This window comes from Zootoca vivipara, chromosome 6, assembly GCF_965207765.1.
Source record: "Zootoca vivipara chromosome 6, rZooViv2.hap1.1, whole genome shotgun sequence".
NCBI classification, from domain to species: Eukaryota; Metazoa; Chordata; class Lepidosauria; order Squamata; family Lacertidae; genus Zootoca; species Zootoca vivipara.
In genome coordinates this window covers 20,540,312-20,659,900 of record NC_142589.1, presented here as the reverse complement: position 1 = coordinate 20,659,900, position 119,589 = coordinate 20,540,312, and the positions used below count along the sequence as shown (strand labels likewise).

General features: G+C 42.8%; 5 protein-coding genes, 1 long non-coding RNA gene and 2 pseudogenes across 9 annotated transcripts; 2 read left to right on the top strand and 6 right to left on the bottom strand.

Moving 5' to 3' along the window:
* Positions 1 to 6,620: 6,620 nt before the first annotated feature.
* Positions 6,621 to 15,567, bottom strand: LOC118087753 (arylacetamide deacetylase-like 4). The gene is made up of 4 exons (XM_035120706.3): positions 15,298 to 15,567; positions 14,317 to 14,533; positions 10,506 to 10,569; positions 6,621 to 9,759 (listed from the first exon to the last, which is right to left on the bottom strand). Exons 1-4 carry the CDS (start codon positions 15,472 to 15,474, stop codon positions 8,985 to 8,987), a joined length of 1,233 nt encoding a protein of 410 aa, XP_034976597.1. The 5' UTR covers positions 15,475 to 15,567; the 3' UTR covers positions 6,621 to 8,984.
* A 4,105-nt stretch (positions 15,568 to 19,672) lies between these two features.
* On the bottom strand, positions 19,673 to 20,734 carry LOC118086817 (arylacetamide deacetylase-like 3 pseudogene; annotated as a pseudogene).
* Positions 20,735 to 28,658: 7,924 nt separating this feature from the next.
* Positions 28,659 to 44,354, bottom strand: LOC132592367 (arylacetamide deacetylase-like 4). 2 transcript variants are annotated; one of them, XM_088671731.1, is made up of 4 exons: positions 44,140 to 44,354; positions 32,073 to 32,289; positions 31,275 to 31,338; positions 28,659 to 29,729 (listed from the first exon to the last, which is right to left on the bottom strand). In XM_088671731.1, the coding sequence occupies exons 1-4, from the start codon at positions 44,326 to 44,328 to the stop codon at positions 28,952 to 28,954; spliced, it is 1,248 nt and encodes a 415-aa protein (XP_088527857.1). In that variant the 5' UTR covers positions 44,329 to 44,354; the 3' UTR covers positions 28,659 to 28,951. The 2 variants fall into 2 exon arrangements, with proteins under 2 accessions (XP_088527857.1, XP_088527858.1); XM_088671732.1 differs by lacking the exon at positions 44,140 to 44,354 and adding an exon at positions 33,891 to 33,939.
* LOC148685270 (uncharacterized) lies at positions 33,855 to 56,682 on the top strand. 2 transcript variants are annotated; one of them, XR_015950464.1, is made up of 2 exons: positions 33,855 to 34,390; positions 44,119 to 56,682. It is a non-coding gene; the product is annotated as an uncharacterized LOC148685270 (long non-coding RNA). The 2 variants fall into 2 exon arrangements; XR_015950463.1 differs by having other exon boundaries at positions 33,855 to 34,402.
* A 10,584-nt stretch (positions 56,683 to 67,266) lies between these two features.
* On the bottom strand, positions 67,267 to 77,277 carry LOC118086122 (arylacetamide deacetylase-like 4). Its single transcript, XM_035117400.3, has 4 exons — positions 77,022 to 77,277; positions 74,977 to 75,193; positions 72,099 to 72,162; positions 67,267 to 68,254 (listed from the first exon to the last, which is right to left on the bottom strand). The coding sequence occupies exons 1-4, from the start codon at positions 77,196 to 77,198 to the stop codon at positions 67,480 to 67,482; spliced, it is 1,233 nt and encodes a 410-aa protein (XP_034973291.2). The 5' UTR covers positions 77,199 to 77,277; the 3' UTR covers positions 67,267 to 67,479.
* Positions 77,278 to 81,600: 4,323 nt separating this feature from the next.
* On the top strand, positions 81,601 to 86,253 carry LOC118086123 (arylacetamide deacetylase-like 3 pseudogene; annotated as a pseudogene). The gene is made up of 3 exons (XR_015950326.1): positions 81,601 to 81,871; positions 83,471 to 83,534; positions 84,599 to 86,253. The product of XR_015950326.1 is annotated as an arylacetamide deacetylase-like 3 pseudogene (transcript).
* Positions 86,254 to 91,006: 4,753 nt separating this feature from the next.
* On the bottom strand, positions 91,007 to 100,438 carry LOC118086124 (arylacetamide deacetylase-like 4). The gene is made up of 4 exons (XM_088671717.1): positions 100,178 to 100,438; positions 96,853 to 97,069; positions 93,811 to 93,874; positions 91,007 to 92,005 (listed from the first exon to the last, which is right to left on the bottom strand). The coding sequence occupies exons 1-4, from the start codon at positions 100,352 to 100,354 to the stop codon at positions 91,231 to 91,233; spliced, it is 1,233 nt and encodes a 410-aa protein (XP_088527843.1). The 5' UTR covers positions 100,355 to 100,438; the 3' UTR covers positions 91,007 to 91,230.
* A 4,179-nt stretch (positions 100,439 to 104,617) lies between these two features.
* On the bottom strand, positions 104,618 to 111,879 carry LOC118086125 (arylacetamide deacetylase-like 4). The gene is made up of 4 exons (XM_035117404.3): positions 111,625 to 111,879; positions 110,469 to 110,685; positions 107,681 to 107,744; positions 104,618 to 105,598 (listed from the first exon to the last, which is right to left on the bottom strand). Exons 1-4 carry the CDS (start codon positions 111,799 to 111,801, stop codon positions 104,824 to 104,826), a joined length of 1,233 nt encoding a protein of 410 aa, XP_034973295.1. The 5' UTR covers positions 111,802 to 111,879; the 3' UTR covers positions 104,618 to 104,823.
* Between the last annotated feature and the right edge of the window lie 7,710 nt (positions 111,880 to 119,589).

Sequence of the window (119,589 nt, the reverse complement as noted above, 5' to 3'; positions counted from 1 at the left end):
TGGAGGGCCGAAGTTTGGGGATGCCTGTGCTAAGGTCTCTCAGACGTCCTCGTCTGTCCTCTGACGGGCGGCTAGCTGTGTTCCCCCCGTTTCACTGGTACAGTTTCTTCAAGGACGGAGTTCATCTTAGATAATAGTTACACTCTGTAAGCATTTACATATCACTTTTAAGTACATAAACATGATAATATCTAAAAGTTACTCCCTAACATGTTCATACACTAAAACTTTACGAGGCTGAAAACGCTCACAAATCTCAACGGTTCCTGATTGGCAAAGCTAAATCCAACAGTAAATTTCAAGGTTAAATACAATTTTTAACACTACCAATCATGACAGGGCAATACATTAACATACACCAATATGGGCTTTAAAAGTACAAGCATACTGTACAAAAATACAGTAGGTCTTGCAAGTATCCTGAAGATATTTACCACCAAGCCTTTGAAATGAATGGTCTATATATATCTCAATCAATTATAAGAAAGAGCTATGCTCCACTTGAAGATTTAAACCTGTAGGGGCTAAGGATCCAAACCTGTGTATCCAGTATGATTCCTTCTGGTGAAGCTTCTTTTTTAATATATCGACATTCATCTCCGGATACTTATGTTTATAGACTGTTTATAGACTTGTGTTTATAGACTGTTTAAAATCTCTGGCTTTGTGATTTGCCTCAACGAAATGGGAAGTGAGTGGTGCTTCCATGATCTTGTTTAAAATCCAATTCTTATGTTCTTGTTTGGCGCCATTAGCCGTCGGCGGGGAATTCCTCGGCTCTCCGAGGACCCCAGCGACCCAAAGGAGGGGGGAAGTCGCGAGGGCACCGCGACCCCCCAGAGAACCCCCGGATTGAGCTTTCAGGGTGCAGAGAACCCAGCTGAGCCCCGCAGAGTCCCGTTCGCTGCCCGGAAAGCACCTTTTTGAGGCGCGCCGAGAGCAGGCTGAGCGGGATGGAGCCTTGGGAGATCGCTACCTTTGGGACGCAAAGCCCCGCGCCGGCAGCAAACTGAGCGCTAAATACCTCCAAATGAAGGACTTGTAAGTAAATCTATTACTGGAACAATAAATTGGAACAAGGATCTGGTCCGGGGAGAGGGAATTTAAAAAGGAAACGGGGGTCGTTCCCTCCCCCACCGAGAAATAGAGGCAGTGTCAGAACCCGCAGCCAGTTGCTGGATCGGGACTTTAAAACTCTTTAAAAAAATTAAGTTTGAACCCCTTCCCTGTGGGGCAGAGCCAAGGGAAGGCGCTTGAAGTTTGTGGATCTCTGCAAAAGACTTGTTTTATCTGGAACGAGCCCTCCGAAGCCTGGAGGCAGGAGCCTGGGAACAAAGACCAGCCGCCATTGTGTCGTCACCGACAAAGCAGTTATTTACCAAAATAACTCTTAAATTTCTAAATTAGCAGTGGAAACAACAGGAGGAAAAAGAAAAGTTGGATTATAGATCAAAGGACAAAATATTAAATAAAAGGATTGACGTTAATATTGCATCGGGTTTTTTTAGAACTAAAAATGCCTGCCCTCTAGTGAAATTTGAGAACACAAAGGAATTTGATAGACAAAACAATGAGTCTCCAACTGGACAATAACTGTATGCAACAACTGCTAGATTTAGTTCAAGAACTGGGCAAGGACGTACAGGAATATAATAGACTGACACAAAGTCTCAAAGAAAAGGTACAATTGTTTCTCCCAAAGGATACTTTAGAATTACAAGATGAGAAGGAAGATGAGCCGCAAACCACAGAACCCGAGCAACTTGTGGGAGAAGTTGTAAAGGACATTGATTCTACACAGAAGACTCCAGCTCAAGAAAAGATTCAGGACGCTGGTCTCTCAGTGGGAGAGGGAGACCGGAACCTGATCAAGGTCATCCAGACAGAGACTGGGTACAAGAGTAGATTTGGGGGAGACAAGAAGAAGAATGTTGGGAAAGGGAGTTGGAGACAGAGACTGGAACAGCAGAAAGAGAAGGGGGGAGAGGGGGGAGGCATGGAGTGGGCAAGAGATGGAGTGGGGTGAATATTAAAAGAAATTTTAAATAGGGGATGGATTAACTGGTATGACAACGAACTGGTACGAAAACTGGTCAATGTTTGCAGGGAATTGCCAATCAGGGGAAGGAGGGGGGTGTTAAAAAATAGGGTGAATTAAATTAAAGGTGATATCTTTATGGATAATTAATTGGGAATATTTTTTAGAGAAATTAGAGGCTAAGGGGTTTTTTTTACAGATGGAGTATATTTCTTATTTCTCTTTTCTTTCTTTTTTCCTTTTATAGAAAGTAAGTAGGAGAGGATATTAATTAATTATGTAATTGTTTAGATCAGAAATATGCAAATTGGGAAAACTGCAGAAGTTGGGTTTAAAATGAACTCGGTAAGGGAGGGACGGGGAAGTTGACGTTATGTTTAAGGAATATTGAATATTGAATATTGAATATTGAATATTGAATATTGAAAAGATTGAATATTTGTGTGCTTTGTTTTTGTGGTTTTTTTTCTCTTTTTTCTTTTTTCTCTTTTTTTGTTGTTGTTTGCTGTTTTTTTATTCTTTTTCGTTTTTTTTTTCTTTTTTGTGCCTTTGCTCTTTTTTGGGTCTTTTTTCCTTGATTAATTGACTATGAATATCAATTTGTGATAAATGTCTAAATGGAAAATCTTTAATAAAAATTATTATAAAAAAATAAAATAAAATCCAATTCTTATGTTCTAGTGTCCTCATTTTTACTGGCCTTATGGTGCTTCCTATATACCAGGAGTGGCCAACTCTCAAGAGACTGTGATCTACTTTCAGAATTAAAATCTGGTGGTGATCTACCCCCATTTTTGGGGGTTCGGCTCAAAGTTGTTGAGCTTTTCAGTTGCCTTCAGATGCCTTCTAAAAGCCAGATATATGTTTATTTCCTTGACATCTGAAGGGAGAGTGTTCCACAGGGAGGGTGCCACTACCGAGAAGGTCCTCTTCCTGTTTCCCAGTAACTTCACTTCTCGCAATAAGGGAATGATGGGGGTGGAGAAGCTCCTTCAGTGACTATTTTGTACCTCAGAAACGGAGGTTAAGTTTCTGAGGCCTTGAAGGCTATGTTCTTTTAATCTTATTCTCTCAGAAACAATTTTTAAAGGCAGATTGAAAAGTAGAAGGATTTTTTTAGGATGGATAGAGGAGATTTTTTAAAAAATCCAGACTACCCACTCTTACTGAGGCAGATATTATACAGTGGGATAGGAGTCTAATTCCACACACTCTGCAAAATATAATTACCACACATAAGAACTAGGAAGGTGAATCTAATCTCTTATATTTTTAGAGTCATTTCAGAAACGTTCTGGGGGACACAAGAAATTAAGAAGCGCCTGCTGGACCAGGGCCATGACCCAGCTAGTTCACTACCCAGGAACAGGACCCAGGAACAAGAGCACTTTCCTTTCCAGTGGCTGGTATTGAGAAACATTCCAACCGTGGAAGCAGAGTGCCGACATCATGGCAATTGTTATAAGAATTATAAAGTGTCATAAATAAAATGAATGTTCATAAGTGCACAAGGTACATTAAGTACATAAACCATGTGCCATAAAGAGTACAGGAGAACAATCCTGAAGACATCTTGACTCATAATGGCCCCAAATATTTCCTCTGTGGAAAGGGTCATATTTTATGTATGAATAGGGTAGGCTTGTGAACTGGACTCAAGAACAAAGATATTTACCATCTCAAAAGAATGGCCCAGACTGGCAGGATAAGGCAATCAGAAAACCTCATCAGGAGACGGGCCTCAGTCACACATTTCTGTTGTAGACCATCTCTTTCTGTGAGGACACTGCTTGGTGGCTTAGGAACTGGAATTTGGTGCTCTGTGCTAAATAAACATCCCTATTAAGCTGGTGGGAGTTGTTATCTTTTTTTAAAAATAAATTTTATTCAATCTTCCAATTTATCAAATTAAAAAAAAAACACAATCTTTTATACAAAACATCTTATATTTTCATCTTACATCTTGCTCTGCCGAGCTGTGACTTCCCCCCCTCCCTTCATGCGGGTTTCTTGTTAACTCCATTTTTTGCAGTTCCTTTTAAAGTTTTTAGTCAATTCGTAGGATTTATTTCAGTCCTGCAAGTGTTTTTAGAGATCTACAGTTTTCGTCCATATAGTCCACATATTTACTCCAGTCCTTTTGAAACCTTGTCTCACCTTGGTCATGGATCTTGCAAGTCAGTCTAGCAAGTTCAGCATAGTCCATCATTTTTATCTGCCACTCCTCAATTGTAGGTAGTTCCTGTAATTTCCATTTTGGGGCTAACAATGTCCTAGCCGCGGTTGTCGCATACATAAACAATACTTGATCTTCTTTTCTGATCTCTCCTCCTATAATTCCTAACAAAAATGCTTCTGGTTTTTTTGGGAAAGTGTATTTAAACATCTTTTTCAACTCATTATAAAACATCTCCCAAAATCTTTTTACCTTATCGCATGTCCACCACATATGATAAAATTCACCATCTCTCTCTTTACACTTCCAGCACGTTCTATCACTCATTCTATACATTTTAGCTAATTTAACTGGTGTTAGATACCATCTATAAATCATCTTATATATATTTTCTTTCAAGGCAGTACATGCAGTAAATCTTAAAGTTTGGTTCCATAATTTCAACCACGCATCATATTCAATATTATGCCCAAAATCCTTTGCCCATTTAATCATCACCTCTTTTGTCAACTCATCTTTTGTATACCATTCTAACAACAAGTCATACATTTTTGACAGAAGCTTTGTTTTGCCTTCTAGCACTTCTATTTGAAATTTGGACCTTTTGTCCTCAAATCCTATTTTCCTATCCTCTCTAAGAACATCATTTATTTGATGGTATTGTATCCATCCTGTTAAGACTCCTTTAATTTCTTCATAGGGTTTCAGTCTCCAGCCTTTTTCAGTTTTTATCAAAATTTCCTCGTACGTGGCCCGCCTCCCCTCCATATTTACTTTCTTAACTGTTAATACCTCTACTGGTGAAACCCACCATGGTGTTCTAGTCTCTAACAGCATTTTGTTTCTTTCCCATACCTCGTACAGAGATCTTCTTATCACGTGGTTTGTAAACCCTGTATGAGACTTTTTCTTTTCATACCATAGATATGCATGCCATCCGAATCTATTATTAAACCCTTCCAAGTCTAGCAGGTCCGTATTCTTTAGAGTTATCCACTCTTTTATCCAACACATACAAGACGCTTCATAATAAAGTCTCAAGTCTGATAGAGAGAATCCGCCTCTTTCTTTTCTATCTACCAAAATTTTATATTTTATTCTGGGCTTTTTCCCCTGCCAGACGAATCTTGACAAAGTCTTCTGCCACTCTTGAAATTGTCTTGTACCTTTCACGACAGGTATTGTTTGAAATAGGAATAACATCTTAGGTAATATATTCATCTTTATTGCTGCTATTCTTCCCAAGAATGACATGTTCATATTAGTCCATCTTTTGAGGTCTTTCTTTATTTCTCTCCATACTGGTTCATAATTATCACTATATAGATTAATATTCTTTGCTGTCATCCATATTCCCAGGTATTTTACTTTCTTTGCCACGTCGAATCCGTATTTTAGCTGTAGCTCCTGTTTTTCCTCTTTCATCATATTCATTGCCATAACCTTTGTTTTCTGTCTATTTAATTTAAATCCTGCAAGTTGGCCAAATTTCTCAATTTCTTCTATAGCTTCTGCAACACTTTCCTTAGAGTTTTCCAATGTTAATACTAAATCGTCTGCAAAGGCTTTCACTTTAAATTGTTTTGCACCGACTTTGATTCCTCTAATTGAGGGAAGATCTCTTAATCTGTTCAATAATACTTCCAGGACCATGATGAATAATAGAGGAGATAAAGGACATCCCTGTCTGGTTCCCTTTGTGATGTCAAAGTATTCTGTTAATGTATTATTAATTATCAATCTTGCTTTCTGTTCTGAATATATCGCCTCGATCCCATTCAAAAATGAATCTTTCCCCACCATTGATTCCAAATTCCTCTTCATAAACTGCCAAGATATATTATCAAATGCTTTCTCTGCGTCCACAAACATTAAAACTGCTGGTTTATCTATCTTGGTTTCCAGATATTCTATCACGTCTATTATGTGTCTAACATTGTCCTTTAACTGTCTGCCAGGAAGAAAACCAGCTTGGTCTTTATGTATCATTCCATTTAGGACTTCTTTCAACCTCTTTGACATTATATCTGCAAAAAGTTTGTAATCATTATTCAATAATGAAATTGGTCTATAATTTCTGACTTCTAAACCATCTGTACCCGGCTTTGGAATCAATGTAATATACGCTTCCTTCCATGTATTTGGGATCTTTCCTCCTGCAAGAATATCATTCATCACTTCTTCTAAAATTGGCGCCATCTGTCCATTTAAAACTTTGTAATATTTCGCTGAAAGTCCTTCTGGTCCTGGAGCTTTTCCCTGTTTCATTCTCTTTATTGCTTGTTGTACTTCTTGCATTGTTATCCTGTTGTTAAGTCTCTTTCTTTCTTCTTCAGGAATTTGTTTCAAGCCATATCTTCCTAAATAATCACTGATCTTCTTCTCCTCTTCTTTCTTTTTGCAATACAAGTCTTTGTAAAATTTTTGAAAGGCTTTCTTAATTTCCTTTGAATCTTCCGTCACTCCTCCCTCCATTTTTATCTTAGTTATTATATTTTGATTTTGACGTTTCCTTAATTGCCAGGCCAGCAGTTTTCCTGTTTTATTAGCTGATTCGAATTTTTTTTGTCTCATTTGTTTTATTTTCCACTCAATCTCCTGATTGATCAACATAGAGAATTGCGTCTGTAACATCTTTATATTATTTTTGATTTGTTGATTCTCTGGTTTGTCTATCAGGTTTTTCTCATTTTCCATGAGACATTTCAAAATTTCTTCCTTCTTCTTTTCTTTCTTTCGTTTCAGGAAACTGTTTTGCTGTATTAGAAAGCCTCTCATCACTGCTTTACTTGCATCCCATACCATGTCAAGTCCAGTGTCTTTATGTAGATTCCAGTAAAAATAATCTTTCAGGACATTCTTTGCTTTCAACACCACCTCTTTATCTTCAAAAAGCTCTTCATTCATTCTCCACCTGAAAGAATTTTGGTCTTTGCCTTTCAATTCCATAAATATTGAATTATGGTCTGTCAGTGTTCGTGGTATTATCTCTGCTTTATTCACCCTGGGCACTAGTTCTTTGGAGATCCATATATGATCTATCCTTCCAGAACTTTGATTTGGTTCGGAGAAGAACGTAAATTGTTTAGTCATAGGGTGCTTCAACCTCCAAATGTCCACTAGGCCCAGGTTTTCTACTAGTTCAAAAAAGGATTTTGGTAATTTACCTTCATTCTTCCTTTTCTTTGTCCTATCCAATTCTGGCACTGTCACTCCGTTAAAATCACCCATAAGCACTATCTTTTGATCCATAAACTCTGTCAACTTTTCCTCCAGGTGGGAGTTGTTATCAGGAGAAATGGTATGAAGTATCATCTACATGTGGGTGACACCTATCTATTGTTCCCCATGCTATTAGACATCTTTTTGAAGCTGCTGGGAATTGTCATCAGGAGAGATGTACTTTGGATGAAGATGTGTTGATGGTGCCATGCATCCCTGCAATACAACATGGTGGGACTGTGAGCTTGGAGCACTCACGTTGCCAATTCTTTGGAATTGTCTTCCTTAAAAGTTAAAATGTAACATAATTGTTATCATCTACATGTGGGTGACACCCATCTATTGTTCCCCATGCTATTAGACATCTTTATGAAGCTGCTGGGAATTGTTATGAGGAGAGATGTTGTGAGGGATCATCTACATGAGGATGACACCCATCTCTATCACTCTATTGCAGGGGTCCCCAGACTACGGCCCAAAGGCCTCGTTTATCCGTTCCGCTGCCCGCTGCCGCTGCCTGCTCTGACCGGCTCGGCACATCTGCCCACTTCCGGGGCAAAAGGGGCACCGGAAATATCTTGCGCTCATGCGCAAGCGTAATTTCCGCTGCACTTCAGGTCTGATGAGGCCCGTGCACATGCGCACAACTATTTCCAGTGCTCCCGCGACCCGGAAGTGCGCTGGAAATAGCATGTGTGCACACGTAGGGTGCGTGCTCCCGGGTGCTCCCCATCCTCTGGCCCACCGCATGATCAGCACTGCTGGCCCGGCCCGAAGCACGGTAAGCTAGGGGACCCCTGCTCCATAGCATCTAAATTAAGAATGGCAGTTGAAACAGATTCAAAGACATAGGTGTTATGTCTTCCAAGCCCTCAATTCCACAAAGTGAGGAGATACACTGTCCTTTATAGGATGGTTCTGGACAGGGTATCTGAGAATACAGCTCTTCCCTCTGCATCGAAAGTTGATCAAATCATAGATCTTATTGTAATTGCCTCTACTGATTTTGGGGTGGTGTTTGCTGTCACCTCGATTTCCAGACCCTTGATCAGCTCAATCTCCTTCCTCTGCACAAATTCCAGCTTATCAATTATCCTAATTAAATTGTAGCACCCAGAACTGGACACAGTTCTCCTGGTCAAGGCAAAATGGAGTGGAACTATTACTTCTCTTGACCCGGACACAATAATTCTGTTGATTCAGCCTAGAACAGCATTAGCAGTGCAGATCTCCAGCCAACTAATGTGTACTAAAATGAAAATGGAAGGGGAAATAAGATGCATATATTAGTGAAAATAATATAGAAATGTAATATATTAGAGCAAATTGCTTGTAATACATACAAAGTAAACGTGTTTCTTAGGGAAATTTCACACTAAAGAGCTGGTGAATTTTCATGAGGAATTCCCCGCTGCCCCCAAGAACCACATTTTCTACAGAATTGAGGAGAACTGAATAGAAGATTAGAAAAATGAGAAACTTTCTGAGCCTGAAGTTGGCAGATCCTCCCCTCTTTATGAGTGACACTCAAATTCAAGGGATTTCCTCTCATAAGTTTTTGACAAAGTCTATGATGCTGTCCAGTAATTCAACTGCAGCAGGGAATGCAAAGATAAATCCTTTGGAGAGGTTCATCATCCCATGAAACCCGTTCTCAACATGGAACCAGCTGACTTTCACCCCATTGTCTGCCAGACGTTTCTTGTACAGCAGTCCGTCGTCTCGTAATACGTCGTACTCACAGCTCACAATTAGGGCTTCAGGAAGCTTCTGGATGACAGAATCATCAGCAAAAAGGCAAGAAAAATAGCCCCCTAAAGCCTCCGGTAATTGCCTATAGACTTCAGGTTCACAGGGAGCGAGCGGGACTTGTTTGTAGCCTCTCCCCTTAAATCTCTCTGGAAGGTTGTCTGGACTCACCCACTTCCCATATTTCAATCTCATTGAATCTGGCACATGAGAGCCCTTCAGGGCCTGGCCTGCCAAAGAAGGGTCCTTTCCAATGTACTTCAGGGCAAAGTAAACAAAGTTTTCCCGGAACAAGAGGGGCATTGAGCTGTTCTGCTGATAGGAAGGCAGGTTGAAGTCCATATTCTGTGTAAAAGGATAGATCAGCACTTGAGCCCGTAGCTTTGGAAGGTCTGATCTCTCCACCAATTTCTGGGCAACAACAGTAGCATAATTGCCCCCAGCACTGTCCCCACCAACGATGATCTTGGAAGGATCCACCCCATGGGAAGCTGCGTTTTGAATTAAGTGTATGGTAGCAGCAATGCAGTCCTTGTATTGAGCGGGGGGAAGATGCTCAGGAGACAGGCGGTAGCTGATGAATAAAACAGAAGCAAAGAGGTAAGCTTCCAGAATATTTTCCAAACACATTCATGATCACATAGGATTAAAAGAAGAGCCTGCTGGATCAGTTATAGCAGATAAAATGCAGGTGAAAGTCAGCTGGCTTATGCCCTTTTAAAACTGACTTTACCAGCTAGCAAAAGAGTCGAGGGAACGCTAGGGAAGCAGAACTCTGCAAGATTGGATCCAGCTGGTGGAAGACCATTTGCCACTTGCAACTTTCTCTCCTGCTCCTGTTTAGTTGCAGGGAGCATTTCCCAGTCTCCTCCTGACTGTACATTTAAAAGCCCTAACTGAACATTAGCCCCTTTCCCAAATTGATTCCAGGCTGGATCTGGGTTGGTTGGTCTCCATAGCTGCCAAGTTTTCCCTTTTCTCGCGAGGAAGCCTATTCAGCATAAGGGAATTTCCCTTAAAAAAAAGGGAGAACTTGGCAGCTATGTTGGTCTCCAATGTGAGGCTGACCTGGAGGCCCTGGTTAGAGGTGCTGTGCAAGGCCTTATGCCCAGCTCATAGTCCCCCCACAGAAGTGAGCGTGCTCATGTCTTAAGTGCATGAAGCTTTGATTTTCAATCACAGAACAGAATGTTGACAGCTTTCATGGGGAGCCTCTTTCTCCTGCAGGAATATGGCAAGGGATGCCACCAACAAATACACCAGCATGCTGGGCCCCTACACTCTTGCCCTACAAAAGGCCATGTGGTCGTGTTTACTTACCCAACAGACACAACCACTGAATCAGTCTCCTTGGCAATCTTGCTGCAGACATCTTCGTAGAATGCTAGCAAGTTGGGAGGGAAATTCAAAATTGGGAAGGAATTATTTGGAAATATATCTGATGAAAGGAAGCTGTTTCACAACCCAGGGCTGATTGTATCTATCTAAGATGCATTCGGAGAAGAGCCACTGAAATGCATGGACACAAGTCACAGCAGAACCTGAAGGATGACACCTTTGGCTTCCATTGCTCTACATGCTGTGAAACTGCAACTCCCATTAGTCACAGGCAGGGATGAGTGAATCCTTTCTCATTTTTCCACACTTACCTTCAGTTCTCTACCCATCCAGGGTTTCCAGCAACTGCTATGCAGAAGCACTGCTGCCTAAATCTTGCCTTAAAAAGCACCTTCTTGCAAAGTAATCTTCCCTTACATAAGATAAGGTACATGCGATATTCACTGACATAAGCCTTTTTAAGCATCGTGCACATCCCATTTCTAGAATGCTGCATTGTAAGCTTCAGAGACTGACTTTGGGTTCACAAATTGCTTCACAAAATGCAAATTAAATAGGTTCACATATAAAAACAAATTGAATCAAATTACAACCTCCCACCCCCAACCCCACAAGAAATCCTGACTTTAAGAGATATGGGGCACAGCGTCAGGGATCTAGCAGGGTCAGATGCTTGGGAGGGGTCTGATTCTGAGAATGAGGCTGATTCTGAGAATGAGAGATCGCACCCTCAGGAAAGGCAAGGGTGGGTTTACTTAGCCCCGCTTCCTTCTAAGTCTTATGAGGCCAGCAGATTAACAAAGGCGGGGAGTTTGCAGCTTCAGAATATGGGGGGAGATGCCCTGGAAGAGGTTACTAGGCAACCAAGGAGGGTAGAGCTCTTAGAGTAATCTTTGCAGGACAGCGAGGAGGAGAAGGTGAAAATGCTGAGTAAGGGGAAAAGGGAAGGACCGGATCTTGTCGCCCTTTGTGCTGTCTGAGAAACGTAAACTCAGACTGAGCATTTTATATCGGAGAATGACAGGCGTTTGCCGCACTCTGTGATTTTGAACTGTAAATAAACGTACATAAATCTTCCAGAGGCTCGTTAATTCTTATCGGAGCTGTTTGCCTGTCTGAGATCATTATACACAGATCCATGAGTTGCAAGCTTTCATTTAATTAACATGTTATCATTTACAGGTGAAACTCGGAAAATTAGAATAGCGTTGAGGAGTGCATTTATTTCAGTAATGCAACTTATGATTTTCTATTTTTGTTTTAATTTTTACAAATGCTTTCTTTTGGAAATTCCACAGTAATAAAACAAATAGTTACAATAATACAAAAATAAACATTGCTATTAGATTTCATTAATTACATTTCATTTATAATTGACCCGCCTAATGACAAATAATTACAATTACAACAAAAAGGCTTGACATATCTTGCTTTGCATGTCATGCATCTATCTCATATATTGGCTTCACCTTTTAAGTTGCATTACTGAAATAAATGCACTTTTCGACGATATTCTAATTTTCCAAGTTTCACCTGTATATTCATATATTCAAACCTATTTCAATTTTCAGAGACAGGAAAAACAAACTTGTTATAAGAACCCCCCAAATCTCCACCTTAGAAGAAATCTGTCTAGCCATTGAAGTGAGGGAGCATGGGAGTTGCGTTTCAGGAAGCAAGATAGCAGAGGGGCACAGGTGCCCCCCATCCCCCCAAATATGAATGTCTGAGGTAGTAGCAAGCTCTTGCAAGAGCTTGTGTCACCAGTCTCCTGACTCCCAATTTCTTCATGTGTCACTTGATCCTAGCCTTCCTTCCTCCCGCAGTTCCTACTCTATAGGCTGTTGCAATGAAAGGCTACTGAATGGGACTTTTTAATTGCCAACATATAACATTGCAGTTGGTCTTGTGAGATGAAACCTGGTGCAAGTCCCGTTCTCTCAACCACTCATATCGTTATCCCTGAGAGATGGGAAAGAGCCATTCTGGATTAGGCCAAAGGCCCACCCGGCCCAGCCTTCTGTTCCCCCCAAGGCCGACCAGATGTCAGCAGGAAGCCCACAAAGAGAGCCTGGCTGCAACAGCACTCTGCTCCACCTGCAGGGGGAAATTTCGGGTGTGATGGCAGGCGATTTTGGGAACTCTGATAACAAGTTTGTTGTTTCGTGTTTCTGAGAGTGGCACTGCTATTTGCCAGCTTGTAAAATTGTGATTGGTTTTGTGAGATGGAAACCTGGTGGAGGTCCAGTTCCGGGTTCCAGGTTTCGGAATGTTGACTTATGCATGCAGATAAATTAGCACATGTGGGTGTGGTGGGTGGGTGTGGGATTTGGTCAGGTGTAAAAGAGGGGGTGGCCAGGGGTGGGAGGGTGGCTGGGTTGGTAAACAGAGCGATCAGGAACAGCCACCTGTTATATACATGTTTGTGAACCACTTTGAGGTTCTATGAAATCAATTGTTATATGAATTTTATGAAATGAGCTAGCTGACCCGGCCACGCGTTGCTGTGGTTCTTTCCAGTGATTCCCCCCACTCTGTCCGGACACATGACTTATCCTGCCCCCTCCTCCCCCAACCCCTGGTTCATCCCTGTGACTGGCCCCACCCTGTCCTGACTCATGAGCTATTGAGCCCCCTCCCCCACCCCCTGTCTGAGCCCTCTGTTGTCTCCAGGGAGTGTTGGCCCCTCCCCCTGTTTCTCCATACCTTGGTCCCCACCCTTGGAGAAGGTACTGTCAGCTTCTGGGTTCTGTGTCCCAGCATGCACTTTTGTCTGAGCCCTCTGTTGTCCCCAAGGAGTGTTGCTCCCTCCCCCCTGTATTTCCATACTTGGGCCCCCACTTGGAGAAGGAACTGTCAGCTTCTGGGTTCTATTTCCCAGCATGCACTTTTGTCTGAGCCCTCTGTTGTACCCTGGGAAGTGTTGTCCCCTCCCCCCTGTATCTCCATACAGTGGCTACTGCGCACGCATTGGCTACTGCACACGCATCATGATCATATATATATAAAATTTTAAATAAGAACATGAGAAGCAGAAGTTACTATTGTTTAATTTTATCTTTGGGGTTGTCATTTATTTTGGTGGGTATTGTATGATTTGGGCGTTGTTGTGTGTTTTGTGGTTTGTTTGTTTGTTTGTTTGTTTGTTTGTTTTGGTTATTTGGATTTTCTGATTTTGGAGTAGGTGTTTTGAATGTAGGATGTGGTGTTGGTTTGAGGACTTAAACTGGGGAGAGAAAGTGCATGGTTGTTGTTTTTTTAAAGACGCAGAGGCTGAAAATCAGTCACAGTATAAGGCCTAGGTTAAAAGGGGCACAACTGCCCTTACTTAAAATGGCTGCCGTAGCCTCGCATGTGACACAACGCCCACGGAATTAAAAAGCAAAAACCCCTTGCCGTGCCCCCAAGTGCGTGTTAGGGGAAATGATGAACGACTGCCTAATGCTGCCAGGCGTTTCTTAATGCAGCCGCCGGGAGAGGCTTTGGGCTTGGGCTTTGGAGGTGGAATGGCCGTTTTAGCAGTCGGCCTACTCATTTTTCCCTGTCCCACCCCACCCCCACTGCTTTGGCTGACTCAGGGTCCTCCCCCCCCCATGGCTATGTGTTTCCCCCTTCCCTTTGTTGTGCCTCATCCCTGTGCCCCGCCCCCGCCCCCCCGTTGTGAAAGGCCCTATTCTGATTGTTTTCCCATGCTTGGCAATTGAAGTTTCACAACATTTCTATGGGCTTACTTGAGTTCAATGGGGCTTGCCTCTAGATAAGTGTTCATAGGCTCACAGCTTTAATCTCTTACCAATGCTTCCAAACATCCCAGCACCTCCATGAAAGAACACAAATCCTTTCCTTGGGCCAGCAGATGGCGTTTTGGGCTGATAAACCCTCACAGGCACCCCGTCGAAATGCAGATCTTTGGCAGAGAGGCTGGGATCCGCTCTTGGATTCCAGAAATTCGTGAGGAAGCGGATAACAGCAACCTGTCTGCAGACACCCAGCAGTTCAAGACACTTCCCCTGTTGGGCCAAGGAAAAGTCTCATGAAAATACCGGCAGTGCCCACATTTGAAGCCTATTCACCAGGGGTGGTATCCAACTCAGTCCTATTTAAAGTAGACCCATGGAAATGAACAAGCCCATGTTAACCATGTCCATTAATTTCAATTGGTCAGCTTAGAATTGGTCACGCCAACCCAAACACCCGCCAAGGTACAGAGGCAAAAGAAGCTGGGAAACAAGCTAAGCTTTGGAGATACAATCCACAATCTTCTTCTTGCTTATGAGGCAATATGTGCTTTCCTGAAGAAACCAGGATGTAAACAAAACATGGCTTAGTGTGAATAATATATTTCTCTCTATGTGTCTCCCACTATAGGCTTAAAGAAAGCCCTTGTTGAATTTGATAATATCTTCATCGCATCATCATCAAGTGAATTCATTGATTTTACAGATTTCATTATGCATGTTGGATTAAGCAGTATATGAATAACTTAAATATATAAACTATTATTATTATTAATTAAATATACTGCCCTTCATGAAAGGATCTCAGGGTGGTTCACAGCAAAAAGTATATAAGATAAAAACCCAAAATACACAATGAAAGCAAGAACAAAGCAGACCAATAACACCTTTAAAAGATACAGAAATGTTTTTGCCGGGTGCCTACAGAATAATAATAATAATAATAATAATAATAATAATAATAATAATACATTTCTAAATCACCTTTCCCAAAGAACATACAAAGGACCTACTGGCTCAACCAATCCCCAACTTACCACAGTGAATGCCATTATGGCAAGACAGTGAAGACCTCGAAGTTTTAATGGACTGTCAAATCCAGATGGAATTTTACTCCTGGAAAGGTCATAATAAATCGCCCAGGAGAGAAGAAACAGGGAAGGAATCCCTATAACTCCAATCAACCCCAGCAGGAGGTTCTGAAGAAGCTCCATTTCTCCGTTCCAAAGAGTGAGATGCAAACACTGAGCCTAAACTGTCAGCATTAGCTGCTGTTTAACTCCACCAGTGGTATCTATACATAGCCGGTTGTAGGTTGGTCGATGAACTATTTCCCTATTTCCCAATTTCACATCTGATGGATGTGATATCCATCAGAATACCAACAGCAATTTCATGGGTCTTGACGGTGGCATAATTAGTGGTGCTCTATTCAGGAATTTCTAGTCCAGTCACCAAACCATCCAGCTCCATGTAAAGCTCTTCAGTTTTACGTACTCTGGGTGTTTGTTGACTGAAGTTCAAAACATCCCCTGCCAGCTTAAGTCAGGAATGGTGGGTGTTCTAGCCCAAAGTGGAAGAGGGCTTGCGTGCACTTCCAAGATTTCTTCATGTTGACATGAAGTATATCTGAGCACGGACGCAGCCAGAATTTATGTTGGGGGGACAGAACACCCACTTGCCACCATCCTCTGTCTTGCTCTGTCTAGCAGATTCCAAATGATGCGTCTCAACAACAGTTGTTTTAAAATACTTTCTTTTGATGCAAAGTGCTCAGCAAAAATAATAAAAATATTTACACTGAGTTTTTAAGTATTCTGCACACATTTTCCAATCATCTTTAAAATCGGTCTTTCTGATCTCTGATTTTGCACATCAAACTTGCCACTTCTACATATTCTATCAGGTACTGCCTCATATTGCCATTTCTGTGCATATGATATTCGAAAAAGCTTCCTGCCAGAAAAATCTATCCAAATCGTCAGTCATTTGAAAACTAGGAAGTTAAATGAAACTTTAACATCAGGGGGTACCTTTCATGTAGTTAATGAGTATATTTTGCAAAATTACAAAGAACACGCCTTTTTAATCTTTTTTTTTAAAAAAAATCTTCTTTCTCAAATTCCTCCTTTCTTTCCTATGCAGTTTTGCATGCACACTCAGTAAGTATAACCTATGTCTGTGCTTCACTGTCATTATTCACCTTATCCAGGTCTTTACTCTCCACAAGGTATTGAAAAGCTGTTGTATGGTAGAACTGGTGCATGTCTTGGCAAGAGTCAGGGCATGTTTAAGATGTCTCATGGAACCACATTAAAATTTGAACTGATGTGAGCAATCATGATGTTTCAGATAATATATGAGATAGAGTACGTTTATTTTCTTACATTGAATTGCTTAATGTGAATAATAATAACAATAACGATAATTTTATTATTTGTTCCCCAACCAGTTGAATGGATGACTCTAACCGATCTTGGTGGCTTCCAACATATACTGTATATATAAGCATAACAAAACATTAAACATTAAAAGCTTCCCTATACAGGGCTGCCCTCAGATGACTTCTAAAAGCTGTATAGTTAACTTATTTCCTTGACAGCTGATGGGGGGGCGTTCCACAGGGTGGGCGAGACTACCAAGAAGGCCCTCTGTCTGGTTCCTTGTAACCTCACTTCTCACAGCGAGGGAACCACCAGAAGGTCCTCAGAGCTGGACCTCCATCTCCGGCTGAAGAACTGGGGAGAAGATGCACCTTCAGGTATACAGGGCCAAGGCCTTTTAGGGCATTAAACCAAAACTTGGAATTGTGCTCGGAAATTCAAGGTTTATTGTCGACTATGTAACAAATATTTTCATGAATCTTAGTAAAAAAATTTTTTGAAAATAATAATAATTGATTTATTCTTTTCATTTGCCACTTGGCAACAAAATTGTACTTCCAGGTAGCAGGTGTCATTTAGATGAAATGATTTCATTGAAGGTAAATGCTTGTCATATAGAGATTTATGATACAATTGTTTACAGAAACAATTTGCTGTTATTGGTTCCTAATATGACTGCAGCTTTATGCTCTAATATGGGAAGTGGAATTCTGCCACCTTTATTAATTAAGAGATTTACTTCTACAAAGTGTCCATAGGCACTGGCGGAGGAAGAGGAGTGGCGGGGGGAGCACACCCCCCCCCGGCAGCGTGATCTTGGCAGGGTGCCATTGTGGCTGCCCCCGCACCCACGCTGGGTGCCCCGCCCCCACAGGTGATGCCCCCACCCCCAGCACGCGTGTCAGCCCCGCCCCACCTGCTTTCCGCCCCCTCCCCCCGGTGCCAGAGCATGAAGCTCCGCCACTGTCCATAGGATGAGCATGTTGAAAGTGCTGGCATTGGCTCTATCATCCTTCAATAAAATCACATTCTAATATGCTAATCTTATCACAATATGCAACTAATACGTTGCTCCCATCCCCTTTAAAGAAAGAAGGAATTGTTTCTTATGAATTCCAAATTACTCAAGGTTTTAAAACCAGGCTGTCAATATGAAAGTAGGCTTTGAAGTATTCGATCCGAGTGTTCTGTGATGTACAAATTCTCTTTATTATGGGCCTTTGTTCCATGACCTGATAAACTATTCCTTGCAGTACTTGATTACTAAGAGATTGTGCATGAGTTCTCATTCCCCCCCCCCAATCCCTTGTGTCACGCTCTCAGTATCACTTTCTGTGATACTTGTGTGATGCTTTGGGGTAGTCTTTGGCTAAGAGGTTTCTAAAGTCTTTAAAAGCTATTACACAATTTTGTTCACGGTCCTCACCTTACCTGTCAAGATGTTGCAGAGAAAATTATCTATGCTAAAAATGCATGAAATGGACACAAAACAAAAATATACTAGGGGGGGGGACCCTTTCCCCTTTTTAGCCCATGGCTTTCGAGATCAGGGGTGGTGAACTTTTTTCCCAGCCCACGTGCCACATTCTCTTCTGTGCAATATTCAACAGAGCTAGATTTGAGGTGTAAACAACTGTGGCCCAGTGCTGAATACACTTTCTGTGCTCAAAGTCCTTGAGAAGCTGGCGGAAGTGCAGCTCTAAGAATTCTTGGAAGAAACAGATTGTTGCCTCCATTTCAGTCTGGCTTCAGGCCTAGCCATGGCATTGGAGATCCTGATTGATGGCATTTGTTGCGAGAAAGATAATGGCAGTGGAAGCCTCCTTGATCTTCCAACAACTATTGATACTGTTGATAACCATGGTATTTTTTGGAGCATATCAAGGAGGTGTGGGTTAGGGGCACTTTGTGTCAATGGTGCTGCTCCTACCCCGAAAGCCATTTTTAGAAACTAGTTATGGGAGGACACTGCCTGGTGGCTTAGGGACTGGAATTTGGTGCTCCGTGCTATATATACATCCCTATTAAGCTGGTGGGAGTTGTTATCAGGAGAAAAGGTGTGAGGTGTCATCCACATGTGGGTGACACCCATCTATTGTTCTGCATGCCATTAGACATCTTTATGAAGCTGCTGGGAATTGTTATGAGGAGAGATGTTGTGAAGCATCATCGGCATGTGGGTGACACCCATCTCTATCACTTTATTGGATCTAAATTAAGAAAGGCAGTCAAGGTGTTCGACTGCGCCTTGGAGGTGGGGATGGTTAGGTCAAGCCCTAAATTCCACAAAGTACTTTATAGGATGGTTCCGGACAGGGTATGAGAAGACAGCTCTTCCCTCTCCCATCCAACCCTGGTCACTTAGTACTTTGGATGACGTTCTGTGGATGGTGCCACTTTACTTGCATTAGCCACTAGCCATAACAATGTTTCGAGCCCAGCCTTCGGAAGTAGCAGAAAACAAGCTTGCTCCATCTCCCATGTGACACCCTTTATATATTTGAAGATGGCTACCATATCACCTCTCTGTCTCTTCTCCAAGCTAAACATATCCAACTGCAACAACCATTCCTCATATCAGCCCATCACCCATCACCCCCACCCCCACCCTCTGAATATACATAAGGGTCTGGTGGATTCTGTTTCAGTGTATCTGACGAAGTGTGCATGCACACGAAAGCTCATACCAAAATAAAAACTTAGTTGGTCTTTAAGGTGCTACTGAAGGAATTTTTTATTTTGTTTCGACTCAGACCAACACGGCTACCTACCTGTAACATTCCTCATAAGGTTTGGTTTCCAGACTCTTGATCAGCCTGATCTGCACAAACTTCAGCTTATCAATTATCCTATTTAAATTGTGGCACCCAGAAATGGACACAGTTCTCCTGATCGAGGCAAAATGGAGTAGAACTATTACTTCTCTTAATCTGGAAAATAATTCTGTTGATTCAGCATTAATGCTAGAACAGCATTAGAAGTGCAGATCTCCAGCCAACTAATGTGTACTAAAATGAAGGGGAAATGTACATAAAATGCATATATTAGTGAAAATAATATAGAAATACAATATATTAGGGCATATTGCTTGTAATCCATACAAAGTAAACGTGTTTCTTAGGGAAATTTCACACTAAAGTGCTGGTGAATTTTCATGAGGAATTCCCCGCTGCCCCCAAGAACCACATATTTCTACAGAATTGTGGAGAACTGAATAGAAGATTGGAAAAATGAGAAACTATCAGAAGCTGAAGTTGGCAGATTCTCCCCTCCTTATGATTGACTCACTAATTCAAGAGATTTCGTCTCATAAGTTTTTGACAAAGTCTATGATGCTGTCCAGTAATTTAACTGTAGCGAGGAAAGCAAAGATAAATCCTTTGAAGAAGTTGATCATCCCATGAAACCCGTTCTCAACATGGAACCAGCTGACTGTCATCCCATGGTCAACCAAATGTTTCTTGTACAGCAATCCGTCGTCTTGTATTATGTCGTACTCACAGCTCACAATTAGGGCTTCAGGAAGCTTCTGGATGACAGAATCATCAGCAAAAAGGCAAGAAAAAGCAGCTTCTAATATCTCCGGCAGTTGCCTATAGACTTCAGGTCCATAGGGAGCAAGTGGGACTTGTTTGTAGCCTCTCCCCTTAAATCTCTCTGGAAGGTTGTCTGAACTCACCCACTTCCCACATTTCAGTCTCATTGAATCTGGCACATGAGAGCCCTTCAGGGCCTGGCCTGCCAAAGAAGGGTCCTTTCCAATGGACTTCAGGCCAAAGTAAACAACGTTTTCCCGGAACAAGAGGGGCATTGAGCTGTTCTGTTGATAGGAAGGCAGGTTGAAGTCCATAGCCTGGGAAGTCCCATAGATCAGCACTTGAGCCCGTAGCTTTGGAAGGTCTGATCTCTCCACCAGATTCTGAGCAACAAGAGTAGCATAATTGCCCCCAGCACTGTCCCCACCAACGATGATCTTGGAAGGATCCACCCCAAGGGAAGCTGCATTTTGAATTAAGTGTATGGTAGCAGCAAGGCAGTCCTTGTATTGAGCGGGATGAAGATGCTCAGGACATTTTTTGCAAAGTACCATATTTTTCCGTATATAAGACTGGGTTTTTTAACCAAAAGATTAGATTTAAAATTGGGGCTCATCTTATACACGGGTAGTGCTGAGGGGAAATACGGGAAAATACGGTCATCTTCCCTTACATAAGATATTGGTTCATGTGATATTCACTGACATAAGCCTTTTTATGCATCGTGCACCTCACATTGCTAGAGTGTTGCATTGTAAGCTTCAGAGACTGACTTTGGGTTCACAAATTGCTTCACAAAATGCAAATTAAATAGGTTCACATATAAAAACAAATTGAATCAAAATACAACCTCCCACCCCCACAAGAAATCCTGACCTTAAGAGATATGGAGCACAGTGTCAGGGATCTAGGAAGGTCAGATGCTTGGGAGGGGTCTGATTCTGAGAATGAGGCTGACTCTGAGAATGAGAGATGGCACCCTCAGGAAAGGCAAGGGTGGGTTTACTTAGCCCCCCTTCCTTCTCAGTCTTATGAAGCTGTCAGAGTAACAAAGGCAGGGAGTTTGCAGCTTCAGAATATGGGGGCAGATGCCCTGGAAGAGGTTACTAGCTAGGCAACCAAGGAGGGTAGAGCTCTCAGAGGAATCTTTGCTGGACAGCGAGGCAGGAGGGCGCCCAAATTCTCCTTGCAGCAGGATGGAGGAGAAGGTGAAAATGCTAAGTGAGAGGAAAAGGGGAAGGACTGGATCTTGTCGTCCTTTGTGCTGTCTGAGAAATGGAAACTCAGACTGAGCACTTCATATCAGGGAATGACAGGCATTTGCTGTGCTCTGTGATTTTGAACTGTAAACAAATGTACATAAATCTTCCAGAGGCTCGTTAATTCTTTTCAGAGCTGTTTTGCGATTTTGGGAACTCCGATAACAAGTTTGTTGTTTCGTGTTTCTGAAAGTGGCACTGCTATTAGACAGTGATTGGTTTTGTGATTGGTTTTGTGAGATGGAAACCTGGCGGAGGTCCAGTTTGGGGTTATGGGTTTCGGAAAGTTGACCTATGTATGTGTAACGAAATAACCCTAGGATGATATATTTGGTCACAGCCTAGATGTATAAGGGTTAATGCATCTCCTACCCTGAGTTACATCACATGCTTGTGGATCACACCTCTGGATAAGGCAAGGGCGGATTTACTTAGCCCTCCTTCCCTATCAGTCTTATGAAGCCAGCAGAGTAACAAAGGCAAGGAGTTGCTTAGGCTGTTGCAATGGAAGGCTACTGAATGGGACCTGTGCCCAAGAGCTGACACTGTTCATTGCCAACATATAATATTGCAATTTGTTTTGTGAGATGAAACCTGGTGCAAGTCCCGTTCTCTCAACCACTCATATCGTTATCCTTGAGAGATGGGAAAGAGCCGTTCTGGATTAGGCCAAAGGCCCACCTGGCCCAGCCTTCTGTTCTCCCCAAGGCCGACCAGATGTCACCAGGAAGCCCACAAAGAGAGCCTGGCTGCAACAGCACTCTGCTCCACCTGCAGGGGGAAATTTCGGGTGTGATGGCAGGCGATTTTGGGAACTCTGATAACAAGTTTGTTGTTTCGTGTTTCTGAAAGTGGCACTGCTATTTGCCAGCTTGTAAAATTGTGATTGGTTTTGTGAGATGGAAACCTGGCGGAGGTCCAGTTCCGGGTTCCGGGTTTCGGAAAGTTGACCTATGTATGCGGATAAATTAGCACATGTGTGGGTGGTGGGTGGGGGTGGGATTTGGTCAGGTGTAAAAGAGGGGGTGGCCGGGGGTTGGAGGGTGGCTGGGTTGGTAAACAGAATGATCAGGAACAGCAACGTATTACGTATATATATGTTTGTGAACCTCTTTGAGGTTCTATGAAATCAAGTAAAATAAAAAAAAAATCCTTCCAGTAGCACCTTAGAGACCCACTGAGTTTGTCATTGGTATGAGCTTTTGTGTGCATGCACACTTCTTGCTGTAATTCGAGACTGTCTTCCTCTTCTCTGCAAGCCAAAGAAGGAGGGGAGACCCCCACCACTCCTCCCACTCTTCAGTTCTGTCTCTAACACAGGGTATTGTTTTTTAGGCTTCCAAATGCCCCTCTTCCCTTTGCAACCTTTGCAAAGTTCTTCACCATGGTTTCCACAAGTTTACATGGGATACAATAATCCACTAAACACTGATTGGAAAAATGTGGTATCACCCATATTTAATCCATTGATATGATTGCATCCTGTCAATCATATAGAAGTGTGGCAATGACACACACACACACACCCATATCCCTGCTGGTGTCCACCATCCCCCTTAAGTGCCCATGTGTCATTCATTATTTGCCATTAGATAGAATTTCAAATTAGATATCAAAACCTCCCATCAAATCTATTTTTCTTCTTATGCAGCATTGCTACATAAGAAAATGATGCCTGCAAGTCTCTACCAATGGTCTCAGCGTAGCACTTGCACAATGAAAGCACACATTGGTCTTGCCTTCACTTACATGCAATTTCAATTTTTAACAATCCAAAGCCGGAAGGAGCTACTTTTCATTTTGGAGTGTTGGCAGCAATTTATACTTAACAACAAAAAAGTGTATGCCGAACACAGGACCATAATAAAGAGAATCTGTACACCACAGAACACCTGAATCGAATACTTCAAAGCCTATTTTCATATTGACATCCTGACTTTAAAACCTTGAGTCATTTGAAATGTGTAAGAAACAATTCCTTCTTTCTTTGAAGGGAGCAACATATTAGTTGCATATTGTAATATTATGAGCATAATCCCATAATTAATAATAAGAATATTAGAATGTGATTTTGTTGAAGGTTGATATAGTCAATGCCTTGGTGACACTTTCAATCAAACTATCAACACACTAATCCTAAAGACACTAATTAATAAAGGTGCCATAATTCCACTTGACAAATTAGAGCATAAAGCTGTGGTCACATTAGGAACCAGGAACAGCAAATTGTTTCTGTAAACAATTGCATCATAAATCTCTATATTAAATCATTTTATATAAGTGACACCTGCTACCTGGAAGGCTAACACCAAGATGAAATATTGTTGCCAAGTGGCAAATGAATTGAGATGGTATGTTAGATGTTGTTGGGGCCAGTAACGGTGTTGTCCGCGTGTATGTGGCAGCAAAGTTGGCATCTGGGTTTATTGCAGATCTCATACCATCTCAGGACTATTTAATTGCTCATCTTCTAACATTGTGTATGCCATCAAATGCCAACAGTGCCCTTCAGCTCTCTATATTGGGCAGACAGGCCAAACTCTACATCAAAGGATAAATGGACATAAATCTGATATCAGGAATTACAAGACAGAGAAACCTGAGTGAGATAAAGGAACACAGCCATTGTTGGACTGTGTCCTGAATCCCCATGTCAGCAAAGCGGTGGTCCAAAAGTTTGTGATCGACCATGTCAAAGGCTGCTGACAAATCTAAAAGAATCAGCAGTTCCGACCCGCCTCGATCCAGCTGTCTACGGAGATCATCTGTTAGGGTGACCAGAGTCATCTTGGTCCCATAACCAGGACGAAAGCCAGACTGAAATGGATCCAGAGCTGATGTTTCATCCAGAAACCTACCAAGTAGTAGTATAGTATCTATAGTATCTTGAAGATGCAAAGATCACCAGTGTGGAAGCAATGATTCTTCAACATCAACTTTGTTGGACTTATCATGCTGTTTGGGTGCCTGATTATCGTCTTCCAAAGCAACTACAGTGGTACCTCTAGTTACGAACTTAATTCGTTCCGGAGATCCGTTCTTAACCTGAAACTGTTCTTAACTAGAGGCGTGCTTTCGCTAATGGGGCCTTTTGCTGCCACTGCGCCACCGGCACACAATTTCCATTCTCACCCTGGGGCAAAGTTCTCAACTTGAAGTAACACTTCCAGGTTGGCGGAGTTTGTAACCTGAAGCGTTTGTAACCTGAGGTAGATCAAGGTATCGCTGTACTCTATTCCCAGCTTAAGAATGGAAAGCGAAATGCCGATGAATAACAAAAGAGTTTTAAAGACACTCACAAGTCCTATCTAAAAATATATAGTACTAGCTGGCCTGCACACATGTTGCTGTGGCTCCCTGCACCTCTCTCTCTCCCCCCCCACCCCACGGCTCATCCCTGTGGCTCCCCACACACCCCTGCCCGCCCACCCAACCTGGCGCATCCCTGCGATTTCCCCGGTGCCGGTGTATCCCAGCCCCAGCCTGTATGTCAGGTATTTGGTGTTGGGGAGGGGGAAGCAACGGCGGGGAGTGGGGTGGTTTTTGGCGCGGTGTCGGTGAGGTGCGCTCTGTCTTTTTTTTAAAAAAAATAATTTTTATTAATTTTACACAATAGAAAACAATGCAAACATATCACATTTTCCACCCTCTTCCCACCCACCCCCTCCATGGGCCCTCTCCTGCCACAAGAGAATCCCATGCAGGTGAACAGTCGAGAGTGGTCCATTATATAATTGGGTTTATGCTCCCCTCCCTCTCCCCTGCCCCAGAGCGCCCCCCCCCGCCACCAGAGAGTTCCAGGATACAGGGCAGAAAGAAGGGAAGTGTCCACCCAACTATTTATCCACATGCAAAAAGAAAAACTATACTAAAAAAGAGAGAAAAAAAGAGAGACAAGAAAAAAAAGAAAAAAAACTTTTTTTTTTCAATTCAATATACTTTTTCAATTCAATGACCATAACCATGTTTTGAGGGCTTCCCCAACCTCCCCCCTTCCCCGGTTTTCATTTTTCAAATCTTCTTTAATAGTTTCCTTATCCATATCTCCTTACTCTTTATCCAATTTCCTAACCTTAATTTAAATATAATAATTATTTTTATTTCTCATACAACTTCTAAACTTAACTATTATCACCTTGATAAAATATCTTAATTCCAACTATTTCAAAGCCTATTTTTCTTCCCTTGCCTGGTTTCCCCCCTCAATAGACCTCCTTAACTTTTAAACCTTTTTTCCATATCCGAATCTAATTTACGATATAACTATTCCCAGTATAGCCTCTCTTCCCCAGTTACCAGCTACCTCCCTCCGTTCCAGCAAGCTTCATAGTCAGCAGTCCAGTTTCAATCCTATTTATCCATCCTGTTTACCACATATCCATTCTCCCTTCATCCCACCCCCTTTTTTGACTGTTTTGCAATCCAAACTTCATTGCAGCCCCCCTGAGTTTCCCCCCTTTTTTGATTGTCCTTTTCTTTTCCCTTGTGGGTGTTCTGAAGTTGTACCAGCTCCTGTCGTTCCCTCCACAAAAGAGGGATAGTCCTCATATCCTTTTGCAGTAGAAGAACCTCTTTTCCTTCATGGTGGACGTCATTTTGTTTTATAATCACGCTGTCGCTATCATTATCTTTCCATTCAGCATCTCTGTCCCTGTCACTGTCTTTCCCATCAGTTTCAGTACACTCTTCATCTGAAAGATCATTTTCAAAAACCACCATCTGAAATTGTTGCTTTAGCTCTTGCAATTGCGTCTCGTCTTGACATAGTCCTATTCTTAGTTCCCACAAGGTTGTCAAAACAATCTGTTGAAACTCAGGCAAATACTTTCTTGTTGACATAGTTCAGTCCTGTCAAGGTCAGTGCTTATCTTATGGGGTGTGAAATGGTCGCTGCTTGTTTCCCAGTCTCATTTTAACACACTGGCTGCTTTCTCCAAATCTTATTATATAAAAATCCAAACTAATATTTAAAATACATAAGTTCCAGAAAGTCCCCAAAAAAAATTTCCTCTCATTCTCCTTTATAACTCCCAGTCAGCTCGCTGGTCTGTCGGGTTGCCAGCTCCCAGGAATGAGTAGGGTTTTTCCAGATCTTTTTCCTCTCTTTGCAGGGAATTTTAATATCCAATATCCTTCTCCCCTTTTACCCTGCTTCTAGGGGAGAACTCTTTTACGTCTTTGAAAATGTCTTTGTAAAGTCTTATAATCGCGGCTTTGGGTATTTATTTACTGTTTCTTAAATTGCCGGTGGGAGGAGATGGCTTCCGTTTATTTTCTCTCTCTCCCAATTCCAAATTAAATTCCATTAAAATAATTTCCAATCTTACTTACAGTCTTGTTTTTCAATTTATTCTTTTGGAAGAATCCAGCGCTCTCCGCCTCCGGCTCGGAGCTTCTCTCCGCTAGGGTAACACTGTCGCTCAAAATGGCCCCCGCGACTTCTACCCTCCTCGCTCCGGGGCTCTTACTAGAGCTTGCAGGAGAGTTGGGGAGTCCGAATTGGGGTTCTGCTGAGCATTTTCACCCCAGGGACGCTCTACCCTGGGTTCTTAGGGGCGCAGCATCGCTCTCGCTGCTCTCCCCCCCGCAGCGAAGACGGGTCGCCTCGGACACGAGACAAAACCCCGCCGATCGGCGCTGGCGCTGGACCGGAAGCCTGAGGCGCACTCTGTCTGTGACAGTTGGACGCAGGGGCTAGGGGCATGAGCCCAGTGTCAGCCTTTGTGGTGGTTATAGAATGTTGGCTGGTGACATCATTGCCTCGGCCTTGGAGACGGAGCTTCTGGCTTCTATATCCCAGCATGCACTTTCATCTCAGTTGTGAGTTCCGGAACACGGGTTTTTTGGGGTTTTACCTGGCCCAGGTGTGACATCTGTCTACGTGAACTGTCTATGGTCTTTCGTATATTCGCTTGGGACATTGTGTCCAAATTTGAACGCAAGTGGTTTTGGAGAAAAGTGGAGACACACCCACATGGCCAGTTTCCATTTTTATATATATAGATAAACACTGACAACTGGGAATCACTGGCCTGCAAGCGCTCCCATTGGAGAATAGTCTCTACCAAAGGCATCATGGACTTTGAAGAAGCATGAACTCAGGACGAAAGGGAGAAGCATGCTAAGAGGAAGGCACATTTTGCAAACCCTCACTGTGATCAACACCTGCTCGGAAACCTATGTCCCCACTGTGGAAGGATGTGCAGATCCAGAAGTGGCCTCCGCAGTCACTTACAGACACATTGCTAAGGCGATATTCATGGAAGACAATGTTATATATATAGTATATATAGTATCCCTAGGATCAAAGGCAACATCCTTTGAGTTGTAGAGAGAGAAAGCTTTGCACTTGTGACCTGAGGGTTTACTACTGCGGGAAACAGGGAATAGGTCTTGATAAGCCAGGAGGATCCTTGAAAGCTGAGTTGTCTAATTTGGACTCCTGGTTGTCCACAAATCAGTAAGTGTGGAAGGTATACCTTGGGCTAAGAAGTATTTAAATTGATTGGAGAACCACTGTATACTGATGAGCCAAATCAGGTTCTCCATATATTTGGAGTTCAGCAGCCACGTATACCTCTTTGAGTTCCATGATGTAAGAAATCCCAGATATACATGTAAAAAAATTAATGGAGGGTACCAGGTTGCAGAAAGCTTCCTGCTGCACATCCTGTTAAGCAGCTCAATAAGCCTTGCTTCACCCAGAACTTGGGTCTCATATCTTTATTACCAAATGTGCCTGAAACTATTTTATGCAGTTCTCATACATGATCTAGAAACAATAACAGGGCAAATCCAAGGATGAGAGAACTGTACCTTCTGCAAGAGTTAATAGTTAATCTCTCTCCTATAAGATCCTACAAGATCCGTTGTCTCGAGAAGTCACTTCCTGGTTCGCTTGGAGAAACTGTTTTCAACAGAGCCCAGCAATGGAAGCGAACGGCTGTCTTGAGGCAGCACCAGCTGTTGAAATTTTGCACCCCCTAACAATTTTGCACCTGGGGCAACTGACCCTGTGCTCTCCCCCACGCTACGCCGCTGGTCTGTGGTCTGGTGAAATTCAGGTTTGATCCTTGAGATCGTTGCTGGAACCGAGTGTTTGGTAGGAGCTGTGTGCAAATCTGGGACTTAAGTATAGTTTGAAGCTGACTAGTCTCTATGGAGAGGGAAGTGATTGAATGAGAGAACACCAGTTGCGGAAATAAAAGCCATGCTCAAATTCACTTTAGCTCTTTATTCAGGTACCCAGAGATTGTGCTTCCCCTCCCTACATCTCATGAGAGTCAGAGAGAATTTTAAGGACATACAGAATTCAAGTAATAGTTTGTCATACACAATGCAAGGTTCACTCTAGTTGGGGGGGGGAACTATTTTAGTTTCACAATACAAGTCACTGGGATTTCCACTAAGGGGGTGGCACAAATCCAGCCTCCCAACTGAACAACAGAGGGGAGGTATAACTCCAGAGAAGTGGAAGACCAGAACTGCAGAAAAGAAACACTTTGCTCCCTTCTAAAACCGTTCTAAGAAATTGATTAAATGTTGCATGAATGCCCTTGAACTCGGAAATTCAAGTGGCCCTTGACCAAATAGCAAAAGAATTCCATGAAATCCATCCGGAATATGATGCCACGTCACCTGCACACCATTGTCTTCCAGGCGTTTCTTGTACAACAACCCATCATCTCGGTAGGGACAATATTCACAGGTTAAAATGAATGTCTCGGGGAGCTCTTGAATAACACAATCTTCTGCTATAAGTGGGGAGAACATTGCCTCCAAACCTGATCTGGATGCTTCATAAAGTTTTTCTGAAAAGGGAGCACGTCCTATTGGCCTATAGCCCCTAACTTTAAATTCTTCTGGGATGTTATCAGCACAAATCCATTTTCGGTACTTCACCCACATGTCATCAGGGACATGGGAGCCCTTCAGTATCCCATCCACATCCTGGGCCCTCTTCCCTGTGAAAAATTGGGTAGCAAGTCGGATAGCCCATTTGTTGAAAAACAAGATAACTGAATGGTTTTGCTGATGGGAAGGCAAGTTGAAGTCCACTGCTTGGAGGAATGGGTAGATCAGGAACTGAGCTCGCACTCTTGGGATATCCTTTCTTGCCACCAAGATTTGACAAACAGCAGCTGCAAAAGTGCCCCCACTACTATCCCCCCCAATAACAATGCGGCTGGGGTCCACCCCGTATTCCTTTGCATTCTTCAAAAAGTGGGTTGCAGCAGTACAACAGTCTTGAATTGCGACTGGAAACAGGTGCTCAGGAGCTAAACGGAAGCTTAAATGAAAGACAGAGGTTTTCTAAATTCATTGTTGGACATTCCATGGTAAAAAGCCATCCTTCTGACTATTGTTCGACTTTTACTAAGCTGACCATCAGGTTTTTGGTTATTTTGTTTTTTTAAAAAAAAATTAACCTCCTGTTTATTAACATTTTCAATCCGTCTGATAAATGAAGCACTCTCACAATATGTTCCTTTGAGCTATGGAATCTAAAGCGACTGGGGTAAGCCAGCCAGATGGGTGGGGTATAAATAACACTAACACAGTGGTACCTCGGGTTACAGACACTTCAGATTACAAACGCTTCAGGTTACAAACTCCGCTAACCCAGAAATAGTACCTCAGGTTAAGAACTTTGCATCAGGATGAGAACAGAAATCGTGCGGCGGCAGCAGGAGGCCCCATTAGCTAAAGTGGTGCTTCAGGTTAAGAACAGTTTCAGGTTAAGAACAGACCTCAGGAATGAATTAAGTTTTTAACCAGAGGTACCACTGTACTCAGTGCTTTTATTCTTAAAAAAATATGTTTAGGGATACTCTCATTTTCCTACTTATATTGAAATACTGCCCAACAATGAGGCAAAACTTAGATTCACACAATGTTTAGGGGTATGTGTACTGCTGTGTCTCCCCAGAAAAAAGCACTACCAATACTAAAGTACTAAAGTACTAAAATACTAAAATGCTAAATACTAACACTAATACTAGTTGAAACTTTAAATGGTTTTTGCATGTGTAATATTGTATAGGGTTTCCCAGTACACAATTTCCCAGTTATTTTCAGTGACTGTGGACTAATCTTTCCCTCTTGTCATCGCAGTGTAAATGCATCTTATGGTAAATCTCAAGTGTCTCGCTCCTTTATAGGCCTACTGCTCTTCTTTCTTCCTTTCTGTTCTTCACCATTGGCTTATAGCAGAGGCAGGGAAACATCTGACTCAGGGGCCAAGTGACTTCAACCACAATGCATGCCACCTCTTCATTCTATGTATGGGGGCAAATTCCTTTCCCTATAATAGAGCTCTAACCCATAAAAGGGCTGAAATGGAGGATAAAGCTATCGGTGCCTCTTGGCCATGATGCTTCTGTTCTCCCTCCTCTGTTGGAGCTGTTATGCTCCTAAATACCAGCTGCTGGGAATCACAAATGGGTGGAGTGCTTCTGCACTCAGGTTCTGCTTGAGGTCTTCCCATGGGCATCTGGTTGGCCACCATGAGAACAAAATGCTGAACTAGATAGATCCAGTAGGTCTTTTCCATTAAGTGGCCACTATAGAGCACACAAGGACAAGAGAAATGAAAGACCATTTGATTTTGCAGGGCATGTCTAAAAAGCCTTTCACCTCCCTCAACCGCCTGCCTGATCCTGCCTCCGCTTTTCTGTCCTGGCTCCAGGGGTTGGTTTCTCTGGTGTGGGCAGCTAGGGACAAGTTTGGAGGTGAAGAGGGCAGCTGGTGTGGGGTTAGAGCTTTGGTCCCACCCCATTGCAAGAGCGAAATACTCCCCGCCCCCCAGATACACAATGAGAGTGAGCACACTTACCCAACACTCACAACCACTGAGTCACTTTCTAAGGCAAGGCAGCGACTGAATCTTTCACTTGATCCTAAAAACAAGAAGGCAAATTTACCCCTTGAGAGAGATCATTTGGTTGCTTCCATGGCAAAATTCCATCACTGTTTCCAAAGAAAATACGATGTGAACAAGGGGTTGCAAATTGATGTAGCTGTGTGAATTTTCTTGTCTCCTACTCACTAATTGAGATCAAGGGGTGCCAGGGTAGAACCGAACCTCAGTCCACCTTTCTGGGTTCCTTTTCATCATGTCTGATAATGCTTTCAGAAGTTAAAGAACTTCTGAGATATCAGATTTCCTTGTATTTTGTGGGTTGCTCATGGGCTGTGATACTTGAGCATGCGATTGAAATAGTCACCATTACAACAGGGTGCTTCTATCCCATTCTCCACCCACAGAATTTCCTCCTGCACTGCAAACTGAAACTGACATGCCCACGGGGGAAACATGAGCCATTTCCACCTTTTTAATATATATCCCCAGGGAACAAACAGTACAGTTTAGTGGGCAGCTTTTGGACTAGGATCTGGGGAAACTGGGTTCACACCCCACTCGGCCATGAGGCTCTCTCAGCCTAACCTACTCCAAAGGGTTGTTGTGAGGATAGAATGAGAAGGGGGAGAGCAATGAATGTCATTTTGATTTCCTTGGAGGAAAAGTGGGATATAAACGTACTGATAAATGAACTTATATGTTTAAATGCCATGCCAATTTATTATAAACCCACATAAATGAACATTTGCAGGTTCCCTCCAAAGAACTTACGGATGCTTCCGAGTACTCCAATACCTCCATGCAGATAGACAATTCCTCTCCTGTTCTCAGAAAGTGGTGAATTGAGACAGTACAATCTCACTGGCACCTCATCAAAAACCAGATCTTTGATGATTAGCCTTGAGTTCTTCTTTGGTGGTATTCCTTCTATGAGAATTCGAAGGGTTTCATGTAAGTGGCAAATGCCCAGTTTTTCCGTAAGTAACGCCTGTTTTTTTTAACAAGACATACAAAGGAAATAAGTTTAAGATGCATCTTTGTCGGTATAACATGTTTGGTCTTGAAGCAAAAATTGGAAGACGACCCTCCCTTAATCTAAATTCAAAAAGAGGTGGGAAAACAGCCGCAACACTAACTGTTTTACAATGAAGTTAGAGAGGGTTGTTCCATCATCATCAGTTATTTGCATGCTGCCTTTTCCAGAGTTTGGAAGGAACTAGTTCAGTTGAATGAAGTTTACTGAATTAGTTCAAAAATCTGAGAGGAATTCCCTTAATTGCCCAATGTCAGGGACTGGCTGGATGAGGAATATGGAAAGTTAATAAATATTGAAAGTTAATAAAACATATCTGAAAAAAGTTCTTAACATAGTGCCCCCCTTTTAAACTAGCACGTTGAGTCTTTCATAGGTGCTTATCAAACCTTTATTAGGCATTTTACAAATAAAACCATAAAAGAGAAAATCACATATAAGAGCCTTGAAATATATATAAAAAGGCAGCAGTTGGCTACATAGACTGATTGTGTGTGTGTGTATATATATATATATATATATATATATAGAGAGAGAGAGAGAGAGAGAGAGAGAGAGAGAGAGAGAGAATCTGGGGTTTCCCCTCTTAACCTGCTCCTTGGAGGATTGCTACCAAAAACTCGGCTACCCCTGCCATTACCCTTTGGTCAACGTCAGATAGGCAGAATCCCACACTTTCACCTTGCTGGGGTTCTAGACTACCCAAAAGGGGAGACAGCACACATTGGCGGAGCATACTGTACAATGGACAATGAAAGAGAATATGCTCTACAGTGTCCGGGACATTCATAGAACATCTGCAGAATCTCTTGTTTCTAGGAACATTCCTAAAGTCTTTCATAAGATAGGGATTTATTTCACAACAAGAAAGGTGAAAATAGGAGTTGGAAATCTTTAAAGAATCAGTAAACTATATATGGTATATTGAATTCATTAGATAGCACAAGCTTTTTTAAAAAAGATGCTAAGATCGTCAATTTACAGCATAGGCTTACTTCAGTTACTTAAGCTTATCACAGAGGAGTTAGATCTTAGGTTTCAACAACTTGTAGGTTACAAAACAGGCAAGTACTAACCTGCCTAATCGAAACAAAATAAAAAAATTCCTTCCAGTAGCACCTTAGAGACCAACTAAGTTTGTCATTGGTATGAGCTTTCGTGTGCATGCACACTTCTTCAGATACGAAAGCTCATACCAATGACAAACTTAGTTGGTCTCTAAGGTGCTACTGGAAGGAATTTTTTTTTATTTTGTTTCGACTATGGCAGACCAACACGGCTACCTACCTGTAACCTGCCTAATATCCTTCATATTCCCAACCTTTAGAAATTTCACACCTGAGGCTCCTCTATTAGACACCGTCTGTCAGAGTAGGGGATCAGCACACACTCCCATTTTAACTGGTTTAGGATTATTCTTCTCTCACTAGAGAGAGCTATCCCTTTCCTAATGAGCTGGGATGAAAGAAGAGTATTCCCTCACAACTCCACTTCTCCTCACCCAAAATCCAGCCTCCCAGTTCTTTCATGTCTGTATACCCTTAAAAGACAATAACCATGTATTTCAGGCTAATCCCCAGCCTTGAGACTGCCTTCTCTGACTGCAAGCCTTCCCTCTGGGCTCAGAGTTTATGCTGTTGTCAAGCTGAATGCCAGGAACCAAAACTTCCCCTCCCTTTTCCCACTCAAAGTCATGTCTCCACCTGCTTCTGGCTAGCTGTACCAATCAGAGGGAAGCTCTAGCTCAGCATATTGAGAGCTGTATCACTGTGGTGGAATTCTGCCTGTATTGTACAATCAACCTTCACTTTACCTTGACCATCAGTCCCAGTAGCCTTGAGGAAAAGTCGTCCACCCACCCCCTTTTTTTTCTTTAGTGGAATGAATCTGAGGATGCAGCATTCCCTGGGCTGTGCGTGAGAGGTGAGATTGTATTCCACAAACTGAGGCAATTAAACATCGAGGAAATGTGAAGAGGACGCAAAGCTGTTGTTCTCACTGGTGTAGCTGGCAGAATCCAACCATCCTGCTGTTTTTCTCTTGCGATACTTAAGAGGTACCGGAGGGGGTATGTTTCAAAATGGATTAATGATTATTATAGATAGTTAAAAGAGGATTTCCTCTACCCGACTATTTTGAGGAAAGCTTATAACGACCTATAAAAGTCCTAGCAGAGATTGGTAAATCGAACAGGTGATCTATAGGGAGAAGGGGTGAATGTATTTTGAAATGATAGTTGGAAAAGTTATTGTACTTGAAGGATCAAAGGAGGGAGGAAAATAGAGGGAACATTGGTAGGAGGGAGAGTCAGCTTTTAAATTTGTATTAAATTTGTATCAATTTGTATGAATTTGTTTAAAATGATGGAAAATGGACAATTGGCAACAACAGCAAAAGTCAGTGCCCCTGCATGTTATCACTGCAATTTAAATTTACTGTTCAGTCTTGTTCTGTGGTATGTTGTTGTTGTTGTTGTTGTTGTTGTTGGTCCCTGTGAATTCCTTATTTGAGATTAGACTTTCTGCATTGCTGGGTGGCTGTAGCTAATGCAAATATGCTCACCAGCCTATGGCAATTCTATTTCTTCTCAAACAGCACTTTCCTCAACTTTCATCATCATCGTTTCATTCTGATATGGATCAGCTTCCTAACTGTTATTTAGTATTACTTCTGTTTGTTTATGGTGTTTTAAAAAATATTATTTAATACAGTATAAGGCTGAGTCATTCATTTTGTAGGTTAAGAACAAACTTTCACCCCATCCCACCCCACCCCACCTCGTTGCTTGCTTTTCCTGGAAGCTTTTTCTTTTTAAACAGATTTTGCACCACTGGTTGCACTCCAGGCTAAAGAGAGCTAATTGCATGGACAGTTAACAATATTCCAATTAAAAACAATAAACTAAAAAAAAGAACCAAATTGTAGTCAAAATTGTTAATTATAAATTTTTTCCAGACTCCCCATAGTCTCGACCTCTGAAGCATATTTCCGATGTCTCATTCCTGCTGCTTCTTCTTGTTGTTTTCCTGTTTTCCACATTCCGATCTTATCACTTTAAAGTTCTCCATCCCTGGCTCTGCGATTCTCAATCGTGTCCAAAATCATATATCCTTGCATCCATCAAGTAAAGCTTTTTTAAAAGAAAAAAGAAAAAGTGGGGGAGTATATTTTTCCAACTTGTTTGGCAGCGCAGCTTCTCCTTCTTCATTCAAATCTCCGATCTGGGCTGTTATCCAAACCTTTTGAAGTTTAATGACACAACAACTCCCTAATTATTAAGTTGTTAAATTATTCCCATCCGGGCTGTTGTCCAAATCTGGCTTTGATGAGGCAAATGAAGATGATGGACTTTATGGAACTTGCTGAACTGACGGGGAGACTATGCGACCAGAAAGAAGAGACGGTGGAGGAAGATTTAAAGTTTATTAGATTTTAGTATAGAATTGATATTCTTTGATTATTATAGGGAAATATTAGTTTATTGGTAAATATTATATTAATATGTAGGGAACATGAGTAACTAAACTGCTAAAGATGATTTAAAGTGAAACGCAGAAGGAAGAGATCGAGGGAAGTCATTTAATATTGTTAAAGAAAGTTAGAAGAGAAATAAGAATCTTTTTATGTTTTTGTTCTTTTTCCTTTTTTGTATTGTGTATTTTTGTTTGATTATATGTTTCTATTGTTTGTTTGAAAATGAACAAAAATATATTTTTTTTAAAAAACACAAATCTATCTTTGATGTTAGGCATATGTTTGCATAAAAAGGTAAAAGGTAAAGGGGCCCTTGACCATCAGGTCCAGTCGTGTCCGACTCTGGGGTTGCGGTGCTCATCTCGCTCTATAGGCCGAGGGACCCAGCGTTTGTGCGCAGACAGCTTCCGGGTCATGTGGCCAGCATGACAAAGCTGCTTCTGGCGAACCAGAGCAGCGCACAGAAATGCTGTTTACCTTCCTGCTGTAATGGTCCCTATTTATCTACTTGCACTTTGATGTGCTTTCGAACTGCTAGGTGGGCAGGAGCTGGGACTGAGCAACGGGAGCTCACCCCGTTGCAGGGATTCGAACCGCCAACCTTCTGATCAGCAAGCCCTAGGCTCTGTGGCATATTGCAGTGTAAACTAACTGTATTCCACAGATATAAATCATTTGACGATTGATCGGCTTTCAGGCACCATACAATCCCCCCCTCCTGAGCCCTAGGAGGGGGTCTGCTAGACATCCATTTAGACTTCTCTCTCGCATTTAATGAAAGTTTTGCAAACAAATGCTCTGTATTTTATCTCTAATTATTGTCTCAAATCACTACAAAGTCAGCCAACAAGCAACTCCCACTTCCCTTAAAACAGGGAGAAACGTTCATTTTTCTATTTTTGCTGTGTCACAGGTGCCATCTTAATTCTTCTTTTCTTTATCAAGTCTTTCAAACCAAACAAAGTTGCGCAGTTGAGTATTTAATTATAAATATAAGTCCATCTGTACTCCTCAAAATAAAGTAGGTTTCTTAATGAGGTTTGGTGCAGAAAACCAATTATAAGTATTGAAGAAAGCACATACCAATCCTCGGTAATCCAAACATCATGACAAGAATCAGTTTGAAGTCCTAGCTTAAACGACAGGGACTGTACAATTCTGGAGGGTTTTTTCTCAGTCTTCTTCAGTCCAGACTATTTCTGCTTATTGTCCAAATCTAATTATTTTATCAAAGCAGATATTCCCGGCTATGGGAGTGGCTTTGGAGAGTGCCAGCCGTACCGTGCTCTGTGACCCAGTGTCCTGCCACTTGCACAATGCAAGCTGGCAATCTCAGACAATCTGCGGGTCTTCGAGACAGTCTGCCAGGGCTACTTACCCCCCATATCAGCCCTGAATTATTAGCATGGCTGGGGTTCAGAGACATTTGCATATGTGTTATGTATTCCATCCCCTCCCGTTGCATATATATATATATATATATATATATATATATATATATATATATATGATTTAGTGCTTCCATGCACGGTTTTTGTTATTTCTATACATCCTGTAATATTACCGTGTTGTCTGTTGTTTGTTGCAATGATGTGGTCACTTGGCTCTGCTTAATAATGATATGGCCAGCCCAAGGATTCAGTGTGTTGCTCTTTAAGTTACAGATGTACTACCTACCGTATTATCAGCAGCCCAAACAAATCTCTCTTTGCCTAATCTATCTCATGTGGAAAGGGAGAGCCATGCACATCACCTTGAGCTCCTGGGAATAAAGTTGTGATGTAAAGGTGGTAAACAAATAATAAGTGACAACTCCGGATAAATAGAGTTTTAATTGGCTACAAGATTTTCAGGACTTTGGAACTAAACAAGAGGCCTCATGTTGGACCACTCTGACTTGGCAATTCGGGACTCTTTGGGACATTGTTGGAAGTCGCGATAGCAAGAGGTTTTTTGGGATGATCCCAGCACTTTTGGGACAGTTGGAGGGTATGATATGCACTAAGGAAATTAGTAGAGGTGAATTGAAACAAAACCAACAGTAATAACAGTAATGAGCAAGTTAGGGTACATCAGAGAGGACATCACAGAAAGATGAGAGAGAGAGGAAAGAAAGAAAGAAAGAAAGAAAGAAAGAAAGAAAGAAAGAAAGAAAGAAAGAAAGAAAGAAAGAAAGAAAGATGAGAGCAAGAGAAAGGGGGAAATGTGTCTTAGAATTTTGAAGTGTCAGGCATAGCTCTAGTGGCTTTAGCCCAAACGTAGCAGAGTTTTCCTGCACAGCGCAGAAGCTAGTTGAGGTGGAATGACTAGTCGGCTAGACGCAGAATAACTATTTACAGGATTTATTAAAAGAAAATAAAAGCAGCAGAGTTTCTGCATACAAAGCAAAGCAAAATAAATCCTCACTCTCTCTCTCTCCAACCATATACACAGCACTTCTACTCCTAACACCTAACAAGAAACAACTGTGCTAGCATTCCTAGATAACAGCGTTCAGTGCTGGTCGTTAACCAATCAGAGAGAGTAGTTTCCAGGTCAGGCAGACCTTGGCTTTCTGCCAAGAGTAAATTGACACTGCCTTGAGTTAATTGTGTGAAGCAAGAATCTGTAAGTTTCCCATGAGAACCAATTAACAGAAACCGAACACCCCCTCACAGATTCTGCTGGACAATTAACATCAATTAACACCTGTGTAGGAACTTTTACTGTTCACTCATTTTTCCAGCAAACCTAAACCCTTGCACATTTGCTTGTTCTTTATCTTTGCCAATGGTTTAGTTAATACATCTGCCACATTTTCTTCACTTGATACATAGGTACATGTGATTACATTGTCTTGTACACTGCAACGTACATTTTGGTATTTTACAGCGATATGTTTGGAACGTGACTTGAAACCCTCTGTTTTACTTAAGGTTATACAAGCCTGATTATCAATGTAAACTTGTACTGGTTCTCCACAATTTACATTTATATCTGCTAACAAACGCTTGAAATAAACCACCTCGTTGCACAATTCACTCAATGTGGCGTACTCCGATTCCGTTGACGACACACTTACAACGTTCTGCTTGCGCGATCGCCAGCTAATTAAAGTTCCACCAAACATTATGACTAATCCTGTGACAGATTTTCTATCTGGCAAATTTCCCCAGTCACTATCACAGTAGCAACTCAACGTTTCATCTTCTGAAGAATTTAGTTGTAACATATAGCCAATTGTCTGTTTGTGGTATCTCAGAACTTGCTTTACCCCTTTCCAGGCATTTAGTGTGGGTTTTGAGACCAATCTACTTAGTATGCCTACTGCATAGCTAATATCAGGTCTGGACCATTGTGCTAGATACAATAGACTTCCAATTACAGAATGATATACATCAGGATGTTCAAATACAGGACTCTCATCTGTATGAAGTGTTTTTATGAAACCTGGATCCATAGGTACCGCTGCCCCTTTGCAATCCTGCATCCTGTACGTAGTCAGTAGCTGTTTAATTTTGTTCTGCTGACTAATTAGGCAGCTGCCATCTTGGGCCCAGCACACTTCCAACCCTAGATATGCCCGAACAGGGCCTAAGTCCTTCACTTTGAACTTACTTGACAATTGCTTAGCAAACCTTTTAGTTTGTCTGTTTTGCAAGCATACAATATGTCATCTACATAGAGCAGACAAAACTCTTGATTACTGCCTGTACCACGTACATAAACACAATTGTCAGCTGTACTCTGCTTGAAACCAAATGACACTAAGGCCTCATGAAAACATTTGTTCCAAGATCTTGCAGCCTGTTTGAGCCCATATAGAGCTTTGTTTAATTTCAGCACTCTATTGGAACCTGTCTCATAACCAGGCGGTTCAGCTAGATACAGGTCTTCTGATAATGATGCATGTAAATATGCAGCCTGTATGTCAAAATGATTTAACTGGAGTTTTCTCTTTGCTCCAAGCGTTAGAATTAGCCTTACACTGTCCCCTTTAGCAGTAGGGGAAAAAGTCTCATCATAATCTTTTCCAGGCCTCTGAGAGTATCCCTGAGCCACTAAACGAGCTTTGTATTTGTACCCTCCTGTCACCAGTGGTTTAAGTTTGTACACCCACCTGCAGCCTACAATCTTTGCCCCCTCAGGTGCTGCTACTGGTGTAAAAACCTTGTGCTCATTCAGAGAGGACATCTCTTCCTCCATTGCCTGTTTCCAAAGCTCTGCCTCCTCTTTTGGTAGCTTTAACACCACCTGAAAACTCTTGGGCTCTGCAATTACACTAAACACATTTGCAGTATCTGGAGAAAACCGCTCTGGAGGCACTCCTTTGTTTTGTCTTTTAGATCTTCTGGGAGAAAATTTTTCTTCTGACCCACTTTCCTCCCCAGAACTATGACCTCTCTTCTGTTGCTTAGCAACTGGTCTCTGGCTAATTGCACTTTCTTGAGAGCTCTTATCTGGACTTTCCTCCCCCTCAGACTCTGATTCTCTATGTTTACCTTCAGAGTCACGAAGCCCCTGGGAAGGTTCAAACCAAACCTCAGTATTGGCATGTAGTCTCTCCCAGCCACTATGTTCACAAAAACTGGCATTCCTGGAGATCACAATGCCATTTGTCCCTTCAGCAAAGCGGAAACCCTTTCCTAGCTCCTGGTAGCCCACAAACACTAACTGCTTGGTTTTAGGTTCTCCCTTCTTTCTCATCTGTTTTGGAATTAATACCCAGGCTTTTGACCCAAACACATGCAAGTGGTCAATTTTGGGTTTCTTGCCAAACAATTTAAAGTACGGAGTTGTCCCTATTGTTTGATGAAAGAGCCTATTTTGGAGATGACACGCGGTGAGCATGCTCTCCCCCCAATAAGACATGGGCAAATCAGCATCATCAAGCATGGCAAACATCATCTCTTGAAGAGATCTGTGTTTTCGCTCCGCAATGCCGTTCTCTTCCGGGGGAAAAGCGTTCGTCTTCCTATGCCCAATGCCACGCTTCTGTAACCAATCTCTAAAAGCATTTGACATAAATTCCCCACCTCTGTCCGTCTGAATCCTTCTGAGTTTAAGGGACAGAAACCTTTCCACAGATGCCACCCAGCCTTTAAATTTAGTGAACACGTCACCCTTATTCTTCATTGGATAACACCAAGTGTAACGTGTCACGTCATCAACAATTGTTAACGAAAAACGCGACCCACCCCTGCTTACAGCAAATGGACCAACAACGTCCATGTGGACTAGCTGTTGTGGTGACTCACTAACTCTATCACTCCTGGGGTAAGAGACTCTGTGGGTTTTAACCTTTTTACAAATATTGCAGTCAAGGAACTGGTTACAACTCTTTAAATTGCACCCATCAGCCAATTCAGACATTTTCAGTACACTTTTCCAGCCAGCATGCCCCATTTCCCTGTGCAATAAGTGCACACAGTTGTCATGCATAGCTTTGTTGCTCACTGCAGGCTGAGATTTACTGACTACTGCTGCAACTTGAGATCCTGCTTTAAGCCAAAACAAGCCTCCCTCTGACTTAGCAGTGCCTAAAATCTCACCAGCCTTCTTAATCATGCAACTGTCTCCTTCAAAATGCACTTTAAACCCAGCTTTTAGCAAACAATCTACAGACATCAGATTGCTCCTTAATGAAGGCACACACAGTACATTTTGCAGGCATTCACGCAGACAAGGAACAAAAACTGCACCCCCCGAAATCACTTCAGAAGTACTTCCGTCTGCTAGAGCCACCTGGCTGCGCTGTGCTGAGTTCTTGGAAACAAACAATTCATCTGAATTTACAATGTGCCGAGACGCTCCCGAATCGACCACCCAGACAGCTTGTTTCTCCTCAGCAATCTTGACCTCGGCAGTCACCAGCTGAGCTGATTGTTTTCGTTTGAAGAATTTCTTTTTATATTGCTGCTGCTGCTGATCTCATCTCTGCTCCTGCACCGGCCGCTGAGACTTGACCAACTCCGGACATTGACGTTTTAGATGCGCTGAAGACCCACATCGGAAACAACGCCTAACAGCAAACGCTGACTTCTCACCGGCACGCTGCTGCTGCTTCACCTCTGGTACGGCATGAGAACTCCTTCCAAACCGCCCGCTTGTAGAAGCCTCTGCAGCCAACGACCTTTCTTGCTTCTTCTGCCATTCTTCAATCAAACGCCCAGTAACGTAACTGACTGTTAAATCATCCTCTTTCATTGCTTCTAGAGACATAACAAGATTATCCCAGCTTTCCGGGAGAGAGCTCAGAATGATAGCCACCTTCTCCTGCTGGTCTAACGCACAGTCTCTTTCCTGAAGCGCAACAAACTTTAACTGCAGACTGTGTAGGTGTTCCTGCATTGTAACCCCAGGCTGTAACATTGCCTTGTACAATGCCTTGCGAATAAACAGCTTGGAAACCGCTGTCTCACGCACATGGAGTTCTTTAAGTGCTTGCCACACACCTCTAGCTGTCTTGATCCCCCTCACATACGGCAACTGGGAATCTTCCAGCCCCAAGACAATTGTGGCCCTTGCTCTTTGGTCTTTATCGAGGTCTTCATCATCAGGCTTCGCAGGAAACTTACTCACCACTCGCCAGAGATGATCCCTCTGCAGCACTGCCTGCATGCGTTCCGACCACAGTAAGTAATTGGAGTCATTCAGACGCTCAAAAGCCATCTGAACTGGTTGTGAGGCCATCTTGAGAGCGATGTCCCTGGAACCTGGAACCAGCTACTCACGGCCACCGAGAGAAAACAGGAACCACAGCACCCAGCACTCACACGCTGCAGCTGTTGTCCTTGTGTCCACTGCGTCACCAGCTCACGACAGTCAGGAACCAGCCAGTCTCCTTCCGCTGCACCAACGCCACAGGAACAGCGACTTCTGGAACTACTGGAACCTCTCCGCTTACGCTGACACCACCACAACTCAGGTTGGCAGCACGATACCCATAACCTCTTAGAATTTTGAAGTGTCAGGCATAGCTCTAGTGGCTTTAGCCCAAACGTAGCAGAGTTTTCCTGCACAGCGCAGAAGCTAGTTGAGGTGGAATGACTAGTCGGCTAGACGCAGAATAACTATTTACAGGATTTATTAAAAGAAAATAAAAGCAGCAGAGTTTCTGCATACAAAGCAAAGCAAAATAAATCCTTACTCTCTCTCTCTCCAACCATATACACAGCACTTCTACTCCTAACACCTAACAAGAAACAACTGTGCTAGCATTCCTAGATAACAGAGTTCAGTGCTGGTCGTTAACCAATCAGAGAGAGTAGTTTCCAGGTCAGGCAGACCTTGGCTTTCTGCCAAGAGTAAATTGACACTGCCTTGAGTTAATTGTGTGAAGCAAGAATCTGTAAGTTTCCCATGAGAACCAATTAACAGAAACCGAACAATGTGTATGTTTGTCAAGTCAGGTTTTAGCAGACAGCCATTTTACACATGAAAATGATAAAGATAATAATAAAAATAAAAATTAATAATAATAAAGATTTGGATTTCTGCTCCATAACCTTTAAAAATAGATCATTTCTCATACCCCCTTTAATAGCATGGATATGTAGAGCCTTAACAAGAAATTTAGATATCCTGAAGGATATATACTTCTCTGCATCAGACAGCAAAAAGAAAAAAAGAAAAAAACCTTCCCTTCTGTCATCTTAACAATGGTTGGAAAATTTGGAGTGGGAGATATATACAGAGGAAATATGGTTTAAAATGGGTCATGGGGCAATGTTATCTCCAATCCTTTCATTCCAATAGCTGATGAAAAAGATCCATCACACTTTAGTGATGCAGATTCTAGCTGTCACTAGAAGAGTTGCCATCACTTCCAAGTCCATTAAACTCACCTCTAAATTCAGATAGCAGAAAAGAGCTGTTTTCAGAGTGTGTGGCAAGTTGTAACTGGGGTGAATTTGGGGGAGAGTTGTGCTACTGCCACAGCTAGCATTGAACCTGAGAAATGACTCAATGCTAAATGATATGAGGGGAAATGGGCATTTGTTCCACCCCACTGGAGAAATTGGGGATGCTTCACTCCATCCATTTTTTTTTTGTCGACAAAAAGGATGGAAAATTTGGAGAGGCTTTGGTGCTGAGTGTCCTCCTCCATGCATCCTCCATGCAGGGTCCTGCTTTTATTGATTGATGTAGTGGGGTTTCACCTCCTAAAACATTTTGACACACACAGGGAGGTGGCAAAAGCTGCAATGTTAAACCCTGCTTATTCCCTTTCAGATTAAAAGGGGCTAGGCAACTGCCCCCAACCCCCACAATATTAAATAAAAAATCGATCCCTATATGTTCTTAGTTCAATCTTTCATTGTCTCCTAGTTTAAAGCCCAATCAACTTACCACACGAAAAAACAGCCGTGAAATAACGACGACCAACAGGTATTTGGCAGGATTGGAGATACCGGGAGGAAAATTTGTTCTTCGGATATCATAAGAAATTAACACCACCAGGTAGATTAGAAAACAAGTCAGCAGGACAAGGGAGAGAACCAGCACGGATGTCAGCAGCAGGACAAGAGAGAGATCCATCTTCTACCTTGAGAAGTCCAAAAGATCTGAATGTTCTTTTTGCAGATGAACTTAAGCAGATGATCAGTTACACAACAGAGTTCGGTGCTGTAAGGTGATGTGATTTCTAATGATCATTTCTGTGCTGATGCCTGCTATTTATAATTAGTTTATCCGATTGCACCATCATTTTGCTGTCTAAAAAATTACTTGCTGTAGGCATTACACCTTCCATCTGAACTGCTCCCCAGAGTCAAAATGTCTTCCCACCATGCCTTCAGTCTAACTTGCACTGAAGCGTAGTCCTACTGCACACCTTTCCAACAATTAGCCTAACACCTCATTCTTACCCCAGTCTGTGAGTTGGGTCCAATGAAAGGAAAAGGTACCCCTGGCCGTTAGGTCCAGTCGCAGACGACTCTGAGGTTGCGCGATCATCTCGCTCTATAGGCCGAGGAGCCAACGTTTATCCGCAGACAGCTTCCAGGTCATGTGGCCAGCATGACTAAGCCTCTTCTGGCGAACCAGAGCAGCACGCGGAAATGCCGTTTACCTTCCCGCCAGAGTGGTACCTATTTATCTACTTGCACTTTGACATGCTTTCGAACTGCTAGGTTGGCAGGAGCAGGGACCGAGCAACGGGAGCTCCCCCCGTCATGGGGATTTGAACCACTGACCTTCTGATCAGCAAGCCCTAGGCCAGGCATCCCCAAAATGTGGTCCTCCAGATGTTACGGCCCAGGGCCATCTTAAGCATATCTGCCGCCGTGGTGCAAAGATCGCTCCGGCGCCCCCCCCCCCCACCATAGCTGCCAAGTTATCCCTTTTTTAAAGGGATTTTCCATTATGCTGAATAGGCTTCCTCGCGAGAAAAGGGAAAACTTGGCAGCTATGCCCCCCGCCCTGTTTCTGCTGGAGGAGTTAGTTATGTAATGCAACCCATAATGGCCAGCTTAACCACGTAGGGCACAGGGGCTTAAGTAACAACCCTCACTTAAGGGGGCAGGGGTAGAGCTGGCATAGGGCTTTGAGCTCTAGGCTCTGGTGGGGTCCTAGAGCCCTCCCTTCATCTTTCCAAAGCTGCAAAAGCACTTACTAGGCTTTAAGAAGGACCAGGAGGATTCTAGGACCATGCTACTCTGGAGGTAAGGTCACTTCAGGGGCTCAGAGGACCTTGGCAAGTCAGCATGCTCTTAGCTGCTTTTCTTTGAGGTGGTTGGGTGGTTGGTTCAGTTTTAAAGCTGTATGTTTTGGGGAAGAAAGCATCTAACATGCCTCGCTTTCCTGGGTTTGGGAAGGAGGCAGAAGGTCTCTAGGTCCCTGTCAGAGTCTCATGGCTCTTTCTCTTGCATGTCCTTTTTTACTGCAATTCCTATCAAGGGGCGCTAGGAAAGACCTAATATATCCCATCATACAGTCCCTACCGCTGCCCCCTTAAGTGAAGGTTGTCACCATAGCTGCCAAGTTTTCCCTTTTCTCGTGAGGAAGCCAATTCAGCATAATGGAATTTCCCTTTTAAAAAGGGAGAACTTGGCAGCTATGGTTGTCACTTAAGCCCCTGTGCCCTACCTGGTTAAGCTGGCCGTTATGGGCTGCATTACATAACTAACTCCTCCAGCTAGGTGTTGCCTGAAATTGTTTAGATCAAAAGCAAATGCTTGTCTATCTTTGCTATGTGGTGTGCAGTTAATGAGAGTTTCCCTCTGTGAGTCAAGCTTTGGGTTATGATAAGATACTGAACATGTTTCACTTTCCCTTAATCTTGTACCTGTATTTCTCTTTCATCCTAGCAGTTGATGTGCTGAACTGCTTGATCCCAGCAGTTCTTTGTGTTGCTTCATGTTGACCTCTAGACTTCATTGTAGATTGCTACTACAAATCCCAGTTGTGCTTGGCTTAAGTTGTGGGTTGTCAGGATGCTGTCAGCAGCTCCTGGCCGGTTGCCCAGTAAAGTAGAAAAAGTTTTTTACTCCCCCCCCCAAATCTTTACAGAGAGAGGTTATAGAACCCAGACTCTTCGATAATGGCACTACTGTATCCTGAACAGGGATAGGCAACCTAAGGCCCGTCGGCCGGATGTGGCCCAATCGCCTTCTCAATCTGGCCCGCGGACAGTCCGGGAATCAGCGTGTTTTTACATGAGTAGAATGTGTCCTTTTATTTAAAATGCATCAATGGGTTATTTGTGGGGCATAGGAATTCGTTCATTCCCCCCCCCCCCCAAATATAGTCTGGCCCACCACTGGTGGACCAGCCCACGGCTGAAAAAGGTTGCTGACTCTTGATCCTGAATGAATCTCCACACACCTCCCTATCTCCCACTTCCTCATTTGTCACTTCTACAGGTGCTGCTACAGTACATGCCCTCTTCTGTCTTTGAGCTCTTTGCTCTCCTACTTTTAAGGTTCGCTGGGTTCTGGGAGATGAAGGGTAGGGAATGCTTTTTAATGACAACATGTCAGCCAGGTGTTGTTCTGGCTTTCTCATGATTTTCCAGCTTTTCCCCTCATCTGCCTCTGAGCTGCGACCTCCCTCAAACCTCTGTTGTAAACCTATACTGTCTTCTTCTTCCTCTTCCCTGGGTCAGGATGGGGAGGTTGTCTCCACCATTCTTCCTCTGCCCAGTCAGGGTTGTCTTCTGGCAATGGCACCTATTCATTGGGCCTTGGGGTTGGCCTTCAAGGTAGCAGATGTCATTTAGATCAAATTATTTCATTGGAAATAAATTCTTGTTGGTAATTGGGTTGGACTACTTCCTTCAGGGCTCTCTCCAGCCTCCAACAGGAGCATGGGAGGGTGTCTTGCTGTAAAGGAATCAATGAGCAGTGGAAGCAGGTTGTGGGCTGCTGCCCTAACCCAGCGGCTCCCGCTTTCTTTTCCAGGCCACCGTCCCCTTGGTTCCATAAACTCATCCCCAGTGCCCCATATGCTTCCCTAGAAAAGAATGATTCAGAACAGTAACAATTAATTGCACATTGATTCAAAATCTAATTAAAACTATTTAATTAATTCAACAAAATTGAATGACTGTTTTTGGGGATAATAATTTTATTGGTTTTCAATTACAGTCCAATAATAGCCTCATTATAACAATGCCAAATTATATTACAATTACTAATACCAATCATTCAGATGCCAAATTATATAATTTAGGTGGCCCCTCATGTGCTAGAATCAATGGTTTGATGGTTTTCTTTATTTCTGTGTTCCAAAATCTTATTAATTTCAAGTTTATTCTGGTCAAAATAATCCATATACAACAACTGCAATTTTAATAACTTCTATTCATGTGGACACATTGAATGATTTATGAAACTGCAGGCGAGGCACTTAAACTATATCCTTGTTCTTTCTCTGTGTGGCAATTATTCTGTCCGTGGTGTTTCTTTCTATCCTTGTAACAAAACTGAATAACTTGATCTAGTGATACTAGCTTTAAAATCATAACATATATTCAAAGTATTTATTGAGTATATGGAAAATCACTGTACATAGCTGGAAATGCTGGCAGCATCAAGATCAAACCAACAGTGTAATTAATGTTGGAGTGATGTAAAATTGGAGGGTTGACTAATATGGTTGTAGCAAAATATGCAGGAATGAAAGACTCATAAAACGAACCAAGGAAAGAGAAGGACGGAAGTTGTTGGATATTTACCAGTATGTAAAATGTTTATTTTAAGATGTAAAATCAAAAACTTAATAAAAGCTTTTTTTAAAAAAACAAAACAAAACCCAACCTGTTTTTAATACCGTGCATCGTTCTGGAGCAGAAAGCTGGGTGAGATTTGCCGAAGGCATAAGTGCCCTAACTGGCATTGTGAAGGGTAATTATGACATACAGGTTACCATCCTAATGAATGGTTTTATCCATTTAATTTCTTTAATGCCTAACTGGCTGATTACAGGAGGCAAACCAGGTTAAGCCTACGTGTTTCACTTGACATGGCAAAAAGCATTTCTCGGAGTAATAGCAGGAGATAGACAGTCTTCAATACAGTCTATGGATTTACAATGTTTTCGCAAGTTTATGATTTGCGTGTTCAGACCCAGAGACCTCCACCCTAAATAAATTCACACTTGACTCAATTTTTAGTTTGGTTCTTGACAGAATTTAAGCCACAACTTTATTGATTACAGAAAGTGAGTGGCTGCATAGGCTGTGGTTCGACTTGCTCCCTGCACCCTTGCAGGTAGCGCTGACCCAGGGCACCAGCATAGATCAGCCAAGGGTGAACACCTGGATAGGCGGAAAGCTGGGAACAGGCTATGTCCACCACCCAGATGTCCCCCTGGACTCAGGCACGGGCACAACCCCCTCACAGGGGTTGACCAAACCATTTGAGTCACTGGATTCCTTTAAGCGAATACCCTTCACATAGGGATGGCGAGAGCATTCTCCCATCCCTATCTCCTGAACCAGTGCCTTTCCGCAACCTTACAAGTTGTAACGATTTGCTACATGGCAGGCGAAACCCAAATGGCAACAGCCAATCAGCCAAGTGGGGGAAATTCCTGCCGTGCCCCTGTCCCAATGACACACGACACATGCCGGCATAGCAAGGTCAAGCGCAACAAAACCCTAAAAGTAGGGAGAGGTGGGCAGGTGTTCTGAATGCACGCACCAAAAGAGGAAGCTCTGGGTCACGTGCATGGGTATAGATAGCTCCCTCGATCCATTTGGACTGCGCCCCATTGGCCAGATTGAACCCAACATCGAGGGACCTACCAATCAGGTGTTGGGGCTGACCAGTCTTACCCACCCACAACACAGGAGGTCGGTCTCCAGGTCTCACCGCAACACTCAACGTCTTTGAGAGAGGACACGATGTATCGTGGAACCACATAAACAACTGAAGCAATGTGAGTCATCAGGATGTATGAGCTAGTGCACTCTCATTTTGTTCCATTGAGCTACTGGGAGATTATTGGGAACTGTATAGCAAATATTTGGATGAAGATTGCTTAAAAATAATTTATCTATTCAATTCATTTCCCACCTGTCAACAATATTGCGCTTTGGGGTTAGCCTTCCAGGTAGTGGGTGTCATTTAGATGAAATGATTTAATTGTAGGTGAATACTTGTCAGTGAATGGGTAGGAATTTGTCATATAGAGATTTTATGACACAGTTGTTTACAATTGCTGAAACTGGAATTTGGTGTTTCATGCTATTTAAACATCTCTATCAAGCTGCTGGGAGTTGTTGTCAGGAGAGGTAGGGTGGGGGATTATCTACGTGTGGGTTTATTTATTTATTCAATTCATTTACAGTCTGTCAAAAATATTGTGCCTTGGGTTTCGCCTTCAAGGCAGCAGGGGAATCGTTTAGAGATCAAATTATTTCATTGAATGTAAATGCTTGTTGGTGAACGGGTAGAAAATGACCATATAGAGTTTTTATCATGTTCATATATTACAGAAAACAATTGCTGTTCCTAGTTACTCCTGTGGCTGCATCCTTATATTCTAATATGTGAAGTGGACTAATATTAACTTTATTATTATGGGATTTATTTGTACAAAGTGTCTTTAGGATTAGTGACTTGATCGCTTTGATTGAAGATGTCAAACAGTTGTTGGTTCTACAATATAAACCTTCAATAAAATCAGATTATAATATGGCGCCAACTTGAACAGATATTAGGAAACATTCATTTATGCCATCATATCAATATGCCATCATATCAAAGGATTAAATTTGGGTGGTGCAACATTTATCTAATCAGTGTTTGCTGGAATATTCTGTCTCCTGTTAAATTGTGGAAACCATGCTGTAAAGCCTGGACAGGCTGTGGAGGTAAGAAGGACATATGGAAGCCTAGAAAACCATACCCTGCACCCTTCCACTGGAGAAAACCAGGACACGAGTTTTTCAGGGCTGCATTATTGCAGAAACCAGCTGATTTGCAGAAAAGTGTGGCTCCACCAGCATCGGCTGTAAACTCATCCTCATCCCTGAGCTCAGTGGCAGCAGTGCTGAGCGAGAAACACAGGACATTCCAGGATCCAGTCAAAAGCCGGGGTGTCTTCTGTAATTCCCAGAATGTCCTGGGAAATTCACGACGGTTGCAGGGTATGTAAAACTGCTATGCCATGTGAAGCGAAGCCGCTCTAAATGTTCCTAAGGGAACCACCTAACTGTGCCCTATATAGCAAGGTTAATAAGAATGGCAGGCCAATATCTACCAGTAGATCTTGGGCTGATTGTACAGAAGGGTTTTGTATATTCTGTTCTTTAACAGGACCAAGCAAAATTTGTTCCCTCACTAAATTAAGACACCTGAAATTAAGAAAGGTAGCCAGGAATGTTATTGGACAGTGTTCTCGAAGCTACGAACATGAGTTTGACCAAGCTGCGGGAGGCAGTGGAAGACAGGAGTGCCTGGCGTGCTCTGGTCCATGGGGTCACGAAGAGTCGGACACGACTAAACGACTAAACAGCAGCAACAACAAGCCAAGAATGTTGTGTGGTTTTTTTTTTTTTGCACAGTTCCAAATGCACAGACTGGTTACCCACCAGTGATCTGATCCACAAAGCAAAATCTGCTTCATACAGAGGCTTGATGGCAAGAAACGGCACATTTCTCAACACACCCAAGTTTATTATCACATTATGGCCTTCAGTTGTAGCTTAAATGTTCTCTAAGACTTGTCGTTTAAAAACTCCATTTGAAAGTGGTAGCAATTCCACAGAAGAGCATTTGTGTGCTGGGTTTCATGACTGTTTGTAATGAAGACTTTTCACCTGTGTGTCCTCATTTATATTATAATAATGCTTATTTTTATGATGTTGTATTTACTGTTAATGTTGTGTTTGCGTATACACAAACACATGTATAGTTAGTTATAATTGGTTTGGGGTTTTCTTTTTCCTGCAGGCTTCCCTCAATGCAGTACATAAATTCAAATATTTCTGTGCTTAAAATACTGCTGTTTTGTTTGTTTTTTCTAATGATTTTTGTGCTTTACCTGGAGGAAATGCTCAAGTGGTGATACTGTTGTAGAATAGAAGGCCTTTGTTTTCAACTGAGCAATGTTGGAAAGTATGGGATACAACTCTATATTTTCTGTTCATTTAAATGTGGTGACCTTTTTCTTTTCTTTCTTTTTTGGCTACACTTCCATGGCATTCATTTTGTGACTGACAGCTACAGCACTTTCTTAAAATTCCATGTTCCTTCTGATCTAAAATGTTTGGTGCCTTACATCAGAGAGTTAGGATTTAATCTGGGTTTAATCAATTGCATTTTTCTAGGAAAAGGGGGTGCCAGAGCTCATCACAAACTTCTCCCTTGCTCTTATAGAATGGCAGTGGTGCCCACCTGACAGGGTTGGCAGAAGCTTCACTAGTATAGCATTGGCTGAGAAACTAACATGCCAGACGAGAAGGGCAAAAGGCAAACACAACCCATATTCCTTTTATAACATATGGCAAATGTTTATTGAATACAGAAATTGCTCAGACTGTGGCAGGAAACTGCCCAGCATTCATGGGGAAATGCGGTGTGATCTTCTAAGAGCAATCAAACGAAACCTTAACACGTGGCATGATTTAAAAAAATAAAAAATAAATCTGTAAATTTATCAGGACAAGTGATTTCTTTTTACAGTTGTAAACAACTGTTTTCTCAAACCTGATGTTCTATACCATGAAAAGAAATTAAAACAGTACCGTATATTCCGGTGTATAAGACGACTGGGCGTATAAGACAACCCCCAACTTTTCCAGTTAAAATATAGAGTTTGGGATATACTCGCCGTATAAGAAATACGACCCGGCGTATAAGACAACCCCCGACTTTTGAGAAGATTTTCCTGGGTTAAAACGTAGTCTTATACGCAGGAATATACAGTATTGATTTATTTATTTATTTTTAAAATAGTAGGTTGCACAACAAGTGTCGGTCCGTCAGTAAAAGTAAAATGTTTCTACATACACCCACTTTTGACACACATTTTTCTGCTGAAGTGGGCAGCTGAGTTTGTCTTGCTCCTGGGAGAGGCTTTTTATCTGATCCAGCAGGGCTGCTTTTATGTTCTTACCTTATCTGCATGTCCATCATGTGAAGTGTAATCCAGAGTTACTTGGGAGGGCATTAAAAAGACTCAGGATACACCCATATTGTGGCAATGGTGTGTGACGATACTGTACTCCCTTTCTCTATTACTAGCAGTGTGCCGAAGGAATTCAGTTATTGTTCAAACAACCCACTATTCCTTCTTTCTCCCAAATAAACTCCCTGTTTTTTTATATGGGTTTGCTAGTACATAGAGTACAGTTCCAGCTTTCCAAATAACGTGGCTCTGTATCCTTAAAAACTCCAGGCAAATGTTACAGGAACAATCTTGTGCCCTCAGTAAGGTTTCCCTCTCAACTCAGGTTCAGCTCAGCAGCTATTGCCTCAGCACTTTAGCCTCTGCAAGGCACTCTTTCCCCTCCACTTGCCTCCTCTGTGCGTGACTGTGAGATGCAAACTATCCACCTGCTCCTCAGGCTTAGTTTTATCTCCCCTCTTCAGTCACCACCCTTTTGAGTTCAAATATGTTGCTGGAATAAGGAGGAACATCCAATTTGACACAACATAGATGAAAGCTTTATTTAACTGGAGAACATATATATTTATTTATGGTTTCATTTCTTTAAACTCTTCGTTCATCATCTTCTTTTCATATAACACAGACTTGTTAATACAGCTCCTCTAACACTCTACTCCCCACAACTGCCCACTCCCAACTGCCAACTGCCATTTAGAATCCCCTCAAGCTCCGCCTCCCAAGGAACACCTGCCTATACTGGGAGTGATAGATTAACCCATGATAAAAGAGTATTTCAATATTTTCTTCATTTCTATGTAGATCTTCTCCCAGAATTTCTTGATTGTTTTGCATTGCCACCAAATATGTATGAATGTTCCCACCTCTTCATGGCACCTCCAGCATGTGTTATTGCTACCTTTATATATTTTTGCCAATTTCACCATTTCTTTCATGAGCCCCCTCTTTCCCTCCCCCCTGCACAGAGGAGTATTTGAGGCTCTTAAGCAACCCCCCTTCCCTCTCCCTTTAATTGTTTTTATAGGTTCTGCTAAGAAGGCCAGCCGCGCTGTGGCCACCACATCTGCGTTGTCTTCTGTGGGTGGCGGCTCCCGGGGCTGCGAGGTGTCAGCAAGTTGGGCCCCAAGCTCTAAATTTTGGGAAAGGGAGGGGCGCCAGAGGGATCTTTATGCCATGGCACTGGATGTGCTTAAGACGGCCCTGCCAGCAGGGAATATGGCAAGGGATGCCACCAACAAATACAGCAGCATGCTGGGCCCCTACACTCTTTCCCTAAGAAAGGCCATGTGGTCGTGTTTACTTACCCAACAGACGCAACCACTGAATCAGTCTCCTTGGCAATCTTGCTGCAGACATCTTCGTAGAATGCTAGCAAGCTAGGAGGGAAATTCAAAATTGGGAAGCAGTTATGTGAAAGATATACCTAATGAAAAGAAGGTGTTTCACAACCCAGGGCTGATTGTATCTATCTAAGATGCATTCAGAGAAGACCCGCTACGAGAAGCCAAGTTACAGGGAACCAGGCAGAGGGCCTTCTCGGTAGTGGCACCCACCCTGTGGAATGCCCTCCCACCAGAGGTCAAAGAGAACAACAATTATCAGACCTTTAGAAGGCATCTCAAGGCAGCCCTGTTTAGGTAAGCTTTTAATGTTTGATGGATTTCTGTATTTTAATATTTTGTTGGAAGCCGCCCAGAGTGGCTGGCGGAACCCGGCCAGATGGGCGGGGTATAAATAAATTATTATTATTATTATTATTATTATTATTATTATTATTATTATTGCATGGACATAAGTCACAGCAGAACCCGAAGGGTGACACCTTTGGCTTCCATTGCTCTACATGCTGTGAAACTGCAACTCCCATTAGTCACAGGCAGGGATGAGTGAATCCTTTCTCATTTTTCCACACTTACCTTCAGCTCTCTACCCATCCAGGGTTTCCAGCAACTGCTATGCAGAAGGACAGCTGCCTCCAATCTTGCCTTAAAAAGCACATTTTTGCAAAGTAATCTTCCCTTACATAAGATATTGATACATGTGATATTCACTGACATAAGCCTTTTTAAGCATTGTGCACATCCCATTTCTAGAGTGCTGCATTATAAATTGCTTCGCAAAATGCAAATTAAATAGGTTCACATATAACAACAAATCAAATCAAATTACAACCTCCCACCCCCAACACCACAAAAATTCCTGACCTTAAGAGGTATGGGGCACAGCGTCAGGGATCTAGTAGGGTCAGATGCTTGGGAGGGGTCTGATTCTGAGAATGAGGCTGACTCTGAGAATGAGAGATCGCACCCTCAGGAAAGGCAAGGGTGGGTTTACTTAGCCCCCCTTCCTTCTCAGTCTTATGAAGCTGTCAGAGTAACAAAGGCAGGGAGTTTGCCCTGGAAGAGGTTACTAGCTAGGCAACCAAGGAGGGTAGAGCTCTCAGAGGAATCTTTGCTGGACAGCGAGGCAGGAGGGCGCCCAAATTCTCCTTGCAGCAGGATGGAGGAGAAGGTGAAAATGCTAAGTGAGAGGAAAAGGGGAAGGACTGGATCTTGTCGTCCTTTGTGCTGTCTGAGAAATGGAAACTCAGACTGAGCACTTCATATCAGGGAATGACAGGTATTTGCTGTGCTCTGTGATTTTGAACTGTAAACAAATGTACATAAATCTTCCAGAGGCTCGTTAATTCTTTTCAGAGCTGTTTTGCGATTTTGGGAACTCCGATAACAAGTTTGTTGTTTTGTGTTTCTGAAAGTGGCACTGCTATTAGACAGTGATTGGTTTTGTGATTGGTTTTGTGATTGGTTTTGTGAGATGGAAACCTGGCGGAGGTCCAGTTTTGGGTTATGGGTTTCGGAAAGTTGACCTATGTATGTGTAACGAAATAACCCTAGGATGATATATTTGGTCACAGCCTGGATGTATAAGGGTTAATGCATCTCCTACCCTGAGTTACATCACATGCTTGTGGGGGCGGGGTTACGAACATTCTATGAGGAGAAAACTGGCAGTTAGTGACAAACCTAGACATCATCTTAAAAATGACAAACCTAGACAGCATCTTAAAATGACAAACCAAGACAGCATCTTAAAAAGCAGAGACATCACCTTGCCGACAAAGGTCCGTATAGTTAAAGCTATGGTTTTCCCAGTAGTGATGTATGGAAGTGAGAGCTGGACCATAAAGAAGGCTGATCGCCGAAGAATTGATGCTTTTGAATTTTGGTGCTGGAGGAGACTCTTGAGAGTCCCATGGACTGCAAGAAGATCAAACCTATCCATTCTGAAGGAAATCAGCCCTGAGTGCTCCCTGGAAGGACAGATCGTGAAGCTGAGGCTCCAATACTTTGGCCACCTCATGAGAAGAGAAGAATCCTTGGAAAAGACCCTGATGTTGGGAAAGATTGAGGGCACTAGGAGAAGGGGACGTCAGAGGACAAGATGGTTGGACAGTGTTCTCGAAGCTACGAACATGAGTTTGACCAAACTGCGGGAGGCAGTGCAAGACAGGAGTGCCTGGCGTGCTATGGTCCATGGGGTCACGAAGAGTCGGACACGACTAAACGACTAAACAACAACAGTGACAGTTGACAGTTGGGAGAGTGAGGGAGATGAAGCAGGGGAGTGTGAGCTTGGGTGATGGTAGAATAGGTTTATAGAGTAGTGTTAGGTGAGGAATGGGTGAGGTTTGAAGTTATATGTTTAACAAGAACAGTTCCATTGAAACCACATGCTTGTACACATGAACCTTGAATGCAACCGTTAAGTTCATAATGTAGCAGGGGCCCAAAGGGCCCCAATTAAGGTGATAATGTAAATCCCTATAAATCCTAGAATATGCTTATAATAGTGAATTATGGGAACTTGTTGCTTTAAGAAACTGATGATCTAGCAAGATGCCGTTCTTTTACCAGAACAGAAGGTCAGCTAACACGCAAATCACAAAGATTTGTGATTCATAAGCTAGAACACAAATTGTTACATAGTACACGTAACACAGGTTCCCAACACGCATACTATCTCACAATGTAACATATTATTGAGAATCAAAGGCCTAGTTAGCAATCCTTGGCCTAGTTAGCAATGCTTATTGCGCATGCGTATTAGATTAGGTAATGACATACGTATTGAATATGAAATGAGATAATAATGAATATTAAAATATTAAATGATGTAATGCTTTATGTGATTGGTTAAATCAAAATCCTTTGTCTGAAATGTTATAAATTCCTGCCCAACCTTTGGGCGGGGTTGCAGTTTTGCGAAAAGATTCGACTGTAACCTTATTGCTTTGCAATAAACATAATGGACTCCTAACTCCTCTTGTCTCTGAGTTTTATTGGCTAACTCAGAAGATAAGCCATTTTTGGCTTACAACAATAAGACGTTAAAGGTTAAATTAAAGTTCCATCTGTACCATCGTCTGTGTGATCTTTCCAGCAGAGGTATCTATTGCTCATCTGGTGGGGATACTCATTAAAAGGACAAAACCCCTTATCTAAGGCAGGAAAGATAGGTTGTTGTCCCTTGAGTGCACCGAGAGGAGGAGGAAGAGGGAGACTGGTTCAAGGGTGACACAAAGTTTCCTCAGGAGGGAGGAAAGCTTTGGAGTGGGGAAAGCTCAAGAGAGGAGAACCCCTTACTGGTGTGTACACTAGGAATAGTCTCATATCCACCTCAGAGCTTAAAAAGACACTGGGCTACGTTTTGGGCTGGAAGAGTACTTTCATTTAAACTTTAAACCGCAAGCGTTGTGAGGGGGTTTATAAGGAGAATAACTGGGATAGTGGGAGGTGAACTTTACCTCAGGACATCCCCATTAAAGCCTTACACAAACTGAGAAGTAGGTTGTACAATAAAGACGGAAAGTAGAGGACTTTTGTCACAGTATGCAGATAAATTAGCACATGTGTGTGTGGTGGGTGAGTGTGGGATTTGGTCAGGTGCAAAAGAGGGGGTCGCTGGGGGTGGGAAGGTGGCTGGTTTGGTAAGCAGAGTGATCAGGAACAGCTACCTATTATATACATATTTGTGAACCTCTTTGAGGTTCTGTGAAATCAAGTGTTATTGGAATTTTATGAAATGAATGAGTCAGTATCAGCAGTGGGGGGCCTCTGTCCCTCCCCCAGGGGCTGCTTGCTGGAGTGCAGCTCCCCGGATCCCTGACCATTGACAACTAGAAGCCATGGGAAGCCATGACAACAAGAGGGTCCATGTGTATAAATTAACATATGCAAATTCAAAGCACACGTGTGCCCCTTGTCTCTTCAGGAACTACCATCAACACTCTTGTATTTCAGCCCTGTAAACCTCTCTTACAATGATATCTTAAACACTTCTACCCAGAATGGAGATTCCAACTAAAGATTAGGAATAACTTTCTGATGGTAAGAGTTGTTTGACAGGGAAAGTGGTGGGCTCTCTTTGACTGGAGGTTTGACAATTGAGGTTTCACAACATTTCTATGGGCTTACTTGAGTTCACTCTAGATAAGTGTTCATAGGCTGGTTACAGGTAGGTAGCCGTGTTGGTCTGGGTCGAAGTAAAATTTTAAAAAAATCCTTCAGTAGCACCTTAAAGACCAACTAAGTTTTTATTTTGGTAGGAGCTTTCGTGTGCATGCACACTTCTTCAGATACACTGAAATAGGAGTCCCCAGGCGCTTATGTAGAGAAGGGGTGGGGAGGGGAGGGGGTATCACTCAGAAGGGTGGTGGAAGTGGGTGATTGACTGACTGATACCGGTAGCTGTTGATGACCGAAAACGACTGCAAATGGTTTTGCATGAAAAGGCAAGGGTTGAGACAATGAGATGGCTGGAGATCGCTTTATCATGTATAATGAGATAAGAATCCAGTGTCTCTGTTCAAACCAGGTCCCTCCATGGTTTTGAGCTTGGTGATAAGTTGTAATTCAGCAACTTCTCTTTCCAGTCTATTTCTGAAATTCTTTTGTAGTAAGACAGCTACTTTGAGATCTTGTATAGAATGTCCTGGGAGACTGAAGTGTTCTCCTACTGGTTTTTCTGTCTTCTGGTTCCTGATGTCAGATTTATGTCCATTTATCCTTTGGCGTAGGGTTTGGCCTGTTTGTTCATAGGCTCACATCCTTAATCTCTTACCGATGCTTCCAAACATCCCAGCACCTCCATGAAAGAACACAAATACTTTCCTTGGGCCAGCAGATGGCGTTTTGGGCTGATAAACCCTCACAGGCACCTCGTCGAAATGCAGATCTTTGGCAGAGAGGCTGGGATCCACTCTTGCATTCCAGAAATTCATGAGGAAGCAGATAACAGCAACCTGTCTGCAGACACCCAGCAGTTCAAGACACTTCCCCTGTTGGGCCAAGGAAAAGTCTCATGAAAATACCAGTAGTGCCCACGTTTGAAGCCTATTCACCAGGGGTGGTATCCAACTAAGTCCTATTTAAAGTAGAAGGAGCCCATGTTAACCATGTCCAATAATTTCAATTGGTCAGCTTAGAATTGGTCATGCCAACCCAAACACCCGCCAAGCTACAGAGGCAAAAGAAGCTGGGAAACAAGCTAAGCTTTGGAGATACAATCCACAATCTGCTTCTTGCCTATGAGGCAATATGTGCTTTCCTGAAGAAACCAGGATGTAAACAAAACATGGCTTAGTGTGAATAATGACCGTTTCCCCAACATGAAAGGGGAGGCGCAATTTGCGCAGTCGCGTGCAGCCCCCCTGGGATCCCTGAGGCAGTTCTGTGAGTTTGGAAGCTGGCACTGCCTACCTGAGGCCGGAGGCTGGAGTCGCCGCCCACTCAGTTAGCCGACCAATCCAGCCAAGGGGAGGCGTGCCAGGGGGATTGACCAGGTAGGTTCAGGTAGGCTTACCTGCACACAAAGAAGAGGAGCCATTCCTGGGAAGCAGCCGACGGATTCAGAGCTTTCCCACCCTCCACTCCCTAATTCTATGCTTGATTTACAGGTTTTTACTTCCACAGGTGTACACACACGCAGGCGCTGCTACGACCGGCTGCTGTTAAAGGGCTGGAAAGGAATTTCCCTGCATTGGCAGGTTTCGCCTTTCCCGTAGCAATCCGTCACAACTTTGGCGGATGCAGGCTTTGGGCGGAATCCTTTAATCATTCACATAAAGGGGAGGGACATGGGGGCGGTGAACCCCCGCCCTATTGCGGCGGCAATAACAGGGTTCCCATAAACGGGGCGCCGGGGGGGCATTTGGTGATGCCAATTGGCAGTTATTGCCCTCCCCTTCCAGCGGCGGCGATCGAGGGGGGCGGGCTATCTGCTTGAACATATGTTCTCCAGAGTTAGCCCAACCCCCACACATGCTGGATAACCCTGAAGATCACCCCACCCCCGGCTGGGGGCTGGGAGGGATATACGCCCAATGCCTGCACCAAGGTCTTCCTACATCTGAATTTTTATAAAGTTGTGGCCAATTTTAATCCCATAAAATGTGGCCTTGTGTCATTATTCCGCTCGGGGCTGCCCTGGGGGCTAGGGGGGACTCTGCCTGACTGTGCAATATATTTCTCTCTATGTGTGTCCCACTATAGGCTTAAGGCAAACTAAGGCCCGGGGCCCGGATGCGGCCCAATCGCCGCCGCCCCCCCACAAGTCTGGCCCCCCACAAGTCTGAGGGACAGTGGACCGGCCCACTGCTGAAAAAGTTTGCTGACCCCTGGCTTAAAGGAAGCCCTTGTTGAATTAGATAATATCTTCATCACATCATCATCAAGTGAATTCATTGATTTTACTGATTTCATTATGCATGTTAGATTAAACAGTATATTAATAACTTAAATACATAAACTGTTATTATTATTAATTAAATATACTGCCCTTCATGAAAGGATCTCAGGGTGGTTCACAGCAACAACAACAAAAAAGATAAAAACCCAAAATACACAATGAAAGCAAGAACAAAGCAAATCAATAACACCTTTAAAAGATACAGAAATGTTTTTGCCGGGTACCTACAGATACATAATAATAATAATAATAATAATAATAATAATAATAATAATAATAATAAATACATTTCTAAATCACCTTTCCCATAAGAACATAATAAGGACCTGCTGGCTCAACTAATGGCTCATCCAGTCCCCAACTTACCACAGTGAATGCCATTATGGAAAACAGTGAAGACCTCGAAGTTTTAATGGACTGTCAAATCCAGATGGAATTTTACTCCTGGAAAGATCATAATAAATCACCCAGGAGAGAAGAAACAGGGAAGGAATCCCTATAACTCCAATCAACCCCAGCAGGAGGCTCTGAAGAAGCTCCATTTCTCCGTTCCAAAGAGGGAGATGCAAACACTGAGCCTAAACTGTCACCATTGGCTGCTGTTTAACTCCACCAGTGGTATCTATACACAGCCGGTTGTAGGTTGGTCGATGAACTATTTCCCAATTAGACCACAGACCTCCATGTAGATGTGATATCAATCAGAATACCAACAGCAATTTCATGGATCTTGACGGTGGCATAATTCCTATTCAGGAATTTCAAGTCCAGCCACTGAATCATCCAGTTCCATGTAAAGCTCTTCAGTTTTACAAACCCTGCATGTTTGTTGAATGAAGTTCAAAACATCCCCTGCCAGCTTGTGTGCACTTCCTGGCCTGAGATTTCCAAGGCTTAATATAAAACAACTGATTAAAATTCAACTTAAGATCAAGATTAAATACCATACATTAAAATTAAAATTAAAATGTAGCCTCATACGGAAGGAAAAGGGGGAAATGGGGGAGTGGATCAGGTTGGCTCCAGGCCAAATGCCAGGCGGAACAACTCTGTCTTACAGGCCCTGCGGAAAGAAATCAGATCCCGCAGGGCCCTGGTCTCAGGAGACAGAGCGTTCCATCAGGTCAGAGCCAGTGTTGAGAAGGCCCTGGTTCTAGTTGAGGCTAATCTGATTTCCTTCAGGCCCAGGACCTCTAAGGTGTTACTATTTATGGATCTTAAGGTCCTCTGACATGAGTCCCGTCCCTACCTAAGCCCCTGGATATTCAAATCATGGGCTTTGCTCCTCATAGATAAATGCAACTTCATGTTGACATGAAGTATATCTGAGCACGGACACAGCCAGGATTTATGTTGGGGGGACAGAACACCCACCTGCCATCATCCTCTGTCTTGCTCTGTCTAGCAGATTCCAAATGATATGTCTCAACAATAGTTGTTTTAAAATACTTTCTTTTGACCAAAAGTGTTCAGCAATACACACACACACACACACACACACAGAGAGAGAGAGAGAGAGAGAGAGAGAGAGAGAGAGAGAGAGAGAGAGAGAGAGAGAGAGAGAGACTCTGGGGTTGTGGCGCTCATCTCGCTCTATAGGCCGAGGGAGCCGGCGTTTGTCCGCAGACAGCTTCCGGGTCATGTGGCCAGCATGACAAAGCTGCTTCTGGCGAACCAGAGCAGCGCATGGAAATGCCGTTTACCTTCCCGCCAGAGCGGTCCCTATTTATCTACTTGCACTTTGATGTGCTTTCGAACTGCTGGTTAGGCAGGAGCTGGGACCGAGCAACGGGAGCTCACCCCATTGCAGGGATTCGAACCGCCGACCTTCTGATCAGCAAGCCCTAGACTCTGTGGTTTAACCCACAGCGCCACCTGGGTCCCTTCTAGCACTTTATTGGATCTAAATTAAGAAAGACAGTTGAGGTGTTCAGCTGCGCCTTGGAGGTGGGGATGGTTAGGTCAAGCCCTCAATTGCACAAAGTAGGGAGATGTACTGTACTTTATAGGATGATTCTGGACAGGGTATGAGAAGACAGCTCTTCCCTCTCCCATCCAACCCTGGTCACTGAGTACTTTGGGTGAAGATCTGTGCCCTATAATGCAAGGGTGATTGAAAGGCAGATCAAGATCTACTGGTATATCTTTGGCTGGTTGTCAATTGTTTAACAGGACCAACAAAAATTTGTTTCTTCACTAATTGAAGACTCCTGAAATAAAGAAAGGTAGCCAGGAATACATTTTTGCACAGTTCCAAATGCACAGACTGATCCACAAAGCAAAAGAAAGGGCTTGTTCACTACCACCAGGTGTAGTAATGGTCATTGGTTTGGATGGCTTAAAACCAAGGGACTTTAGACAAGTTTGTAGGGAATGGGGTTATCAATGGCTAGTCGTTATGGTGGAGATATAATTTTTATTTATACCCCTCTCTCGCTAACACCAAATATGAATTACAATAAAATGTAATAGAGAAAACAACAACAACAACAACAACAAACACACAAACAGTTAATTAAAATACGGCTTAAAATACAACTTAAAACACAGTTTCAAATGCAGCCTCATTTTAGTAGTACAGTAGCTCATAAATCAAGACCATAAAGGGAGGAAACATCAGATATTCACCTGAGCCAGCTATCCATGCTGGTCCTACATGAGCCAGCAAAAAGCCAAGGGAAAATTTATATACCAAATCCCATATAAGGGGTCAGAGTGAGTTAAGATGATATTCATGGAAGACAATCTTACTTGGCTACAAGTGATCGCCAAAGAATATATAGTATCCCTAGGATCAAATGCAACATCCTTTGACTAAGGAGTGGTAGAGGGAGAAAGCTTTGCGCTTGTGACCTGCGGGAAACAGGGAATTGGTCTTGATAAGCCAGGAGGGGGCAGACTTTTCCAATTCAAGGGTTGCATGAGCAACCCTTCCAGGGACAGGACAAAGGTCAAAAGTGGTTGGCGCAACAAGTGTCATTCTGGCAGTAAAAGGGTACTATTTCAATATACACACACAACCCACGCAGCTTTCTCCACCCAGTCAAGCAGGGCTGCTGAAGGGGGTGGCTGAATTCTTCTAGCTCCTGGGATAAACCTTTTATCTGATCCAGCAGGGCTGCTTTTACGTTCTTACCTTATCGGCAGGTTTGTCATGTGACGTGTAATCCTGAGTTGCTCAGCAGGCTGCTTCAAAACTCAGGGTACACCCATATGACCTAGAAAGGCGAATCAAATCTCTTATGTCCTTAGAGTCATTTCAGAAGCATTCTGAGCAGCATAAGAACATAGCCCTGGATAGCTCAGTTGGTTAGAACCATAGCTGCCAAGTCTCCCGTTTCCCCCGGGGAAACCCCTTTTTTACTTACCTTTTCCCGGTGGTCCCCCGTATCACTTCGTCTCCCGTTTTTCTCCGTTATTTTTTCCTGCCGGCGGCCATTTTTTTCTTTCCGATTTGCCCTTCTATGGGCACCAAAAATGGCCGCCGCCAGCTTCAAAAGTCGCATCTACGCATGTCCGGAAGTACATAGACGTGACTTCCGGTGTTGGCGGCGGCCATTTTTGGTGCCCATAGATGGGCGGAGTGACACCGGAAGTTGCGTCGGCGTACTTCCTGACATGCGTACAAGCGACTTTCGAAGCCGCCGGCGGCCATTTTGGGTGCCCATAGAAGGGCAAAGCGACACCGGAAGTTACATCGACGCAACTTCCGGTGTCAAATGGCTGCCGGTCCCGGATTCTGCAGTCCGGAACTTGGATGGTAAGTTAGAACATGGTGCTGATAATGCCAAGGTTGCAAGTTTGATCCCCATATGGGACAGCTGCATATTCATCCACTGCAGGGAGTTGAACTAGGTGATCCTCAGGGTCCCTTAAGTACATAAACCACATGTCTGAAATAGTACAGAAGAACAATCCTGAAGCCACCTTGACTCTTAATGACACAAAATCAGGGGTCAGCAAACTTTTCCAGCAGGGGGCCGGTCCACTGTCCCTCAGACCTTGTGGGGGTCCGGACTATATTTTGAAAAAAATAATGAACGAATTCCTATGCCCCACAAATAACCCAGAGATGCATTTTAAATAAAAGGAAACATTCTACTCATGTAAAAACACCAGGCAGGCCCCACAAATAATCATGTTGATTTCCGGACCATCCGCGGGCCAGATTTAGAAGGTGATTGGGCCGCATCCGGCCCCCGAGCCTTAGTTTGGGGACCCCCTGCACTAAATAGTTCCTCTGCAGAAAGAAATATCTTGGAAAAAGCTCTCCCCATTGTTCTTTTCACTTACAAATTGTGCATGAGTTTGCTTTCTTTCTCCTCTCTCCAATCCCTTTTCCCATCTTTGCAATGGCTTTGGAGATCAGGGGTGGTGAACCTTCTAGAGAATATCTTAAGGGCCACATGGCTGCCAATTTGCTACAGACCAATATTTGAGGTTTTACTATTTGATAAACTGTTGTGGTCGAGTGCATAGGGTTGCCATGTTTTGAAGAGCAAAACAGAGGATGTTATGGCAGCCATTAAAAGCAAATAAAGGCAACTTGTCTCAAATTTTACCTCTGAAAAAGAGGGTGTGTCCCGGAAAAAGAGGACACATGGCAACCCTGCCTGAATATCCCCTCTGTGGCCAAAGAAGGTTGTAGTAATGCAGCTCCAAATATCCTTATAAGAAACAGATTACTTGGCTTCATTGCAGTCTGGCTTCAGGCCTAGCCATGGCACTGGAACTGCATTCGTGACCCTGGCATTTGTTGCAAGAAAGATATAGGGAGTGTGATCCTCCTTGTTCTGGTTGATTTCACAGCACCTTTGATACTGTTCACCAGTGTGGTTTTTCTAGAAAAAGGGGCCCTGGAATTCACCAGGAATGTCTCCGTTGTTCTCTTATAATGGCAATGGCATCTACCTGAGAGGAGCTGGTCCTGAGTTCCAGTGAGTTGCGGCTAAAATTAAAGTCCTGCTGTTGACTGAAAATGCCATGGAGATCCTGATTGATGGCATTTGTTGCGAGAAAGATAATACAAATAAATTGGAGTCCTTGGAGAGTTGAGAAAATCAAATGAAAAGATTCCAAGAGCTCTGGCCAGGTAAAGGAATAATTTTTAGAAAGTTTTAAGTTGATAATAATAAGACAAATTTCAGTAGCAATTCAGTTTTTAGAAATCCAGGACAAGGCCCTGTTTCGGTTTATTCTTCATCAGCTCTAGTTTCATAGTTTCAAGGTCAAAGCGTACCATTCATGAATGGTACACTTCAGCGCGAGAAAGATAATGGCAGTGGAATCTTCCTTGATCTTCCAACAGCTTTTGATACTGTTGATAACCATGGTATGTTTCATATCAAGCATATCAAGGAGGTGTGGGTTGGGGCACTGTGTGTCAATGGTTCCACTCCTACTACCAAAGCCATTTTTTGAAACTAGTTATGGGAGGGTACTTCCTGGTGGCTTAGGGACTGGACTTTGGTGCTCTGTGCTATATATATATCCCTATTAAGCTGGTGGGAGTTGTTATCAGGAGAAATGGTGTGAGGTGTCATCTACATATGGGTGACACCCATCTATTGTTCCACATGCCATTAGACATCTTTATGAAGCTGCTGGGAATTGTTATGAGGAGAGATGTTGTGAAGGATCATCGACATGTGGGTGACACCCATCTCTATCACTTTATTGCATCTAAATTAAGAAAGGCAGCCGAGGTGTTTGGCTGCGCCTTGGTGGTGGGGATGGTTAGGTCAAGTCCTAAATTCCACAAATTCTCACATATCTTCTAGCGCCCGTTTTCTAAACGGGCTGAATGACACTAGTTTATTTATAATTTCTTTCCTTCTTTCCTCTTTTAACTTCCTTTTAATTGCATTTTGTTGAATAAACAGTCCTCTCATCACCACATTGCTAGCATCCCAGGCTGTTTGCGGCGTAGTTCCTTTATTCAAATTTAGTTCAAAATATTCTCTCAGCATTTTTGTGGGGTGGTTTTTTTTTTTTTTGGACCTTTTCTAAAAAGACTTTATCATCCAAGATTTCTTCATTTAATCTCCATCTAAAAGATGATTTGGTTTATTTTTGGATTTCCATCAGTATAGGATTATGATCTGATAATGTTCATGGCTTTATGTCAATTTTTCTCACTTTTAATTCTAATTCTTTTGAAACCAAAGCTGCACCAAGCCTGGCACTGCTACCATGTACGTTGGGGGGGGGGAGTGAACTGCCTTTCAAACAAATGCTTGACTCTCCAAATATCCACTAAATTTAATGTTTCTACCATTTCAAAAAAGTTTTTGGGAAGCCCTCCTTCCTTTGTATCTTTTTTCCTAATAGTTCTGTCCATTTCCAGTGGTGGGACTCCATTGAAGTCACCCATCACTATCACCCTTTCATCCACAAAGTCTAACAGATCTGTTTCTAAGTTATTAAAAAAGATTTATTTGTTTTCATTTGGGGGGTATATTCCTACTAAAAATATTTTTTTTCTCTGTACATTAATTTGTACTACCAGTTTTCTCCCTTTATCATCTTTTTGAATCAGTTTTGGTTCAAGTGCAGGTTTGATATAAAATACCACACCTCGGTTTTTTGTATTATCTGCCAAAATGAATTCCATCCCTAATTTAGCATTTTTTTCATGTTCTTGCTGTTCATTTGAATCCGTTGGTTCGAGTCCTACCCTCTGAAATAGCAGGAAACAAGCTTGCTCCATCTCCCATGTGACAGCCCTTTATATATTTGAAGATGGCTACTATATCACCTCTCTGTCCTCTTCTCCAAGCTAAACATATCCAACTGCATCAATTATTCCTTATAAGGCTTGGTTTCCAGACCCTTGAACAGCCTGTCCTACTTCCTCTGCACAGATTCCAGCTTATCAATGTCCTACTTAATTTGTGGCACCCAGAAATGGGCACAGCCCTACTGGTCAGGTCTGGTTAAGGTAAAATGGAGTGAAACGGTTAGTTCTCTTTATCTGGACACTATACTTCTGTTGATTCAGCCAAGAATAGCATTAGCAGTGCAGAATTCCAGACAACCAACGTGTACTAAAATGAAAATGGAAGGGGAAATGTCCAACAAAATGCATATATTCATGAAAACCATATAGAAATGTGTTATATTAGAGCAAATTGGTTCTAATCATGTGTATATTAGTCAATGTGAAGTAAAAGTGTTTATTGGGAAAATTTCACACACAAGTGCTGGTGAATATTCATGAGCAATTCCCCACTGCCCCCAAGAACCACATATTTCTACAGAATTGTGGAGAACTGAATAGAAGATGGGGAAAATGAGAAACTATCTGAGGCTGAAGTTGGCAGATCCTCCCCTCTTCATGAGTGACTCACAAATTCAAGAGATTTCCTCTCACAGGTTTTTGACAAAGTCTACAATCCTGTCCATTAATTCAACTGCAGCGGGTAATCTGAACAGGCCTGCATCAAAGAGGTTTAGCACCCCATGAAACCCATTCTCAGCATGGAACCAGCTGACTTTCACCCCATGGTCCTCCAGACGTTTCTTGTACAGCAGTCCGTCATCTCGTAATACGTCGTACTCACAACTCACAATTAGGGTTTCAGGAAGCTTCTCGATGACAGAGTCGTCAGCAAAAAGGCAAGAAAAATCAGTTTCCAATGTCTCTGGCACTTGCCTATAGACTTCAGGTTCATAAGGAGCAAGTGGGACTTGCTTGTACCCTCTCCCCTTAAATCTCTCTGGAAGGTTGTCTGGACTCACCCACTTCCCATATTTCAGTCTCATTGAATCTGGCACATGAGAGCCCTTCAGGATCTGGCCTGCCAAAGAAGGGTCCTTTCCAATGTATATCAGACCATAGTAAGCAACGCTTTCCCGGAACAAGGGGGGCATATAGCCGTTCTGCTGATAGGAAGGCAGGTTGAGGTCCATAGCCTGGCTAGTCTGGTAGATCAGCACTTGAGCCCGTAGCTTTGGAAGGTCTGATCTCTCCACCAGTTTCTGGGCAACAACAGCAGCATAATTGCCCCCAGCACTGTCCCCACCAACGATGATCTTGGAAGGATCCACCCCATGGGAAGCTGCGTTTTGAATTAAGTGTATGGTAGCAGCAAGGCAGTCCTTGTATTGAGCGGGAGGAAGATGCTCAGGAGACAGGCGGTAGCTGCAGAATCAAACAGAAGCAAAGAGGTAAGCTTCCAGAATATTTTCCAAATACATTCATGCACATAAGAGCACCATAAGGGCCTGCTAGATCAGACTCATGGCCATCTAGTATAGCATCCTGTTCTCACCAGGTCCAAGCAGCTTCCTAAGAGGCAGGTTCAAGCAGGGCCCAAGCACAAGGACATTCTTCAGCAGCATTCCTGCGAGTATCCATGAATAGCCCTCTAAATTCTTCCTGTATATGTTTATATGTGGGATGTGCAACCCAACTGGGATGTACACCCAGTGCTATTTTTCTAGGAAAAAAAGTCCAGAAATATGGTCCAGAAATCTCCAGGAACACCTCCCTCATTCTCTTAGAATGGCAATGGTGCTCACCTGAGAGGTGCCAGAACCTACCTGAGTGGTGCTGGAACAGAGTTCCTGTGAGTTCCCCCTGAAAAAGTCCTGTGTACACCCCATCTGTAGATGGTTAACCTTTGAACTCATGCAGAATCCTTTTCAAGAGGCATTACCTCAGATCAGGGACACATTCCAGGCAGGTAAGGTCGAAGAACGAGGGCACAAGACAGGGTCCATGATGTGAAAATTAGACACTAAGTGTCTGAGTGGTTTGACTGAGCAGTTCACTTTTTCCTTCTATAAAAGCTACACAAGACACACTCTTTTAAAGCTTAAATAACAAATATCTTTTACTTCCAGACCCTCCAAGTGTCCCTATTTTTCAGGGACACCCCTGATTTAACTGTTTGCCGAGGAAGAACTCCAGAGATATTAAAGAACTCCAGAATATTAATGGCAGAGGTTGTTTATGTACTCTGTGGGTTATTTAGGCTGCCAGTATGTTAGTTGGTGAACAGTGAACGGAATGGAATGTGACCTCGTGCCACCCAGATAAGCTGGCAAATAACAGAACAGAGGAAGATAGTAATTAATTATCCCAACATACCAGGTCTGAAACAACAATGTACATGAAGGACTACACACGTTAAATGGATTATATACAGTGGTACCTCTACATACGAATAACTCTACTTACGAATGTTTCTACTTACGAATGGAGCTCCGTCCACCATCTTGGATGCAGTTTAGATAGGATTTTTTCTACTTACGAATTTTTAAATAGGATTGCTTCGACTTACTAATTTTTTTCTCCCAATGCATTCCTATGGCATTTGACTTACAAATGTGCGTTCGGAACGCATTAAATTCGTAAGTCGAGGTACCACTGTATTTATAAGATGAAACAGAGGCACTGTTTCAGAGGAGGAAAAACCGGTCAGCTGCAAAAATGGACTAACGTCTAGCGAAGGATGACAACTGAACATTAAACAAGAGAAGGTGCAGCTACAGGGAGGAATGATTGACACATGTTTGCAACAGCAGTGGGAGACCTGATTTTTAGAAATTAAATTTAAGGAATTTGGTCTGATTTGTAATAATTTGAAATATTAATTTAAAAATAATTTTAAAAAATAGAGAATCTGTCCTGGTTTCTGATTTGATCTCATAATGTGCTGCTTTCCCTTAGGACGTTCCCACTTTCACTGGATGAATGTCTTAGGGTATGGAGCTACCCAACCCCCTGAGCCTTCTGAAGGCAATCCTGTATAGGAAAGGTTTTTTTAAAAAAAGTTTAATGTTTTATTATATTTTGTATATGTTGGAAGCTGCCCGGAGTGGCTGGGGCAACCCAGTAAGATGTGTGGGGGGTATAAATAATAAAAGCATAATTATGGAATGGGATGTCCCTATTTTCATCAGAGAATTTTGGAGGGTATGTACTTAGTGCACTTGCAGTTGCAGATTAAATATACAATGCAGGTGAATGTTTCTTAAATTGCTAATTCATCTTTGAGCTACTCCCAGAGCTGGAATGGGGTTAGTTTAACCTCTGGTTAACTGAATTATTGTGTGCATGTCTAAAAAGTGTGTCACTCACAGGAAAAGCTTGGAAAGCTCTGTCTTACATAGATTAAAAACTGTTATAGACTAACTAACTGACCCTCAGGCAGACAGCAGAACAGCAGTTCAGTTGCTCTCACACCAAAGACCATAAATAGGGTAGCTGCCACTGCTGTACCAACTGCCATAACTGCCACAGGGTGTATGACATCAGAGAATTCTATAGCTCTTGCGATTAACCCTTTACATATACCGTATATGAATTTGGGGTGCTACCATCCCAGAAAAGAAGGCTGTGGCCTTGGTAGGGAAGGAAAAGTGGCATTTGTGAGTCCTGAGGGCAAGAAGCACAGCTGGGTGGGTGGGTGAGAGAGAATTTAAACCCTGGTTCTGAAGGGTCCGCCCCCTGCTTCAAACAGGTGTGTGAATCCTGCCTTTCCAATGCTTATGAGTCCTCAAAAGCTGATTGACACAGTAAAAGGTCATTAAAAAAACCACTAAAATCATTTAAAAAATCAAAACACAAGGGAGCACAGATAAAACAATGCTCCAGAGGCAGGTGGTAGCAGAGTTTTAAGCTTCCAGGATCTTTTCCAAACACATTCATGAGCACATAGGACTATAAGAAGAGTCTGCTGGATTAGTTATCTATATCATAGCTGCCAACTCTCCCGTATTCCCCGGGAAATCCCCGTTTTTCCAGCTGTTCCTTGCTGAAAAAACAGATTTTTTTGTTTTTCCCCGGTTTATTCTGGCGTGGCGACCATTTTGGAACTGGGCGGAGCATGCTCAGAAGCGACTTTTGATGCTGCTCTTCCCAGTTCCAAAATAGCTGCAGTGCGACTTCTGGCGCAGCGGCCATTTTGGAACTGGGCAAAGCAGCATCAAAAGTCACTTCTGAGCATGCTCCGCCCAGTTCCAAAATGGTGGCAGCGCTACTTCCGGTCTGCTACTTCCGCCCGGTCCCTTATTTCTCCGACAGCAACTTGGCAGGTATGATTTATATATATATAAATGTAGGCATCGCGTGCGCGGAGGTCACAGCCTTTCTCCATAACCGCTGAACTGTAATGTAACAAATTTGGCCACAATGTTCCATGCCCATCAGTGAGGGATCTGGCATTTTAAAAATTCCAAGAAAGCACAGCTTTCACACCTAAAATAGTGAAAAAATGCAAACAAAAAACACCCTACAGAACTAAACAAAATACCACCTTAATAAACAAACCTCTTAAAAAAAACCACAATAAAAAACCCATTAAGCCACATCTATCTATCTATCTATCTATCTATCTATCTATCTATCTATCTATGTATGTAACAACTGCATGCGGGAGAGGGGGAATCACGGGGATAAACCGAGGGTAGGGAGAAGACAGTAAAAATCACAGGGATAAGCTGGTGGGGGGGGGAAGGGAAAAGGAAACAACATGAATCAGAACAGGGTGGGGGAAATCACACTTCTTAAAATTAAAAACATAAATAAAACTACCAAAACAAACAAATGAAAATGCACAATCATAAGAAGACCAAAAAAATAAAAACCATAAATACAAGCACAAAGTTGAAAAATCCGGAAAAGCATATTACATCAAAACACTAACCAAAAACAATTTATGCAACCAATACCATTCAAAACACAAATGACATAAATAATCCCCCTCCCCCCGCAAAAAAAAATCCACAGCAATGCGTGGCCGGGTCAGTTGTATTATAATTTGGCATTGTTATAATAAGGCTATTATTAGATTATTGTAATTGAGAACTAATAAAAATTAATATCGGAATGTTGACAGCTTTCACAGGGAGCCTTTTTCTCTTGCAAGGAATATGCCATCAAAGGGATGCCATCAAAAATACAGCAACATGCTGGGTGCAAAGCACACACACACACACACATTTTCCATTTGAAAGGACACGTGGTTGTATTTACTTACCCAACAGACACAACTACTGAATCAGTTTCCTTGGCGATTTTGCAACAGACATCTTGGTAGGATTCTAGCAAGATGAGAGGGAAATTTTAAATAGGGAGGTAATTATCTGCTGCCTCCAGTCTTGTCTTAAGAAGCACATTTTTGAACAGCAGTCTTTCAATATATAATGTATTTGTACATGCAATTTTTCTTGACATAAACCTTTTTATGGACATGTGCACATCACGCAGCTCAAGTACTACATTGTAAGAATCAGTCTCCTTGGCGATTTTGCTGCAGACATCTTGGTAGGACGCTTGAAAGTTGGAAGGGAAATTCTAAATATGGAGATCTTTCGCAAACTTGGGCTGTTTGTATCTACCTCTTCAGAGCAGACCCACCAACATGCATGGACATAAATCACAGCACAACCTGACCCATGTCATCCCAGAAGACCTGCTAAATTGTAGTTGGGAGGGTGACATCTTGGCTACTGATGTTCTACATGTCCAGAGACTACAACTCCCATCAGTCGCAGATAGGGATGGGTGAATCCGTCAATCTCAGTGTCTCTCGAGTTTCTCATTTCTCTAGTATACACATAAGAACCAAATCAGATCCTGCAGGATCAGACCAATGGTGCATCTTGTCCAGCATTCTGTTCTCACAGTGGCTAATCAAATGCTTCTGTAAGCCTGAAAGAAGGAACTGAGCACAAGAGCACTCTGCCTGCCCAAGGTTCCCAGCCACTGCTATACAGAAGCATTGCTACCTCCAGTCTTGCCTTTTAAAGCACATTCTGGAACACCAACCTTCCCTTACCTAATGTTTATCTACATGAATTTTTTGCTTACATAAGCCTTTTTGTGCACACATTTTCCAGTACTGTATGTGAATTTTGTGAACATCACATGGTTAGAGTAGTGCAGTGTAAGCATCAGAGACTAGCTTTGGGTTCACAAATAGCTTTGCAAAAGGCAAATTTAACAGGTTCACCTATAAAAGCAAACTCAATCCAATTACACACAGGTAAATCCTAGCCTTAAGAGATGTGGGGCACCCCTCCAATGGTTTGCAAGCTTTCATTTAGTTAACATGTTATTATTGATATGCATAGATGTATATTCTCCGAAACAGGAAAAAACAAACTTGTTATCAGAACCTCCCAAATGCCCACCTCAAAAAACATCTCTCCAGTCAGCATGGTCAACGGTCAGGGATCGTGGCTTTAGCATTTCAGGAAGCAAGATCTGCGACGGGCACAGTTGTCTCCCACCACCACCATATCAATGTACCTACGGTAATAATGGCAAGCTCTCCTGACTCCCCACTTGATTCTAGCCTTCCTTCCTCCTGAAGTTTCTACTTTATAGGTAAAAATGTAAAGGACCTCTGGACGGTTAAGTCCAGTCAAAGGTGACTATGGGGTTGCGGTGCTCATCTCCCTTCAGGCGTTTGTCCACAGACAGCTTTCCGGGTCATGTGACCAGCATGACTAAAACAGCTTCTGGTGCAATGGGGTTACTAGGTTTCTACTTTATAAGCTGTTGCAAAGCAATGTCACTCAGAGCATGATCTGTACCCAAGAGTGTCAGTATGAATTGCTTACTTGTGAAATTGCTTTTGGTCTTGCAAATGAAAGCTGGTGCAAGTGCAGTTTATTGATTTGTGTTTGTTAAAGTTGACCTGTTTAACACATGTAGGTGTGGTGGCTGTGGGGTGGGGTGAGGTGAGGTGGGGGATTGGGTCAGGTGTCAACAGAAGCTTACCAGGTGTGGGAGGGTTGCTGGGTTGATAAGCAGAGCAATCAGGGGCAGCAATTATTATATGCCGTATTGGCCCGAATATAAGCCACATTTTCTTTCCAGATTCCGACTGTGAAAAGTGAGTGTGGCTTAAATTCAGAACCTTACAAAAATCCTTACCCGAGATGTGGGATCTGGGAAGCCATGATAACAAGAGCCTCCATTTATTTGTTTCTTCCTGTTGACCTAAGTCAGCATACCGGTATATGTGTTTAAATAAACATATATAATCCAAAGCACATGTGTGCCCCTTGTCTCTTCAGGAACTATCACCAACACTCTTGTATTTCAGTCCTGTAAACCTCTCTTACATTGATATCTTAAGCACATACAGTGGTACCTTGGTTTATGAACACAATTGGTTCCGGAAGTCTGTTCATAAACTGAAGCGTTCATAAACTGAAGCGAACTTTCCCATTGAAAGTAATGGAAAGTGAATTAATCCGTTCCAGACGGTCCACAGAGTACTTAAACTGAAGCGTTCATAAACTGAAGCGAACTTTCCCATTGAAAGTAATGGAAAGTGAATTAATCCGTTCCAGACGGTCCACAGAGTACTTAAACTGAAGCGTTCATAAACTGAAGCGAACTTTCCCATTGAAAGTAATGGAAAGTGGGTTAATCCGTTCCAGACAGGTCCGCGGAGTACTCAACCTGAAGCGTACTTAACCCAAAGCATGGGTGTAATTGGTTCCGGAAGTCTGTTCATAAACTGAAGTGTTCATAAACTGAAGCGAACTTTCCCATTGAAAGTAATGGAAAGTGGATTAATCCATTTCAGATGGGTCCGTGGCGTTCGTAAACCAAAAATTCATAAACCGAGGTGTTCATAAACCGAGGTTCCACTGTACTCAGAAAGGAGATTCCAGCTAAACATTAGGAACACCTTTCTGATGGTAAGAGTTGTTCGACAGGGAACCAACTCCCTTGGAAGGTAGCAGGGCTTCATCAGCTGTGATTTCTTCATTGAAGGGTGTTGGTCTACATGACCCCTTGGGATCCCTCCCAACTCTACAATTCTACATGGGCTTACTTGAGTTCAATGGGGCTTGCCTCTAGATAAGTGTTATAGGCTCACATCCTTAATCTCTTACCGATGCTTCCAAACATCCCAGCACCTCCATGAAAGAACATAAATCCTTTCCTTGGGCCAGCAGATGGTGCTTTGGGCTGATAAACCCTCACAGGCACCCCGTCGAAATGCAGATCTTTGGCAAAGAGGCCGGGATCCACTCTTGGCGTGAATAAATTCAGGACGAAGCGGATAAAGGCAACTTGTCTGCAGACACCCAGCAGTTCAAGACACTTCCCCTGTTGGGCAAAGGAAAAGTCTCATGAAAACAGTGCCCACATTTGCATCCTATTCACCAGGGATGCTATCTAACTAAATCCTATTTAAAGTAGACCCATGGAAATGAATGGGCGCTTGTTAGCCATGTCCATTAATTTCAATCGGTCTGCTTAGAATGGGACTATCATTAGAGGCAGCCCAGGGTCACTATGAGTGATCCAATGGTTAGTCTTGATGTTGAAACCCAAAAGCTTTCCTAAATCATGGTTTATTTGGCAACCCAAACACCAGCCAATGTACAGAGGCAAAAGAAGCTGGGAAACAAGCTAAGCTCTGGAAAAACCATCCACAATCTGCTTGCTTGTTTTTCAGACAATATGTGCTTTCCTGAAGAAACCATGATGTAAACAAACCATATTATTAGTGTGAATAAAATATTTGTCTCTATGTGTGTCCCTCTACAGGGTGAAAATAAAGCCCTTGTAAAATATGATAATATCTTCATCCATAATCATCAAGTAAACTCATTGATTTTCCTCATTTCATGCTCTATTAAGCAGTATATGAATTGGTGAAATATTATTATTAAATAGATAAATTTGTATACCGACCTTCATACAAAGATCAAAGGGTTGTTCGCAGAATAAAAATACGAGATAAAAACACAAAATACGTAATAAAAAGAAGTGCGAAGCAAACCAATAACACCTTTAAAAGATATAGAAGTGGTATATATAAAAGATATAGAAACCAAAAACATCCCTCCCTCAAACACATTTAAAAGGACTTAGAAATGTTTTTGCCTGACACCAAAAGATGTGTAAAGATTGTTAATAAGAATAAAAATAATTACATTTCTTAATCACCTTTCACATAAGAACCTGTTGCATCACATAATGGCTCATCCAGTCCTCAACTTACCACAATGCCAAGTTTTGAGAAGTTAAAATGACGGTAAAACTATTGAAATGTATATAAGGATTAAGGATTAAGGAATGATTGACTGCAAGAAGATCAAACCTATCCATTCTGAAGGAAATCAGCCGTGAGTGCTCACTGGAAGGACAGATCGTGAAGCTGAGGCTCCAATACTTTGCCCACCTCATGAGAAGAGAAGACTCCCTGGAAAAGACCCTGATGTTGGTAAAGATTGAGGGCACAAGGAGAAGGGGACAACAGAGGATGAGATGGTTGGACAGTGTTCTCGAAGCTACCAACATGAGTTTGACCAAACTGCGGGAGGCAGTGGAATACAGGAGTGCCTGGCATGCTATGGTCCATGGGGTCACGAAGAGTCGGACATGACTAAACGACTAAACAACAACATACTTGGAATTTTGCCTTGACTACATTGCAATGTAAACGCACCTTATACATACACTGTTCCACTCACAATACAATAGCACAGCAAAGGAACCCCACCCATAATTGGCCTCCCCTTCCGCTACATAACTACGAATTTAACAAATTTGATGGCACAAGGGGGGGAAAACTGGTCCTGTGCCTAGCCGTTTTTGTGTATAGAGTCCTGTAGCGACGTCCAGATGGAAGTAAATCAAACAGGGATGCAAAGGATCTGCAACAATTACCTCTGCTCTCTTCCTAGCTCGGATAGCAAAAAGTGTCTCTGTTGAAGGCAAACTAACACCTATTAGTCATATATAAAGTCATAAAGAAAAAAATTAAAGATGCTTCTTCTTGTAAAACTATTGAAATGAATATAATTGAAAATCATTTTTTAAATTAAAAAAATTAAGATCATCATCATCATTTCTTAATCACCTTTCACATAAGAACGTAAGAATAACCTGCTGCATCACATAATGGCTCAACAAGCCCCCAACTTACCACAATGACCACCATAATGACAAAGCAGTGAATGATCCGAAGCTTTAATGGACTGTCAAATCCAGATGGGATTTTACTCCTGGAAAGATCATAATAAATTGCGAAGGAGAGAAGCAACAGGAAAATAATCCCTATAACTCCAATCACCCCAAGCACGAGGCCTAGAAGAAGCTCCATTTCACAATTACAAAGAGAGCAAGGAAAACACTGAGCCTACGATGTCAGTATTTGCTACTGTGTGGCTCCACCAGAGGTATCTAAGCTACTTAATAGTCTGTAGGCTGGTTGATTAAGTAATTCCCAATTAGCACACATACTCCCATGCAGATATTTCATCCATTGGAACACCAACAGCAATTTCATGGGTCTTGGCAGTGGCATAATGTGTGATGTGTGATTCAGGAATGTCAAGACCGGCCACTGATCAATCCAGTTCCATAGTGTCTGTCCCTGAGCTCTTCGGCTTTACATACCCCGGATGTTCATTGCCTGAAGTTCACAACATCCCCAGCCAGCTTATGCCTATAGTCAGGAATGGTGGGAGGCATTGCCCGAGGTGGAAGAGGACTTGTGTGCACTGCCTGGCCCAAGATTTTCAAAGCTTCAGACACAAGTCCCATTCCTATCCAGAGATCTCAGGTATGGAACTTAAGCCCTTGCATATTCAAAGCATGGGCTAACTTCTGAGGTCCGTGTTGAGATGAAGTTTTCATTAAAATGTTTTCATTAAAGAGTTTCTTGGGTTACAAAAGCACATATATCACCTCTGTTTTCCGATCATAATGTCCTTTTTACAGATCAGTTATATTCAATGTGAGCTTGAATTTTGTATATGTATAAGGTTGGGGGAGAAGAGAAGTGTGGGGGTAGACTTCCGGTCTGCCGCGCTGGCGGAGAGGTGTAGAAACCTTGAGCTCTGAGGTTTCTGGCTCTGCAGAGGGGGGGGAGTCCGCGGGGGCCACGCGGATCCCCGTAAGAACCCCGGGAAGTGTCCCGGGGGAAAAATAGAGCAGGAGTGTGGTGAGGAGGAACTGTGGTGAGGAGGAACTGGGGTGATTTTTATAGGTGGATAAAACACGGTTTGAACTCGGAAAGCACTAAGGAGCTGGCTGAAATCTCTGGAGACATAGATTCCAAGGAAAGGGGGTAGATTTAGTTTTGAGGGTGGGAATAAAAAGGGGGTAAAAGATTTTGAAATATTTTTGGGCAAAAGGTTAGAGAATATTGGGTAATAAAGGTAAATAGAAATATGAAGGGTAAATGGTTAAAAAGAGGTTGTAAACTGGAAGAAAGAATGTAATATTAGATTTGGAAACTGCAATAATTAGTGATTAATAAGGAACTCAAGAAGGGGAAATGAGGAAGTCTGAAATGTTTAGATTAGAAATTGGAAAATATGACTATGTCTTTTTATCTTTATTTTGGTTTTTTTATTTTTCCTTCATTCTTCTACACAAAATTATTAAGAATTATTTAAGAATAAGGTTATGAAATGGGAGATAAGATGTAATTTTATGATGTTTAGTTAAGATTTGGAAATGGTAGAGTTAATTATTAATAAGGATTGTAAGAAGGGGAAGTGAGGAAATTTGAAGAGATAAGATGTGATAACATTGTTATTTTTCTTTTTTGTATTTTTGTATTTCATTTCTTTTTTAAAAAAATTCTTTTCCCCCCCTTTTTCTTTTTCGTTTTTCTTTTTCTATGTAAAATTCAATAAAGGACAGATCCTAAAGCTGAGGCTCCAATACTTTGGCCACCTCATGAGAAGAGAAGACTCTCTGGAAAATACCCTGATGTTGGGAAAGATGGTGGCCACAAGGAGAAGGGGACGACAGACGACAAGATGGTTGGACAGTGTTCTCGAAGCCACCAACATGAGTCTGACCAAACTGCGGGAGGCAGTGGAAGACAGGAGTGCCTGGCGTGCTCTGGTCCATGGGGTCACAAAGAGCCGGACACGACTAAACAACAACAAAGGTCCATTTTCAGAAACAGGAAAAAACAAACTTGTTATCAGAACCTCCCAAATGCCCACCTCAAAAAACATCTCTCCAGTCAGTATGGTCAACGGTCAGGGATCATGGCTCTTGCATTTCAGGAAGCAAAATCTGTGAGGGGCACAGTTGTCTCCCACCACCACCACCATATCAATGTATCTAATAATGGCAAGCTCTCCTGAGTCCCCACTTGATTCTAGCCTCCCTTCTCCTGAAGTTGCTACTTTATAGGTAAAAAGGTAAAGGACCTCTGGACAGTTAAGTCCAGTCAAAGGTGACAATGGGGTTGCGGTGCTCATCTCCCTTCAGGCTGAGGGAGACGGCGTTTGTCCACAGACAGCTTTCCGTGTCATGTGACCAGCATGAGTAAAGCTCCTTCTGGTGCAATGGGATTACTAGGTTGCTACTTTACAGGCTGTTGCAAAGCAATGTCAGAGCAATCAGGAGCAGCAACCTCAAGTTATAATATACATGCTTTTGAACCTCTCTGAGGTTCTATAAAATCAAGTGGCATATGCATTTTATAAAATGCATCATCAGTAGAGGACATTGTCCCTCCCCCAGGGGCTGCTTGCTGGAGTCCAGCTCCCCTGATCCCCAACCATTGACCAGTGGAGATGTGAGACCTGGGAAGCCATGATAACAAGAGACTCAGTTTGTTTTTTCTTCCTGTTGACCTAAGTAACCATCTCTCTCTCTCTCTCTCTCTCTCTCTCTCTCTCTCTCTCTCTCTCTCTCTCTCTCTCTATATATATATATATATATATATGTGTGTGTATTTATATATGTAAAAATCGTTCATCTTGTTCTGTCTTTTAGATGCAATCAATGGTCTGAGTGATATATCTTCAAAGTGTTGACGCGGAATAATTCCTTTCTGGGCTAAATGAGCCTTTTCCCTTAAGATTTTGGTTGTAATTCTATGACTACCAAAGCTTAGAAGAACTTTTTTGGAATATCCATCGTTAGTGAGCCTCTTGATTGCTTTTAAGTCAATGGTTCCACCCTCAAGGCCTAGGAGCAGATTTAGATGATGTCTGGCCCAGAAGGTTGACTCCCAGTAAGGTAGGGGCCCTCTATATGGAAAAATGTGGAGAACAATCTCACATGGCCTCAATATCAGGTTGACTGAGTGAGGGGGGCTTCTTCTGGTTTTTAGCTGATTTAGAGGTGTAAATTTATATTTGTTCTGTTTATCTCCGGGGCTTGTTAAGGATGGCAAAAAGGGAGTGAGTTGCCTCCTTTCGTCTGGATTATCCAGCTTCTTGGAGATGTTTTGTAATTGTTCAAAGATTTTTTGAACTGTTTGAGCAGTCAATAGGCAGCATTCCTCCAGCTGTTCCACCTTTCTATCAATTAGTACTTGTGCCTCGATTATGGGAGTAGTAGCCTTGTCCTCAGTTATTCCTAGGGATATCTCTTCAACTGTCTTTCCATGTAAAGAGTTGAGGGAGGTTTTGGGGGGAGATATGTGCTGTTTTTGAGGTAGCAGGTAATTATCTAGATTACTCTGTTTGAAACCAGAGGACTCTGAGTCAGTTTCCATATCAGGACATCTGGGTCTTAAAAAGCATATTAAAAAAAGGAATCTTCTCTTATATCATTGCTCTTCACATCCACCATGCAGGGCCAGATTTAGATTTGATGAGGCCCTAAGCTCCTGAAAGTGCAGGTAGATAAATAGGTACTGAAAGTGCAAGTAGATAAATAGGTACTGCTATAGCGGGAAGGTAAACGGCGTTTCCATGTGCTGCTCTGGTTCGCCAGAAGCAGCTTTGTCATGCTGGCCATATGACCTGGAAGCTGTATGCCGGCTCCCTCGGCCAATAATGCGAGATGAGTGCTGCAACCCCAGAGTCGGTCACCACTGGACCTAATGGTCAGGGGTCCCTTTACCTTTACCTTTTAAGCTACTGAAGGTAATGGGGCCCTTTATATGTCCAGCTGTCCTTTGTCAACAACAAATTGTCACTGTTTTTTGTATTGAATATTTTAGGGAGCACTCTAGCAGGCAGGGCCCATTACTTACACCATAGGAGCCTACACAACACAAAACACTGTCGCTGTATGTAGGTTTTATTTTATTTGCTTTTTATCTTGTATTTTGGAAATGTACAGTCATACCTCGGTTTAAGTCTGCTGCGGTTTGAGTACTCTTGGTTTGAGTACTCCGCGGACCCGGAAGTGTTTACTTCCGGGTTCCACGGTGCACGCATGCACAGAAGCACTCTCTCGGCGCTTTGCGCATGCGCGGAAGAGGCACTCCGTTTAAGTACTGCTCGGGGAGCGAACGGCTCCCCAGAACCAATTGCGTCCTTAAACTGAGGTACCACTGTACATCCAGGGTTTTTTTTCCTTTATATTTTTGGGCCCCTCCAAAAGAGTGGGGCCCTCAGCTATAGCTTGTTTAGCTTATATGTAAATCTGACATGTCCACCTCATAACCCATAATGTTATAATTCTGAAATGATTTCCCCTGTTCTCATGCCCCAGCTGTTTTAGGTAGGTTTCATCCAAGCTGGGTAGCACTTTGATTCTTAGATTTTGAACATCTAAATAGTTGCTCGGATGAACTTGCCATGAATGAATTCCTATATGACTTTTGTTTCTTCTCCCTGTCCCACTCTCAAAAGGGAAGGATCTTGGAAAACCTACATATCTGCACACAAATCCAGTTTGTGCAGTTTGTGCGAAACAGCCGGAAACTGGGGAAAGAAAACACACTCTTCATTAAAGACACAAAGTTTAAGCATGTGCCTGTCTGGATTTACCAACCGAAGGCTCCCTCTGCTGGCCGAAGGAGGGGGGTCGTGTTCTTTCATGGAGGCGGCTGGGTGTTCAGAAGCATCCGTGAGTTATGCCCAAACTTAATCTGCGTCAATGTCTGAATGAAGTGGGGGTAACACATATGCACAGAGCATTTGCAGAGAGATCTCCTCTGAAATAAGACCCAGTTCATAATAAGGTTTCTCCTCAAAGTCATCAGCCATCTACCAACACCAAAGTATCCCACCCCCAAAATAATCTCAAGCCAAAGGGGACTTTCTGAAGTCAGGATGTGCCTTAACAACAATCCTAGGTGCTGCAGCTATCATTTATTGACAAGTTTCAAAGTAGTTGTTGATTTCTGTGCATCGTTGTTGTTGTTGCTGCTGCTGCTGTTTTGTTTTGTTTTGTTTTGTTTTGTTTTGTTTCGTTTCGTTTCTTATCCCACCATCCCTCCAACAAGCTCAAGTTGACCTGCACAATTCTCCCCACAATTATATCCTCAATTATATCCTCTCAACAACCTTGTGAGATAGTGTTTCTCAAACTTGGGACTCTAGCTGTTGTTGGATGAGCTGGGAGTTGCAGAAACACTGCATGGGTGGGAAACCTTTAACTCTCTTGATGTTGCTGAACTCTAACTCCCGTCAGCCCCAGCTTGCCTTACCAAAGGTGATGAGTCCAGCAAAATCTGGAGGACCAAAGGTTCCCCATCCTAGCTTTAGAGAATAAACATTAACCTTCTAGTCCTCATGGGCTCTAGAGGAAAAACATTGAAATCTTTTTGAAGAGACTTTCCAGTATAAGGCTGGAGCTCTGCATCTTGGACCACTTTTCAGTGGGGTTATATTTATTTATTAGTTCCCCTTGTACACGTGAAACTCGGAAAATTTGAATATCGTTGAAAAGTGCATTTATTTCAATAATGCAACTTTTTATTTTTTATTTTTCTTTTAATTTTTACAAATGCTTTCTTTTGGAAATTCCACAGTATTAAAACAAATAGTTACAATAATGCAAAATTAAGCAAAAATAAACATCACTATTACATTTCATTAATTGCATTCCATTTATAATTGACAAATAATTACAATTACAACACCTATCTCATATATTGGTTTCACCTTTTAAGTTGCGTTACTGAAATAAATGCACTTTTCGATGATATTCAAATTTTCTGAGTTTCACCTGTAATTAACTTGCTAATTTATCCCACTTTACGTCTCTGTTCTTCCCTCAGTCACTGGAAACTAATGGACAAAAATATTTTGGGAGGCGGGGCAGAGATCTGCATTTTGGAACTAGAAGAAACTGTAGGCTTGGGATTTATATATTTATATGGTTTACAATAATGCAATTCTACAATTTTACCATTCTCCCATCCACTCACTGTTGGCCAAAGGGGATGGAGTCTGACTGGGGCAGGCCGTGATGGGATCTGTGCCTCCCTCCCTCTCTTTCTTATCATGGGGAAAAACATATTTATTTTCTCTATTTTGTCAAATGAATATAGTGTGATAACATCCTCAGGGAGTTTGTTCTCTGTTAATTTTGTTGAAATATATTTTTGGTGGTGATGAGGTTCTTCTCATTAACTGTTGCACCTGGGAGGTACATAAGCAAATCATCACATCTCACTAATGAATAAATACATGGATAACTCTGGGAATATTTTCGTTTCAGAAACCCATGAAAATATCTGCCACTATTTGGCCCGAGAGAGTGAATCTGTGGTTGTGTCTGTGGAGTAAGTCAATGTATTCCGCCCCACCCAGCCCCCAGCCCCCCATGGTTGTGATAGAGCATTTACTCAACCACAGCATGGCAAAATGTTAAGAGCAGCTCAGCATTGCTCACCTCAGGGAAAGGGCGCCCTTTGCAGCCCAAGGAGAACATTCCCTTTGTGGACCAACTTCCAAGTCTGCCTGCCCATGGAGCAGTGGTGTAGCGTGGGTTGCCAGCGCCTAGGGCCATGCAGAGCAATGGAGTGGGAAGGAGGGAAACAGAGCATTCAACTGCCTAATAGCATCCATGTCACTGCCCCTGTGGCCCCCTCCCATGCTATGCCACTGCCATGGAGGGTAAGCCCATGTGCCTAAATGGCATATAGGGGGAAATGGGGCCCTTCACCACCAACCTCGGTCTTGATTCCTCCAAGCCCTGCTGCCTTATTATTTCCAACCCAATACCATCATATCAGGAGGTCCATTCCACACAATGTAGGAAGCAGGTCATTGGTATTGTGGCATCTACCTCCTCCTGTTAAATATTATAGGTGCTGTGAAGATACTCCTCCTGCAACAAGCCTTTTGAGATCTATTTTACAGTCTGCATCTGTATTGCACCTGCTCTTACGATGTTTTAGTTCAGGCATAGGCACCCTTGCCTCTCCAGATGTTTTGGAACTACAACTCCCATAATCCCTAGCTAACAGGGCCAGTGGTCAGGGATCGTGGGAGCTGTAGTTCCAAAACATCTGGAGAGCCAAGGTTGCCTATGCCTGTTTTAATTACTTTTTTCATTTGTGTGCTGGCCGCCCTTAGCTTCTTTGGGATGTAGGGTAGAATATATTTGTATGGTTTGTCTGCTTCCTCCTTAATCTCAGCATTGCTCCTGAAGAAGAGCAGAGAGGAGATAAAGGGAAAGAGTAGAATTAGTGGTAGTTGTCTGTCAATGGCTCTGGCTCCACCTGCTGGTGGGCTTCCTGCCTTTCACCCTATGGGGACTGGCCACTATTTGATCATTCAAAAGCAGCAGCATCATACACAATCTCAGATGGGGATGATTTACTGTGGATTGATTTTGCTTTAGGTACCGTCTGGCTCCTGAGCACAAGTATCCAGCCCCTCTCAACGACTGCCTTGCTGCCACCACCCACTTCCTAGAGACTGCAGAAGACTATGGTGTGGACAACACCTGTGTCATCATTGCTGGTGACAGCGCAGGCGGCTGCCTGGCTGCCGCTATCTCCCAGAGTTTAGTGAATAGACCAGGCCTTGCAAAAGTGCGTGCACAGATCCTCATTTACCCAGGCCTCCAGGCTGTAGACTTCAACTTGCCTTCATACCAGCAAAACCACGCCGTGCCCATTTTATTCAGGGAACGGGCTGCTTTTTACATCTTGCAACACGTGAATGGAGAAGCTTCACTCCTCGAAGATATTTTGGAAGGCTCTCATGTTCCGGTGAACCTGAAATTGCAGTATAAGAAATGGCTGAGTGCAGAAAACATCCCGAGCGAATTTAAAACCAGAGGCTACAAGCCCCTAGCGACAGTTCCCTGTGATGATGAAGTCTACAACAAAGTGAAGGTTCTGAGTTCTTCAGAGTGTTCGCCCCTTCTTGCCGACGATGCCATTGTCCGCCTGCTTCCTGAGACCTGCATTGTGACCTGTGAATATGATGTCCTGAGAGATGATGGATTACTCTACAAGAAAAGACTGGAGGACAATGGCATAGCAGTGACTTGGTACCACATTGAAAGTGGGTTCCATGGGATTCTAAGCTTCTTCGACAGAGACTGGTTGAATTTCCCTTCTGGTAAAAGAGGGCTGGACAAGATAGTCAATTTTATAAAGAGCTTATAAAACCAAAAAGCATCTTTCTAAATCGGGGGTCTCTGACCATTTTGGACCAGAGGGAACATCCTGAACTTTGAGAGAGTGCTGGGGCACCAGTCATAAAATAGCTTCCCTGGAGGGGCTATGATATGACACTACACTAAATGGCTGCTAGGGGGTACGGCATAATGAAAAATGGCTGCCGTGGGGAGCATGGCATAACACAGAGAGAGAAACACACCCAATCTTATGCTTACAATGGGAATTGAGCTATGTTCTGCTGCTTCTGATTATGGAAATCACACTCACACTGATGCCGTCATGGTCTCATAACCACAGGGAGTTTTTCTCAGTACAGTGGTACCTCATGTTGCAAACGGGACCCGTTCCAGCGGCCTGTTCACAACATGAAAGGGCCACAACATGAAGCGCCGCATCTGCACATGTGCATGACGCAATGTGGTGCTTCTGCGCATGCGCAAAGCGTGATTTAGCACTTTTGCACATGCGCACAGGTCACAGGCACGCCAAACCCAGAAGTAACCCGTTCCGGGACTTCCAGGTTTGGCGCGTCTGTAACCTGAAAAGACACAACATGAAGTGGACGTATCCTGAGGTATGACTGTACTGAGAACAATATACATATTGAGAACAATATACGCTGGCTCAGCTACAAGATCTTGGAGAAGGAGTCTGGTAGGGCAAGAGTTAGCATCCCCCTGCCCTTAAAGAGAGTCCATATGTACATGTTAAACAGTTTAATAAATTGTTCTATGCACACTTATGTTCATGTGGCAACCCTAATAGTGCCTATGGTCCAAGGTTGTTGAACCCTTTTAAAAAGATTCTTCATATGGATGATATTCAGGAAAAGAAGCAACCTCAATAAATGTTTGAATGTCGCCAATTTAAGGAAAAGGTAATTGGGAAACAGCTTTGTGTCTTTCGGCTTTTTGTGCCAACTTTTCCCCCCGTAGGGGATCAGTCATGTGACCATTCTTGGCAAACCATTCCTACAAACCCTCAAATGTTTAGATGCTTTTTTAGAGGAGCAAGACTGGAGTCTGTACCCAGTATCCCTGAGGAGCAACTGGAGTCCCAAATCCCTGGGAGGGTTCCCTACCCCACAATTTAACAAAATTAGAGTCACTCAAAAAATCACTCACCTCACAGAGTGATTGTTGTGGGGGAGGAAAGGAAAGGAGAATGTTAGCCGCTTTGAGAATCCTTTGGGTAGTGATAAAGCGGGATATCAAATCCAAACTCTCTTTCTTTCTTCTTCTTCTTCTTCTTCTTCTTCTTCTTCTTCTTCTTCTTCTTCTTCTTCTTCTTCTTCTTCTTCTTCTTCCTTTTGTTTAATTTAAACCCTGCCACTTGACCAAACTCTTGATTTTTTTCCATTACTTTAGGGAGATAACTTTTTGGATCTTCTACCGTAATTACCAAATCATCTGCAAAGGCCTTCATTTTATGTTCACTCTTCTTTACTTTTATCCCTACTATTTCCTTATCTTTTATTATATTTCTAGTCAGCACTTCTAGGACTATAATGAACAATAAAGGTGATAACAGGCAACCTTGTCTGGTTCCTTTTTGTATATTACATTTATTTGTTATTACTCAATTTACGATTATGTTTGCATTCTGCTCTGAGTAAACAGCTCGTATCCCCCTATTAAAGTTTACACCTAAACCCATCTGCTCCATCACCCTTTCCATGAAGTCCCAAGAAACATTATCAAATGCTTTCTCCGCATCTATAAACATCAAGGCAGATTTCTTCTCATTTCTAACTTCCAGGTATTCAATAATATTCAACTCATTTCTAATATTATCTTTAATTTGCCTTCCTGGAAGGAATCCAGCTTGATCCTTTTAAAACATTTTTCAATCTATTTGCCAACACAAATACAAATAATTTGTAATCAAGTTCCGCTTCCGCTCGCAGGAATGGCTGACCCTTGTTCCATCCCTCCGACCTTCATGAGGAATTCAGTGGCTGCTAGGGGAGTAAATGGCAGCCTCCCCACCCCTCCGGGTTTTACGGAGGGGGGCCGCTGGCCTGCAGATGCCCCTAAACCCACCCCGATCGTTCAGGGGTGGGGGGGCCTGGGCCGAGAGCACTCATGGGGAGTCAGAACTCCCGGACGCCACCTGTGTAGCGGGATCTCCATGATTAAAGAAGATAATTGGATTTAAATTCATGGACATGCTTCAAAAGGAGGGGCAGAAGCTCTGTTTACTGCCAAGGAATTTTCGCTGCTGTGTAAGAGGAGTGAAGGAGTATTTCATCTAGAAGAAAGATTGATTGGGACGGAACGAAAAGGGAAGTAAACTTTTTATTTTCATCATACACTCTACGAGTTATTTAATACCTTCCCGAACGTGATGTCCTAGTTTGATTGGAACAAATGAGAAATAAAGTTTACCTGTGTGAGAAATGGATTTTATACAATTAGAGGACTGATATTAAGCATATTTTTAGAAGCTGCAAAACTGCTGAAGAGAGGGTCCTCCCCAATTGGACAGTCGGGTGCACCTGGAAGCGTTTGGTGGATTTACGAGGTGTGACGCACTTTGAATTTGAACAGCGATCTGAAGTTAAGTTCAGCTATAGGGCAAGGAGAGCCATAAATTTATCAAGAGTGTGTGCATAATGTGACGGCTGTGCCTGTGCCTGGAAAGCTGTAAATTTTACAAGGATCGTTAGTTTAAAAAAGCTTTGAGAAGAAAGGGAAACAATCTGAGTTTTCTAAGATGGCGCTGCTCTGTGCTGAAAGACCGACGCAACAGGAGCGCACTCCAGACAAAGAAGATTTATGGGGAGGCCGGACTGATTAAAACTCACACAGGAGACCGAATATATGTGAAATCTCGTTTGATGCTTATTTCAGCAGCTGAGGAAAAAATGGATGAAAGAAGAAAACATCTTAGTGACTGTAGGGGAAAGATCGGGATTATTGTGGACTTTGAGTGACGATTTGGACATTAGAACAAAGACGGCAGGGTGAACAGTTGCGAGGATTCCCCAAACTTTGAAGCATGGGAACTCAAAATTTTTTGATATGATTTGGCATAACATTCGGTTTAATTGATATGTATTTGTATAATTCGAAATAATGGATTTGATATAATTGTGTTTTTATTGGAAAAATTAATAAAAATAGATTATAAAAAAACAAATAATTTGTAATCAATCATTATTTAGTACAGTAATGATATAGGCCTATAATATTTAACCAATGTTATATCTGAATCCTGCTTCAGTATGAGAGTTATATAGGCCTCTTTCCATATTTCTGGGACTTCACCTGTTTTTTAAAATTTCATTCATAGTATCTCTCAATGGGTTTACAAGTTGTTCACGCACTTTTTAATAATATTTAGCTATTATTGCATCTGGCCCCGGTGATTTCCCTGCCTTTGCTTGATTTATTGCATCTAAAATTTCCTGCATGGTTATTTCTTGGTTTAAAATCCTTACTTGTTCTGTTGGGATGTTACTGTTTTTTACATATTCTTCTATCTGAACTTTCTTTTCTGCTCCCTTTCTGTAAATATATGTGTAGCATTTTATGAAGGCTTCCCTTACTTCCTTTTAAAAAAATTTATTTTACCATTAAATTTTATCCTATTTATATGATATTTTTTTTGTTCACTTTTTCTCAGTTGCCATGCCAGAAGCTTCCCTGACATAGCTGCCAAGTTATCCCTTATTTTAAGGGATTTTCCCTTATGCTGAATAGGCTTCCCCGCGAGAAAAGGGAAAACTTGGCAGCTATGTTCCCTGATTTGTAGCGTTTTCAGAAAAAGTTGTTTTGTCTTTTTAATTTTCCATGCTATTTCTTCGCTAATTAGCCTGGAGTATTGCGAGCATAGTAATTTTATTGCCTGTTTTGCTGTTTCTTTATTAGGAGTTTTATTTAACTCTTTTTCTTTCTCTGCTATTTTATTTATAATTTCTTTCCTTCTTTCCTCTTTTAACTTCCTTTTAATTGCATTTTTGTTGAATAAACAGTCCTCTCATCACCACCATGCTAGCATCCCAGGCTTTTTGCAGCCTAGTTCCTTTATTCAAATTTAGTTCAAAATATTCTCTCAGCATTATTGTGGGGTGTTTTTCTTGCCTTTTCTAAAAAGACTTTATCATCCAAGATTTCTTCATTTAATCTCCATCTAAAAGTTGATTTGGTTTATTTTTGAATTTCCATCAGTATAGGATTATGATCTGATAATGTTCTTCGCTTTATTTCAATTTTTCTCACTTTTAATTCTAATTCTTTTGAAACCAAAGCTGCACCAAGCCTGGCACTGCTACCATGTACGTTGGGGGGGGGGGGGAGTGAACTGCCTATCAAACAAATGCTTGACTCTCCAAGTATCCACTAAATTTAATGTTTCTACCATTTCAAAAAAGGTTTTGGGAAGCCTTCCTTCCTTTGTATCTTTTTTCCTAATAGTTCTGTCCATTTCCAGTGACAGGACTCCATTGAAGTCACCCATCACTATCACCCTTTCATCCACAAAGTCTAACAGTTCTGTTTCTAAGTTCTTAAAAAAGATTTATTTATTATCATTTGGGGTGTATAAAGGTAAAAGGTAAAGGGACCCCTGACCATTAGGTCCAGTCGTGACTGACTCTGGGGTTGCACGCTCATCTCGCATTATTGGCCGAGGGAGCCGGCGTACAGCTTCCAGGTCATGTGGCCAGCATGACTAAGCCGCTTCTGGCAAACCAGAGCAGTACACGGAAACGCCGTTTACCTTCCCGCTGTAGCGGTACCTATTTATCTATTTGCACTTTGACGTGCTTTCGAACTGCTAGGTTGGCAGGAGCTGGAACCGAGCAACGGGAGCTCACTCCATCGCAGGGATTCGAACTGCCGACCTTCTGATCAGCAAGCCCTAGGCTCTGTGGTTTAACCCACAGCGCCACCTGCATCCCTTTGGGGCGTATATTCCTACTAAAATTATTTTTTTCTCCCTGTACATTAATTTGTACTACATTAATTTCTCCCTTTATCATTTTTTTGAATCAGTTTTGGTTCAAGTGCAGGTTTGATATAAGATACCACACCTCATTTTTTTGTATTATCTGCCAAAATGAAATCCATCCCTAATTTTTTATTTATCAACTTTTTTCAGGTTCTTGCTGTTCATTTGAATCCGTTGGTTCGAGTCCTACCCTCTGAAATAGCAGAAAACAAGCTTGCTCCATCTCCCATGTGACAGCCCTTTATATATTTGAAGATGGCTACTATATGACCTCTCTGTCCTCTTCTCCAAGCTAAACATATCCAACTGCATCAATTATTCCTTACAAGGCTTGGTTTCCAGACCCTTGATCAGCTTGTCCTACTTCCTCTGCACAGATTCCAGCTTATCAATGTCCTACTTAATTTGTGGCACCCAGAAATGGACACAGCCCTACTGGTCAGGTCTGGTTGAGGTAAAATGGAGTGAAACGGTTACTTCTCTTTATCTGGACACTATACTTCTGTTGATTCAGCCTAGAATAGCATTAGCAGTGCAGAATTCCAGACAACCAACGTGTACTAAAATGAAAATGGAAGGGGAAATGTCCAAAAATAAATAAATCATATATTAGTGAAAACCATATAGAAATGTGTTATATTAGAGCAAATTGGTTCTAAGCATGTGTATATTAGTCAAACTTCCATTCCAAAGTGTTTATTGGGAAAATTTCACACAGAAGTGCTGGTGAATTTTCATGAACAATTCCCCACTGCCCCCAAGAACCACATATTTCTACAGAATTGTGGAGAACTGAATAGAAGATTGGAATAATGGGAAACTATCTGAGGGTGAAGTTGGCAGATCCTCCCCTCTTCATGAGTGACTCAAAAATTCAAGAGATTCCCTCTCATAGGTTTTTGACAAAGTCTACAATCCTGTCCATTAATTCAACTGCAGCGGGTAATCTGAACAGGCCTGCGTCAAAGAGGTTTAGCACCCCATGAAACCCGTTCTCAACATGGAACCAGCTGACTTTCACCCCATGGTCCTCCATACGTTTCTTGTACAGCAGTGCATCGTCTCGTAATACATCATGCTCACAACTCACAATTAGGGTTTCAGGAAGCTTCTCAATGACAGAGTCCTCAGCAAAAAGACAAGAAATATCAGGTTCCAATATCTCTGGCAGTTGCCTATAGACTTCAGGTTCATAAGGAGCAAGTGGGACTTGCTTGTACCCTCTCCCCTTAAATCTCTCTGGAAGGTTGTCTGGACTCACCCACTTCCCATATTTCAGTCTCATTGAATCTGGCACATGAGAGCCCTTCAGGAGCTGGCCTGCCAAAGAAGGGTCCTTTCCAATATACTTCAGGCCAATGTAAGCAGTGCTTTCCCGGAACAAGGGGGGCATATAGCCATTCTGCTGATAGGAAGGCAGGTTGAGGTCCATAGCCTGGCTAGTCTGGTAGATCAGCACTTGAGCCCGTAGCTTTGGAAGGTCTGATCTCTCCACCAGTTTCTGGGCAACAACAGCAGCATAAAAGCCCCCAGCACTGTCCCCACCAACGATGATCTTGGAAGGATCCACCCCATGGGAAGCTGCATTTTGAATTAAGTGTATGGTAGCAGCAAGGCAGTCCTTGTATTGAGTGGGATGAAGATGCTCAGGAGACAGGCGGTAGCTGATGAATAAAACAGAAGCAAAGAGGTAAGCTTCCAGAATATTTTCCAAATACATTCATGCACATAAGAGCACCATAAGGGCCTGCTAGATCAGACTCATGGCCATCTAGTACAGCATCCTGTTCTCACCAGGTCCAAGCAGCTTCCTAAGAGGCAGTTTCAAGCAGGGCCCAAGCACAAGGACATTCTTCAGCAGCATTCCTGCGAGTATCCATGAATAGCCCTCTAAATTCTTCCTGTATATGTTTATATGTGGGATGTGCAACCCAGTGCTATTTTTCTAGGAAAAAAAGTCCAGAAATATGGTCCAGAAATCTCCAGGAACACCTCCCTCATTCTCTTAGAATGGCAATGGTGCTCACCTGAGAGGTGCCAGAACCTACCTGAGTGGTGCTGGAACAGAGTTCCTGTGAGTTCCCCCTGAAAAAGTCCTGTGTACACCCCACCTGCAGATGGTTAACCTTTGAACTCATGCAGAATCCTCTTCAAGAGGCATTACCTCAGGAGGAAAAACCGGTCAGCTGCAAAAAATGGACTAACGTCTAGCGAAGGATTACAACTGAACATTAAACAAGAGAAGGTGCAGCTATAGGGAGGAATGATTGACACATGTTTGCAACAGCAGTGGGAAACCTGATTTTTAAAATTAAATTTAAGGAATTTGGTCTGATTTGTAATAATTTGAAAAATTAATTTTAAAATAATTTTTAAAAATAGAGAAGCTGTCCTGGTTTCTGATTTGATTTCATAATGTGCTGCTTTCCCTTAGGACGTTCCCACGTTCACTGGATAAATGTTGGAGGGTATGGAGATACCCAACCCCTGAGCCTTCTGAGGGCAATCCTGTATAGGAAAGGTTTTTTTTTAAAAAAAAAAGTTTAATATTTTATTATATTTTGTATATGTTGGAAGCTGCCCAGAGTGGCTCGGGCAACCGAGTAAGATGTGTGTGGGATATAAATAATAAAAGCATAATTATGGAATGGGATGTCTCTATTTTCATCAGAGACATGTTGGAGGGTATGTACTTAGTGCATTTGCAGTTGCAGATTAAATATACAATGCAGGTGAATGTTTCTTTAATTGCTAATTCATCTTTGAGCTACTCCCAGAGCTGGAATGGGGTTAGTTTAACCTCTGGTTAACTGAATTATTGTGTGCATGTCTAAAAAGTGTGTCACTCACAGGAAAAGCTTGGAAAGCTCTGTTTTACAAAGATTAAAAACTGTTACAGAATAACTAACCCTGAGGCAGACAGCAAAGCAACAGTTCAGCTGCTCTCACACCAAAGACCATTAATAGCTGCCACTGCCTTACCAACTGCCACAGGGTGTATGACGTTAGAGAATTATACAACTCTCGCAATTAATCCTTTACATATATATGAACTTGGGGTGCTAACATCCCAGAAAAGAAGGGTGTGGCCTGGGTAGGGGAGGAAGAGTGGCATTCTTGAGTCCTGAGGGCAAGAGCCACAGCTGGCTGTGTGCGCATTCTGGGGGTGTGATGTGCCGTCTGTTGGGGCGTGGTGCCCGGTGCACAGGGGGGGTACGTGGCACGTGTCCGGTGGTGCGCTGCGATGGCACCCTACCAGAATAATGGTGCCGGGGGCGGACCGCTAACCACACATTCCCGTTCCTCCGCCAGTGCATAGAACAAAATGTTGACAGCTTCCGCAGGGAGCCTCTTTCTCCTGCAAGGAATATGGCAAGGGATGCCACCAACAAATACAACAACAGGCTGGGTGCAAAGCACACACAAACACATTTTCCCTATGAAAATACAGGTGGTTGCATTTACTTACCCGACAGACACAAGCACTGAATCAGTCTCCTTGGCGATTTTGCAGCAGACATCTTGGTAAGACGCTAGAAAGGGAAGGGAAATTCTAAATATGGAGGCACTTATCTCAAAGACAGCCCTAACAAACTGAAGCTCTTTCACAAACCTGGGTTGTTTGTATCTAACTCTTCAAAGCAGAACCACTGACATGCATAGACATAAATCACAGCACAACCTGAACCATGTCATCCCAAGTACTACATTGTAAGAATCAGTCTCCTTGGCGATTTTGCAGCAGACATCTTGGTAGGACGCTTGAAAGTTGGAAGGGAAATTCTAAATATGGAGATCTTTCGCAAACCTGGGCTGTTTGTATCTACCTCTTCAGAGCAGACCCACCAACATGCATGGACATAAATCACAGCACAACCTGACCCATGTCATCCCAGAAGACCTCCTAAATTGTAGTTGGGAGGGTGACATCTTGGCTACTGATGTTCTACATGTCCAGAGACTACAACTCCCATCAGTCGCAGATAGGGATGGGTGAATCTGTCAATCTCAGTGTCTCTCGAGTTTCTCATTTCTCTAGTCTATATATATAAAAATGTAAAAATCGTGAAAATCCAGGTTCCACTTTTCTCCGTAACCCCTTGACCAATCGTCCTGAAATTTTGACACAACGATCCAGGCCATTCCCCGCGCGTTGTTGGGGACAAAAATCCCTCAAATAGCACAGCTGCGAAGGTGCAGACCTGGTTTTCCACCAACTCAAACAGCGCCCTCTAGTGGAATTCCTCCCATAGTACACCCCCTCCCTTCCTGTGAAATCTAAGCCACACCCACAAACCAAATGATATCATCATCCACCAAGCAACTGAAACCACACAAGCGGCTATTATCAGACAGACTAGGCCGCTTTCCAGACTGGGCCAAGTGGACGTGGGGGGGGGGCAATAGAGGGCAGGGATACGTAATGGGTCAGAACAGGGGGGGGGGCACAGGGATGAAACCTGCCCTCTCCACAATATCTCACCTCGGCTTTCCAGACTAGGCCGCTTTCCAGACTAGGCCAAGTGGAGGTAGGGGGGGGGGCGAATAGAGGGCAGGGATAAGTAATGGGTTAGAACAGGGTGGGGGGAGACACAGGGATGAAACCTGCCCTCTCGACAATATCTCCCCTCGGCTTTGCAGACTAGGCCGCTTTCCAGACTAGGCCAAGTGGAGGGGGGGGCAATAGAGGGCAGGGATACCGAATGGGTCAGAACGGGGGGGGGGGGAGAGACACAGGGATGAAACCTGCCCTCTCCACAGTGTCTCGCCTCGACTCAGGGGGACTCTGAGGCTCAGGGGGATCTGAAGGGGGGCTATTACCCTCCATTTCACAGACTAACGCACAGCAACATGTGCAGGGCCAGCTAGTATACACATAAGAACCAAATCAGATCCTGCAGGATCAGACCAATGGTCCACCTTGTCCAGCATTCTGTTCTCACAGTGGCTAATCAAATGCTTCTGTAAGCCTGAAAGAAGGAACTGAGCACAAGAGCACTCTGCCTGCCCAAGGTTTCCAGCCACTGCTATACAGAAGCATTGCTACCTCCAGTCTTGCCTTTTAAAGCACATTCTGGAACACCAACCTTCCCTTACCTAATGTTTTTCTACATGCAATTTTTGCTGCCATAAGCCTTTTTGTGCACACATTTTCCTGTACAGTATGTGAATTGTGAACATCACATGGTTAGAGTAGTGCATTGTAAGCATCAGAGACTAGCTTTGGGTTCACAAATAGTTTTGCAAAAGGCAAATTTAGCAGGTTCACCTACAAAAGCAAACTCAATCCAATTACACACAGGTAAATGGTTTGCAAGCTTTCGTTTAGTTAACATGTTATCATTGATATGCATAGATGCAAACTTAGTTATATTTTCCGAAACAGGAAAAAACAAACTTGTTATCAGAACCTCCCAAATGCCCACCTCAAAAAACATCTCTCCAGTCAGCATGGTCAACGGTCAGGGATCGTGGCTTTTGCATTTTAGGAAGCAAGATCTGCGACGGGCACAGTTGTCTCCCACCACCACCACCACCACCACCATATCAATGTATCTAATAATGGCAAGCTCTCCTGAGTCCCCACTTGATTCTAGCCTTCCTTCTTCCTGAAGTTTCTACTTTACTGTATAGGTAAAAATGTAAAGGACCTCTGGACGGTTAAGTCCAGTCAAAGGTGACTATGGGGTTGTGGTGCTCATCTTCCTTCAGGCTAAGAGAGCCGGCGTTTGTCCACAGACAGCTTTCCGCGTCAGTGACCAGCATGACTAAAACCGCTTCTGGTGCAATGGGATTAATAGGTTGCTACTTTACAAACTGTTGCAAAGCAATGTAACTCAGTGCATGATCTGTACCCAAGAGTGTCAGTATTAATTGCTAACTTGTGAAATTGCATTTGGGGTGGGAGGGTGGCTGGGTTGGTAAGCAGAGCAATCAGGAGCAGCAATTATTATATGCTGTATTGACCCGAATATAAGCCACATCTTATTTCCAGATTCCGACTGTGAAAAGTTAGTGTGGCTTAAATTCAGGACCTTACAAAAATCCTTACCCGAGATGTGGGATCTGGGAAGCCATGATAACAAGAGCCCCCATTTATTTGTTTCTTCCTGTTGACCTAAGTCAGCATAGCGGTATATGCGTTTAAATAAACATATATAATCCAAAGCACATGTGTGCCCCTTGTCTCTTCAGGAACTATCAAAAACACTCTTGTAAATCAGTCCTGTAAACCTCTCTTACATTGATATCTTAAGCACATACTCAGGAGATTCCAGCTAAACATTAGGAACACCTTTCTGATGGTAAGAGTTGTTCGACAGGGAACCAACCCCCTTGGAAAGTATCAGGGCTTCATCAGCTGTGATTCCTTCATTGAAGCGTGTTGGTCTACATGACCCCTTGGGATCCCTCCCAACTCTACAATTCCACAATTCTACATGGGCTTTCTTGAGTTCAATGGGGCTTGCCTCTAGATAAGTGTTATAGGCTCACATCCTTAATCTCTTACCAATGCTCCCAAACATCCCAGAACCTCCATGAAGGAACACAAATCCTTTCCTTGGGCCAGCAGATGGTGCTTTGGGCTGATAAACCCTCACAGGCACCCCGTCAAAATGCAGATCTTTGGCAGAGAGGCTGGGAGCCACACTTGGATTCCGGAAACTCACAACAAAGCGGATAAAGGCAACCTGTCTGCAGACACCCAGCAGTTCAAGACACTTCCCCTGTTGGGCAAAGGAAAGGTCTCGTGAAAATAGTGCCCACATTTGCATCCTATTCACCAGGAGTGGTATCTAACTGAATCCTATTTAAAGTAGACCCATAGAAATGAATGAGCCCATGTTAGCCATGTCCATTAATTTCAATTGGTCTGCTTAGAATGGGACTATCATTAGAGGCAGCCCTGGGTCACAATGAGTGATCCAGTGGTTTGGTTTGATGTTGAAACCCAAAAGCTTTCCTAAATCATGGTTTGTTTGGCCACCCCAACCCAAACACCCGCCAAGGTACAGAGGCAAAAGAAGCTCTGAAACAAGCTTTTTGTTGTTGTTTAGTCGTTTAGTCGTGTCCGACTCTTCGTGACCCCATGGACCATAGCACGCCAGGCACTCCTGTCTTGCACTGCCTCCCGCAGTTTGGTCAAACTCATGTTCGTAGCTTCGAGAACACTGTCCAACCATCTCGTCCTCTGTCGTCCCCTTCTCCTAGTGCCCTCCATCTTTCCCAACATCAGGGTCTTTTCCAAGGATTCTTCTCTTCTCATGAGGTGGCCAAAGTATTGGAGCCTCAGCTTCACGATCTGTCCTTCCAGGGAGCACTCAGGGCTGATTTCCTTCAGAATGGATAGGTTTGATCTTCTTGCAGTCCATGGGACTCTCAAGAGTCTCCTCCAGCACCATAATTCAAAAGCATCAATTCTTCGACGATCAGCCTTCTTTATGGTCCAGCTCTCACTTCCATACATCACTACTGGGAAAACCATAGCTTTAACTATACGGACCTTTGTCGGCAAGGTGATGTCTCTGCTTTTTAAGATGCTGTCTAGGTTTGTCATTGCTTTTCTCCCAAGAAGCAGGCGTCTTTTAATTTCGTGACTGCTGTCACCATCTGCAGTGATCAAGGAGCCCAAGAAAGTAAAATCTCTCACTGCCTCCATTTCTTCCCCTTCTATTTGCCAGGAGGTGATGGGACCAGTGGCCATGATCTTGGTTTTTTTGATGTTGAGCTTCAGACCATATTTTGCGCTCTCCTCTTTCACCCTCATTAAAAGGTTCTTTAATTCCTCCTCGCTTTCTGCCATCAAGGTTGTGTCATCTGCATATCTGAGGTTGTTGATATTTCTTCCGGCAATCTTAATTCCGGCTTGGGATTCATCTAGTCCAGCCTTTCGCATGATGAATTCTGCATATAAGTTAAATAAGCAGGGAGACAATATACAACCTTGTCGTACTCCTTTCCCAATTTTGAACCAATCAGTTGTTCCATATCCAGTTCTAACTGTAGCTTCTTGTCCCACATAGAGATTTCTCAGGAGACAGATGAGGTGATCAGGCACTCCCATTTCTTTAAGAACTTGCCATAGTTTGCTGTGGTCGACACAGTCGAAGGCTTTTGCATAGTCAATGAAGCAGAAGTAGACGTTTTTCTGGAACTCTCTAGCTTTCTCCATAATCCAGCGCATGTTTGCTATTTGGTCTCTGGTTCCTCTGCCCTTTCGAAATCCAGCTTGCACTTCTGGGAGTTCTCGGTCCACATACTGCCTAAGCCTGCCTTGTAGAATTTTAAGCATAACCTTGCTAGCGTGTGAAATGAGCGCAATTGTGCGGTAGTTGGAGCATTCTTTGGCACTGCCCTTCTTTGGAATTGGGATGTAGACTGATCTTCTCCAATCCTCTGGCCATTGCTGAGTTTTCCAAACTTGCTGGCATATTGGGTGTAGCACCTTAACAGCATCATCTTTTAAAATTTTAAATAGTTCAGCTGGAATATCATCACTTCCACTGGCCTTGTTATTAGCAGTGCTTTCTAAGGCCCATTTGACTTCACTCTCCAAGATGTCTGGCTCAAGGTCAGCAACCACACTACCTGGGGTGTACGAGACCTCCATATCTTTCTGCTGAAACAAGCTAAGCTCTGGAAAAACCATCCACAATCTGCTTGCTTGTTTATCAGACAATATGTGCTTTCGTGAAGAAACCATGATGTAAACAAACCATATTATTAGTGTGAATAATATATTTGTCCCTATGTGTGTCCCTTTACAGGTTGAAGATAAAGCCCTTCTAAAATATGATAATATCTTCATCCATCATCATCAAGTAAATGTATTGATTTTCCTCATTTCGTGCTCTATTAAGCAGTATATGAATTGCTGAAATATATAAACTATTATTATTAAATAGATAAATTTGTATACCGGCCTTCATACAAAGATCAAAGGGTGGTTCGCAGAATAAAAATACGAGATAAAAACACAAAATACGTAATAAAAAGAAGTGCAAAGCAAACCGATAACACCTTTAAAAGATATAGAAGTGGTATATATAAAAGATATAGAAACCAAAAACATCCCTCCCTCAAACACATTTAAAAGGACTTAGAAATGTTTTTGCCTGACACCAAAAGATGTGTAAAGATTGTTAATAAGAATAAAAATAATTACATTTCTTAATCACCTTTCACATAAGAACCTGTTGAATCACATAATGGCTCATCCAATCCTCAACTTACCACAATGCCAAGTTTTGAGAAGTTAAAATGACAGTAAAACTATTGAAATGTATATAAGGATTAAGGATTAAGGAATGATTTAGTGGCCAAGTACCAAACATACTTGGAATTTTGATTCGACTAAATTGCAATGTAAATGTACCTTATACATACACTGTTCCACTCACAATACAAGAGCACAGCAAAGGAACCCCACCCATACCTGGCTTCCCCTTACGCTACACAACTACAAATTTAACAAATTTGATGGCACAAGGGGGAAAAACTGTTCCTGTGCCTAGCCGTTTTTGTGTAAAGTGTCCTGTAGCGACTTCCAGATGGAAGTAAATCAAACAGATGACTGGGATGCAAAGGATCTGCAACAATTACCTCTGCTCTCTTCCTAGCTCGGATAGCATAAAGTGTCTCTGTTTAAGGCAAACTAACACCAATTAGTCATATATAAAGTCATAAAGGAAAAAAATTAAAGATGCTTCTTCTTGTTGTCATCGTCATCATCATCATCATCATCATCATCATCATCATTTCTTAATCACCTTTCACATAAAAACGTAAGAATAACCTCCTGCATCACATAATGGCTCAACAAGTCCCCAACTTACCACAATGACCACCATAATGACAAAGCAGTGAATGACCCGAAGCTTTAATGGACTGTCAAATCCAGATGGGATTTTACTCCTGGAAAGATCATAATAAATTGCGAAGGAGAGAAGCAACAGGAAAATAATCCCTATAACTCCAATCACCCCAAGCACGAGGCCTAGAAGAAGCTCCATTTCACCATTACAAAGAGAGCGAGGAAAACACTGAGCCTACAATGTCAGTATTTGCTACTGTGTGGCTCCACCAGAAGTATCTAAGCTACTTAATCGTCTGTAGGTTGGTTGATTAAGTAATTCCCAAATAGCACACATAGTCCCATGCAGAAATTTCATCCATTGGAACATCAACAGCAGTTTCATGGGTCTTGGCAGTGGTATAATGTGTTATGTTCTATTCAGGAATGTGAAGACCGGCCACTGATAAATCCAGTTCCATAGTGTCTGCCCCAGAGCTCTTTGGCTTTACATACTCCGGATGTTCGTTGCCTGAAGTTCACAACATCCCCAGCCAGCTTATGCCTATAGTTAGGAATGGTGGGAGGCATTGTCTGAGGTGGAAGAGGACTTGTGTGCCCTGCCTGGCCCAAGATTTCCAAGGCTTCAGACACAAGTCCTATTCCTATCCAGAGATCTCAGGTATGGAACTTAGGCCCTTGCATATTCAAAGCATGGGCTCTTCTTCTGAGGTCCGTGTTGAGTCCGTGTTGAGATGAAGTTTTCATTAACATGTTTTCATTAAAGAGTTTCTTGGGTTACAAAAGTACATATATCACCTCCGTTTTCTGATCATAATGTCCTTTTTACAGATCAGTTATATTCAATGTGAGCTTGAATCTTGTATACAGTATAAGGTTGGGGGAGAAGAGAAGTGTGGGGGTAGAGTGGGGGGAATAGGGCGTTTAGACCAATGGGTAGAGTTTGTTTCATAGCCTATGTCAGTGCTCCCCAACCCTTTTATCGCCGCGGACCAGTCAACGTTTGATAATTTTACTGCAGCCCGCTGAGGGGGGGGGACGTTGATTGTTTTGCGGCCCACTGGGGGGGGGACGTTGATTGTTTATATTTTATTTAGATTGTTTTGATTTAATAATTTTTATTTAATTGTATTTAATGTTCCTTGGGTGGCCCAGTACCAATTGATCCACGGACCGGTACCAGTCCGTGGACTGGGGGTTGAGGACCACTGGCCTATATCATGCTTCCATTGTTTTTTGATTGCATTGAGGGGGTCTGTGGGGGTCTAGAGCAGTATTTTGTATATTGTGGATACCATTCCCTTGCCATGTCCTTCTGCTCTCAGGAGAAGGTTTTTGAAGTTGTTCAAAGGCCTAGTGGTTGTTGTTTTTACTGCTGGGTTATTTAAGAAGGCATGTAGTTAGTAGAGTGTTAGCCAGGATATCTAGGTGTCCTTTAGTTTGACTTGTATCAGTATGGGTTTGGCATTTGTGTAGAAGTCTACTAGGCAATACATATAGGCCTTTGACCTATATACAGTGGAACCTCGGTTTATGAGCACCTCGGTTTACGAATTTTCGGTTTACAAACGCTGTGGACCCATCTGGAACGGATTAATTCACTTTCCATTTTTTCAATGGGAAAGTTCGCTTCAGTTTATGAACGCTTCAGTTTATGAACAGACTTCCGGAACCAATTACACCCATGCTTCGGGTTAAGTACGCTTCAGGTTGAGAACTCCGCGGACCCATCTAGAAAGGATTAATCCACTTTCCATTACTTTCAATGGGAAAGTTCGCTTCAGTTTATGAACGCTTCAGTTTATGAACAGACTTCCGGAACCAATTGTGTTCATAAACCGAGGTACCACTGTATAGGCCAAATGAGTTATATAGGCCTTTGACTTGTGATGTTTTGGGCTATGGTGGAATAGCTCCAGTCATTTGGAAACTAGGAACTTAAATATAAAATAAACACCAAGGAGTACCTTTCAGGCAGTTAACAAGTATATTATGCAAAATTGCAAAGAACACACCTTTTTGCATCTTTTGTTCTTTCTCAAATTCTTCCTTTTCTCCCCAATGCAGTTTTTGTGTGCGCACTCAGTAAGCATACCCAGTTGAGACGCTCCTCTGTCGAACTTAGCCAGGTCTTCACTCGCCACAAGTTATTGAATGACCACTCTAAGGCACTAGTGGTGCATGTCTGAGCAAGAGAGATGAGCAGAGCCTTGTTTGTGGCACAGCATTTCAATTTAAAATATTCTGATCATTTCTAATTTTAGTGAAATGTTTTTACATATCAGCTACCCCCTCCCTGTTTGGTGTCATCTGCAAATCGAATGAGCATCCTCTCAATTCCTTCATCCAAGTCATTCATAATGGCACCAAAAAACAATGAGGCCAAGACAGAACCCTGTGGCACCCCACTTGTCACGTTTTTCCTAGTATGATGAGGAACCATTGGAGAGCACTCTGTGGGTTCTGCCACAGCTACAAATCCACCTAACAGTAACATTGTCTAGCCCACATATTACCACTTTCTCTTCAAGGATGTCAAAAAGTAGCTCAAGAAGCAGTAACTTGTTCCATCTGACCTGAATCTTTCAACATTCCTCTCCATCTCCATTAGATGTTCCCAAAGTTCTAGTATTATGGGAGGAAAACTGTTCCCCATCCATTTTCTCTAAACCACACATCTGTTTATACACATCAGTCATAACCCTTCTATCTCTTTCTCTAAACTAAACCCCCTCAAACTTTGTCAACTTTACTTGTACTGGAGTTCTTCCACCCCCTTTGCTCATTTTGGTTGCCCATTTTTTGATATTTCTCCAACTCCCAAATATCCTTTTCAGGATGAGGCAACCTAGAAATTAACCTATGGTCATTCATGCAAAGCTATCTCTTCTGTCCTCTAATTTATTGTCATCCGGTTGTATGAGATAGCTTGTGAGATAGTCCTCTTATGTTGTTACATTGAGCTGCTCAAGGTTCATTGGCAACTGCGTAATAAGTATTTGTATGAAGATTGGTAAAAAAAATTGCTTAAAATAATTTATTTAATTCATTTGCCCTCTGTCAACAATAGTGCACCTTCGGATTAGCCTTCTGTCTAGTGAGTGTTGTTTAGATCTAATAATTTCATTGAAGGTAAATGCTTGTTGGTGAACGGGTAGAAATTTGCCATTTCTGACCATTGTTTACAATTGCTGAAACTGGAATTTGGTGTTTCATGCTATTTAAACACCTCTAGTTCCTGGGAGTTGTTATCAGGCGAGATAAGAGCAGGAATCACCTGCATGTGGGTGACACCCATCTCTATCGCTCTGTTCCATCTAAATTAGGAAAGGCAGTCAAGGTGTTAGACCATGCCTTGGATGGGCTAATAGATAAGATATGGACCAATAAATTGAAAGAGATTCCTGATAAGAGATAAAAGGCCACCCATGGAGTCATCTAGGTCAACCACCTACAGCGCAGGAATCACACCCAGAAATCCCTACAGGTGGCCATTCAACATGCTGCCAAACCTCCAGTGAAGGAGGTCCCACCATCTTCTGACCTAATCCATTCCAATGTTGATCAGCTCTAACCATTAGAATGTTATTCCTAATGTTTTGTCTGAATATCCTTGCTTCTCATTTGAATCTCTTGGTTTGAGTCCTACCCTCTGAAGTAGCAGAATCCATCTCCCATGTGACATCCCTTTATATATTTGAAGATGGCTACTATATCAGCAGGTGACACTGTGGGTTAAACCACAGAGCCTAGGGCTTGCTGATCAGAAGGTCGGCGGTTCGAATCCCTGCGACGGGGTGAGCTCCTGTTGCTCGGTCCCAGCTCCTGCCAACCTAGCAGTTTGAAAGCACGTCAAAGTGCAAGTGCAAAGTACCTCCAAGCGAGGAGGTAAACGGCTTTTCCATGCGCTGCTCTGGTTTGCCAGAAGCGGCTTTGTCATGCTGGCCACATGACCTGGAAGCTGTACGCCAGCTCCCTCGGGCAATAATGCGAGATGAGCACGCAACCCCAGAGTTGGTCATGACTGGACCTAATGGTCAGGGGTCCCTTTACCTTTACTATATCAGCTCTCTGTCCTCTTCCCCAAGCTAAACATATCCAACTGCATCAACCATTCCTCATAGGGTTTGGTTTCCAGACCCTGGATCATCTTAGTCTCCCTCCTCTGTACACATTCGAGCTTATCAATGTCCTACTTAAATTGTGGCGCCCAGTGCTGGACATAGACCTCCTGGAGTGAAACTGTTACTTCTCTTGATCTGGACACTATAATTCTGTTGATGGAGCTTAGAACAGCATTAGCAGTGCAGATCTCCAGCCAACCAACAAGTACTAAAATGCAACAGAAGGGTGAATCCTCCATTTACAAAATTCATGTACTGTATTAATGAAAACAATGTAGGAATGCATTATGTTAGAGCAAATTGCTTGCAATCATGTGTGTATTAATCAAAACTCCATACAAAGTAATAGTGTTTATTAGAAAAATTTCAGACTAAAGTGCTGGTGAATTTTCAAGAGGAGTTCCCTGCTGCCCCAAGAACCACATTTTGCTGCAGAATTGTGGAGAACTTAATTTACGTCTGGAAAAGTGTCAAAATGTCAGAAGCTAAAGTTAGCAGATTCTCCCTTCCGTATGAATGACTCACAAATTCAAGTGATTTCCTCTCATAGGTTTTTGACAAAGTCTACAATCCTGTCCATTAATTCAACTGCAGCGGGAAATGTGAACAGGCCTGCATCAAAGAGGTTTAGCACCCCATGAAACCCGTTCTCAACATGGAACCAGCTGACTTTCACCCCATGGTCCTCCAGACGTTTCTTGTACAGCAGTCCGTCATCTCGTAATACGTCATATTCACAGCTCACAATTAGGGTTTCAGGAAGCTTCTGGATGACAGAGTCATCAGCGAAAAGGCAAGAAAAATCAGCTTCTAATGTCTCTGGCAGTTGCCTATAGACTTCAGGTTCATAGGGAGCGAGCGGGACTTGCTTGTAGCCTCTCCCCTTAAATCTCTCTGGAATGTTGTCTGGACTCACCCACTTCCCATATTTTAGCCTCATTGAATCTGGCACATGAGAGCCCTTCAGGAGCTGGCCTGTCAAAGAAGGGTCCTTTCCAATATACTTCGTGACATAGTAAACAACATTTTCCTGGAACAAGGGGGGCATTGAGCTGTTCTGCTGATAGGAAGGCAGGTTGAAGTCCATAGCCTGGCTAGTCTGGTAGATCAGCACTTGAGCCCGTAGCTTTGGAAGGTCTGATCTCTCCACCAGTTTCTGGGCAACAACAGCAGCATAATTGCCCCCAGCACTGTCCCCACCAACGATGATCTTGGAAGGATCCACCCCATGGGAAGCTGCATTTTGGATTAAGTGTAGGGTAGCAGCAAGGCAGTCCTTGTACTGAGCGGGAGGAAGATGCTCAGGAGACAGGCGGTAGCTGATGAATAAAACAGAAGCAAAGAGGTAAGCTTCCAGAATCTGTTCCAAACTTATTCATGATCACATAAAAACACAATAAGGGCCTGCTGGATCTCACCGGGGCCAAGGAGGCCCCTGCAAGCAGGGCCGAAGCACAAGGGCACTCTTCCTGTGGCTTCAAGCAAATGGTCTTCAGCATTATTCCTGTGAGTATCCATGGACAGCCCTCCAAATTCTTGCTTGGGATGTGCAACCCAACTGGGGACTGCAACCCAACCCAGTGCTATTTTTCTAGAAAAAGAGCTCCAAGAATCTCCATGAAAACCTCTCTCATTCTCTAGGAATGGCAAAAATGCCCACCTAAGTGGTGCCAGAACCAACTTGAGAGGTGCTGGAACTGAGTTCCTGTGAGTTCCCCCTGAAAAAAGACCTGTGCAGATAGTGTACTTTCAAACACATGCAGAATCTTCAAGAGGCATTACCTCAGGTCAGGGACACATTCCGGGCAGGTAAGATTGAAGGATGAGGGCACAAGACAGAGTCCATGATGTGGAAATTAGACATTAGTTCCCGTTTGCAGAGTATGCGGAAGGCAGCCCTGAGTGGTTTGACCCTTATATTAATTCTCTTTTTCCTCCTATAAAAACTACTCAAGACACACTATTTTAAAGTTTAAAGAACAACTTTTACTTACAGACCCTCTAAGTGTCCCTATAGAGAAGCTGGTTTGATTCTGTAATGTACAGTACCGCTTTTCCTTCGGATGTCCCTACTTTCATAGGAGAAATGTTGGAGGGTATGGAGTTACCCAACCCCTGAGCTGTCTGAAGGCAGTCCTGTATTAGAAAGGCAATCTTCATAGTGCAGGCTCTGAAACTCAGGGCTACCCTGACAGGGTAGTGTGTCCTAGACCTGGACCTGCTTTAATTCTCTCTATTTCATTTTTAACTCAATGTGCCGAGCCTATTTTGGGCTATGTTATGCTTTAGATCTATCCCCATATTAGATTTTTGGCACTGGCACCTAAATCTTTGCATTATTGTCTCAGGGTAATTTAAATGTTATTACGCCAGCAATATCACCGTAAATTATGCTTTGTTGCTTGTCTCTGGCATCTTTGTATTGTTTTATTTTGCTATAGCTGTATGCTAACGCAATAAAGGTTTGATGATGTATTAGAAAGGTGTTTTTTTAAAAAAAAAAAAAAGTTTAATATTTTATTATATTTTGTATCTGTTGGAAGCTGCCCAGAGTGGCTGGGGCAACCCAGTAAGATGTGTGTGGGGTATAAATAATAAAAGCATAATTATGGAATGGGATGTCCCTATTTTCATCAGGGAATTTTGGAGGGTATGTACTTAGTGCACTTTCAGTTGCAGATTAAATATACAATGCAGGCGAATGTTTCTTAAATTGCTAATTCATCTTTGAGCTACTCCCAGAGCTGGAATGGGGTTAGTTTAACCTCTGGTTAACTGAATTATTGTGTGCACGTCTAAAAAGTGTGTCACTCACAGGAAAAGCTTGGAAAGCTCTGTTTTACAAAGATTAAAATGTTACAGAATAACTAACCCTGAGGCAGACAGGAGAGCAACAGTTCAGCCGCTCTCACACCAAAGACCATTAATAGCTGCCACTGCCTTACCAACTGCCACAGGGTGTATGACGTTAGAGAATTATACAACTCTTGCAATTAATCCTTTACATATATATGAACTTGGGGTGCTAACATCCCAGAAAAGAAGGGTGTGGCCTGGGTAGGGGAGGAAGAGTGGCATTTTTGAGTCCTGAGGGCAAGAGCCACAGCCGGCTGTGTGCGCGTTCTGGGGGCGTGATGCACCGCCTGTTGTGAGTGTGGTGCCCGATGCGCAGGGGGGTACATGGCACGTGTCCGAGGGTGCGCTGCGATGGCACCCTCCCCACACATTCCCATTCCTCCGCCAGTGCATAGAACAAAATGTTGACAGCTTTCGCGGGGAACCTCTTTCTCCTGCAAGGAATATGGCAAGGGATGCCACCAACAAATACAACAACATGCTGGGTGCAAAGCACACACAAACACATTTTCCCTATGAAAAGACAGGTGGTTGCGTTTACTTACCCGACAGACACAAGCACTGAATCAGTCTCCTTGGCGATTTTGCAGCAGACATCTTGGTAAGACGCTAGAAAGGCAAGGGAAATTCTAAATATGGAGGCAATTATCTTGAAGATAGCCCTAACAAACTGAAGCTCTTTCAGAAACCTGGGTTGTTTGTATCTAACTCTTCAAAGCAGAACCACTGACATGCATGGACATAAATCACAGCACAACCTGAACCATGTCTTCCCAGAAGACCTCCTAAATTGTAGTTGGGAGGGTGACATCTTGGCTACTGATGTTCTACATGTCCAGAGAATACAACGCCCATCAGTCACAGATAGGGATGGGTGAATCTGTCAATCTCAGTGTCTCTTGGGTTTCTCATTTCTCTAACATACGCATAAGAACCAAATCAAATCCTGCAGGATCAGACCAATGGTCCATCTTGTCCAGCATTCTGTTCTCACAGTGGCTAATCAAATGTTTCTGTAAGCCTGAAAGAAGGAACTGAGAACAAGAGCACTCTGCCTGCCCAAGGTTTCCAGCCACTGCTATACAGAAGCATTGCTACCTCCAGTCTTGCCTTTTAAAGCACATTCTGGAACACCAACCTTCCCTTACCTAATGTTTTTCTACATGCAATTTTTGCTGCCATAAACCTTTTTGTGCACACATTTTCCTGTACAGTATGTGAATTGTGAACATCACATGGTTAGAGTAGTGCATTGTAAGCATCAGAGACTAGCTTTGGGTTCACAAATAGTTTTGCAAAAGGCAAATTTAGCAGGTTCACCTACAAAAGCAAACTCAATCCAATTACACACAGGTAAATGGTTTGCAAGCTTTCGTTTAGTTAACATGTTATCATTGATATGCATAGATGCAAACCTAGGTCCAGTGAGAGCTGGACCATAAAGAAGACTGATCGCCAAAGAATTGATGCTTTTGAATTATGTTGCTGGGGGAGACTCTTGAGAATCCCATGCACTGCAAGAACATCAAACCTATCCATTTTGAAGGAAATCAGTCCTGAGTGCTCACTGGAAGGACAGATCCTGAAGCTGAGGCTCCAATACTTTGGCCACCTCATGAGAAGAGAAGACTCCCTGGGAAAGACCCTGATGTTGGGAAAGATTGAGGGCACAAGGAGAAGGGGACGACAGAGGACAAAATGGTTGGACAGTGTTCTCGAAGCCTCCAACATGATTCTGACCAAACTGTGGGAGGCAGTGGAAGACAGGAGTGCTGGCGTGCTCTGGTCCATGGGGTCACAAAGAGTCAGACACGACTAAACAACTAAACAACAACAACAAAGGTCCATTTTCAGAAACAGGAAAAAACAAACTTGTTATCAGAACCTCCCAAATGCCCACCTCAAAAAACATCTCTCCAGTCAGTATGGTCAACGGTCAGGGATCATGGCTCTTGCATTTCAGGAAGCAAAATCTGCAAGGGGCACAGTTGTCTCCCACCACTACCACCACATCGATGTATCTAATAATGGCAAGCTCTCCTGAGTCCCCACTTGATTCTAGCCTTCCTTCCTCCTGAAGTTGCTACTTTATAGGTAAAATGGTAAAGGACCCCTGGATGGTTAAGTCCAGTCAAATGTGACAATGGGGTTACGGCGCTCATCTCCCTTCAGGCTGAGGGAGACGGCGTTTGTCCACAGACAGCTTTCCGCGTCATGTGACCAGCATGAGTAAAGCTCCTTCTGCTGCAATGGGATTACTAGGTTGCTACTTTATAAGCTGTTGCAAAGCAATGTCAGAGCACTCAGGAGCAGCAACCTCAAGTTATAATATATATGTTTGTGAACCTCTCTGAGGTTCTATAAAATCAAGTGGCATTTGTATTTTATAAAATGAATCATCAGTGGGGGACATTGTCCCTCCCCCAGGGGCTGCTTGCTGGAGTCCAGCTCCCCTGATCCCCAACCATTGACCAGTGGAGATGTGAGACCTGGGAAGCCATGATAACAAGAGACTCCGTTTGTTTTTTCTTCCTGTTGACCTAAGTAACCATATATGCATATAAATTAACATATGCTATTCCAAAATACATGTATGCCCCTTGTCTTCACAGGAACTACCACCAACACTCTTGTATCTCAGCCCTGTAAACCATTCTGCATGGGTTTACTGAGTTCAATGGGACTTGCCCTTTTCAACAGGGAATGGACTCCCTTGGAAGGTGGTGGACTCTCTTTGCCTGGAGGTTTCAAAATAGAGGTTGGATGGCCATCTGTCAGGTCTTCTTCAGCTGTGATTCCTTCATTACAGAGTGTTGACTAGATCAGGAGTAGGCAAGGTTTTCTGGCCGTTGGCCGGATCATTCCCACAAACAATCATCCATGGGCCGGACATGCGCAGCGGAATGCCGAAAATCGCATCAGCGCATGTCCATGGCGCCGAAAATCGCTTCTGCGCAGGCCCAGAAGCCAAAAATCGCACCTGTGCAAAAGCTATTTTAGGCACCTGGGCATGCGCAGACATGCTTTCTGGTATCTGTGCATGCGCAGATGCCATTTCTGGCACCACTCGGCAAGTCCCTGCGCTGCACTGTGCTGGTTTAGCGCAGTGTGTGTGGGACTTGCCAAGCAGGCGGCTCAGTGAGCGGACGGCTCATGGGCTGGTTAAACGGCTTCTGTGGGCCGGATCCAGCCCATAGGCCGGAGGTTACCGACCTCTGACCTAGATGACCACTTGGGAACTCTCCTATTCCATGAATCTAGATGGGCTTACTTGAGTTCAATGGGGATTGCCTCCAGATAAGTGTTCATAGGCTCACAGCCTTAATCTCTTACCGATGCTCCCAATCATCCCAGCACCTCCATGAAAGAACATAAATCCTTTCCTTAGGCCAGCAGATGGTGCTTTGGGCTGATAAACCCTCACGGGCACCCCGTCGAAATGCAGATCTTTGGCAGACAGGCTGGGATCCACTCTTGGATTCCGGAAACTCACAACAAAGCGGATAAAGGCAACCTGTCTGCAGACACCCAGCAGTTCAAGACACTTCCCCTGTTGGGCAAAGGAAAGGTCTCATGAAAATAGTGCCCACATTTGCATCCTATTCACCAGGGGTGGTGGTATCTAACTAAATCCTATTTAAGATAGGCCCATGGTAATGAATGAGCGCATGTTAGCCATGTCCATTAATTTCAATTGGTCTGCTTAGAATGGGACTGTCATTAGAGGCAGCCCTGGGTCACAATGAGTGATCCAATGGTTAGGCTTGATGTTGAAACCCAAAAGCTTTCCTAAATCATGGTTTGTTTGGCCACCCCAACCTAAACACCAGCCAAGGTACAGAGGCAAAAGAAGCTGGGAAACAAGCTAAGCTCTGGAAAAACCACCCACAATCTGCTTGCTTGTTTATCAGACAATATTTGCTTTCCTGAAGAAACCATGATGTAAACGAACCATATTATTAGTGTGAATAATATATTTGTCTCTATGTGTGTCCCACTATAGGTTGAAAAGAAAGCCCTTGTTGAATTTGATTATATCCTCATCGCATCACCATCAAGTAAAGACACAAATTTTACTGACCTCATTATGTATGTTGGATTAAGCAGTATATGAATTACTTAAATATATAAACTGTTATTATTATTATTAATTAAAAATACTGCCCTTCTTGGAAGGATCAAAGAGTGGTTCACATCATTAAAAAAAACCAAGATAAAAACAAAAAATAAATAAAAACAAGCACAAAGCAAATCAATAACACCTTTAAAAGATAGAGAAATACTATATATAAAAGATATAGAAATTAATAACACCTGTCCCTCAAAGACATTTGAAAGGACTTAGAAATGTTTTTGCCTGGCATCTAAAGATCTGTAAAGATCACTAATAAGAATAATAATAAGAATAATAAGAATAATTACATTTCTTAATCACCTTTCACATTAGAACGTAAGAAGAACATAATGGCCCATCCAGTCCCCAACTTACCAGAGCAAACACAATAATGAAACTACAGTGAAAGACTCGAAGCTTCAATTGACTGTCAAATCCAGATGGGATTTCACTCCTGGAAAGATCATAATAAATTGTGAAGGAGAGAAGCAACAGGAAAAGAATCCCTATAACTCCAATCACCCCAAGCACGAGGCCTAGAAGAAGCTCCATTTCACCATTACAAAGAGAGCAAGGAAAACACTGAGCCTACGATGTCAGTACTGTATTTGCTCCTGTATTTGCTCCACCAGAGGTATCTAGGCTACTTAGCTGTCTGTAGGCTGGTTGATTAAGTAATTCCAAATTAGCACACCTACTCCCATGCAGATATTTCATCCATCGGAACACCAACAGCAATTTCATGGGTCTTAGCAATGGCACAATGTGTGATGTTTAATTCAAGAATGTCAAGACTGGCCACTGATCAATCCAGTTCCATGGTGTCTGCCCCAGAGCTCTTCAGCTTTACATACCCCGGATGTTCATTGCCTGAAGTTCACAACATCCCCAGCCAGCTTATGCCTGTAGTCAGGAATGGTGGGAGGCGTTGCCCGAGGTGGAAGAGGACTTGTGTGCACTGCCTGGCCCAAGATTTCCAAGGCTTCAGACACAAGTCCCATTCCTATCCAGAGATCCCAGGGATCGAACTTAAGCCCTTGCATATTCAAAGCATGGGCTCTTCTTCTGAGGTCCGTGTTGAGTCCGTGTTGAGATGAAGTTTTCATTAACATGTTTTCATTAACGATTTTCTTGGGTTACAAATGCACAAAAATCACCTCTGTTTTCTGATTATAATGTCCTTTTTACAGATCAGTTATATTCAATGTGAGCCTTAATCTTGTATGTGGTATAAGGTTGGGGGAGAAGAGAAGTGCAGGGGAAGAGTGGGGGGGGGGAATAGGGAGTAGTAAACTTTCATGCTTCTACATAGTGTATGTCCAATGTTTTAAGGTGAGTTCCCTTCTTTTGCACGAAATGGATTTAAAGGGAGGTTTAGACCTTAGTTTAGACCTGCCCCTCTTGCTACGCCCGTGTACCTGAGGGCAGATTCCAGATATGTTAGCATTCATTTATTTTTAAACCTCTGAGCCTCCTATCTGTCACAAACAGGATGCTGGGTTAAATCGCATGCATGCCAAAGGGAAGGAAAATTCCTGATTGACATAGCTGTCAGTAATTATGGCTCCAGTCATGATAAATGCTTTTTTCAAAGGTATTGAACTTCAATATAGCCAGGAGGCAGAACAGAACTTTGAACGCTTCTAATTCTTTCCCTTATAGTCTTGCAATTAACAGGCCTTTAATGAGTTTTTTGTTGTTGTTGCTGCTGCTGCTGCTGTTGTCACCTTCCACACACATCTCAGGTTGATTCACAAAACACAAAAGAAGGAGCAGCTTCAAACATGAAAAGCACAGAAAGTAAACTGCAGATTGCTGGAGTAAAGGCATGAGATTATTCCTCCCTAAGTGTGGAAGCTTGCATTGAACCCTTTTGAAATTCATTTTGTTGGTTTTGGCTGTATTTTCTAATCTGCTATGGTCCTGTTGAATCCTGATTCTATTAGCTCCCCCCTCCCTGTTTGTTGTCATCTGCAAACTGATCCTCTCAATCCCTTCATCCAAGTCATTCATAATGGCATTGAATAACAATGGGGCCAGGACAGAACGCTGTGGCACCCTACTTGTCACATTTTTCCAGGATGCTGAAGAACCATTGGAGAGCACTCTTTGGGTTCTGCTGGTCAACCAGCTACAAATCCACCTAACCATAACATTGTCTAGCCCGCATATTACCACTTTCTCTTCAAGGATATCAAAAAGTAGCTCAAGAAGCAGTAACTTGTTCCATCTGACCTGAATCTTTCAACATTCATCTCCATCTCCATTAGATGTTCCCAAAGTTCTAGTATTATGGGAGGAAAACTGTTCCCCATTCATTTTCTTTACGCCACACATCCGTTTATACACATCAGCCGTAACCGTCTATCTCTTTCTCTAAACTAAAACCACTCAAACTTTGTCAACTTTACTTGTGTTGGAGTTCTTCCACCCCCTTTGGTCACTTTGGTTGCCCATTTTTTATACTTCTCAAACTCCCAAATATCCTTTTCAGGATGATCTCTTCTGTCCTCTAATTTATTGGGGGGCGGAGCATAAGAAGAGCTATCTGGATCAGGCCAATGGCCCATCCATTCCAGCATCCAATTCTCACACCATTCAACTAGATGCCTGTGGAAAACACGCAAGCAGGACCTGAGCACTTTTTCTTCCTGCCGCTTCCAGCAACTGCTATAAAGAAGCATTGCTGCTTCCCACTGTAGAAGCAGAATATAACTTTCATGGTCACCAGCTATTGGTGACATGTAACTGCCTAGTCTAGAAGTCCAGGAACATTAAAGGCAGCAACCAGAGTGAGTCATCCGGTTGTATGAGATAGCTTGTGAGATAGAGGCCTCTTATGTTGTTACATTGAGCTGCTCAAGGTTCATTGGCAACTGTGTAATAAGTATTTGTATGAAGATTGGTAAACAATTGCTTAAAATTGTTTATTTATTCAGTTCATTTGCCACCTGACAACAATATTGTACCTTCGGGTTAGCCTTCTGTCTATTGAGTGTTGTTTAGATCTAATAATTTCATTGAAGGTAAATGCTTGTTGGTGAACGGGTAGAAATTTGCCATTTCTGACCATTGTTTACAATTGCTGAAACTGGAATTTGGTGTTTCATGCTATTTAAACACCTCTAGTTCCTGGGAGTTGTTATCAGGCGAGATAAGAGCAGGAATCATCTACATGTGGGTGACACCCATCTCTATCGCTCTGCTCCATCTAAATTAGGAAAGGCAGTCAAGGTGTTAGACCATGCCTTGGATGGGCTAATAGATAAGATATGGACTAATAAATTGAAAGAGATTCCTGATAAGAGATAAAAGGCCCCCATGGAGTCATCAAGGTCAATGACCTACAACACAGGAATCACACCCAGAAATCCCTAACAGGTGGCCATTCAACATGCTGCCAAACCTCCAGTGAAGGAGGTCCCACCATCTTCTGACCTAATCCATTCCAATGTTGATCAGTTCTAACCATTAGAATGCTATTCCTAATGTTTAGTCCGAATATCCTTGCTTGTCATTTGAATCTCTTGGTTCGAGTCCTACCCTTTGAAGTAGAAGAATCCATCTCCCATGTGACAGCCCTTTATATATTTGAAGATGGCTACTATATCAGCAAGTGGCGCTGTGGGTTAAACCACAGAGCCTAGGGCTTGCCGATCAGAAGGTCGGCGGTTCGAATCCCTGCGATGGGGTGAGCTCCCGTTGCTCGGTCCCAGCTCCTGCCAACCTTTACCTTTAACTGCCTAGTCTAGAAGTCCAGGAACATAAAAGGCAGCAACCAAATTACTGGCTGTAGTTCTGTTTAGATATTATATAGCTCCTCCTGTTTTCAAACATCTGCATGAGTTGGCAGTACATTTCTGGGCCCAATTCAAGGTGTTCAGGTTGATGTTCACAGCCCTATGTGACTCAAGCTCCAAATACCTGCAAGACTACCTACTTTGTGGTGCTGGGATAGCTCAGTTAGTAGAGAGTGAGACTCTGAATCTCAGCGTGGTGGGTTCGAGCCCCACGTTGGGTGAAAGATTCCTGAATGGCTGGGGGTTGGACTGGATGACATTTCTCATTGTAATAGGATGAGCTAGACATCCAATAAAGGCTATGGATTTGCAGTGTTTCTGCATTTTTAAGATGCCTTGTGGAACCACATAAAAATTTGAAGCAATGTGAGTCATCCGGTTGTATGAGATAGCTTTTGAGATAGAGGCCTCTTATGTTGTTACATTGAGCTGCTCAAGGTTCATTGGCAACTGTGTAATAAGTATTTGTATGAAGATTGGTAAACAATTGCTTAAAATAATTTATTTAATTAATTCATTTGCCACCTGTCAACAATAGTGCGCCTTGGGTTTAGCCTTCCAGGTAGTAGGTGTCATTTAGATGAAGCGATTTCAATGTAGGTGAAACCTTGTCAGTGAATTGGTAGGAATTTGTCATATAGAGATTTATGACACAATTGTTTATGGAAACAATTTGCTGTTCCTGGTTCCTAATGTGACTGCAGCCTTATGCTCTAATGTGTGAAGTGGATTTCTGCCACCTTTGCATTGATTGCATTGATTGCTTGGCTGAAAGCGTCAGCAAGGTGTTAGCTATATCATCCTTCAATAAAATCACATTTTAATATTCTTATAGCAGGGGTGCCAAGTTAAATAAAATATTGGGGGGGTAGGTGAGGTCTGGCTTTTAAAAAAATGGCCTGGGTTTAATCAACATTTCCTTTTTGACCTCTAGTGACCGCAGCAAAGAAAAGCAAGCATTGTGATTTTGCATTAGGTGAATGGAGGATGAGGAGATGTTCCTCACTGAGCTCTAGAAACCTGTTTGCTGAGATTAGAGTGAGGCAAGAGTCACAAGCAAGGCAGCAAGACATGTTCACCACTACAAGCAAAGCCAGCAAGTATTTGCATTTGCCAAAAATTAAAATCTGTCCATTTTTGGTGTGCTCACAGAAAAGAAGGAGGAGGAGGAGGAGGAGGAGGAGGAGAAGAAGAAGAAGAAGAAGAAGGTGTTCTAAATCATTATTGGTGAAAAATGGTGCCATTCTAAGAAAGGGCATCATAAGAACAGTCCTACTGGATCAGACCAAAGAGCCGCCTATTCCAACTGGGTTTCTAAAACTGCCAAATCATTGCTCCACGATGTAGGTAAAAAGGTAAAGGTAAAGGACCCCTGGGCGCTTAAGTCCAGTCAAAGGCGACTATGCGATTGCGGCGCTCATCTTGCTTTCAGGCTGAGGGAGCCGGCATTTCTCCACAGACAGCTTTCCAGGTCATGTGGCCAGCATGACTAAACCGCTACTGGCACACGGAGGACTGTGACGAGTGCCAGAGTGCATGGAAACACCGTTTACCTTCCTGCTGCAGCAGTACCTATTTATCTACTTGCACTGGTGTGCTTTCGAACTGCTAGGTTGGCAGGAGCTGGGACAGAGCAACGGGAGCTCAACCATTGCGGGGATTTGAACCGCTGATCTTCCAATCAGCAAGCCCAAGAGGCTCAGTGGTTTAGACCACAGCACCACTTGCGTCCCACATTATCTCAGTATTGTCTGCACTGAATGGCTGGGAGTGGTTTTCCAGAGTTTCAGCCTGGGAATCTTTCTCAACCCTACCTGGAGAAGCTGGGAACTGTCATTCATATATTGCAAATAGGACATCAACAACCATTAAGCCACCGACTTACTAAATTCTCTGTCGTAAGGGAAATTCAAGTTTAAACAGGGCAGTGATGAAACTGGTGCCAGTGGCATTGCATGGATGCCTCCCCTCCCCCCAAAAAATCACCTTACGAAACTAAGGACTTGTTCACGACCACCAAATTTAGATGGCTTTAAAGGGGCTTCAGACAAGGCGAATTGGTCTACTGGACAGGTGGACAGAGACAGTGGGCAATGAGCCTGTTGGAGGTGGGCTCCGCGCACCAATCCACCAGGGAGTGTAACACTTGCTGTGCCCCGGGTGCCAGTAAGCCATGCTACAGCACTGGTTAGCTATTGCGGGGAACAGGGAATTGGTCTCGATGAGCCAGGAGGGGGAAGCCTTTTTCAATACAAGGGCTGCATGAGCCACGCTTCCAGGCACAGGACAAAGGTCTAAAGTGGTTGTCGCAACAAGTGTCGCTCTAGCAGTAAAAGTGAAATGTGTCTACATACACCCACATTGTACACAGCTTTCTCCACCCAGTCAAGCAGGGCGGCTGAATTCTTCTCACTCCTGGGGAGAGGCTTTTTATCTGATCCAGCAGGCCTGCTTTTATGTTTTTGCCTTATCTGCACATCTGCCATGTGAAGTGTAATCCTGGATTTGCAGCAACAAAACTGGAAAATCACCTCCTCTTCCCCCCTCCCCCCCCCCAACTCCAGAAATGCTCAACAACTTTGGAAATCTTCAAAAACAAAAGCTCATCAACTTTGGCGATTTTCTCAGAAAAGGTCAAAAATTTGTTTGTGTCCAGATTTTAAACTTCTTGAAATATGGCAACCCACTGGGACACAAGGGCACTCTCCTCTCCTGTAGTTTCCAGGGGCTGGTATTGAGAAGCATTCCATCCGTGGAAGCAGAGTGCAGCCATTGTGTCAATTGTTATACAAATCCTGAGGTGAATGTTCATAAGTGTACAAGATAAACACACATGCATAAGTACATAAGACCTGAAATAGTACAGAACAATCCTGAAGCCAACTTGGCTCTTAATGGTCCCAAATATTTCCCCTGCAGAAGGAAATATGCTGGAAAATCTTTTCCCATAGTTGTTTTCACATACAAATTGAATCAATCCTGACAAATGGGCATATTTTGTATGTGAACTGGATTAAAGAACTAAGGTATTTGCCATCTCAAGAGAATGGCTCAGATTTGCAGGATAAGGCAATCAGAAAACCTTTTCAGCTATCACTCTCAAATTTCTGCTGTAGGCCACTTCTTTCTGTGGTGCTTGTGTGATACTTTGGGGTGGACTTCTGGCTAAGGGGTTGGGCAATTTCTAAAGTCTTCAAAAGCTGTTACACACCTTTGTTTGGGACGCTCAGCTCGTCACAAGGGAGGGATTCTGTTGCAACAGAAAAATAAAGGTTTTGCTTGCTTTCCTTCTACTGGTTCCTGCCTCCACCCATTTTCCTCTGGTTGATAATGGATGTAGGAGACACTGAATCCCTTGACAGAGAGTTGGGCTGTAAAAGCCATTCTCAAATCTTTCTATCAGACTAATAGCCATGGATAGTCTTCTCCAAGAATGTGTCTTATCATCTTTTAAAGCCATATAGGTTGGTGGCCATTCTATGACCTCCATTGGAGTCGATAAATTGATTGGTTATACAGGCATCCCTCCATCATGCATGGATTGCGGGTGGGAGGGGTAGGTGGAACAGACACATCAGGTGATGGAAGACCCCCAAGGTGGCATCCCTATGGTGCCCCACTGCCTCCACCAACAGCAGGGAAGCAGTACCAGAATTGGCATTGATTTCCAGTGAGATCTCACCAAAATGACATGACCATAATTTTGGAGCATATCAAGGAGGTGTGGGTCGCGGCACTGTGTTTCAGTGGTTCCACTCCTACCACCAGAACCATTTCTAGAAAGTAGTTGTGGGAGACCACTATTTGGTGCCATAGGAACTGGAATTTGGTCTTTCATGCTATTTAAATATCTCTATCAAGCTGATGGGAGTTGTTATCAGGAGAGATGTTGTGAGGTATTATCTACACGTGGCTGACACCCATGTCTTATTCCCTATGCTGTTAAACATCTCTATTAAGCAGCAGGGAGTTGTTGTCAAGAGAGATAGGATCAGGGATCATCGACATGCGGTTGACACCCATCTCCATCACTCTGTTCCATCTAAATTAAGAAAGGCAGTCAAATTGTGTTATACCATGCCTTGGGTGGGATGATGAATTGGATATAGGCCAATAAACTGAAACAGATTCCTGAAAAGAGCTGAAATGAGTCATCTAGGTCAACCACCTGCAACTCAGGAATCACACCCAAAAATCCCAAACAGGTGACCATTCAACTTCTGATGAAAAACCTCCAATGAAAGAGGTTCCACCGCCTTCTGACCAAATCCATTCCGATGTTGAGCAGCTCTAATCCTCAGAAAGTTATTCCTAATGTATAGTCCGAATCTCCTTGCTTGTCAGTTGAATCCCTTGGTTCAAGTCCTACCCTCTGAAATAGCAGAAAACAAGCTTGCTCCATCTCCCATGTGACAGCCCTTTATATATTTGAAGACAGCTACTATATGGCCTCTCTGTTCTCTACTCCAAGCTAAACATATCCAACTGCATCAATGATTCCCTATAAGGCTTGGTTTCCAAACCCGTGATCAACCTGATC

Coding starts and splice junctions, on each gene's coding strand:
- LOC132592367 (XM_088671731.1), bottom strand. CDS start 44,328: ATGGATCTCTCTCTTGTCCTGCTGCTGACATCCGTGCTGGTTCTCTCC. Junction 31,339..32,072: donor TGGAGTACTCGGAAGCATCC/GTAAGTTCTTTG, acceptor TCTTGTTTTTAG/GATCAAGTGAAAGATTCAGT. Junction 29,730..31,274: donor TCAGTGGTTGTGAGTGTTGG/GTAAGTGTGCTC, acceptor CTTTCATTTAAG/CTTCCGTTTAGCTCCTGAGC.
- LOC118087753 (XM_035120706.3), bottom strand. CDS start 15,474: ATGGAGCTTCTTCAGAACCTCCTGCTGGGGTTGATTGGAGTTATAGGG. Junction 14,534..15,297: donor CCATAATGGCATTCACTGTG/GTAAGTTGGGGA, acceptor TTGGCCCAACAG/GGGAAGTGTCTTGAACTGCT. Junction 10,570..14,316: donor TGGGATGTTTGGAAGCATTG/GTAAGAGATTAA, acceptor CCAACTTGCTAG/CATTCTACGAAGATGTCTGC.
- LOC118086122 (XM_035117400.3), bottom strand. CDS start 77,198: ATGGAGCTTCTTCTAGGCCTCGTGCTTGGGGTGATTGGAGTTATAGGG. Junction 75,194..77,021: donor TCATTATGGTGGTCATTGTG/GTAAGTTGGGGG, acceptor TTTGCCCAACAG/GGGAAGTGTCTTGAACTGCT. Junction 72,163..74,976: donor TGGGATGTTTGGAAGCATCG/GTAAGAGATTAA, acceptor TCATCTTGCTAG/AATCCTACCAAGATGTCTGT.
- LOC118086125 (XM_035117404.3), bottom strand. CDS start 111,801: ATGGAGCTTCTTCTAGGCCTCGTGCTTGGGGTGATTGGAGTTATAGGG. Junction 110,686..111,624: donor TCATTATTGTGTTTGCTCTG/GTAAGTTGGGGA, acceptor TTTGCCCAACAG/GGGAAGTGTCTTGAACTGCT. Junction 107,745..110,468: donor TGGGATGATTGGGAGCATCG/GTAAGAGATTAA, acceptor TTGCCTTTCTAG/CGTCTTACCAAGATGTCTGC.
- LOC118086124 (XM_088671717.1), bottom strand. CDS start 100,354: ATGGAGCTTCTTCTAGGCCTCGTGCTTGGGGTGATTGGAGTTATAGGG. Junction 97,070..100,177: donor TCATTATGGTGGTCATTGTG/GTAAGTTGGGGA, acceptor TTTGCCCAACAG/GGGAAGTGTCTTGAACTGCT. Junction 93,875..96,852: donor TGGGATGTTTGGGAGCATTG/GTAAGAGATTAA, acceptor TTCCCTTTCTAG/CGTCTTACCAAGATGTCTGC.